This window comes from Myxocyprinus asiaticus, chromosome 35, assembly GCF_019703515.2.
Source record: "Myxocyprinus asiaticus isolate MX2 ecotype Aquarium Trade chromosome 35, UBuf_Myxa_2, whole genome shotgun sequence".
Taxonomy (NCBI): Eukaryota; Metazoa; Chordata; class Actinopteri; order Cypriniformes; family Catostomidae; genus Myxocyprinus; species Myxocyprinus asiaticus.
In genome coordinates, this window is record NC_059378.1 from 28,633,450 (window position 1) to 28,777,628 (window position 144,179).

Below are 144,179 nucleotides of genomic sequence, written 5' to 3' on the forward strand. Positions count from 1 at the left end.
TATATTAATATAATTATACATATTATATACTCTGCACCTGTCTACTGAGGTACTTCAACTTGGGAATTAACATTACTTGCGTTTGAACATCATATTTACAGGCAAATTGGCATAATTTTTTTAGACATTTTAGACAAAAAATTGTGGGTTGTGAGTGCCCATATAGGATACACCTCATGCATCCTCCGAATTCCCATGAAAGAAGGTCACATTCGAAGGCTGCATTCAGAGTGTCCTACTTTTCTGAAACGAGACAGCCTTGATGATGTATGCGACCGACAAATGCGACCTACGGAGGATGCAGCCTTCGAAACAAAACACATATTGATTTTTTCATAAAACATTATTGCACGGGCCATGAAAAAATCAATATGTGTTTTGTTTCGAAGGCTCAACGAGTATTGACGCTGACTACCACGCCTGGAGTCGCGAGTTCGAATCCAGGTTGTGCTGAGTGACTCCAGCCAGGTCTCCTAAGCAACCAATTTGGCCCGGTTGCTAGGGAGAGTAGAGTCACATGGGGTAACCTCCTCGTGGTCACGATTAGTGGTTCTCGCTCTCAATGGGGCGCGTGGTAAGTTGTGCATGGATCGCAGAGAGTAGCATGAGCCTCCACAGAAGCGGAGGCAGCTGAGACTTGTCCTCCGCCACCCGGATTGAGGTGAGTAACCGCGCCACCATGAGCACCTTCTAAGTAGAGGTTCTAAATTGGGGAAAGGAGATAAAAAATAAAATACACAATTATTGCACAGGGACAGAATTACATAAAAAGTAATATTTTATATAATTTATGAAACCCAGACAACACCACCAATTATATTACATTATGCAATAGCCTATGTGTGGAGTTTACTATTTTTCGACAGGTAGGTGTCAGTTTACGTCTCTCCCAAATCATTTGTACGGTATCCGCAAATGGTGACTTACTGTCGTAAGCTAGTTACATGCTAGTTGACATTTAAACTCTCACCTATGGTAAAACGCGGAGGTTGTTATCTCAGTATAGCAGATGCACAGATTATTTTATTTTATTTGATAACAACCTCCACAGAAAAGAGTGTAGCGGTCTACTAACGTGTTACGACAGTAAGTCACCGTTTGCGGATACCATACAAATGAATCGCGATGGGAGAAAGGTGCCTGTGGTTGTTCCTTGCAGGGTACTCATCCATACAGACTCCATATGGTTTGGATTACGGTGGTGGCGGGGTTAGGGCATCTGCTGCTTCCCAGGAACAAACTGAGGCCCCTTTGTACAATGGGCCAGATTAATGGGGAGTTAGGCACAAAATCGTCCAAGCGTTCTCTTATAAAATGCAATTTTATTGTAGTAAACTCCACACATAGTTAATTCCAAAAGGATTGTTTAGTGTAAAACATGTTGAAGATTAGCGGACAAGCGGTCAATTCATTAAAGGTATATGCCAGGTTCAATATAAATTAAGCTCAATCGACACCCTCCTTTTCTTAAAAATAAAAAAATGGAGGTTACAGTGAGGCACTTACAATGACGGAACCGATGAGTCGCTTCGTTGAGATCTAGTCGGATATATTTTCAGGCTGCACAAAATTGTGTAGACAGGAACATTAATATCACATTGATGTCACCACGGGATAAGGCATGTCAACGAAACAAGTGACCTGCAGGTAAAGACAACCAAAATTGTCGTCATATGGCCATTGATATGTCACTTTATTAAAGGTCATCGGTAAAATCAAACATGACTTTGACACGAGTCACAATGGTACAGCAGGACTGACGCATGTCTGACTGCAGAAATTGTTTCTCATCTTATATTTACACATTTGTTCTTCATGAACATTCATTCGTTCAACTTAGATATTAAAGCATGCAGGCACTCATTGTTTAAAATCAATGAGCTTTTCATCATGTTTACATGGGCAGTTCATAAAAAGCCTCGTCTTCAAGCGTTGTTTCACGTGCCATGTCCCAGACATGTTGTTTGATGGTATTTTCTGTATATCTGTAGATATTTCCTCCATGGTGTTTGTAGGGAGGGCAGCAGATGCATGTTCTCTCATGATCTGACCACAAGCAAACCTTCAACTATCTGCAAATACTACCAGAGAGGAGTTTGTGCCTATGGAGACAGGTGCAGGTGAGTTGCATCTCGCGCACACTGTTATTCTGGTTGTGGTTGTGAATTAAACGGGTAATTATCAATATATGCTGACAAACATGTCCTTTGACATTTTTTAGTCATGAAAAAAAATTCAAATAGTCAAGAAACCCAATTTAAAGGCATCATTCTATAACATATCCTTTTAATAAATAATATAAAATGTTTTGACAAAGTTCAGAGGATGAAGAGGCTGCATAAATGTGCATATAGTGATTTTCCCACCATGTTAAAAAAGTTATTAATTTACATTTTAACTATTTTTTTTTTTTTTACATTAATTTAATTATGTCATTGGGGTTACATTGTTTAATGTTCATGTAAAAGACTTTGAGATGCAATATGTAAATTTTTGGCTGATACAGATACCGATTTTAACAGAAACTATAGGCTGATAGTGATATTTTGCGACTTCCCTTATTTTGTCATCAGATCACTGATGTTGTTTTACTTAGGAATGCATACAAAATGTATAAAGGAAACAAAAGCTTTTTTACTGTTCTAACAATAAATCATTTCCTATATATACACTGAACAAAAATATAAACGCAACATGTAAAGTGTTGGTCCCATGTTTCATGAGCTGAAATAAAAGATCCCAGAAATTTCCATACACATTGCTTAGATTAGATTAGATTAGGGCCTAATGAATTTATTTCAATTGACTGATTTCCTTAAATGAACTGTAACTCAGTAAAATCTTTGAAATTGTTTCATGTTGTGTTTATATTTTTGTTCAGTGTGTGTGTGTGTGTGTGTGTATATATATATATATATATATATATATATATATATTTCAAATAAATATAATTTCCAATATCTAAGAAGTCAAAGTCTTCTGGTTTCAAAGTGTTTTGGAAGGATTCCCTCATCATGTATCCTATAGGTAATTGCCACATTCACAACTGTTACGTCGGTTTATGCCGTTTTTTCTGCATTAATGTGAGAACGAGAAGAATAAAAATGTAATATTACATGTTCTTAGAAGTTCCAACTCTTCTACATATTGTGACTATTGTTATTTCCAGATTGTGCATTTCAATTCACAGAGTTTTTACAAGTTTTACTAGTAATAAAGGATAATTCCGGGTTTAATGGAAGTTGAGCTCAATTGACAGCATTTGTGGCATAATGTTGATTTACCATAACATTTTTTTAAAAATGTCCCTAAAAAAGTTAGACTAGTCCCTCCTTTAAAAAAAAAAAAAAAATCAAAGTTATAGTGAGGCACTTACAGTGGAAGTGAATGGGGGCAATTATTGGAGCATTTAAAGGCGGAAATGTGAAGCTTATAATTTTATCAAAAGCACTTGCATTAATTCTTCTGTTAAAACTCATGTGTTTTTTGAGCTGTAAAGTTGTTTAAATCGTTATTTTTAGGGTTTTTGGATTTTTTGACTACATTGTCATGGCAACAAAGCTGTAAAATTGGATATATCTTTACACAGAAAAGGTTAGTATGTGGTTTAATCAAGCTATAATCATGTGAACACGCATATTGCTTGTCTTGTGACTACACTTTTGAAATAAGTTAGTTTTTTAACATTTACTTATTGGCCCTATTCATTTCCATTGTAAGTGCTTCACTGGAACCCACATTTTTGCTTTTTATTTTAAAGAAAAAAAAAAGAAAAGAAAAGGAGGGTCAAAGTCAAAATAAATTTTTGTGGTAATCAATATTATGCCACAAATGCTGTCGATTGAGTTTAACTTGTATTGAACCCGGAATATTCCTTTAATTATAAGTAAATTTTCATATCAGCATTTTCATGCTTATGACAGATATGCTGGTGGTTTTAATTTGGTCAATAATTGGCCACTAAATATTGACAGCCGATACATTGGTGCATTTAATATGGTATATTTATTTTAGTCTGATCAGTGGTGTTTGTTTTGTGATGCTATTTGCACCATATTAAAAAATTCAGCCTTTAAGAAAATTTGTCACTGGCGTTATCATCACTGTTGTAACAACCCTTGCTTCATGAATAAAAATAATGGCAAGATGTTAAAAAAAAGTACAGTGATTTCTATGGTTCACACTGGTTCTCACAGCGCTGTTTATAATGGTCCACTTTTGGAGCATTTGCCGTTTGATGTTTCTAATAAGTAATAGAAAATGGTAGCCAATAGTCAAAGAGAGTTGGCCCACTTTGTAGTTGCACCAGTGTGACCTCTAACAAAATTTTGTAGCACCGGCAGGAAAATTTTGTTGCAGTTTGGAGCCCTGCTCAGATACTAAGAAATTTTGAAATTCATGTAGATTTTTCATTTAAACTTTTAACTTGTTATGCTGATAATAATTTAAATAAAATTATAATTTAAAAAATTGTTTAATTGACAAAAATTTCACTAGTGGTCAAAGACTTGTGGACCCTACTGTATGACTGTAGTGTTGACCAGCGTTGTTGATTTTAAGCTTTGATTTTTTTTATTTTAAGCTTACCATGTCTTTGTATTAGATATGACCATATCAAACCTGGTCGTGGCAGCGGTCCATCAACAGACCACCCTAACCGAGCCAGCAGTGTAGAAGCACCAGTGCCAGGACCTGGACCCCCACCAAAACATGTAAAAAAAACACTAGTGTTGAGAGACAAAGGTAGGCTTGTTATTCAAATCCAAACTGTTCAAGAGAATCCAATGCTTTTTCTTTACCCAGACATTTGAAGTTTATTGGATAGTTTTAACATATTGCATGACATGCCTTGTTTACATTTAGTCATTTAGCAAAGTGACTTATCCAAAGTGACTTACAAAATGAGAAACATAAGCAATTTGCCATACAAAAGCCAACAATATCCGCAATATTGCACTGTCAAGTTCTATTCATAGCTGGAGTATTACAGAAGTTAGAACAGAATAAAGAAACAAAAGACAGATTTTTTTTAAATTCTTATTGTTATATGCAATGTTGCGATATAAAGAAGTACATGAAATATAGTCCTTTGCAATAACATGTTATTTGTTGGTAATATTATCAGTAATTAATAAATAATAATAATAATAATTTTTTTTTTTTTATAAAAATATTTTTTATTAGTTGTATAAATGTTTTATTCTATTACAATTAAAATAATTATACATGTTGGTAATATTAGAAATTATCAATATTATTAATATGATCAATAAATCAATAATAATATTGATTTTTATTTTTATAAAACTTATTAAATTTATTATTATAAAACGTTATTATTATTGTTGTAAAAAGGTCCGTGTATATGGACTGCAACAATAAAGCTATGTATGTTTATAGACCTTATCCACAGTAGCGACATATTTGATTTTTGACATGAATTTTCTCTATGTTTTGTCAGCAGAACGATCCAAAAAACTAGCACAACCTATTGAACCTATTGTGGCCCCTCAGGGCCTCGTAATTCCTGTCAGAAATTAAAGATGACTGTGAATAAGGTCCATTACTGTTGCTTTGTAGTGACTTGTATAAACTGCATTATGAGGACATTTGAATATGTTGTGTCTCTTGTTTAGCTCTGGGCTGTGATAGTAGAGTTCGGGCTTACAGTGGTGAAAGCACGGAGGTTGGGGATTGCTGGGACTACAGGGACAACAAAGCTAGCAGCAAAAGTCATACTTACCTGGATGCCATCCGCTCCGGGCTCGAGAGTTCAGCCACTGCCAGCCCTTATCCAGACATGAGTCAACAGCCTCAGCTGTGCCCTTACATGGCGGCAGGCCAGTGTCATTATGGCGACAGGTGCCCATATCTCCACGGCGATATGTGCGAAATATGTCGGCTGCAAGTTTTGCATCCACATGACCCTGAACAAAGGGCAGCACATGAAAAGGTGATCCCAACATTAGCTACGTTCATGTTACACTATTCATTTTGAAAATCCCATTCAGCAAAAAAAAAGTTATGAAATATGCTTTTGGAGAAACCTCAAGGTCAGTGTCATTTCAACTTAATTAAAAGAAAATCACATTTAATTGCTAAATTACAGGTTAAGAACAACACTACCCACAATCCTGAAGAGAGTCCCACCAATCAGAGTATTGCTCCCTTCAGGTGCACCTGGGAAGCTCCCAAGTCTGAAACAAAATATGGAAGAAGCCAAACTAAAACAAATACAGAAGAACGATAAAAGCTCTTTTTTTGTTTTACCAGTAAATAGGCTTAAGTGAATACACCTGCAGCACTTTTACACAACCTATATCATTCATTAATGGATGGTATCTAGAAATTTGCATAAAACTATCAGTGAATGTTAAAGGGATAGTTCAACCAAAAATGAAAATTCTCTCATCATTTACTCACCCTCATGCCATCCCAGATGTGTATGACTTTCTTTCTTCAGCTGAACACAATCGAAGATTTTTAGAAGAATATTTCAGCTCTGTAGGTCCAATGCAAGTGAATGGGTACCAAAACTTTAAAGCTCCAAAAGCACATAAAGGCAGCATAAAAGTAGTCCATAAGACTCCAGTGGTTAAATCTATATCTTGAGAAGCAATATGATAAGTTTGGGAGAGAAACATATCAATATTTAAATCCTTTTTCACTCTTAATTCTCCTCCCTGCCCAAGAGGTGGCGATATGCACAAATAATGCGAATCGCCAAAAACAAAAAAGAATGTGAAAGTGGTGATGGTAAAAAAGGACTTAAATATTGATCTTTATTGATCTTTCTCACCAATATTTATTATATTGCTTCAGAAGACCACTGGAGTCTCATGGATTACTTTTATGCTACCTTTATGTGCTTTTGGAGCTTCATAGTTTTAGTATCCATTCACTTGCATTGTATGAACCTGAGATATTCTTCTAAAACTTCAAGTGAGTCTCCCTACACTCTAAGAACTACTTTTGTATATATCGGAATATGTTTTTTATAAACTTCTGGAGCATATAAACATATTGGAGCCAGTTGATTTGGTTCATGTCCAAGAACTCTTTATTGAATAATAAAATCCCTGTGGGGAAGATGAATGGGAAAAATATTTGAAACTGTTGGCCTTCTAACTACTATTGTGTCACATGATTATGATGCTGTCTGGTCTCAGGTGTGTATGATGGCATTTGAGATGGACATGGAAAGAGCGTTTGCAGTGCAACAGAGTCAGGATAAGGTCTGCAGTATCTGTATGGAGGTGGTGTATGAGAAAGCATCTCCATCTGAGCAACGGTTCGGCATCCTGTCCAGCTGCTGTCACACGTACTGCTTGAGCTGCATCCGTCAGTGGCGCTGCGTCGAGCAGTTCAAGAACCAGATCAGAAAGTGAGTCACCCAGTCCAGAAACCCTGATATTAGCTCTGGTTTCCTGAACATAGACAAGCTGAAAAATTAAATGGTGTGAAGTAATGTGAGATCATTGTGTGCAGGTCTTGTCCTCAGTGCCGTGTGGTATCAGAGTTTGTCATACCCAGTATGTACTGGGTGGAAGACCAGGAGGAGAAGAACAGACTCATTGAGGAATTCAAGTCTGGAGTCAGGTGTGTTTTACATGGCTTTCCAGTTTTGAACCAACTATTAAACAGTTATGTTTTTACCAGACTTACCAGTATACTTAGAAAAGTTGCATCTAAAGGGTCCTAAAGTTTCAATAGAGAATGCAGTGTTTGCTACAGGATTCTGTATAATACAGTGGCAAGAAAAAGTATGTAAACCCTTTGGAATTAGCTGGTTTTCTGCATTAATTAGTCATAAAATGTGATCTCATCTTCATCAAAGTCACAAGTATAGACAAAACACAATGTACTTAAGCTAACGACACACAAACAATCTTTAATCATAAATAATCTTCCATGTCTTTATTGAACGTTTTCAATTAAACATTCACAGTGCTGTGGAAAAGTAAATGAGGCCCTTGGCTGACCTGGCATCCTTTTACTGAAATGAGATTGGAGGTGTGGGTTAGAGCTACTTGGGCTTATAAAAAGCACTCAAATATTTTGAGTGTGCTATTCACAAGAAGCATCTGCTGATGTGGACCATTCCTCACAAAAAAGAGATCTCAGAAGACCTATGATCAAGAATTGTTACTTTGCATAAAGCTGGAAAGGGTTACAAAGTTATCTTGAAGAGCTTAGATATTCATCTGTCCACAGTTAGACAAATTGTCTATAAATGGAGATGATTTAGTACTTTGGCTACTCTCCCTAGAAGTGGCTGTCCAGCCAGAATGACTCGAAGGGCACACCGCGGAATGCTCAATGAGTTAAAAAAGAACCCTAGAGTGACAGTTAAAGACTTCATTGGATTCACTGGAACTGGTTAACATCACTGTTCATGAGTCAACTATATGAAAAACATTAAACAGGTATGGTGTCCATGGCAGGACACTACGAAGGAAGCCGCTGCTTTCCAACAAAAACATTGCTGCTTGCCTGAAGTTTGCAAAAGACCACCTTAACACTTCACAATGCTACTGGGAAAATGTTTTGTAGACTGATGAAACTAAGGTTTAATTTTTTGGGAAGAACATGCAGCACTAGGTAAGGCATAAAAAGGGCACCGCATACCAATATCATCCCAACGGTGAAGGACGGTGGAGGGAGCATCATGATTTGGGGCTGCTTTTGGGGCCTGGACTGCTGGACTGCTTGCTATCAGGGAAAAATGAATTCCTAAGTTTATCAAGATATCCTACAGGATAATGTCAGGGTGGCTCTACACCAGAAGAAGCTCAGTAGAAGCAGGACAATGATCCTAAACATTGAAGTAAATCCACTACAGATTGGTTTAAAAAAAAAAAAAAAATCCACCTTTTGGAATGGCCCAGTCAGAGCCCAGACCTTAACCCAATAGAGGTGCTGTGGAATGACATCAAGAGAGCCGTTCACACCAGACATCCTAAGAATATGCTGAGCTGAAGCAGTTCTGTAAGGAATAATGGTCCAAAATTCCTTCTGAACGTTGTGCAGGTCTAATCCGCTGTTACCGGAAATGCTTGGTTGAGGTTATTGCTGCCAGAGGAGGATCGACCAGTTATTAAATCCATAGGTTCACTTACTTTTTCCACAGCACTGTGATTGTGTTAGTAATGCACACAGCATAGAAAATGCAATTTACTAAGTTTTTCACAAAACTATCATGACTTTGCTGACTATAAATAGGGTTAAAAATGAAAATTCAGAGCAAACAAACAATGAGAAAGATGAAAAAGAGGTGCAAACTGAGATGAGGTAGAGTGCGTAAAGGAAGAGGGAAAAAAAATGTTGAGGAAAGACCAGATGGAGGTGGTGTTTTGATGGTGAGCAGATAGAAAGAGGACAGCAGGGTAGAAGAGTAGAGAAAAGGAGACAGGCTCAAATGATCTTAGAGTCTCTCTAATTGATCATATTACGAATCATTGTCTCTCTGAGACACACAAAGGGTTTGGCCTAATGTGATATAGATCTACAGTGACTTCAGTCTCAACAAAAAAAGAAGTTGGAATGGCATTAGTCTCATGCCACAATCAATAGCCCCTTTCACACATACAACATTTTCCAGAAAATTTACTGCAATTTTCATGATTGAGGTCATGTGTGAACACAACTTTTTGCAAATACTGGTCAGTTTTACTCTGGCAATTTCCCTTAATGAGAAGTTCTATCATAAGTACCTATAAATGTCCATTTTGATGGTACGTGTGAACAGCACATGTGGTTCATTTACCAGTAAAGGCAACCCAAAGATGTCCCTGTAATTTACCTGGTTGCATGTGTGAAAGGGGCTATTGTCGACAATTACCATCTGTCCTTTACTGTGCTGTCTTAGGTCCATACAATATTGTGAGATTGTTATTTTTTGTTTTTACAGTAAATTTCCTCTTTCCAGAGAAAGAGTAGGAACTACTATGAACATGGATTTTTATGATAAATTATTTCAGCTGAATATGTTATGAATTCAATAGAGAACACATCTATAGTTTTGATGTTAGTGTTGTTAATTGTTATTGTTAATTAATGTTGTTAATTGTTCTTCAAAATTAAGAGTCTGATTCATTGGCTATGTGAATTGGTTGGAGAGCACTGACTAAAGTTTGGAGAAATGTAAAAAAACAATTGAGAAAACTGTAAAGGAATGTACCGGGTTCAATACAAGTTAAGTTCAATCGACAGCAATTGTGGCATAGTGTTGTCCTTTATTTATAAAAAAAGAAAAAGAAAAATGGGCCAAAATCGCCATTACAGTGAGGCACACTGTTTCAAAAGTAAAGCCACAAGACATTATTCATGTTAACATGAGTTTAGTGTAATAATATTGCTTATAAATGTTGCTTTATCTGTGTAAAATGATATCCAAGATTACCTTGTTATCTGTTAAACGGCGTTACACCAGTAAATCCCTGACTGTATGTCTTGTGGCAATACTTTTGAAAAGGTGTGCATTTTAATGTTTATGTACTGGCCCTTTTTCCCTTCCATTGTAAGTGCCTTTCACTCTGTGTACACAGGACACATCACATCAAAAGCAAATCGCTCTCATTATAATCAAGGATGCTGTTTACACTGCATCCATCCATCGCACCACGTAGCATCAACTGTAAACAGATGCCTTGTTCTATTTCTGACACACTGCACTCGTTTGGTGCTACAGCTCACAGCTGATTGTCCGTGCACAGAACATTCGCTTCTAAGTGTCAAGTGTAGACAGTCTTAAGCCATTGTGGTGCTTTTCAGGCCTGTAACAGTGATTTTCAGGGTTCCCATGCATCCTGGAAAACCTGGGATTATTCAATGCAGTTTTTCAGTCATGGAAAAGTAATTGAAAATTAGAAAAATACCTAAATGTCCTGGAAAATAATTATTTGTCCTGGAAAATATTTGAGTGTAATAGAACTGTTTGACTGTGTTGCTAACAAGGTTTTTGTTACATGTACAAAACATGGTAACGATCGGAACTTGGAATAGGAATCAAATACACAAATTATTATTGTTTTGTCACTGCCGACGGCTGCGTGTTGTGAAACAGCGTCAGTGGTTTATGGTCATGAACTAATCCCTGTCATATACTTCCTCTGCTCATCTGCTGTCATCTCTTCTTTGCTCCAGTGAAATAGTTTAAAGACTGATATAGTACAAAATACGATTTTTGCGTTCCAACATTGCTATTGTGTCAACCACAAAAACATTTAAGTTATAAATTTAGTCAACAATGACGTTTGGACCACTGTTTTTTTTTTTTTTGGTAGTTGGTAGCTTGTTGATTCAGCCTTTACACCTCATGATGTGAATTTATTTTCAATAATTCAACAATCGGAGTCTGCTTATACCGCAGTTACCACATAGTATGCGGAAAACCCAGACAGAATCATGAAATCTAGCCATAAAAATGTCATTAGCTATAAAATGCAGAATGTCATGGAATATGACATATCTGGATGAAAATGAATGTTTGAATGCACAATTAATCCAATTAAAATTACGCTATGTCCTAGTGTGATAATTAAACTGCAAAAGGCTGTGATGTAATTGAATAAATATATAATCTGCAAGTGAAGTGTGCTTCAAAATGAATGTGTGAAGCTGGCTGCTCATACACTGAAAACACCTCATTATAATCATCAAATGCACTCTTGTTTGTGAGATGACAAAAAGCAAAACACTTTGAAGTGTGATGCACATACAGACTATAAATTTATTTAATTCACAGCTTTATCATCTTTTGGCTGCTCCTGTTAGGGGTTGCCACAGCGGACCATCTGTGATCCGCATATTTGACTTGACAAAGGTTTTACACCAGATGCCCTTTCCTGATGCAACCCCCAGTGGCTGGGGCACTCTCACTCACACTTATGGGGCAATTTAGTCTCCAGTTCACTTATCCTGCATGTTTTTGGACTTGTGGGGGAAACTGGAGCACCTGGAGGAAACCCATGCAAACACGGGGAGAACATGCAAACTCCACACCTAAAGGCCCAGTTGAGCCAGGACTTGAACCCGAGACTTTCTTGTTGTGAGACTAACCACTGAGCTACCATGCCACCACAGCTTTATCGTGATTAATAATCACACTTGGCCATGTAGCGAACTCCTTATCTGGAGGTGAGAATCTACCACCTCAAACACACATAAACGCCAAAATAAAAGCTTGATTTAAATGGCGCATGTATTTTTGCTTAAATTTTACACTTGTTGGGTGCAAAATGTCCTGGAAAATTGTGCCTTGAAAAGAGTAAGAACCCTGGATATTGCTTTTATTTTAAATAAAGGAGAGACGAGTCTAATTCTTTTTTTTGTGGTAATCAAAATTATTCCACAAATGTGTTCGATTGAGTTCAACTTGTATTGAACCCGGAACATTGCTTTAATAGGAAAAAAAAAAACCAAAACAAAAAAAACTGCATGTGTAATAATTATTCTAGTATTAGAAAAAATTTGGCCCACACTGCAGGATACAGCTGTCACTGATTTGACATTTCATGTTAAATACCCAGCTATTCTTTTAAAAAAATGTACCGGAAATTGTTTCATAATCCAGTAATTGATATATGACTCTTTTATCTTGCAGTAAGAAGCCGTGTAAATACTTTGATCAGGGCAGAGGCACATGCCCGTTTGGAGGAAAGTGTTTTTACATGCATGCTTACCCTGATGGGGTGCGAGCAGAGCCCGACAAACCTCGCAAACAACTCAGCGCAGAGGGTAACATTCGGGTAAAAAGCACACACACCATACACAAGGATTTATTACACAGCTCCCTGGAATACTTGATTGTGATGGGTCAATGACATGTGTATAATGACATTAATCTGAGACCTTGTGTCACAATGATTTTACTACAGGGTAAGGAGTGTTATGTGAAGACAATATGATGAAAGTAAGTAAGTAATATAGTTTATTATGCTAACCTGTTGTTTTTTCTTATCTTTTGGTTTTTCAGTTTCTTAACTCAGTGCATCTGTGGGACTTCATTAATGAGCGTGAGCATCGTGGGGTGCCTGGGTATGAAGATGAGGTCAGTGAACTGGGTGAACTCTTCATGCAGCTCTCAGGGGCCAGAGATGAGAGCTCCACCTCTACATCACATTGATCACATGAAACACGCATTTGCCTCTTTCATATCTTAGGTAATGTGTAAAATATCTGGCCAATAAAAATTTATTAGCAGGCAAGCGTTTCATGTTTACATTTGAGATGATTTCCTCAGAAGACATGTCATCAAGTGGTGCGTTTTTGTGTGGAAGCATATATTACATCTGTATGAGAAACTACTGTATATAAAACACCTGTATCATGTGTAGGCTGCTATATTCTCCTCACCTGCATTAGGATGTTGCCAGGTTGAACTGATTTTTTAATGCAATGCCCGAAGAGGAATGTATCCTAAAAGAAAAATCTTGTGTATGAAGTGTAATAAATAAATATTGTACAAAATTAAAATAAAATAAATTGTTGCACTTAGTTCAGATTACAAACATAACTTTATTACTTTTGGGCATCATGCAAGATTACTCTGGTTAAAAAAAAAGAGAAAATAACTTTTCACCATTCATTACCAGTGACTGAGTATATCTAAATTTTAGAATCATTTGGATATAGATACATCATTTTGGACCGATATTATTAGACTTTCATTCATCTGGTTTTGCCTACTCTTGAATCTAATATGATATGGGTCATATATTCTGTTCTATGAATTGTATTGTGTGACACTGGAAAGAGTGTAATAAATAGTGGGTGTATTAATTTAGTGGCCTGTCTTTGAAAATTGTGTGTGTACTGTAAGAGATGATTGTTGTATTGCACTTTACTGTTACTTTATAGCAAGTCAGTCCACTGGTGGCCATCTTTGGAACGCTCTCGGGCAGCTCCTTTCTACTTGGGAAAGACTGAAATCTCCAATACAGTTTGTCAAGATTACGATCAAAGAACATATTTCAAATCAGCTGTACAATCTGAAAACACTGGTGTCATAAAATGTGCTTCTTTACGTCAGATTACAAAGAAATAAAACCCAGCAATTTTCCAGGCTTGTATATATCTAATGCGCATGCATTATCTGTATCTAAAAGGTGACTGGCTCTTACCTGTAAGTGTAAAAACAGAATGAGTAACAGGACTGCAGGTTTAGTTGGTTTTAAGTTATTGATTTACATATTTCATATTAAAAGTGTTGAAGCCAGCACTACAGTGTGTGTACAAATTTAATAATTGGAATTAAATTATAATGTTACTTGTTTTCCTGCCATAAAATGGTCCAAATGATGTAACTTCCTGGGCATCACAATTTAAAGGTGCACTCAGTAATTCTTTTCCTCATTAAAAAAAGTTTAACTCCTAAAGACATGAATTGTAATTTTGCAAAATATGTAGGAAATCATGACCACTCACATTAAAATGAAGACTCCAGTCATATCAGTAGCCTTATAAAAGCTTTTTATTCTACATGAAGAGGGTCCGCACATGGGGGCTACCATGTTAGAATCACATGAATAATACTTGGTTAATCTCAGTAACCTTCCTGTTATTTGACACTTTCATTCACTGATTAACAACGGCGGCCGTGCATTTTAAGTCTAGGCCTTCAGTGTGATTCATGCCATTAAGTAAACACAGTTTCACAATGAATAAGACACCGTAATGTCTCATACATTACGTGGCAGTCAACTAATAATACCAATTGACATTTTAAAAACACGTCCACGCATGAAAGCCAGAACCAAGGAGGTCTAATATGAAGAAAAACCTCTCTATAATATTTGCGATTTAAATAGAGTTGCTTGAAAGAAATTTTGTTTCGTCAAGAGTACACGGTTACTTTTCATAACTTGATCTGACACTGAATGCTCCAGCAGGCTAATTTACACTTAGAAAACTCCTGATGTTGCTATAACAATGCAAAAAGCGAGTTTCCGGGGACGCCATGCGAGAAGCAGACGTGTGAGACACGAGCTCTGCGAACTATGCTAGTTTTTTTTAATTATTTTCATATTTTCACAGTTATAATCCGATGAGATTCGGTACACCCAGTTACATACTTGCTCTTTGAGGTAAACATGGCAAAGAAATCAAAATCCTCAGACTCTGGAGACATTAAAAGACACTTACGTGTTCAAGCTGAGGCCTCTGACGGGACTGCGAGACGGGGACTCGATTTTGGACGGCACGTCGGTAGATGAAATTCAGCGTCAACTGTCCAACATGTCGGTGATGCAGACGAAGGTTGTTGCTGACTTGTAGGATCTTGCTGTAATACGTCGATTGATTACGGCGATGGAAACAAAATTCTCTGAGTTGTTTACAAGAGTGACAGAAGTTGAAAAACGAATCGATTATCTTGAGTCATCGGAAAGGGAATTATCCGCTAATCCGCCCACATCCAAAACAGATTTGGAATTAATTTAGGAAAAAATGGAATATTTTGAAAATATGAGCCGAAGGAATAACATACGAATTGTTGGAATTCCTGAGCATGAAGAGGGCAGAGATATGGTGAAATTCCTGGACGAGCTCTTCCCGAGTCTGCTCGATATAACAGGCCATAAACTGGAAATCGAGCGAGCTCACAGAGTCCCGGCTCGCAGATCTGCTGAGGGAGATAGGCCCCGATCGATTTTGGCCAAATTTCTGAGATCATCAGATAAAGATCTCGTGTTGCGCCAGGCGAGGAGCAAAGGGAAGCTTTCTTGGAAGAACCATAATATTTTCTTGTTCCCGGACTTTGCGAATTCGACAAGAGAGAAACGCGATTGGTTCAAGGAATGTAAGAAACTCTCATATCAGAAAAGATCTCGTTTGCTCTGATGTTTCCGGCCAAACTGAGAATTGAAACGGAAGAATGGTCGCAAAGTATTTACATGTCCAAAACAGGCACTCTCCTTTATAAATACATTGGAGTAAGCCATTTGATGTTTCTTATATTGGTGGACTGACTCGTGGTTCAGTGACTCTATTATCTGAGGAAGCTGGGTGCCATTTTTGTTTCTTTTTGCGCTGGCTCCGCCTAGCGGCTGGAGTTTGTTTTGTGGCATGACTCCAAGAAACTTCTGCATTGACGGAAGATCTTTTTTACAATGAAGTTTCCGGCCAGATCGAGAATGGACACTTTGGATGACCGCAAAATATCTACATGCTCACATAAAGGACGTCTTTTATAAAGTTGACAGCTGAGCAAGTTATGGTGTAATTTCTTTTTTTTTTTTTTTTTTTTGCGGTCTCCGAGTTAGTTTGGCTCTTGATCATCCGAGGAACTGGGATGCTGGTTTAGTTTGTCGTGCTGGCTCCGCCTAGTGGCTGGAGCTTGTTCTGTTGAATATCACTCCTTTGGAACAGCTGTGGATAAATCTGTTTGTTCTTTGTGCTTATTCCTCCTGCTGGCTGGAGTCTGTTTTGTTGAGTATTTTTACGGGACATTGGAATGATTATGTCATCCGCTGAACTCATAACAGCCGGCTCACTGAGCAATTGCTTGTCTGTCCGAGGAAACTGAACGGCTTTATATCAGCTGGAGTTTGTTTTGTGGAGGAACACACCTTCGAGACGGTTCTGTGAATGAATCTACATGTTTTTTCTGTTATTCTGCCTGTTGGCTGGGGTCTGTTTTACAAAGTATTTTCTGTTATGTAATTTTGCCTTACAAAATTTGTATAGAAGCACCGGACTTGAGCAATCCGATGGCAAAGTTGTCGCGGGGGCTCTCGTAGGCGTACATGGACTCTTTGAGTTCTAAGGGATTGACGCCGGTTGGCGCTTTCGTGCGCGGGGTTAATGTGCACGTTTTTCTTTTTTCTGTTAGTTTTGTTCGGGGGGAAGTTCAGGGTTTGATTGTTGCATTAATGGGGTATGTGGTCTGTATAATCTTGTTTTTGACATATTTATTTTTATTATATCAAAATGTCAAATGTTAATATGAATAAGTTGTCTCTCTCCACATGGAATGTAAATGGGTTGGGGCACCCCATAAAAAGAAGGAAGGTTATTTATTTTCTTAAGCGTAAGAAATATGATATAGTGTTTCTTCAAGAAAAACATCTTTCCCCACAGGAAGCTGAAAAAAGTTGGGAAGATATGGGGTGGACATGTTTTCTTTAGTGTTGGCTCAGGTAAGAGCAGGGGAGTCATTATATTGATTAATTAACATCTACAATTCAAATTTCTCAAACAGATTAAAGATAAATTAGGAAGAGTCATTATTGTTTTAGCTGAAATTCAGGGGCAAAGGTTGATTTTGGCTAATATTTACGCACCTAACGCTGATGATCAGGGCTTTTTTATAGATCTTGAAGGGATGTTGCAAGCCGCTGGCACCCCTCATGATATAATATTGGGAGGAGACTTTAATCTTTTGATGGACTCAGTCCCTGATCACAGTGAAGCAAAAGTGTGTAAGCCCCCTAGAGCAACACTGACGCTTCACAGGATGTGTAAAAATCTTGGTCTTGCAGATATTTGGCTACTTTTGAACCCATCTGGTAGGGACTATACATTTTTTCATCAATCCATAAGATTTATTCTAGAATAGATTTATTTTTGATATCTAAGTCCCTCATTTCATCTGTTGCGGATTGCTCAATTGATTGCTCATTTTAGTCTCGGATCACGCCCTGGTGAGTTTGGAGATGTTGCCACATACGGAGAAAAATAAATCCTATAGTTGGCGCTTTAATGTATCCCTTTTGCAAAATCCTGATTTCCAACAAATGTTAAAGACTGAAATCAATGTTTATATGGAGACCAACTGGTCCTCGGTATCCTCTGTGGGCATGGCTTGGGAAGCACTTAAGGCAGTTCTTAGGGGTCGGATCATACAGTATGCCTCATTCACCATAAAATCCAAAGCACGAGAACTTGTGGAGTTGGAAGAGAATATTAAAAGTGCAGAGGCAGAGCTGAAGCGCAGAATGTCGTCTGATGGCCTCAGAGAATTGACTAGATTGAATTACAGATATAATGCTATTTTGTCACAGAAAGTGGAGTTTTGGTTATTCAGGGCAAGACAGTCATACTTTGAGTCAGGGGACAAAGCAGGGAAGCTTTTGGCTAGATATATAAAGCAGAGAGAGTCTTTTTCTATTATTCCCTCAGTGAAATCTGCTGGTGGTGAAATATTTACCTCGGCCACTGATATTAATAATGCTTTTAAATAATTTTATATTGATCTTTATAGTTCTACGTCTTCGTCTATTGATGAAGATATTAGAAACTTTGTGGAACCATTAAAACTTCCTAAACTGACGACTGAGCAAAGAAATTGTCTTGATTCTGAGATAACCTTGGAGGAACTTGACGAGGTAATTAAGGCCTTACCTACAGGCAAATCTCCGGGGCCAGATGGTTTTGCTGCTGAATTTTTTAGATTTTATGCTACAGAACTGGCTCCACTTTTGTTAGAAGTTTATACAGAATCATTAAAGAATAGAAAGCTTCCTCCAACCATGACACAAGCCCGGATCAGTCTGATTCTTAAAAAGGACAAAGATCTGTGTGTGTGTAAAAGTTACCGACCAATTTCTCTGATCCAGCTAGATGTAAAAATGTTGTCCAAAATTTTGGCTAATCGTTTAAGTAAGGTTATGACATCTCTTATACATATAGATCAGGTGGGGTTTATTCGGGGCCACAGCTCTTCTGATAACATCAGGCGTTTCATTAATATCATGTGGTCAGTAGCGAATTATCAGTCTCCGGTCGCTGCCATTTCAATTGATGCCGAAAAGGCGTTTGATATGGTAGAATGGGATTATCTTTTTAAGATTTTAGAAATGTATGGGTTCGGGAGTACATTCATTGGTTGGATTAAGTTACTTTATAAACACCCTGTTGCAGCGGTATAAACAAATGGACTAATTTCAGATTAATTTACTCTGGATGGGGCACCCGGCAGGGTTGCCCTCTTTCCCCATTATTGTTCTGTCTTGCCCTGGAACCATTAGCAGCTGCGATAAGAAAGGAGGATGATTTTCCAGGGGTGGAGGCGGGAGGTATGGCACATAACTTCTGCTTTTCGCAGATGATATTTTATTATTCGTCTCCGACCCCACTAGATCTATGCCTGCCCTCCACAGAATTATTAATTCCTTTTCCAAGTTCTCAGGATACAAAGTCAATTGGTCTAAATCCGAAGCTTTGGCTCTGACAGCATACTGCCCAGTAACGGCTTTCCAGCCGGGCGCCTTTCAGTGGCCCAAACAGGGCATTAAGTATTTGGGTATTTTATTCCCAGCAAATTTGTCTGATTTAGTTAGTGTTAATTTTGACCCTTTAATAAAAAGGTTTTCGAGCGATGTGGACAGATGGGCTTCATTACATTTATCGATGATTGGGAAGATTAATGTTATTAAAATGAATTGTATTCCAAAATTTAACTACTTGCAAAAGTCTCTCCCTGTAGATGTCCCCCTCTCTTATTTTAAGCAGTTTGATAGCATAGCGAAGTCCTTCATTTGGAATGGTAAACGTCCCAGACTACATTCCAACAAATTACATAGGCCGATTGACAAAGGTGGGTTAGGCTTACCCAAGATTTTGTTTTATTATTATGCGTTCAGTCTCAGGCATTTGGCTCATTGGTCGCTTCCACCTGAAAGAGCCCCTCCCTGGTTTTCTATTGAACAGGAAGTCCTTGCCCCTATTTCACCATTGCAAAGTCTTTCTATTAAACTAACTGGAGAAGTTAAGTCACACCCCGTTATTTCACATTTGCACATGATTTGGACAAGAGTGGCCAGAGTATTTAATTTGGATGTTTATTTAAATGTTGCCTCAAGCATATGGCTGAATCCAAAATTATGTATCAATAAGTCCCCTTTCTGTTGGTCAGAGTGGATTGCGAGAGGGATTGTTACACTCGGCGACCTGTATGAGAGTGGAGTGTTGAGATCTTTTGAGAATCTGTGTCATCATTTTGGGATTCCCAGATCTCAGTTTTATAGGAATTTACAGCTGCGCCACATGCTCTGTACTATTTTTGGGAGTAGCACACACCCCCCTAAAGCGGCAGATGCTTTGGGAGAGGTGATTACTGATTTTGGAAAAGGTCATGAGGCATCAGTGTATTACTCCCTGCTGGTTCGGTGTCTGGGGGATGGAGCTTTAGCTTCTATCAAGAGATTATGGGAAAAAGATTTGAATTTGGTATTGGAGGAAGAAGTGTGGACTAGGATTCTAAAAAATGTCAAGTCTGCATCTAGAGATGCGATAAGGCGAACCGCCTTATGCAATTTAAGATTCTACATAGATTTTACTGGACCCCCTCTAGATTATATAGGCTTGGTCTTAAAGACACACCCAACTGCTGGCGTTGTCAATCAGAAGTTGGAGACACAACTCATGCCTTTTGCGGGTATGTTAAAGTTCAAGATTTTTGGATGAAGGTGCAGAGCTATTTGTTTGATGTTTTGGGCACTCAAGTTTTGCTTTGCCCCAGACTTTGTATTTTGGGTGACAGAGCTGTCATACATTTGGGGGACAAATTCATAAAAAATTGGGTTTTAACAAGTGTTATGATTGGCAGACAAGTCATTTTAAGGGGTTGGAAGTCCGACAGAGTGCCATCATTTCTAGAGTGGTGTACAGAGTTGGGGAGGGTGGCAGCATTTGAAGAAGGGGTATCTAGAGGACTGGGTAATTAGGACTTGTTTATGGGAAAATGGGGCAAATATTTGGCATTTTTGGAGGGCTCTCGGGGAGGGACAGTGGAGAGATGTAACATTTATGTGTGTGAATAATTATATTTTATTAATTATTTTATTTTTTAATATTTGTTTTTGTGTGTCTATAATTATGTGGGACCACTGGGATGTTGTTTTGGGTGGGGGGGGGTAGTAATAGAGGGGGTTAAGTATTGATTCTGTTTGTATATGTTCTTGCTTGTATGTGTTAATATAGGAATCAATAAAAAATTAATATAAAAAAAAAAAATGCAAAAAGCACTTACCAATTTGCTTAAGGTGAAAATCAGCCCTCATTTCCTGTTTAATTAATCAAAATCGCACAGTGCAGAACATCTCAGGTTTTTAAATCCATAAGGATCTCTTTCTCAGTGGTGATGAGGCAGTGATGACAGCCCTCTCATCAGCAAGATCTCGCGCTCTCGCAAATGACGTACATCACTTAGCATGATTGCGTCACTCAAGGCCAGCTAGAAGGCCTTGAATGGGATATATCCTAAAGACCACACCCACCAAGAACAGATATATCAATCTGATAATCATTTTCACATCAATGATTAATCATGGCTGACTGTGAATACTAAATTGCTATAATGCATCTGAAACTGAAAACTACTGATTTTAAATGATGCTGCATCCAAGCTGCTAATATACAGTGTAAGTCCAAGATGACACAAAGACAAAAGTGACTGAGTGCACCTTTAATGTAATGTTCCATATGTTTTTAAAAATGAGGAATTATGCAGGGTCAGAGTTGTGCACAAAATGGCAGCTGAGAGACAGCTAATATGTTTTTGGTAATTAAAACAAATTAGTAATTAAGCATATCAGTTGAATTCTATATTAATGTGCAAGCTATATATTTACAGTTTATCAAAAACACATGCACACCAGAATGATGTTTGTAAGGTGCTGAGTATAAACAATGTCTCAAATCCAAAAAAAGAGAGCTCGCACTTATTGCTTATTGAAGATCTTTTAATAAATATAAAGTTTCGACCCACACAATAGTCTTCTTCAGCTGATTGTTTGCAGGTGAGGCCGATCAGCATTTGCGTTCCAGGATTTATTGGATAATGGGCACCAATTCCAGGGCGACACTTAAGCGCATGGGATACTCGCCACATTCCCCCCCCCAAGTGACATCCTGGACCTGGAAGCAGACAGAGGGGATGGGGGTGGGAGGGAGAGAGCTTTTACACAGACCTGACCACCCACTGAACATCCTGGACAGGCCGTCCGCGTTGCCGTTGGCTGCCCCAGCTCGATGTTGCATCCGGAAATGGAAATCTTGGAGCGCGAGGAACCAGCGGGTCACCCTGGCGCTAAGAGTCTTTTGCTCGTGCCATCCATTGCAAGGGGGCGTGGTCGGTTACTAGAGTGAAGCTCTGGCCCAGTAGGTAGTACCGTAGCTCCAGAATGGCCCACTTTATGGCCAATGCTTCCTTCTCCACTGCCGCGTACTGGGTTTCGGCTGGGGTCAGCTTCCGGCTGATGTACACTATGGGGTGTTCCTCTCCCTGTTTGACCTGGGACAAGACGGTCCCTAAACCGGTATCCGAGGCATATGTTTGTAGGAGGAAGGGGCAGCTTAAGTCTGGGCCATGTAGGACTGGAGCCGAGGCCAGGGTGTTCTTCAGCTTCTGGAAGGCTTCCTCTGCAGGGCGGCTCCATTGAACCTTCTCAGGCTGCCCATTCTTGCTCAGGTATGTTAGGGGACAGGCTATAGTGAAGTAAGGTATGAAGCATCGATAATACCCTGCCAACCGAAGGAATGCATGTACCTGGGTTTTAGTGGTTGGTTGGCCGAAGGAGTGTACTGCCTCCACCTTCTGTTCCTGGGGCATGATCAGACCCCTTCCGATCTGATAGCCCAGGTAGCGTGCCTCCAATACTCCTAGGTGGCACTTCTTTGTGTTGGTGGTGAGTCCAGCTTTCCTCGGTTCAGTCAACACCCTCCGCAGATGGTCTAGGTGGTCCTCCCATTGCTCCGAGTGATTCACTACATCGTCTAGGTAAGCCGCTGCGTATGCCTGGTGGGGTCTCAGGAGGATATCCATCATCCGCTGGAAGGTGGCAGGTGCCCCATGTAGTCCGAAGACTAACACCCGGTGTACTGCCAGTGGCCACTAGGTGTGCTGAATGCCGTCTTTTCCCTGGACGATGGGGCTAGGGGCACTTGCCAGTATCCTTTGGTAAGATCCAGGGTGGATATACATCACACTCGGCCCAGCTGCTCGATGAGCTCGTCTTCTCGGGGCATTGGGAATCCATCAAAGGTGGAGACAATTTCGGGAAATCGTTACTGAAGCAGAGGGTGCCGTCGCCCTTTGGAACCATCACGATCGGGCTGGACCATGGGCTTCTGGACTCTTCGATGACCCCAAGTTGTAACATCCGTTGTACTTCCTCCTCTATAACCTGTCAGTGAGCCTCCGGGACCCGGTAGGGACGCTGCTGTTCAATGGTGCTAGGGGGTGTGCACATTTTTGTGATGGATCATGTTGGTCCGCCAGGGGCAACTTGAAAACACGTAGCTGAACTGTCCAACCAGAGCTTCCAATTCCTCCTGATTCGTGGAGAGTTGGTTCCTCAGATCTACCACTGGAGCCTCTGTCTGGGCGAACCCTGCGACCCGTCTCTCAGGATCGGTCCAGCATTTGAGGAGGTTATATGGTAGATCTGCTCTGCTCGTCTTCGTCTCAGCTGCAGAATTCTATAAGTTACTGGCCCTGCCCATTCCACCATGGTGTAGGGTCCCTGCTAGGTGGCCAGGAACTTGGACGTGGCACAGGGGACCAGCACCAGGGCCTGGTCTCCAGGGTGAAATTCACGGGCTTGGGCAGGGCGGTCATACGTGCGCTGCTGGGCCTGTTGGGCCTCTGCCAGATGGTCACGCACCAGGGGCATCACTTTGTCGATCCTTTCATCTCACGCACATGCTCAACCACTGTTCGGTGTGGTGAGGGCTGCCGCTCCCAGGCCTACCAGGCGACGTCTAGTAGGCCCCGGGGTTGGCGTCCAAACAGTAGTTCAAAGGACGTGAACCCAGAGGATGCTTGGGGCACCTCCCTGATGCCAAACAGCACGTATGGTCATGAGGTCCCAATCGCGCCCATCCTCGGTTACCACACGCTTCAGCATTCGTTTTAGGGTCTGGTTGAAATGCTCCACTAATCTGTCTGTCTGGGGGTGATAAACCGAGGTGTGGAGTTGTTTCACTCGCAGCAGCTTGCATACGTCTGCCATGAGCCGGGACATAAACGGGGTGCCCTGGTCGGTGAGGATCTCTTTCGGGATGCCGACTTGGCTGAACAGTAGGAATAGCTCTCGAGCGATGTTCTTGGAGGTGGGTTTCCTCAGTGGCACTGCTTCTGGGTACTGAGTCGCATAATCCACTATGACTAGGATGTACTCATGTCCCCGGGCAGACTTCGATGATGGGCAGGGGTATGAGGGGGCTGGGGGGAGGTCGCCATGGGGTTGTTCTTTGACAGACCGGACAGCTCTGGCAGTAGCGTCTTACTTCCTCGTCCAACCCGGGCCAATGGAACCGGTCCCTAAATCGTTGGTGCGAGTGGGCCAACTCGAGACGGTCATCCTCTCGTTGTTCCTCGCCAAATGCGCCCCCTTCCGTTATCTGTTGGAACAAGTCAGAATACACATTAGGGGCAATCACTCTCAACTCACCATCCCGTTCGCTGTCAGTGGCTAGCAGCAACGGAATTTTTGGTGGCCTCCGGTTGGGACCCTTGCGGCGTTGCCCCCGGCGGCTGGCAGGTTGGACAGCATGGGCCAACAGCTGTTCAAACCCCGGCCAGTCTCGTCCTAAGAGCAGGGGCACCGGCAGATCCTTGACAATCCCGACCTCCACTGGCCAGCTTCCTGGTTCGGCCTTGATGGTGACTGACCGAGCCGGGATGTAGTGCGTGTCGCAGTGCACACAGGTGATTGGGATTGAGGCTTTGCTGTGTGGTCGGGGGAGAACTATCTGGGGCTGGGCCAGGCTCACTGTGCTCCCGGAATCCAGGAGGGCTTTCACACAGCAGCCCTCGACCTTCACCTCCCTCTCTGGGGCTTCCCGGGGCACTGCTCGGTGTACGATGCAACCTGCCAGCCAGGCCTGGGTGTCCGGGGGGTTTGGGTCCGTAGGCATCGCTGGTCCGCTTACCGGCCGCAAGGTGCCCTCCAGTGGTCGCCTTTCCTGGTGTATCTTACGGGAATAGATGCCAGCTCTCTCTCCGCCATCATGGGCTTGCGTCGCCTCCGCCAGTTCCACAGCCTCCACCAGGGCGGCGAGGGTCTCGGGGTTCCACATTCCTACAGCCCGCCGTTGCATGTGGGGGAGGGCCAGGAGAAACTTGTCCACCACCACTCGTTCCTCTACCTGCACTGGTGTTGGCTGCCCGGTTAACAACCTGAGGCGGGCCAGATGGGACAACTGCGAAGCATGTACGTGGGTGGGAACCTGAGCATCATACACCCATTCATGGAAGCGCTGCGCCGTACATATCGGTGAAAGCCCCACCCATGCCAAGATCTCGTTTTTTAGCTCCCTATAATTGTCAACGGAGGCTGGGCTGAATGCGAAATAGGCGTGCTGCGCATCCCTTGTTAGGAAGGGTGCAAGCATTCTCGCCCACTTGCTCTCATCCCACCCCTCACTTTCAGCTATCACCTCGAATGTGTGCAGATACGCCTCCACATCATCATGCTCCGTTAACTTGGTGATCAGCTGACTGGCTCGGACACGGGGTTCGGGGATCGGTATGTGAGCAGCGGCTTCCAATCGCAGCTGTACAAGTTCTTGTTCCACCCGCTCTTGTCGTGCTGTTAGTTGTTCCGTAAACTGTTGCTGGCGGAGGGAGATGTTCATGAGCTAACGTACCAGATCTTCCATTGTCTTCAGAGAGAGAGCTGGACCTGTGGAAAAACCAGGCAGAGAATTGGGATGAGTTTCGTCGTCTGACCTCATTCTCTTCATTTTAGCCAGCATACTCCACCACAATTCTCAAGTGCATGGTCCCACAAGGGGGCTTTTTATAGTGATTGTGGCAATAGTGAGAGGTTTAAGACTTAATAGTGTGAGGTGTCTTCGGTGCAGGGGCAGGGCGAGCGTACCGCGATGTCTGTGTCCGTGAGTCTCGTGCATAATGAAGTTTTTCCCGGAGTCCACGCTGCGATCGGTGCTCACTCGTCGCTGGAGCCTGGAATTTAAAAGAGACAGAGAAGAGGATTAGTGACATTCTCTTGAGTCGTCGCTCACCGTCTTCCTCTTCCTCCGGCATTTAAATCCTCTCCAGCTGATTGTTCACAGGTGAGGCTGATCAGCGTCTGCATTCAAGGATTTATTGGATAATGGGCTCCAATTCCAGGGCGACGCTGAAGCGCAGAGATACTTGCCACACTATGTATTTACAACATCACCTACAGTTTGCTAATGAACATGGTGTAATTTGTGAAAGTGTGTGTAAATCTAGTTTTAAAACAGTTCAAGTCTTCTACTCTGATTGGCCAAGCAGCATTGCAAAAGTGCAGATATTTAGTATAACAGTTCACAGTTTGTATCACTCCGCTTATCTAAATTCACAGCATAAGCTTCTTGTGGAACTATTTTTATTGGTCTAGCAAAAAGAATAACTGTGACTACCACCCCTGGAGTCGCGAGTTCGAATCCAGGGCGTGCTGAGTGACTCCAGCCAGATCTCCTAAGCAACCAAATTGGCCCGGTTGCTAGGGAGAGTAGAGTCACATGGGGTAACCTCCTCGTGGTCACTATAATGTGGTTCTCGCTCTTGGTGGGGCACGTGGAGAGTTGTGCGTGGATGCCATGGAGAATAGCATGAAGCCTCCACACGGAAACACACTCAACAAGCCACGTGATAAGATGCGCGGATTGACGTCTCAGACATGGAGGCAACTGAGATTCGTCCTCCGCCACCCTGTCACTACGCCACCACGAGGACCTAGAGCATATTGCAAACTGGGGAGAAAGAAAAAAAATAATTGAATAGCTGGCCATATTGTGTCTGAAATTCATTTACTGTACTCCATATAAAACTCTTGTTTATAAAACTGTGTATAAAAACAATATCACACTCATAAATGTGCTGTTGAACTGAATATCAGCTCGAATGAGAGTACCTGCGGCCTTGTGCTGATATTCAAAACAGCACTTTTGCTTGTGCGACATTGCTTAATTTTTATGTTAAACATTGGTGTATTTTATCATATTGCACTCACTGGTTACCATTTTAATGAAAGAAAAAAGGCATGATAGTATGCTTCAAACTAAGCTTGAGTCATTTTAAACAGCTTGTGTGCTGTATTTAACTTAATTTTATTAAAATACAATGGATAAACAATCTGTCAAGTTTACAAGTTAATTCTCAATGACAAGCAATAACAAGCCAAAAATATATGAATCCCTAATAAGTTTAATAATAAAGGTAATACCCACTCTTCTTTGATTTTTGTAATAAGTACAAATTCAAAGAGACAACAGGACACATAATCATAAAGTGCTCCCCATACCCTCTGTGCAGTAGGCATTTAGATGGCGTCTGATAAAAAACACGACCAACTTCATGTTCACAACCACACATGGCCATTAGCGGTACTGGCACTTAGGGAAAATATACAACATGCTACATGTCTAGCCATTTTATGAACCACTGATTGTACAATTGCCTAATATGAAACCCATCTTTATGATAGTACATCTGATCAAGGGGGGTTTGTGAAGTTATTTGTGAAAATACCCATTTAAAAGAATAGTTCTGTCTTAAATTTTAATTCTGTCTTCCATGAAACACAAAAGTAATTCAGCAGAATGTCCAGGCTGCTCTTTTCCATCCAATATAAATGGATGGGGTCCAGGGACAGTCTCAGTCATTGGATGAGAGCAGCTTGGATACTTTGACATAAACAACAGCTTTTTGTGTTCCACAGAAGTAAATTCATACAGGTTTGGAACAACATGATGGTGAGTAAATAAAGATAGAATGTTTCTTTTGGGTGAACTATCCCTTTAAACTTTACAATAAGATGAGACACAACTGATAAAGTCTGAATTGTGTACAGAAAGTGCTATTTGCTGTTCTCTCTCTCTCTGTCTCCAAGAGTTCCTTGGCAACATTGAAGACCAGCAAATCAGAAGAGAGATTAGCATCATTAGGGTTGGGCCAGGTCATTTTGGGTGAACTATCCCTTTAACATACAGAAAACATTAGACAAAGCACATAAACAACTAGCACATGAAAAAACATTTCAGAGTGGCCACTAGGATGCTAAATTCATCCACTGAGAATCCATTCATAGCTTGAATATTTTTGAGTCTGTTGACTCTAGAGTGTCTTTAGCTGAAGTGAGCGTGTTGGCTTCACTTGAAGGCAGATGTGAGTGCTAGAGTGCAGACGTTGATGTCTTCGGTGTGCGAGGCTCTGTGCAGTGATGGCTCAGACGCGCTGCGATTTATCTTAGGGAGGGAGTGCTGGAGAAGCTCTATTGAGGAAAGAATCTATAATAGACAGCAATGGAAATAACAATCTGTCATTAATGGCCCACTGAGAAATATTGTACTATGTGTGCAAATGCTAACACAGAAGAACACGAGGGTGAATCCCTCAAAACAAGAACATGTTTGGGTAATATTTTAATGAATTAAATTAAGCCTATATTTAGGACAGTATATCAAGTATATTCATAATGTTGATTAACAAACATTTATTTAGAGTGAATAATGCCAATCCATGAATGTTAAAATACTCACCGTTTCAAAAGTATAGCCACAAGATGCAAGCATTATGTTTGTTAACATGAGTTTTGTGTGATAAAATAGCTTAACCTTTTCTGTGTAAAGTTATAAACAATTTAACAACTTCATTGCCATAAAGACATTACACTGTAAACCCTAAAATGACCGTAAAAACTCAAATAATACACAAGTTTTAACAGAAGAATTAAAGCAAGTGCTTTAATAAGCTTCACATTTCTGCTTTTAAAGGAATATTCCGGGTTCAATACAACTTAAGATCAGTCGACAGCATTTGTGGCATAATGTTGATTACCAAAAAAAAAAAAAAAAAAAAAAAAAAAAAAACTCAACCCATCCTTTTCTTTAAAAAAAGCAAAAATCAAGGTTACATTGAGGCACTTAAAATGGAAGTGAATGGGGCCAGTTTTTGGAGGGTTTAAAAAGGCAGAAATGTGAAGTTTATGATTTTAAAAAGGCACTTCTATTAAAACTCATGTATTATTTGAGCTGTCTGTTTGTCATTTTAGGGTTTGTTGACATTATATCATCATGGCAACAAACTTGTAAAACTGGCTATAACTTTACACAGAAAAGGTTAGTAAGCGATTTTATCACACTAAAATCATGTTAACACGCATATTGCTCATGTCTTGTGGCTATACTTTTAAAACAGTTAGTATTTTAACATTTACGGAATGGCCCCCATTCACTTCCATTTCAAGTGCCTCACTGGAACCCAGATTTTTGCTTTTTTTTTTAAGAAAAGGAGGGGCATATCCAAATAAAATTTTGTGGTAATCAATATTATGCCACAAATGCCGTCGATTGAGCTTAACTTGTATTGAACCTGGAATATTCCTTTAAACCCTAAAAAAATTGGGTCCATTCACTTCCATTGTAAGTGCCTTATGGCCTAAACATACTCTACACAAGTATGTGAACGCAGATGCTAGCACTTGGCCACAGCACTGCCAGCACATGGTCCAGTTGAACATGCTCAACGTGCATTCTTGCATTACCTTGGCGGGATCAAATCTTAGTACTCAAGGGGGCAATAGAATGACCTTGAATCTTCTGTGCCATTAACCCTATAACACCGTGTGTGTTATGATACACAACGTTTGACGGCTCCTGTTTCACTCTCTGTTCAAGCTGATGAGCCAAATACCCTATGGTATATTAGTTTCACGTTTATGGCATCTAGTGGTCATTTGTGAAAATTAAATGGTTTAAATATTTAAATCGGTCAGTTAAAATATGTCTGCGGACTTGCGTGATGTTAGGATAAATGACAGCTTATTTAAAAAGTTCAGGGTAACATTATAATTAAAGTTATTGACACTTTTTTTGCAATAAATGTTTGCTTTATAAGACTAGCCTATCGTTGTTTCAAAGCACTATGTTTAAATTGATAAATTACTATGTTGAAATTATGTGCATCAAATTTGATACATTAGGCTTTACAGGTTAAATATGCCATAAGCACCCTGTTATGTATCTGACAGAAACTTTACAAAATATTATATTCATATTATTATTGTTCTTTCCTCTTGAAAGACTAAATAGTAAACTTGGTAATAATTTTGAAATCTATAAGAAAATTATTATAGTTGTTTTTAGAGGACAAAAACGTATCTCAGATTTGAAATATGACAAATTTGAAATATGACATGCTGTAATAGACAAATAAATGACATAAATAATAAATACGAAGAAAAATATTAATGTAAACTCAGCAAAAAAAGAAACGTCCCTTTTTCAGGACACTGCATTTTAAAGATAATTTTGTAAAAATCCAAATTTTACAGATCTTTATTGTAAAGGGTTTAAACAATGTTTTCCATGCTTGTTCAATTAACCATAAACAATTAATGAACATGCACCTGTGGAACGGTCATTAAGACACTAACAGCTTACAGATGGTAGGCAATTAAGGTCACAGTTATAAAAACTTGGGACAATAAAGAGATCTTTCTACTGACTCTGAAAAACACCAAAAGAAAGATGCCTAGGATCCCTGCTCATCTGCGTGAATGTGCCTTAGGCATGCTGCATGGAGGCATGAGGACTGCAGATGTGGCCAGGGAAATAAATTGCAATGTCCGTACTGTGAGACGCCTGAGACAGTGCTACAGGGAAACAGGAAGGACAGCTGATCGTCCTCGCAGTGGCAGACCACGTGTAACAACACCTGCACAGGATCGGTGTATCCGAATATCACACTTGCGGGACAGGTACAGGATGGCAACAACAACTGCCCGAGTTACACCAGGAACGCACAATCCCTCCATCAGTGCTCAGACTGTCTGCAATAGGCTGAGAGAGGCTGGACTGAGGGCTTGTAGGCCTGTTGTAAGGCAGGTCCTTACCTGACATCACCAGCAACAATGTCACCTATGGGCACAAACCCACCTTCGCTTCGCAATCATCGGACTGAGCTTGTTGTCATTGCAGGCAATCTCAACGCTGTGTGTTACAAAGAAGACATCCTCCTCCCTCATGTGGTACCCTTCCTGCAGGAACATCCTGACATGACCCTCCAGCATGACAATGCCACCAGCCATATTGCTCGTTCTGTGTGCGATTTCTTGCAAGACAGGAATGTCAGTGGCTGCCATGGCCAGCGAAGAGTCCAGATCTCAATCCCATTGAGCATGTCTGGGACCTGTTGGATCGGAGGGTGAGGGCTAGGGCCATTCCCCCAGAAATGTCTGGGAACTTGCAAGTACCTTGGTGGAAGATTGGGGAAACATCTGACAGCAAGAACTGGCAAATCTGGTGCAGTCCATGAGGAGGAGATGCACTGCAGTACTTAATGCAGCTGGTGGCCACACCAGATACTGACTGTTACTTTTGATTTTGACCCCCCCTTTGTTCAGGGACACATTATTCCATTTCTGTTAGTCACATGTCTGTGAAACTTGTTCAGTTTATGTCTTAGTTTTGAATCTTTTTATGTTCATACAAATATTTACACATGTTAAGTTTGCTGAAAATAAAAGCAATTGAAAGTGAGGACGTTTCTTTTTTTGCTGAGTTTATATGATATGCATGCCTCTACATCCTTTAATCTCTCTCTCTCTCTCTCTCATATATATATATATATATATATATATGGCAATTAAAGTATATATGTATATACGGTGCCTTGCAAAAGTATTCAGACTTTAATAGTAGAGAGAATGATTTCTTTCAGCTTTTATTTCTTTCATCACATTTCCAGTGGGCCAGAAGTTTACAAACAATTTGTTAGTATTTGGTAGCATTGCCTTTAAATTGTTTAACTTGGGTCATACGTTTCACAATAAGTTGGCCCATTCCTCCAGACTGAACTGGTGTAACTGAGTCAGGTTTGTAGGCCTCCTTGCTCGCACACGCCTTTTCAGTTCTACCCACACATTTTCTATCAGATTGAGGTCAAGGCTTTGTGATGGCCACTCCAATACCTTGACTTTGTTGTCCTTAAGCCATTTTGCCACAGCTTTGGACATTTTGGATTGCTTGTGATCACTGTCCATTTGGAAGACCCATTTGTGACCGAGCTTTCTTCATGGCTGATGTCTTGAGATGTTGCTTCAATATATCCAAATAATTTTCCTTCCTCATGATGCCATCTATTTTGTGAAGTGCACCAGTCCCTCCTGCAGCAAAGAACCCCCAAAACATGATGCTGCCACCCCCATACTTCACAGTTGGGATGGTTGGGACGGCTTGCAAGCCTCTCCCTTTTTCCTCCAAACATAACTATGGTCATTATGGCCAAAAAGTTCAATGTTTGTTTTATCAGATCAAAGGAAATTTCTTCAGAAAGTAAGATCTTTGTCCCCATGTGCACTTGCAAACTGTAGTCTGGCTTTTTTATGGTGGTTTTGGAGCATTGGTTTCCTGCTGAGCAGCCATTCAGGTTATGTCGATATAGGACTCGTTTTACTGTGGATATAGATACTTGTCTTCCTTGTCAACTTCACAAGGTCCTTTGCTGTTGTTCTGGGATTGATTTGCACTTTTCGTACCAAACTACATTAATCTCTAGGAGACAGAATGCGTCTCCTTTCTGAGCGGTATGATGGCTGCATGGTCCCATGGTGTTTATACTTGCGTTCTATTGTGTGTACAGATGAACGTGGTACCTTCGGGCGTTTGGAAATTGCTCCCAAGGATGAATCAGACTTGTGGGGGTTCACAATTTTTTTTCTGAGGTCTTGGCTGATTTTTTTTTTATTTTCCCATGATGTCAAGCAAAGAGGCACTGATTTTGAAGGTAGGCCTTAAAATACATCCACAGGTACACCTCCAGTGTTTTTTCCAAGCTGCTTAAAGGCACAGTTAACTTAGTGTATGTAAACATCTGACCCACTGGAATTGTGATATAGTCAATTAAAAGTGAAACAATCTGTCTGTAAACAATTGTTGGAAAAATTACTCGTGTCATGCACAAAGTAAATGTCCTAAATGACATGCCAAAACTATAGTTTGCTAATATTAAATCTGTGGAGTGGTTAAAAAATTAGTTTTAATGACTTCAAACTAAGTGTATGTAAACTTCTGACTTCAACTGTATGTGTGTATATATACAAGCCAAAAAAAAAAAAAATAAAAAAAAAACTGTTTCTAAAAGAAAACATGATTCATCAGACCAAGCCACCTTCTTCCATTGCTCCATGGTCCAGTTCTGACACTCACGTGCCCATTATAGGCACTTTCGGCAGTGGACAGGGGTCAGCATGTGCTCTCTGACCGGTCTGCGGCTACAAAGCCCCATACACAGCAAGCTGCAATGCACTGTTTGTTCTGACACCTTTCTATCATGGCCAGCATTAAGTTTTTCAGCAATGTGTGCTACAGAAGCTCTTCTGTGGGATCGGACCAGATGGGCTAGCCTTCGCTCCCCACACGCATCAATGAGCCTTGGGCGCCCCTGACCCTGTCGCCGGTTCACCAGTTGTCCTTCCTTGGACCACTTTTGGTTGGTACCAACCACAGCATAACCGGGAACACCCCACAAGACCTGCCGTTTTGGAGATGCTCTGACCCAGTCGTCTAGCCATCACAATTTGGCCCTTATCAAAGTCGCACAGATCTTTATGCTTGCCCATTTTTCCTGCTTTCAACACATGAAATTCAAGAACTGACTGTTCACTTGCTGCCTCATATATCCCACCCTTTGACAGGTGCCATTGTAACAAGATAACAAGTGTTATTCATTTCACCTGTCAGTGTTGTGGCTGATCAGTGTGTGTGTGTGTGTGTGTGTGTGTGTTGTGTGTGTGTGTGTGTGTATATATATATATATATATATATATATATATATATATATATATATATATATATATATATATATATATATATATATATATATATATACATACACAGTTGAAGTCAGAAGTTTACATACACCTTAGCCAAATACACTTAAACTCAGTTTTTCATAATTCCTGACATTTAATCATAGAAAACATTCCCTGTCTTTGGTCAGTTAGGATCAGACTATATTTTAAGAATGTGAAATGTCACAATAATAGTAGAGAGAATGATTTATTTCAGCTTTTATTTCTTTCATCACATTCCCAGTGGGTCAGAAGTCTACATTACATTGTTATTATTTGGTAGTATTGCCTTTAAATTGTTTAACTTGGGTCAAACTTGCAAGCCTTTTCCTCCAAACATAACAATGGTCATTATGGCCAAACAGCTCAATTTTTGTTTCATCAGACCAGATGACATTTCTCCAAAAAGTAAGATCTTTGTCCCCATATGCACTGCAAACTATAGTGCAGTGGCTTCTTCCTTGCTGAGCAGCCTTTCAGGTTATGTCAATATAGGACTCAATTTACTGTGGATATAGATACTTGTCTACCTGTTTCCTTCAGCATTTCACAAGGTCCTTTACTGTTGTTCTGGGATTGATTTGCACTTTTCGCACCAAACTACGTTCATCTCTAGGAGACAGAATGCATCTCCTTCCTGAGCGGTATGATGGCTGCGTGGTCCCATGGTATTTATACTTGCGTACTACTGTTTCTACAGATGAACGTGGTACCTTCAGGCATTTGGAAATTGCTCCCAAAGACAACCTTTTCTGAGGTCTTGGCTGATTTCTTTTGATTTTCCCATGATGTCAAGCAAAGAAGCACTGAGTTTGAAGGTAGGCCTTAAAATACAGTCACAGGCACACCTCCTATCAGAAGCTAATTGGCTAATTGTCTAAAAGCTTGACATCATTTTCTGGAATTTTCCAAGCTGCTTAAAGGCACAGTTAACTTAGTGTTTGTAAATTTCTGACCCACTGGAATTGTGATATAGTCAATTAAAAGTGAAACAATCTGTCTGTAAACAAATGTTGGAAAAATTACTTGTGTCAGGCACAAAGTAAATGTCCTAAATGACATGCCAAAACTATAGTTTGCTAATATTAAATCTGTGGAGTGGTTAAAAAATGAGTTTTAATGACTTCAGCCTAAGTGTATGTAAACTTCTGACTTCAACTGTATATAAACACATTTAGACAAAAGGACAAGAAAAAGAGATTTAACTAACTAATGTGGCAGAAAATAAACATTTAAATGCTGTGGAAGAAAAAAAAACAAATGAGTAAAACGCCAAATGGGAAACACTCATCTGGGAAACTAAATGGTAGACAAATTATCTCTAAAGCCTAATGTATCAAATATGATACATAAAAAAAATGTGCAAATTTTTTTTATTTTAACGAATTTTATATTTTGTTTAATGGTACTAAAAATAGTTTCATGTCAAAAACTAACATTTTCTGACAATTCTTTCATATGTCAGGCTTTACAGGGTTAAACTGGATGTGTTATTATTCAGGTAAATTGCTATAAATAAATTGACTTTAACTTACTTGCTCAGCAACATTCTCTTCAAACCTTTGCTCTGCAATAACAGTGGTTGAGTTAAAAAAGAAAACTCACCGCAGAAGTGGACAGTTCACACTAATCACGCTATAGCGCCCCTTCTGGCAATGTTGAGAATGCAATGTGTAGTTGTGTTAAGTTATGAATTGTGGTCTGACACGTTTCAGAACGCAACAACGTGAAATCGAGCTTGCATTGCAAGTTGTTTCTGCGTATTCATTCTTGTGCAGAGTATGCTTCGGCCCTTCATGTAATCTTGATATTTTTTTTTGAGAAAAGGAGGGACGAGTCAAAATATGCCACTTATGCTGTTGATTGAGCTTAACTTGTGTTGAAACCAGAATATTCCTTTAATGTCATAACAATAATGTCACATTGCAAAAAAAAAAAAAAAAAAAAACTGAATGGTCCTAAAAATAGGCTTCATTTTCTTTATGCATTATACAGTATCATTTAACATTTCTTTATTTTGATTTTGGGGTGAAATATTACCCTGACATGTTCTTCATGAGATTCACCAGCAACAAATGCAATAACTATGACTTGTAACTGATGTTTACCTGTGGAAACAAGGGCCTGTCATCTTTGGACTTCTGTATGCAGTCAGCAACAAGTCTCTTCATGGCTTTAGGACAGCTCTTGTACAGTTTACTGAGATCTGGAGTAAGATAGCCTCTGCCAACCATGAAGATGATCTACATGCAAATCAAAAAGAAGAAGTTTTTATTACATAAATGACCCATTAAAAAAGTGACTGTTTTTTTACATTTTCTGAAGAAAATGTGAGTGGTGCTTGCCCATGCAAAACACCACACTACAGGGTGGTTGCCAGGGTGTTCCAATGTGGTTGCTAAGATGTTCCAATTGAATTTTTTGCTATGTAGTTGCTCAGGAGTTATAGGTAGTGCTTACTGGCCAAAGTCTTAAGAGCCATCCCCAAGACTCTATGGTATCCTGGTCCCTAGATATGACTCATGTCCCACCTTAAATGTAAGTCTATGAGATTTTTTTGTGTGGGCCTATTTATCATCAAATAGTCATGCTTCTAAAAAAGCATCTGATTGCTTAGAAAAGTAGCACACTTTTCACCAAGTAACATGATTTGTGATCATTCATGTCCGCAAGACAAGCTGTCTGGGATGAGTTACACAGTTTTGAAAAAAAAAAAAAAAAAAAGAAAATTGTAAAAGCCTTAGTTTTAGCTTCAAACCTAAAATAAAGAGCAAAAAAAACAACAAAAAAAAAAGTTTCTAAAAGAAAACATGATTCATCAGACCAAGCCACCTTATTCCATTGCTCCATGGTCCAGTTCTGACACTCACGTGCCCATTATAGGCACTTTCGGCAGTGGACAGGGGTCAGCATGTGCTCTCTGACCGGTCTGCGGCTACAAAGCCCCATACACAGCAAGCTGCAATGCACTGTTTGTTCTGACACCTTTCTATCATGGCCAGCATTAAGTTTTTCAGCAATGTGTGCTACAGAAGCTCTTCTGTGGGATCGGACCAGATGGGCTAGCCTTCGCTCCCCACACGCATCAATGAGCCTTGGGCGCCCCTGACCCTGTCGCCGGTTCACCAGTTGTCCTTCCTTGGACCACTTTTGGTTGGTACCAACCACTGCATAACCGGGAACACCCCACAAGACCTGCCGTTTTGGAGATGCTCTGACCCAGTCGTCTAGCCATCACAATTTGGCCCTTATCAAAGTCGCACAGATCTTTATGCTTGCCCATTTTTCCTGCTTTCAACACATGAAATTCAAGAACTGACTGTTCACTTGCTGCCTCATATATCCCACCCTTTGACAGGTGCCATTGTAACAAGATAACAAATGTTATTCATTTCACCTGTCAGTGTTGTGGCTGATCTGTGTGTGTGTGTGTGTGTGTGTGTGTGTGTGTGTGTGTATATATACATACACAGTTGAAGTCAGAAGTTTACATACACCTTAGCCAAATACACTTAAACTCAGTTTTTCATAATTACTGACATTTAATCATAGAAAACATTATCTGTCTTTGGTCAGTTAGGATCAGACTATATTTTAAGAATGTGAAATGTCAGAACAATAGTAGAGAGAATTATTTATTTCAGCTTTTATTTCTTTCATCACATTCCCAGTGGGTCAGAAGTTTACATTACATTGTTATTATTTGGTAGTATTGCCTTTAAATTGTTTAACTTGGGTCAAACTTGCAAGCCTTTTCCTCCAAACATAACAATGGTCATTATGGCCAAACAGTTCAATTTTTGTTTCATCAGACCAGATGACATTTCTCCAAAAAGTAAGATCTTTGTCCACATATGCACTTGCAAACTATAGTGCAGTGGCTTCTTCCTTGCTGAGCAGCCTTTCAGGTTATGTCAATATAGGACTCATTTTACTGTGGATATAGATACTTGTCTACCTGTTTCCTTCAGCATTTCACAAGGTCCTTTGCTGTTGTTCTGGGATTGATTTGCACTTTTTGCACCAAACTACGTTCATCTCTAGGAGACAGAATGCATCTCCTTCCTGAGCGGTATGATGGCTGCGTGGTCCCATGGTATTTATACTTGCGTACTACTGTTTCTACAGATGAACGTGGTACCTTCAGGCGTTTGGAAATTGCTCCCAAAGACAACATTTTCTGAGGTCTTGGCTGATTTCTTTTGATTTTCCCATGATGTCAAGCAAAGAAGCACTGAGTTTGAAGGTAGGCCTTAAAATACATTCACAGGCACACCTCCTATCAGAAGCTAATTGGCTAATTGTCTAAAAGCTTGACATCATTTTCTGGAATTTTCCAAGCTGCTTAAAGGCACAGTTAACTTAGTGTTTGTAAACTTCTGACCCACTGGAATTGTGATATAGTCAATTAAAAGTGAAACAATCTGTCTGTAAACAAATGTTGGAAAAATTACTTGTGTCAGGCACAAAGTAAATGTCCTAAATGACATGCCAAAACTATAGTTTGCTAATATTAAATCTGTGGAGTGGTTAAAAAATGAGTTTTAATGACTTCAGCCTAAGTGTATGTAAACTTCTGACTTCAACTGTATGTGTATATATACAAGCCAAGCCAAGGTCAGGTAGACCAAGAAAGATTTCAGCCACAACTGCCAGAAGAATTGTTCAGGATACAAAGAAAAACCCACAGGTAACCTCAGGAGAAATTCAGGCTGCTCTGGAAAAAGACGGTGTAGTTGTTTCAAGGAGCACAATACTTGTTGACCTCTCTCCAAACATAGCGCTTATGGTTGTGACCATAAAGCTCTATTTTGGTCTCATCACTCCAAATTACAGTGTGCCAGAAGCTGTGAGGCATGTCAAGGTGTTGTCGGGCATATTGTAACCGGGCTTTTTTGTGGCATTGGCTTCTTTCTGGCAACTCGACTATGCAGCTCATTTTTGTTCAAGTATCGTCGTATTGTGCTCCTTGAAACAACCACACCGTCTTTTTCCAGAGCAGCCTGTATTTCTCCGGAGGTTACCTGTGGGTTTTTCTTTGTATCCTGAACAATTATTCTGGCAGTTGTGGCTGAAATCTTTCTTGGTCTACCTGACCTTGGCTTGGTATCAAGAGATCCCTGAATTTTCCACTTCTTAATAAGTGACTGAACAGTACTGACTGGCATTTTCAAGGCTTTGGATATCTTTTTATATCCTTTTCCATCTTTATAAAGTTCCATTACCTTGTTACACAGGTCTTTTGACAGTTCTTTTCTGCTCCCCATGGCTCAGTATCTAGCCTGCTCAGTGCATCCACGTGAGGGCTAACAAACTCATTGACTATTTAGAATGATCAGTCATATTTTCAAAATCAATGCCAAAATTTCACAATTTCTGCCAGGGTATGCAAACTTTTAAGCACAACTGTATATATATATATATATATTTTACTGCAATATACTGTATTTTCTTATTAAAATCAGCATAAATTAAATTACAACAAAATTACAACAATTAATAGTTTTTTTTTTTGCATTTTTTTTTGCATTACTGTAATGAGAATATTGTGTAAAAACCTTCTTAATTGTCATAATAAAAAAAAAAAAAAAAAAAACACTTAAAAAGATCCTAAAAATTTGGCTTAGTTTTTTTTAAGCACATTTTTATTTCTTATTTCTTTCTCTTCATATCTTTGTTGAACTCTTAATTACGGGTTGAAAATTCCAGCGGCCTCAACTGTTAAGGGAAGTTTCAACAAATTTCTGTTTGATATGCCATTGCAATATAGCCAGGGCTACATGCTGCATTTTAATTGTTCTTAAACATTTTGCTAGGACATATAGAGTTGAATTAATGAATCAATGCAGTGATTAAATATTTTTCTGTCATTAACAACAAAGCCGCATGTGGATAAGTTTTGTCACTGTAAGCGCTGCCTTAGAAATTAATTCCCAGAATCCCAGGGCAAGAACAGTTTTGAGTAAAATCTCAAAATCTCTCTAAAATTGTCATCTTGTATTTACAGTAATTCTGACTTGACGTGAAGGCAGCATATGAGATGTTCTTGACAGGTTTCATGAGATTCACCCAACAACTAAAATTATATTCTCTGCACAATAAAGAGCTAGTTGAAATGTTTTAAGGTCCATGATCATGTGATTTCTATAAAATTATACTTTAGTCTTACCTGATCTCTGTTTCCATTCATAGAATAAGGCAATTCTCCTGTCATCAGCTCATACAGAACGATACCGTACGAGTAAACATCTGACTGAAAACTGTACGGATTATTGTCCTGCATCCGGATGACTTCAGGAGCCTAAAGCAAAGACATTTTTACTCACCCGCTACTTGTTTTATACAGCATTACACAAAACATTGTTTCTTATGTATAATATTAGGGCATATTTGTAGTCTCAATTAGTTCTATATTAAACAATGTATTGCATAGACATAATAGGTCTGAAATCAGATTCCATATAGATTTAACGCACCATCCACAGAACTGATCCGGAGGGCTGCTCTACTCTGTGTGAGCCGCTCCACCTTGCTTTCACTGTGGCCAGACCAAAATCTCCAATCTTCACTGTCAAACCTTCATGCAGGAAGATATCTGAGCATTGCATTAAGGGAAAATATGACTGCTAATGCACACGCATAAATTAGTCATATATAGTGGTGACCATGGAAATAAAAACAAACACACTTCTCAAAGAAAGATATCACAGTATGCCACAATTGATCAGAGACAAGTATTCCAAAGAGCTGTGTAAGAGAGCTGTTCAGTCTGTAGTCCTAAAACCTGGAAGAAAATTGGCATTTTCGGGTAATGTTTCTCTACAGAAATCTCCAATGGGTTTTAAAAATAGCAAAATAGGTTTAGTTAGTCAAAATAATGTTTAATAAAAGTAAAATACAGTCAGTGGTTAACATTACCCAGAGACTTTCAAGTTTTGTTATACAACATAAATGTATCTTAGATTTAATAACTGGTCGATCCTACTTTGGCAGCAATAACCTAAACCAAGCATTTCCAGTAGCTGCGGATTATACCTGCACAACATTCAGAAGGAATTTTGGACCATTCTTCCTTACCGAACTGCTTCAGCTCAGCCATATTCTTAGAATGTCTCTTGAGGTCATTCCACAGCATCTCTGGGGTCTGACCGGGGCACTCCAAAAGGTGGATTTTCTTTTTTTGAAGCCATTCTGTAGTGGATTTATTTCAGTGTTTAGGGTCATTGTCCTGCTGCATCACCCAACTTCTACTGAGCTTCACTTGGCACACAGCCACCTGACATTATCCTGTAGGATATCTTGATAAACTTGGGAATTCATTTTTCCCTCGATGATGATGGCAAGTGGTCCAGCAGTCCAAGCCCCGAAGCAGCAAAGCAGCCCCAAATCATGATGCTCCTTCCACCACACTTCAACGTTGGGATATTTTCATGTTGGTATGCGGTGCCCTTTTCACATCATACGTAGTGCTGCGTGTTCTTCCCAAACAATTCAACCTTAGTTTCATCAGTCCACAAAACATTTTCCCAGTAGCATTGTTGAGTGACAAGGTGGTCTTTGGCAAACTTCAGGCAATGTTTTTGTTGGAAGCAGTGTCTTCCTTCGTGGTGCCTGTTTAATGTTTTGCGTATAGTAGGATTATGAATAGAGATGTTAACCAGTTCCAATGATCCCTTCGAGTCTTTAGCTGTCAATCTAGGGTTCTTTTTTACCTAATTGAGCATTCTGCGGTGTGCCCTTTGAGTCATCTTAGCTGGATGGCCTCTTCTAGGGAGAGTAGCCACAGTACTAAATCATCTCCATTTATAGACAATTTGTCTAACTGTGGACAGATGAATATCAAAACTCTTCGAGGTAACTTTGTAACCCTTTCCAGCTTTATGCAAAGCAACAATTCTTGATCGTAGGTTCTCTGAGATCTCTTTTTTGCGAGGCATGGTCCACGTCAGCAGATGCTTCCTGTAAATAGCTAACTCAAAATGTCTGAGTGCTTTTTATAAGTCAGAGTAGCTCTATCCCACACCTCCAATCTCATTTCATTAATTAGATGCCAGGTTTCTCAACTCCTGACTCTAATTAGCTTTTGTTGACATCATTAGCCTAGGGATTCACATACTTTTTCCAAATTACACTGTGAATGTTTGAATGATGTATTCAATATGTACAAGAACAATGCAATAATAAGAAAAAGAACAATACAATAATTTGTGTGTTATTAGTTTAAACAGATTGTGTTTGTTCATTCTTACTTAGATGAAGATCAAACCAGATTTTAAGACAAATTCATACATAAATGCAGGTAATTTCAAAGGGTTCACATACTTTCTCTTGCCACTGTAAGCAGTATATATCTATATATACACATGCACACACATATATACATACACGTACATACATATGTATATAATGTAAGTTGCTACATATCAGATTCGATACAAGGTATATAAACAGTATACTTTTTTATATACAGTACATTTGAGTGCACCGAGTCTGATCTGTAGCAACATACATAAAGTACACAATAGTTCCAAATTTCACATTTGAGTTAGCTCTCTGAATCGGCCTAATAACTGACTTCATGACTGAACAGCTCTTTAAGTATCTATATTACAGTAATAAGAGTAAATAAAATGGGCAAATTCTTGGTAAAAGATACTGTTTGACTTCATATCCCGATGGATGATATTCTTTGCGTGTAAATAACTAAAAGAGAGAAGACATATGGGGTCATTAGATGTCATTTTCTATCAGTATTATCAGAGGTCATATTTAGTGCATATTTAGTATTATCACCATGCTGGTAGTAAAAAACAGTCTCATGCGTTAACTAACAAAACAACCTTTTACATATAAACACCCCTATTTTGTGCTATTTTTATACCCTGTTCCATCTCTATAAAAAGATGATGGTATTTTGCGATCAGAATACAAACGTGTGACTGAAAATATACTATGCTGTCATATACTATGACAATATGCTGTGCTATACATACTACACTAACTACAGCAGATCTAAAAGCACTAATAGTAGAGGTTCTAGCTTGTATGGCACCCTGGGCTAATACCGAAAAAGTTGGGACAGTATGAAAAATGCTAATAAAAAAAAAAAGAGGAGTGATTTGTAAATTATATTTACCCTCTATTATATTAAAAGCACAACAACTAAATATTATATGATGTTTTAACTTGTGAATTTCATTTTTTTTATTTTTTTTTATTTATTTTTATGTAATTTCAAATCAGATGATTGCAACACACTCCAGAAAAGTTGAGACGGGCAATTTAAACTAATAACAATTTGACAAGTTAAAATAACATGGCAAAGTGAAACAGGAGATGTTAAACAGGTGAGGCAATCGTGTCATAGTATATATGCAGCCTAGTCCTTCAAGAGCAAGGATCATTTGAGACTTGTCAATTTGCCAACAGATGCTTCAGCAAATAATCCAGCACTTTGGGAACAATGTTCCCCAAAGACAAATTGGAAAGATTTTGGGCATTTCACCCTCTACAGTGCAAAATATAGTTAAAAGTTATAGTATAAAAGATTCAAGGAATCTGGTCAAATCTCAGTGCGTAAAGGGCAAGACGAAAACCAATTCTGAATGCGCGTGATCTCTGAACCCTCAGACATCACTGTCTTAAAAAACATCATTCATCTGTAATGGATATCATGAACATGGGCTTGGGATTACTTTAGTAAACCTTTGTTAGTCAACACCATTTGCCGCTGCATCCACAGATGCAAGTTAAGACTTTACTATGCAAAGCAGAAGCCCTACATTGTCCAGAAGCGCTGCTGACTTCTCTGGGCTCAGTCTCATCTTAGATGGAAAGTAGAATAGTGGAACCGTGTATTTTGGTCCGATGAGTCCACATTTAGTTTTTTAAAAACACAGACATCGTGTTCTCTGGGCCAAAGAGGAAAAGGACCATCCAAGCTATTATCAGCATCAGGTCCAAAAGCCAGTGTCTGTATGGGCCAGGGGTGTGTCAGTGCCCATGGCATGGGTAACTCTCACATCTGTGAGGGCATGATTAATGCAGACAGATATGTAAACATTTTGGAGCAGCATATACTGCCACCCAGCACCCTCTTTTCCAGGGACGTCCCAGAATTTTTAGAAACCACATACTGGCCGAATAAGCAGAGAGTGTGGGTGCTAGATTGGCCTGCCTGCAGTCCTGACTAGGGCTGAAACGATTAGTCGACGTTATCGACAATATCAACAATAAAAAATTTACGACAAAAATTTCCATTGTCAAATAGTCGTTTGATCTCATTTATGTAACACGAGATCACATTAAACTCTAATGATGACGCGTGAGAATAGCCCTGCAGTTCGCGTCTAACTGAGGAGAGGAAGAATTACACAGCTCACAGTCCAGACGCACTCCAAACCTTCCAAACAGCTTCAGGGGATGTAGATCGCAAAGTATGAGGGAATTATAATGCTAAAATACAAAATAAGTAAATACAGAAGCACTCTCGTTGTGGAATAAGTGAAGCTGCCGCTCCGCTGAAGCAAAACTTGTGTTTCGAGTGTCTTTAAAGGAAACACCCCGGCATTACATCTTTAATGCAGTTATATTTAATGTGTTATAGCTTTAATTAAGTTCAAATAATGTGAAAGCAGGTCATGTAAATAACTGCAAGCTCCGAAACTGGCATTTCTCTGTGCAGTCAGCGCCTCTTCTGAGTTGCACGAATGTCCCATTCTAAGGGGATCTTGCTTTTAGAGAACAGATCTTGAATATACACTGGCAGCCAAAAGTTTGGAATAATGTACAGATTTTGCTGTTTCGGAAGGAAATTTGTACTTTAATTCACCAAAGTGGCATTCAACTGATCACAAAGTATAGTCAGGACATTACTGATGTAAAAAACAGCACCATCACTATTTGAAAAAAGTCATTTTTGATCAAATCTAGACAAGCCCCATTTCCAGCGGTCATCACTCCGAACACCTTATCCTTGAGTAATCATGCTAAATTGCTAATTTGGTACTAGAAAATAACTTGTCATTATATAAAACACAGCTGAAAGCTATTTGATTCGTTAAATGAAGCTTAACATTGTCTTTGTGTTTGTTTTTGAGTTGCCACAGTATGCAATAGACTGGCATGTCTTAAGGTCAATATTAGGTCAAAAATGGCAAAAAGAAAAAGCTTTCTCTAGAAACTCATCAGTCAATCATTGTTTTGAGGAATGAAGGCTATACAATGCTTGAAATTGCCATATTTTCATACAAAGGTATACACTACAGTCTTCAAAGACAAAGGACAAAGGCTTTAACAAAGACAGAAAGAGATGTGGAAGGCCAGATGTACAACTAAACAAGAGGATAAGTACATCAGAGTTTCTAGTTTGAGAAATAGATGCCTCACATGTCCTCAGCTGACTGCTTCATTGAATTCTACCCGCTCAACACCAGTTTCATCTACAACAGTAAAGAGAAGACTCAGGAGTGCAGGCCTTATGGGAAGAATTGCAAAGAAAAAGCTACTTTTGAAACAGAAAAACAAAAAGAAAAGGTTAGAGTGGGCAAAGAAACACAGACATTGGACAATAGATAATTGGAAAAGAGTGTTATGGATCTTAACCCCATTGAGCTTTTGTAGGATCAGCTAGACTGTAAGGTGCGTGAGAAGTGCCCGACAAGACAGCCACAACTATGGCAAGTGCTACAGGAAGCACGGGGTGAAATGTCACCTGAGTATCTGGACAAACTGACAGCTAGAATGCCAAGGATCTGCAAAGCTGTCATTGCTGCACATGGAGGATTTTTTGATGAGAATGCTTTGAAGTAGTTTAAAGGTGCAGTATGTAAGATTCAGAAACCCTTGTTATTAATGACACCTGAGGCCGTTAAGTGAACTGCAGCCAGCTGCTTGTTGCTCGTGATAGCGTGCACACATTCCATAGGGACACGAGCATCGACCAAAACAATGATGTAACGTACAAATAGACTGAACGTGATTCACCGGCATCATGCTGACAGATGAGGCAGCATAATTAAAATTACAGAGTTATGATTGTTTTACTACAAACTTTGAGACTGTATATTATATTTGACTCTCTAGTGCTGGAACAGGGCTAAAACAAAGTGTGGATATAGATCTGACTATGCAAGACTGTAGTTTGAAGTAATCACTTTTCTTTGCATGATACATTGACTGCATTTATACGATAGCCTATGTCGGCGTTAGCTAGCTAGCCAGCTTTATCAATAGCTGTTAGCTAAATTTGGTGGATAATGACAGTAGCTGTTTAAAAAAGGGAGTACATTATAAATATGTTGACAATTCAGTGTTGATGTGAGCGTTCCATCCCAACTGCCATTTTGATATATCGATGTGCTACTGTTTTATAATAATAGATTGTATATATTTTCTGTATAACCAAGTTACGTTACACTAATGAATGGATCTTTTTGCATTATCTTGAGCATTGTCTAGCATTCATTTCATGTATTATTGTAGTTTACCTTGCTGAATAATTACATATTAACATTGACATTAACCTGACTTTTAGCATAAAGAGAAGATTGTTTAAATTATTTGAAAGTTACGAAGCAAGGTAGCTTGCAATTCATCAGTGTTAGCAGGCAAGATCAAGTCATCCTTTGGATTTGCGCGGCAAAAGCAACCTGCTCCCTTCTCATGAAAATCAGTCTACAGGCTTTAATAGGCAACCTAGGAAGTCCGGGAAGGGCTCATTTTTTAAGCTGCGTTACAAGCCGTTCACACATTGGCAAACAAAGGGCGAAAATTACATGATAAATGTTACATATTGCACCTTTAAGAAGTTCTGAACATTTCTATCAAATTGTAATAGTCATTTTTCACGTTATTAATGCCCTGACTACACATTGTGATCAGCTGAATGCCACTTTGGTGAATAAAAGTACCAATTTCTTTCCATAAGAACAAAATATCTGTACATTATTCCAAACTTTTTGGCTGCTAGTGTAAGTATATTTCGTCTTTACTGCACTCGCAGAAGTATAACCAAGTGAAAAAATACACATATACAAAATACACTTATATTTAAGATACATTCTCTGAAAACAAGTCTAAATATATTATTTGTTGCTTCTAAAGTGGAAAATTCCACTTTTTAAGCTTAAACTTGTGTCTTCAGTGCCTAAATGCTTAAGTGTTATTAGAAGAAATGGTTATGTTTCACAGTGGTAAACACAAGACTGTCCCAACTTTCAATATTGCAAAGGGTGAATATAATTTACAAATCACTCCTTGTTTTTATTAGCATTTTTCATACTGTCCCAACTTTTTCGGAATTGGGGTTGTAGTAACACAATATTTGGCCCAGTGTTTGTTTCATGTATTAGGCTGCTAAATCAGTTTATGCATTTAAAAAAAATTAAATTTTCATATTCAGCCTGGGATGTTATTAATTTAGCATATTCATGGGTATATTTTGTAAATATTGGTGATACTATTGGTACTGTGTTGGGTATCCACTTGTACAATATAAAATCTGGGTCCTGAAGCAACACCAATTGAGAACCACTGGTTTACACCGAGTACCCTTTATGTAACTCACACTATATGTGAAAACGACAGTCACTTTGCTTGTGAAAGACTCACTCCATGCCCTGTGCTGTCTGTCTGGCGATGTCAATCAGCTGAAACATCTGGAAGTTTGTCTCTTGTACGTGCAGATGTTTGTAGAGACTACTTCCTTCACACCACTGCGTCACAATGGCCAAGTTTGCCTTGGTCATGTATCCCATAAACAAAACAATATTGACATGCCTGGTCTTCCTGTGATGAAGAAGAAGAAACATATTCAATAGCATCACTAATGGAGATTGAGATTTCTTGCACATGTTGAGAGTGTCGTGAAATGTGGGTTGGAGAAATATCATGTAAAACCTAATTTTACTTTGATTTTCCTGTCGTTTTACCTGAGAACAGCCACTTCATTGCGAAAGGCCTGAAACTGCTCTGGTGTCGGATCTGTGACTTTTAAAATCTTCACAGCAACATCACCTGAACGGAGCACACTCATTAAAAAACAGCCTTTTTGCCCTCCAGTGTATAAATAATATATGTATAGGTTAATTGTGTGTTTTAATAACATCTGACACATTATTCTCAAGCATACATAAGCACTGTTCCAAAACCTAGTGAGCTGCCTTGCTGTCTGCTGCCTACATAGGCAGCTACTTTCTAAGGCAGTACCCAAACTGAAATGCATAAGCGACTTTGGGTTTGTTTGTTCAGAAAGTAGCTTCCAAATATGGGCAGTTGTGGATTGTGTTTTTTTGTGGGGCTTATTTTCAGTATTCAGTCTGCGGTTTTTGGGCTTGCTGGAGCTTATTAACACTTAGCACAATATGACCCATTGTGTATAATATTTATCTATAGTATGTGTAATACAAATCATGTATTCATTAAATAGATTAAGTGATAGCAATTGGGCAATTATCCAGCATTTAATTTTTTTATATGTACTGTAATATCAGTTGTGTGAACAAAATAAAACCACACTAGCATCCATTTAAGCAACTTTGCTCAGGAGAGGTAATGCCAGGTAGGTCACATGTTTTTTAATGTCATAAATATTTATGCATTTTATCGGTTACAATATTAGAACACACAAAATGGTTTGAATTTTGTTGATTCATAATTTTTTTTTTTCATAAATGTCAGTTTTTATTTTGCTGGATTATGTTGAATAATTACAAATAAATAGTATTTTAATGAATATTTATAATAATTTTTATAAATAGCCATTGGAATAAAAAGTGTGCTAGCCCCAGTGTTGTCTGAAATTCTTAAAAAAAAAAATATATATACCCCTTCCTCCGGCTAGAAAACTAAGGGTCACTTATACTGGGCTTGTTTTTCCAGCCCAAGTTGCTTGTTTCTCTGGAAAATTCTAGCAACACAGCTCACAAGTCAAGTCACAGAATTTTGAATGCTCTACAAAAGCAGCAATGGACCATTTCACATTTGTGGGTTTGTAACTTGCAGGGTAAACTTCTATAGTGTTGAATGGAAGACCACAGCAAATATTATTTTTTGTGTTCCCATTTGCTCCATCAGCAAAAGAAAAAAATCCACTATTACATTTCAACAACTTTCCAAGAGGAAAACAATAAAGATGGATTACATCAATCGATTTAAATCTTTGATCAATCAAATTAATTGCATTTCAATATTTACTTAGAAATGCCCCCTAATAAAGATATCTTGTGTATAGTCATTAAAATAAATTATAAATATATAATAAATCACTGATTCTTGAGATAAGGGACAAAACAGTATTAAAATCTGAGTTTTTATTTTTTTTATAATAAATTAATTTGAAATGGATATATTTGTATACAAAGGTCTCAGCTAATGAACCATGTAAGGGAACAGGTTTTTATAGAAATGCTTTTTTTCTGAAAATTGACATTTATTCACTTTATAACTTACATCTTACTGAAATATCTGTCAACTCTGTCAGACACACTAAAAGAATGCTATTTTAATTTGATCCATAATAAGAATGTAAAGTCTTTATCTAATAATGGTATTCAGTAAAGGAGTTAAGTGATAAATACATTCTATAGTTTTTTTTTTTCTTTTCTGTTTTCACACCATTCAGAAAAAAGTTGACAAAATTTTATATTTTTCCATCTTAACCATGTGTTGTGCACTGGAGCCATTTTGTTTTTTACTCAGTTGAAGCTGCCTCTATAACCTAAACTAAAATGCCAAAATTAGTCATAACAGAAATGATCATAATGGGATTACGGTGTTAAAATGTTGAGGCTATGACCGCAGAGACTTAAACATTGTTAAACATAAATAAATTAAAAAAATAAAAATAATGACCAGACCATGTGTCCTACTGGAGCATCCACCATGAGATAAATAAATAAAAAAATTATGACCAGACCATGTGTCCTATTGGAGCATCCACCATGAGCAGGAAGTGGGAAAGGGTTACTCAGTGTTATAGACCATGACATTGTCTGATTTATTCAGGATTATCAAAAAATCTGACAGAGTTGATGCAAAGTGAGGACACAACTTTGATTGGCAGTTTATGGAAAACATAATTTTAATTTTACTTTATGTATTTTTTGATATCTTACAGATCCCTACCTTTCAGTTGATATTTATATTTATGAATTTGTTGCATTTTTAAACACTTTGTTTGGCAGTTTAACATTGTGAACTCTTGCCGAGGACAGGTTAAGTTACAAGTGCTTCCAAGTAAAGAGCATGCATTTAAAATAATTCTAATTAAATTATTTAAAAATATACAGTTGAAGTCAGAAGTTTACATACACTTAGGTTGAAGTAATGAAGACTCATTTTTTTAACCACTCCACAGATTTCATTTTAGCAAACTATAGTTTTTGTAAGTCGTTTAGGACATCTACTTTGTGCATGACGAGTAATTTTTCCAACAATTGTTTACAGACAGATTGTTTCACTTTTAATTGACTATATCATAATTCCAGTGGGTCAGAAGTTTACATACACCAAGTTAACTGTGCCTTTAAGCAACTTGGAAAATTCCAGAAAATGATGTCAAGCCTTTAGGCAATTAGCCAATTAGCTTCTGATAGGCTAATTGGAGTCAATTGGAGGTGTACTGGATTTACTTTAAGGCCTACCAGCAAACTCAGTGCCTCTTTGCTTGACATCATGGGAAAATTAAAAGAAATCAGCCAAGACCTCAGAAAAACAACTGTGGACCTCCACAAGTCTGGTTCATCCTTGGAAGCAATTTCCAAATGCCTGAAGGTACCACATTCATCTGTACAAGCAATAGTATGCAAGTATAAACACCATGGGACCACGCAGCTATAATACCGCTCAGGAAGGAGACTCATTCTGTCTCCTAGAGATGAACGTAGTTTGGTGTGAAAAGTGCAAATCAATCCCAGAACAACATCAGAGGACCTTGTGAAGATGCTGGAGGAAACAGGTAGACAAGTATCTATATATTCATAGTAAAACGAGTCCTATTTCGACATAACCTGAAAGGCTGCTCAGCAAGGAAGAAGCCACTGCTCCAAAACCACCATTAAAAAGCCAGACTACAGTTTGCAAGTGCACATGGGGACAAAGATCTTACTTTTTGGAGAAATGTCCTCTGGTCTGATGAAACAAAAATGTAACTGTTTGGCCATAATGACCATCATTATGTTTGGAGGAAAAAGGTTGAGGCTTGAAAGCTGAAGAACACCATCCCAACCGTGAAGCATGGGGGTGGCAGCATCATGTAGTGGGGGTGCTTTGTTGCAGGAGGGACTGGTGCACTTCATTAAATAGATGGCATCATGAAGAAGGAATATTATGTGGATATATTGAAGCAACATCTCAAGACATCAGCCATGAAGTTTAAGCTTGGTCGCAAATGGGTCTTCCAAATGGACAATGACCCCAAGCATACCTCCAAAGTTGTGGCAAAATGGCTTAAGGACAACAAAGTCAAGGTATTGGAGTGGCCATCACAAAGCCCTGACTTCAATCCGATAGAAAATTTGTGGGCAGAACTGAAAAAGCGTGTGCGAGCAAGGAGGCTGACAAACCTGACTCAGTTACACCAGTTCTGTCTGGAGGAATGGACCAAAATTCTAGCAACTTACTGTGAGAAGCTTGTAGAAGGCTACCCAAAAAGTTTGTCTGAAGTTAAACAATTTAAAGGCAATGCTACCAAATACTAACATAGTGTATGTAAACTTCTGACCCATTGGGAATGTGATGAAAGCAATAAATGCTGAAATAAATCATTCTCTCTACTATTTTTTTTGACATTTCACATTCTTAAAATAAAGTAGTGATCATAACTGACCTAAGACAGGGAATGTTTTCTACGATTAAATGTCAGGAATTGTGAAAAACTGAGTTTAAATTGCTAAGTTGTATGTAAACTTCTGACTTCAACTGTAAGTAATAAATGCCCTGAGTAAACACATTTCCTTTAGATTTAATTTTTTCAGTATTTTTATTATTGTGAATTTCTTTATTTGTTAACAGAGGAATTTTATACATAGGACATGTTTTGTCCCTTATCTCAACAATCAATGAAATATTATAATTAAAATACATTAAATCATATACATTTATTGTTCCAGTAGACAAGTAAAGCATTTAGACAGTACAAAAAGGGGCTTTAAAAGTCACAATATTGTTTAATTATTGGTCTATCAGGGTTCCCACTCTTTTCAAGGCACAATTTTCTTTTCCACTGTGCTATTCGCAATGCATTCTGGGATAGCAATTATTATTAGTATCTTTTGGAACAGCCTTCAAGTCAGATGTGCGCCTATGATGCCTCACTTTTTTAAACAAAGCTAATGATTGCAATAAAAAAAAAATGTATAAAATTATGAGGATCTTACCATGCCACTTCCCTTTGTAAACTGTGCCAAAAGACCCTGAGCCAATCCTGGAGAGGAAGACCACCTCTTTGGCCTCAATCTCCCAATAATAGCTGGAATCTCTCTTCTCACGAGGACGCTAGTAAACAACATGTTATCCTCACTACAGAGATCATTTGACAAAGTATGCTTTAAACTAATACAGTAAACTAATGTTTATATTACTATGTTTATTTAAAATTAGGGATGCACTGATGACAAGATGAATCTATATCGTTTTGACTGTTATTTGTATTTATTTTTTTAAATGTTCACAATGTGAATCTTCCATATATAATTTTTTGTGCTTCAAGTAAAATCAGACACTGAAACATTAATGTACAATATAAAAGATGGACAACACTTTAGTACTATCATGGCATAGAAAAGTTTACAAGAATTTGAATAGGGAAAAAATAAGTGCTGACATTATCTGCTTCCAGAATCATCCAAATCAGACAAATACTGATATAAAAAAATACAATAAAAAATGCTAACACTGGCCGATACAATATATTAATTGATACATTGTGCATCCCTTTTCAAAATTCTTTTAAAACTTCCACTTGTATGCAGAAACTAATCTGATGATGACATTTGTTTCATTCTTGTATGATTCAAATAAAAATTACAGTAAAAAAAAATAAACTGATATTTCTGGCACTTACGATTCTGTTTTTTTCCTGAGTGTTAGTTGAAGGTGCTTTTTCCCTCTGAGCTGGAACTGGGGTTTTCGACCACTCTATTGGGCTTCGATTTTGAGGGCTTCCTGTGAATTAATATGACAAGAAGAGAGAAGAATGATCCCTTATATAGACCTTAGCTTTATTGAGAAATCTTTGAGGAAGAAGTGAAAACAAACCCTTACCTGATTCTTCACTTCCTAATGCTTCCTATAAATGAAGAGTGAAGTACTATTTTAACATATGGAAAATCTGACAGTACACAAAAATAGTTTATCCAATTAAGCCATAAGGGGCCATTCTAATCTTAGGATATAACATTGCAAATTATTGCAAATCAATATAGTTCTAATTAAGGGGTCATTTTGAACTGAATGTTGATGTCTTACCTGATAAGCGGCTTCATCTACTGGTTGGGTAGTGCTGACCATGTGGACATTTGGGGTGGATGTGGACAGCACCTTATTATGACTGAGAGAAACACCAGGCGACGGCACTGGGGTGATGTAGTTGAAAGCATTTGGTGTGGAGTATCTGTGATAAGGACTGGAGAAGTGTTTCTGCGTCAGTCAGTGAAGTCTTCGCACTTGGTCACTGCATGTAGGAGTGTTACTTTTCTGAAAGGTCTTATGACAAGTTTGAGTTTGGAACCAGATCTTTCCACTGACTGGAACATCATATGAGTTTAGAATTACATGAGGGTGAGTAATCATTTTTGGAAGAACAATCCTTTTAAATCTTTATTTACAGTTTAAAAAGATCATTCAATCTTGATTGGCTATTGAAAAATACCCTTAAACCCTGATAGGCCATTCCAGTTTAGCAGAAGGTTCTATGGTCATTCTTTTCAAGGCAGATGTGATGTTGGTTAACCTGCTGGTTATGGAGTAATATTTGTGCCACAATTCTGCACACGCAAGATTATATTTTGAGCTTTTATGTGCGTGTATGAGTGTGTATATTTTGAAAAACTTACATTACATTAAGTTAAGCCTTACAGTATTCATAGTATGTCTATAATCCATGGGGTAAATATCTCTTGTAATGATAACTACAGTATATATAAAGTGTGTACTGAACTTGGAGCACTGTGGCTGTTGGCTCTTCTGCTACATTTACACTGAGATGTTCATGGTTGCTGTAGCTACCTCAACTATCCAATCACAGAGCACTTGTTAGCAGCTCCTAATAGCCAACCCAGATGTAGGAGGCAGGACTTGTCGGAATACGGGTGGAAAAATCAAGTAAGCAGTCTAAAGGAGCACACGCAGAACACATACGTGACAGAGCAAGATCTCGCACAAGCAAAAATCAATGGAGTAACATAAATGTCAGAATTCTGTGCAGATGTTGACATCAGCACACATTCAAACATTGAGCGCAAATCTTGTTTTTGTTTGCTCAAAATGAATTAATCTTTGCAAGATGATACATTGCTTTGTTCAACTCAATGCTGAGTTCAAGCACATGCAACATGCATGACAAAAAGTTGTGCACTCAAAATGTCATCTTGTGCATGCAGAACATTTTTGTAAGATCAAAATATCATCTTGTACTTGCAAAATTATATTTTGAGCCCACAAAAATGTTCCTTGTGTGCAAGATGATATTTTTAGCGCACAAAAAGTTATCTTGCATGCGCAGAAAATTTTTGTGCTCTCAAAATATAATTTTGCACATTGTGGCACAAATATAACTCCATAGCTGGTCACTATTTATAACTAACAACTAGTTAGTTGTAAAGTTTCATGACATGCACAATTTTCAGATAAAACCAATAACATGGCCATGTACTTCAAGATGGAACAATGGACAGGTATAATTAAAAGGTGTAACTACATTTTCTATAACTTTAAAAAGATACCTTTACTATAAGGAACTATAACTATTACCAAATACATTTACTAACTATGCCTTTTAATACCCTCAATACAAGGAACAAAACATTTGAAAATCCAGCATCAAGATGGCAGCTGGACATGTTTTAATTTTCAAGAGGAATGGTGAACTGTTTGTGTCAGATCAGTAGATTTGAGCTACGTAGAGAAACAGGCATTTACCTGAAGGGGAATCGAGAGTTTTGCATCCGCCGGGATGATGGGGGAGGGAGGGATGTAGTCCCATTCTCTCCTGGAGTGGGGAACAGCCTGGAAGAGGAACATGACAAAGGTGTTTGACACAAAATGTGTCTAAATTGTTTTGCGAGTGCACTCAAAAAAATTACAGTACTGTGCAAAAGTTTTAGGCAGTTGTGAAAAATTTAGTATAGTGAGAATGTTTTAAATAATGCCATGAATATTTTTTATTTATCAATTAACTTCATACAAAGTGCAGTAAACACAAAACCTTCTCCTAGGTACACTTGCACACAGCTTTTGAAGGTTGTTTCAAGCATCTTGGAGAACTTGCCACAGTAATATGTATTTAGGCTGTCTCATTTGCTTCCATCTCTTCATGTCTTAGACTGACTTGATGTTGAGATCTGGGCTCTGTGCAGCCCACACCATCTATTGCAGGACTCCTTGTTCTACTTCTATTCTATTTGCAAAAGGAATGTTCGAGAAACTAAAATATTTCCTATTGACACACTAAAGCAGAAGATATAAAATAACCATCTTAAGACAAATGGTTTTGTGAAACAGTTAATGTGCCTGAGACTTTTGCACAGTACTGTATATTAACAGTACAGCTATTATAGCAACAAATTCACTGGTATGTTGGACCAATAAAGATTGTCCTTATTACTGTCTTTTGCATAATCCTACATTGTAAATGGATAGTTCACCTAAAAAATGAAAAGTCTGTCATTAACCCACCCTCATGTTGTTCCAAACATATGACTTACTTTCTCCTGTGGAACACAATTTGTTAGGCAGAATGTTCAGCCTCAGTCACCATTCACTTTCATTGCACCTTTTCCATTCAATGAAAGTGAATGGAAACTGAGAAAGAATGTTATATAGGTTTGGAATAACATAAGAGTGAGTAAATGATAGGAGTTTCATTTTTGGATGAACAATTCCTTTAATAAAGGAGGGCTTTGGGAGGAATTCAGGATGAAGTAACCAGCATCAGAAGAATGGACCATTGTACCATGCACTGCCTGATTTTCATTGATAGACATCTATAAAGCTCAAAGTATAGCAGGCGACTATGCAAAACTCTTTCTGTGCACTTTGGATCTGTGGCATAAAGAGACTTCTCTTGAACTAAATCTACATGTCTATCTTCACTTGAACACTGAATGTAAACACTGATTATGAAGCCTTTGGGGTATCTAAATGCTACATAAACCCACATTACACAAAATCATCCCATAAATGAATAGATGCATTACTACATTTATAATGGAAAGTGTTAAGACTAGGTTTCCATAACTTTTGCATTTTTGCCAATTCATTTCCATTACTTTTATAATCCTTTGTGATTACTGGATACAGATTTTTAAAAACATAATTTTATAGATTGCCCTCACCAAGAACAATTTATAGACTTAACATGAAAAAATTATTGTGAGGTAAATTATTATTGTAATCATTATTGTAATGATAAACACACTGGATGCAAGAAACACAATTTCCTCGTACATTTTTTTAACTGACGCTGAGGTACCTATTTTCTGCACTAATTCTATGATATGCTTTACGAAGTAAAGCAGGTTGCACATATATTTTCCTGTGTCATTTCTTTGAATGCATGTCTGCTAAAGGTGGTGTTTCTATAAGTGGTCTTTAAAACTCACAAGAGCTGTCGAATGTTGCTCCAGTCCACACACATGGTGGGCACTTTGGTGCTGCAATGCTCGTGAAATTTGTAGCCACATGTCTGACACCTAAAGCCGTGTAGGAGAAACTTCTGACATATGTCACAAAAGGCCAACTTTAAAAATGTTTTTCGTGCCTGTGAAGAGTCGATGAACATATCAAAGTTAGACAGATAAGTTATAAACATGACAAACACTTGGTTTCAAAAACCTAGAACTACCTACCTAGACAACATTTTAAAAGGTACTTCACCTAACAATGAAAATAATTAAAGTTTATTTAAGTGGTTATTTACAGAATTTTCATTTTTGGGTAAACAATCCCTTTAAGTTATTTCCCAACGTGCAGGTTAGTCCAAAAGGCTGGCAACAAAATTATCCTGACTTCTAAGATAACTTGTTTTGCCCAAATTCTAAGGCAGAACATATATATTTCATTAAATATCGAAAAGCACCGTAATTCGTAACCATAACAATTCTCTAATATAAGCAAAGTACTTATTAGTAGGGTTGCCATCTTTGGTTAACTGGTTGGTTACATGACATGGGCTGACATTAAATGGATATTTCACCCAAAACTGAAAATTCTCTCATTTACTTTATGCCATCCCAAATGTGTATGACTTTCTTTCTTCTGCTGAACACAAATGAAGATTTTTAGAGGAATATTTCAGCTCTGTAGGTCCTTGCAAGTGAACACTGTAGGTACCAAAAATGTTAAGCTCCAAAAAGCGCATGAAGGCAGCATAAAAGTAATCCACACGACTCCAGTGGTTAAATCAACAATAGAAACAGATCAATATTTAAGTCCTTTTTCACTATAAATTCTACTCCCTGCCAAGTAGGTGGTGACATACACGAAGAATGCAAATCGCCAAAAACAAAAGAAGAAGAATTTTAAAGTGAAAATGGAGATTGACAGTAAAAAATGACTTAAATATTGATCTGTTTCCACCCTCACTTATAATTTCGCTTCTGAAGATATGGATTATTTTTATGATGCTTTTATGTGCTTTTGGAGCCTCAAAATTTCGGTACCCATTCACTTGCATTGTATGGACCAACAGAGCTGAAATATTCTTCTAACAATATTTTTTGTGTTCAGCAGAAGAAAGTAAGTCATACATATCTTGGATGCCATGAGGGTGAGTAAATGACGGGAGAATTTTCATTTTTTGGGTGAACTATCCCTTTAAAACATTAATTCATACAGTATGAACTTTAATACAATTAAAATTAGCCATAGGATAAAATACAGTTCCGTAAAAATCACAGAACATCAAGAACATCAAAAGCAGTATTACACTATTACACTAGACACTTTTTCGTTTTCCTACTGTGCTAACAATTGGTGCTTTGCAGAGCTAATGTTGCATAATAATTATTATGGACAGTATGTGAATTGAGATGCAGGGGTTTCTCCCAACCTACATGGCCTGATGTGTGTTCTTGACTTTTTTTGCCACTGAAACGTTAGTGCCAGCTTTAAGGGTCACACGTTTCGCTACAAATATTTTGTGTACGTAACTCAATTTGGAGTTACTTCAAGACTTTTTCCAAAATTTCCATTTTGGTAACTTTATACCCATCATATTTATTTTAATTTCCTTGATATTTAGTATATTTAATAACGCTTTTTTTTTCCTATTTATGATGAATTATGCTCAGGGGTTAAACTGGTCTGGAAATATGTTCCAACACCTTTGATAAAAACACCTTTGTCGATCCATTCCATTTCTTCTATTGTCAGGTCCAGTATATGTTTGCTCCATTTTTGTGTAGTTTTTTTTTTACCTTTTGTTTGTTTTCTAGCTAATGAAAATGCTTCTATTCTTCTATCTACACTGCCTGGCCAAAAAAAAAAAAAAAAAGTTGCATACTCTAATATTTAGTTGGACCGCCTTTACCTTTGATTACGGCTCGCATTCATCATGGCATTGTTTCGACAACCATATGCAAAGTTACAACCTTTATTTCCATCCAGATTTGCATTAATTTTTGGCCGAGATCTTGTATTGATGGCGGGAGAGTCAAACCACTCTGTAAAGTCTTTTCCAGCACTCTGTGGTGGCCAATTCATGTGTGAAAATTATTCCTCATGCTTCCTGAACCACTCTCACAATTTGAGCTCGATGAATCTTGGCATTGTCATCCTGGAATATGCCCGTGCCATCAAGGAAGAAAAAAATAAATTGATGGGATAACCTGGTCATTCAGTACATTCAGGTATTCAGCTGACTTCATTTTATTGCCACATAATGTTGCTGAGCCTAGACCTGACCAACTGAAGCAACCCCAGATCATTACACTGCCTCCAGAGGCTTGTACAGTGGGCACTATGCATGACGGGTGCATGAGCTTCCTGCGCTTCCCTTCTTACCATGACACGCCCATCGCTTTGGAATAGGGTAAATCTGGAGTAATCAGACCACATGACCTTTTTCCATTGCTCCACAGTCCAATCTTTATGTTCCCCAGCAAACTGAATCATTTTTTCCAATTACCCTCACAAACAAGTGGCTTTCTTGTGGCCACGCAGCTGTTTAGTCCCAATCCTGTAAGTTCTCGTCACATTGTGCATGTGGAAATGCTCTTACTTTCACTATTAAACATAGCTGTGAGCTCTACTGTCAATTTTTTACTATGTGACTTCAAGTGTTTTAGTGATCTCCAATCATGATCATTCAAGATTTTTTTTCCGACCACATTTCTTCCAGGAAGCTGATGGTTCACCACTATCCTTCCAGGTTTTAATAATGCGTTGGACAGTTCTTAACCCAATTCCAGTGATTTCAGCAATATCCTTACTTGTTTTCTTTGCTTGATAAAAGAACTGTTGCCAGCTGAAACATATTAATCACTGCAATAATGATCCAAGCATAAGCTCTGCTTATTTAAACCCAAACGACACTTTTCTTTTGGCCAGGCAGCTTAAATAGTAGTTACTAAGCCCTTAGTGTGAACTTTACATCCCAACTTAAGTGAGACCTCATGCATAGCAAAGCCAATAATTTGCCCCTTCTGAAACACAGTAACATCTTTTCCACAACCACGGGATACGTCTTCCGACATGGTTGTTTAAGAAATGAGAAGCTACACACTGCATCAGTTAGGGTTAAAAGAATTATTGCCACCTGAAACATATGAATCACTGCAATAATGATCCAGTCATAGGCTCTTAAGTATCTGCTTATTTAAATCCAAACGGCAACTTCTTTTCTTGGCCAGGAAGTGTATTTTTATAATTTAATACAAATAAAATCATTACAAATTATATTATCAGCATAACAATGAGTAAGTTTTAAAATCTATTTCAGAATTTTATTATACTAAGATTTTCTGAAATGAATAGTGAGCCAAGTCTGCCATACACCTTGTGGCACACACTTTTTTATGACACACAGCCTCAAATCAGTCACTTATGAGGTTCCATTTCAGTTATGATGCTGCCTTAGAAGCTAGCTGGCTATGTAGACAGAAACAAAGGAAAAAAATCAATTCAAGAATATTATTTCAACCCACAAAATTGTGCGTCGTCAGGGGTACGTGATCTAAGACTTCAACCAGCAGCTCCTCTCCCACGAGTGAGGTAGAATCAGTGTTCCAATCCATCCGGCACTTTTTGCTAAATAAATAAAAATTTAGTGTTTGCATTAATTGAGCATAGAATGAAATCTGTTATAAAATCTTAAGTTGTTTATGACTTTTGCGCTGTTTTCAAAGTATTCTGAAGTCATATGATAGCTTTTTGTGAGCAACAGACCAAAATGTAAGGCTTTATTCTCTGATAATCTTCCTCTCCAGTGAGCTGTTAACCACTATGCTCAATGAGTCGGATCACTCCAATTCATGACCAAATAATTTCAGACCATTTTTGTGACCATTTTCTGTGTTTACTTTAAAGGTGCACTCAGTAACTTTTGTCTGTGTCATCTTGTATAAAATTTGTATTCACAGTCAGCCATGATTACTTTAATCAATGAGTGAAAGTGTCAAATAACAGGACGTTTACTGAAATTGAGCGAGTAGTATTCGGCTGGTCATGTGATTCTAACATGGTAGCCCCCATGTGCGGACCCTCTCCATGTAGAATAAAACAGCTTTTATAATGTTACTGTTATGGCGGGAGTCTTCATTTTAATGTGAGTGGTCATGATTTCCTACATATATTGCAAAATTACAATGTCTTTAGGAGTCAAACGTTTTTAATGAGGAAAAAATTACTGAGTGCACATTTAGATAAAAAATAAACAAACTGTTGAAGTGTTCAAGGGGAGATTGGTGGTGTTATTGGTGGTGTCAAGATTGTGGATGTCTGGGGACCTGGGTAGCTCAGCGAGTATTGATGCTGACTACCACCCCTAGAGTCGCAAGTTCGAATCCAGGGTGTGCTGAGTGACTCCAGCCAGGTCTCCTAAGCAACCAAATTGGCCCGGTTGCTAGGGAGGGTAGAGTCACATGGGGTAATCTCCTCATGGTCGCGATTAATGGTTCTTGCTCTCAATGGGGCGCGTGGTAAGATGTGCGTGGATCGCGGAGAGTAGCATGAACCTCCACATGCTGGGAGTCTCTGCGGTGTCATGCACAGCGAGCCATGTGATAAGATGCGTGGACTGATGGTCTCAGAATCGGAGGCAACTGAGACTTGTCCGCCGCCACTCAGATTAACCGCACCACCACGAGGACCTACTAAGTAGTGGGAATTGGGCATTCCATATTGGGGAGAAAAGGGGATAAAAAATGTTTTTCATAATAATAAATATTGTGGATATCAAGATTTTCTTGAATTTAAAATATGCTTCTCACATAAAGCTACCAGACTATTTTTATATATTATTTTTATGTTACTTTGTCCTCATTCACTCTCATTATAACAATGTGGCCATTGTTCAAAAATTCAGCTTTTGTGTTCCTCAAAAGAAAGAAAAATCATGTGGGTTTGGAACGGCACGAGGTTGAGCACATTAGAACATTTTCATTTTTGGGTGAACTATCCCTTTAACACTTCATTGCACTGCTGGCCTGGGACTTACTGTTTGGTATGTTCTGCATGCAGCTTGAAAACAGCACAGCATTCTGGCTGAAGTCCACGAACTTTCAGGGCTTTGATGAGGCAGTTGTGTAATGTCATGCCTGGTCGCACATTCACCTATTAGACCACACCATTTCCAGAGTTTTTCATTTGAATGGAAAGAAGTAAGAAACAAGCTAAGGGTATATAAATGCAGACATTATAAATTATAATGGGCAGGGACTAAAATTTAAATGTTTTTTCATTTGGGTTCGTTCTGAGAAAAACTGTATTTTTTTGTACCATTTCAGAAGTTCCGCAGCCTCCTTTCCAAAAGGTTACCGGTTAGAACAAAATAAAAGAATGGTTAATTACGTTCTTTTAAAAATGACAGTAGTCTGCGCTAAGGGGTGGGTGAAATACCAATTGCAGTGTTGCCAGATCTCGCAAGAGAAACAAGCAACCTGGTCTGGAAAAACAAGCCCAAAATAAGCCACTTGCCTCTTCAAAATAACAGAAAATAAGCCATTTTTTCTTTTCTGTGTGGCGGATTTATCGGCATAGAAATCATAACAAGCAGTTACTTAACAGTTAAGTATAATTTTATTTACAGATCTGCTTCTGAGCAAATCCATGACAGCATCAAATCTGTATTAATGCATCATATTTAACAATAATTCTGTGACGACTTGAAAACACCTGAGAAATATACTTTTTACCTCTAATAATGTTTTATAATTAGAATTAGAATTATACATTGTTGTTATGTTATAAAGGTCTTCATTCAGAGAATATGACATCCACAACGGGGCAATTGGGCAAAGAAATGTGTGATGCAGCAGTTTCCTTCAGGATCAAAGCATGTTTAATTTTTTTGGGCAACATGAAGTGGTGTAGTTCCAAAAATTTACTGTGATAAATCCTTTGGCATTTAGTTTCATGAAAAAATTATCGGAAACAAAATTAACCGGTTATAACCAGTTACCAGGATTTAAAAATAAAGTTTTCACTCCGGAACGTTTTTAGTCCCTGATTATGGGTATATTTACTATATTGAAATATCTTTAATAGCACTTCCATCAGTAAAGAGACGTAAATAATTAAAGCACAATCATTAGAGGCATCCACCAAATGAAAAATTTGTTTTACAGTCACTATTATGTTATTCCATGCTCATTATATTGTCTCAAACATTCAAACACCATGTTCTAAAACAACATTGATTATTTCCAAGTTACCACAGTGCGTTGTTTGTTGGGCAGGTAGACGCGGATTGTGCTGCTAGTTTTCGAGTCTGGGATTCTCCCATCATCTGATAATCTGCGGTAAGGGTAGTTCTTGAGAATGGTGGGAGACATACAGGAGTCTTCAAATACAGAGTCTTTGTATCCAAACCCATGACTGATGCTTTTCCATGCCCCTTGAATATGCTCCATCACGGCAGGCAGCAGAGAACTTCAGCAATCTGCCATAAGAACAGAACAGATATAATTTAACAAACAAATGCACTTATTAGGATGTCGAGTACTCGTTCATCTTTAAATATCCGACTAGTAAAAACATTTGATTTTCCTGTCGTGGGTAACATTGAAACTACTTCTCTCAACTAAATCTTGCCGTTAGTTCTTTCAAAAAGAAAATTCTACCATTATTTGAAGTGACTGTATCGCTTCAGAAGACTTGGAATGTATGTTTCTTTGTGTGAGTGCAAATGTTTTTTTTTGTTTGTTTATTTGTTTTTTTTAATCTAGATCTTGTTGTTTATGCATAGTGCTTGTTTTTTCATAAGAAAAACTTGTTCAAAAATAGAACGTTGACATTAAATTCAAAATTTCAAGTAACTGATTACTTGTTTTTTATGTGTTAGAGTAATCGACTACAAGAAATTACTCAAAATGCCCATCCCTAATACTTATGATAAATTTTTTGCATCAGTCAAACACAAACAACAAAATTCATTATCAAATTATTGTACTGTAATACACAATGGTCAAAATGAATGTCGTGGATGATTTGTAAAATAACGTCATCTCTGTGAACAAAATACAAAGACAATGGGTGATTCTTCGATAAGGAGTCCCCTAGGATGATTTTCATCATAAAATAAAAAATTAAAATAACTTATAACTTTTTTTAATTGGGTATTTATGTGAAAAATCTGTATTTTTTTTTCTCCAAAGAATTGCTCCTCCCATTACTGCCGACATTACTATCACACCAAGCGTTTTACAGGTCTATAGAAAAATTGTAATTGATTAAAAACTAAATTTGTTGATAATGAATATAATGGCATCCATGTTTCTTGTTCACAATACCACCAGTTTAACCCATTTGGTGTCCACTATTTTTAACCAAAGAAATATTATGCACAAGACAGGTACTATCTCCGTCAAGAGTCGCTGTGTTTTGTTATTGCTCATTAAGCAGCTGCACACTCTCTCTGTACCCCAAGACAGCAGGGCTGGTGAAAGTAACTACAGTGGAGCGAGACAGACTGGAATTTATGAATGAGTGAAGACACGTACCTCTGTTTGTGTGATTTACACCAGGAGAAGACAAGACACATATCAGACTCGCTATTAATCACATCATTAACAACTAGTAGTTTGGTTCTGTAGTACTCACTATGTGGAATTTAAGAAAATGCGGTTGTCACTACTTGAATTAATTTGGTTGTAGAATGCAGCTGTCCCTCCTGTAAATTGCAGAACTGTGAGTGTACAGAACTGTGTTAAACAGGGGAGTGACAACTTTCTTTTTTTTTTTTAAATTCAAGTATTCAAAAGTGCTAATTAAAGAATCAACCAAACCCGTGTGTTATCTGTCCATCATTTTCTCATTACCAGTCAACACATCTACAGTAAGAGCCAAACCAAAAAGAAGGTTCCATCAGGTGATTATTATCTATAATCAGTTGTAAATTTTGTGACAGTGTCGTTATGTGTAATGTATCAGGTTGCTATCTGTGGGTCAGCACTTTTCTTAAACACTGAACATACTCGCTAACTCTTCGAGAAACTACGTATTTAAGAAAATGAATTTGAGTACCATCTGAGCCAAAGTGTTAAAAACATACCAACAGCAAAGAGGCTAGTCTTAGTCTTTACACTGCAAGGCCTAATGCATAGATCCAATATTTTGACACATATCCGATGTTTACATGAGTGGTCAAACAATATGGCCCATAAAAAGAGTGGCCGATGTAGTCCCGTTTACATAATACACTTTAGTGACAGCAAATAAAATGTACTCAGAATTGCTGGATTGAAACAAACACTTATTTTACACAATATTCGATAAACAAATTTGATCTTAATTCTCTCAAAGGTATGAGAAACAGAACGTGAATTTATGAACAAGGCTGTCAGTAGATTTTGGAGCTGAATCTAGGCAGAATGACCACTTCTGCCAAGAGAGCACAAGTTACTTTGTTAGCACTAAATATGCTTTCAAGTGAAATGTGCTTCTGCACTGGTCGATTGCAGCCTGGTTTCACGTGAGTGTTGTGCGAGTGAACGATCACGATACCATTCACACAAACCGCAAAACGTATGTAACCCATTTTAATTCTACTGAGAATGTTCTACTTTAAAGCACTGTGGAGTCAGTTAAACACCCAGACAGCAAGACTTTCTGAACAGCACTGACAGGAAAACAGATTACACTGTGCCCTGCACAAACATAAATTACATGGCTTTTTTCTTTTACCCATCACCCTTAATAAAATGTATCATTACAAACTACAAAAAAAATATGTTATAGTTTCATATTAAATAGTCTCTGAGGGGGAATCAATAAGACTTAATTTTTATTTCAACTGTGGCAGATGTAGTTAAAGCTTCTAAATGTATTTTTCAGAATACTATTTTTTTTTTTTTTAGATAGACTAACTACATTGACCTAACCACAGTAATGAGGAGCCATTCATTGTCTTACATGTGTTTACAGTATTACAAATGCCAACGTTAAACAATGGAAGAACTTTGGTAAACAAAAGGGCATGTAGAATGTAGAATAAAGGGCCTTTCAAAGGCCACGTCCATACTAATCCATTTAAGTTTGAAACCTCCGTTTTCTGTTTCCTAACATCATGGTTTTCCAAAGTATTCGTTAATAGAATGTGTTTTCAAAAGTCTAAATTTTCCAAGGAGGAAAACACTGTTCTAGTGTGGATGTGGAAGAGAGTCATAAATGTAGCAAAATTAGTGCTTTTCAAAAGAAAACTTAATGAGGATGTGGCCAAAGTCTGGACCTCCAAAAATTATAGACAAATCAGGGACAGTTTTTTTCTCCTGTTTAATATATTTTCTTTTCTAATGAAATAAACTTGCCTGGTTTGCCTTCAGATAATCCTAGAGATGACTTAAACCATCAAGAGCCTGAAAGGAAAACAATAGGGCTGTCAACAGGGCTAAGAAACTAAATTCAAAATTTTCACTAAAATATTACCAAAATTTGAATTATATTCAAATTTTCAAATAAATTTGAATATAAATTCGATTGATTAAAATTTTCAAATTAAAATTTGAAATATATTCTAATTTTAAAGGCATAATTTCAGCTAGAGGGAAAAAGACATCTAAAAGAGGGTGCAACAAATCCTACAAGAGGGTGCAATAAATCCATATAAACGAATCAGCACAGTGTTCTAGCGATTGTTTATTGCAAAGAACATATCTGGCTGTTCTTTCTTTCCTTTTTAACACCATGCCAGCTTCTATGGCTATATTCATGGTGAGAGCCAATTTAGTTATTCAAGAGTAAAACAAAAAAGGTGTTTAAGATTCATTTTTACTTGGTTAGAAACCTTTTCAAAAGTGTCAACAGTTCATACAGGTTCCTCAAGTGTGTAGAAGAGTTACAGTCTAGTAAGACATGTTCAATAGATAGTGGGCACTTTGGTGAATTTTCTCCAGATAGTAAAAATTGGTGTGTGAGCCTTGCGTGTCCTATCCGGCATCGAGAGTAAGTGACTTGATCCCAATGATTATTATAAGGGAATACGTGTCTTGTCCCAACAACAGGATTTATTTCCTGTAATTTGTTGTTTAAAAACTGATCCCATTCCGACTGCCATTTGTTTTTAGTGTATACGTTTAATGTTGGCTTTAGGTCTGTGAACTGAATAAAGCATTTTAATGGTTCTGAGGATAATGCTTCTTTGGCAGCTCTATCTGCTTGTTCATTACCAGAGATTCCTGAGTGGCCAGGTACCCAGCAGAAAATAATATTAAGATTCTTTGATTCCAGAGATGATTGTTGGGTGATTGGTTTTTATAGACTGCAATGCTTCCAGACATGATTATCATTATCAGTTATCATTAAAAAGGATTTCTGTAGAACAGTCTCAATGAACTTCAGTGCTAGTAATAAAGCATTTGCCTCTGCAGTAAAAACTGAACTTTGGTCAAGGATGCATATGCCTTGACACAGCTGACATGTTGCAAAGACTGCTGCCACTTGATTTCCAGATTTGGATCCATCTGTGTATACTGGGATGTTGTGGGAACACTGCTCTTATATCCAGGAATTGTTGGTAATACTCATTCGGATGAGTTTTTGATTTTTGGTTTCTCATTAAATCCAGATGGATTTTGGGCTTTTTGAGATCCCATGGGGGGATTTCACAAAAATGTGTCTGCTCCAGAATGTTTAAATCCACTTTCAGATTCTCCATATGGGTTTTTATACATAGGCCAAATGGACGAATGTGACTTGGTTTTCTTTCATATAGTACTGAATTTTAAGTTGAGAAAACTGCTGGATAGGCTGGATTTTCTTTATTTGTTATCAGTTTGGTTGCATATTGTAGGGCCAGCTTTAGGCGTCTGATTTCCAAGGAAGGTTCATTGGCTTCCACATATAAACTTTGAATTGGTGATGTTCTGTATGCTCCTAAGGCCAGTTGAATACCTTGGTGGTGAATAGTATCTAGAAGTCATATATATGATCTCCTGGCTGATCCATATATGATGCTTCCATAGTCCAGCTTTGAGCGAATCAAGGTTCTGTACAGATTCATAAGAGTTGAACTGTCTGCTCCCCATTTGGTTTTGGATAAAACCTTTAAAACGTTCATAGCTTTAAAACATTTATTTTGCAATAATTTAATATGAGGGATAAAAGACAGCTTACTACCAAAGTTGATACCAAGGAACCTGTTCTCTTTAACGACTTTGATGGGGACTCCGTCCATAAACAACTCTGGTTCAATGTGCAACGAACAGAGCTGACAGAAATGCATACAGTTTTTGTTTGTGAGAACTTGAAACCATTCTGAGTTGACCAAGAGTGAATTTTGTTTATCTTCAGTTGGATTTTCACTTGATAGTATGCAAGTACTTGCTTCTGAAGCAAATGCAGATGTCGTCTACATATAAACTACAATGAACTTCAGAACCAATGACTTTCACAATGCTGTCTATTTTAATACTAAGAGAGTTACTGATAGAATACTACCTTGAGGTACTTAGAGTTCTTGTTTATGTAGATTAGACAAGGTGTTTGCTATCTTTGCTCTAAAAAGTCTGTTCGATAAAAAAGATTGGCAAATGACCTCTAAAATACATTCAATACAGATACAAATGCCATGTTTCCACGTCATGTCATAGGCTTTCCCCAGATCAAAGAAGACCGCTACAACATGCTCCTTTCTAATGAAAGCATCACGAATATAGCTTTCAAGACAAATAAGATGATCTGTAGTGCTTTGGCCTTTCCTGAAACCACATTGGGCATTACTTATGTGATGTTCAGATTCCAGTACCCAGACCAGGCGATCATTGACCATCCTCGCCATTGTTTTACATAAGTAGCTGGTTAAGGCTATAGGGCGATAATTTATGGGATCACTATGGTCTTTTCCTGGCTTTGGAATAGGTATTATTTCTGCTTCATGCCAAGCAGATGGAATTTTTCCGGATATCCAGATGGAGTTAAAAATTCTAAGGAGCATTTTCAGAAAGAGGTGGGGTAGATTCTTAAAAAATTGATAGTGGACTTTATATGGTCCAACAGCTGTGTCGTGGGATTTTGTTTTAAGCTCGCTGTAGCTCTTCCATGGAGAAGGGTTGGTTGTAGGGCTCTGCACTGCTAGAGCCAAAGTTAATCTTCTCTTTTTCTTATTGAGCATGAAATATTAGAAAAGCAGGAAGATGGTTCTCAATATATGAATTGCTTTCGAAAGTTTTAGCTAGAGTGTTTGCAATTTCTTGTTTTGACGTCAGAAGTGTACCATGCTGTTTGATGTGTTGTATTTGAGGGCCATTGTTTTTTCCCTTCATTATCCGTATCAAGTTCCATATTTGGTTTGATGAAGCTTTCCTTTTTAACTTCATTTATGATTCTTATTGCTCGTGCTCTACTTATCTTGAGTTTGATAAGATTTTCAGTTGATGGGTGTCTAAAGAAAGCCTTTCAGTTTTCTTCCTCTCTTTTATGGTTTCCTTACATTTATTATTAAACCATGGAAGTCGCCTACATTTCATATTTAAAGATGTTCTTGGAACTGTATCATTAACTATAGCTATAAGCGTTTAAGCAAAATTCTGCATAGCATCAGGGCTGTCTTCTGGAAACCGTGCAAGCCCCTCATAACAGAGGGTTTGAAACTGAAACCAATTAGCTTTTTTAATTTGCCATCTTTGTACATTTGTTTCTTCCTCTCTTCCTTTAATGGTTACAATGATTGGGAAGTGGTTACTACCACAGAAGTCATGCCAGACTCTCCATGATAGGTCAAAGTACAATCCAGGCAGACAAATTAAGTCGATCGCAGAGTATATTCCATGTCCCGGGGGCAAGTAGGTATCTGATCCATTATTTAGAAGGCATAAAGAATGAAGATTTTATAGATAACCAATCTTCTTACCTTTTGTATTGCAATGATTGCTGCCCCACAGAAAGTCGTGACTATTAAAATCACCCATGAGAATAAAGGGGGGTGGGAGCTGAGCAACAAGGTGATCTAGGTCTGTGTGTGTCAAGTTTGAGTTTGGAGGAATGTAGACAGAAACGGCTGTGATGGTTTTCTGCAGAGTTAGTCGTACTGCTGTCACCTGTAGGTTGCTTTTAATATTTATATGACTATGGATCACATCATTTCTTATTAAAATGGCTGTACCACCGGAAGCCCGCTTGTCAATGGGACCAAAAGTATTAAAAATGTTAAAATTTTTAAAAGAGAGAGTACAATCTGATGGTAATTGTGTTTCCTGAAGAAATATGGCTATAGGATTGGTGATTGCAATTAAATGTTGTAGCTCTGTAAAATTAGCCCTGATACCACGACAGTTCCATTGGATGATAACATTCTCCATTACCCGTTAGGAAGAATAGTGACAGTTGGCCTGATTCTACCTTTATGGGACGAACTTCTACTATGATGTTCACTCTCTTTCATTTCCACATCACTAGTTTGCCTGGTCTTTGAATTTTCATCCTGGGGTGCTTTTGAATGTGAAGAGCTTGCCTTTCTATTGTTTTTATTTGCTTTTTGGCACTCTGTTATTGAGCTCTGATTGCAATGAATGTAATTTAGAAGAGTTTCACTCAGAGTTCCTGTATTCTTCATCTTTGGGGGAGTATTACTATAATTTATAGTTTGGGGTTTATCTTTGTGCATCCAGGTAATATCTGTCTGGCAATCTATTGTTCTCACAGCTTTTTTTGCAGCAGAGGCAAAGGTTTTATTCAGAGTAAACACAGGGACAGCAGCCACCATTTTTTTGCTTCAAGATAACTAATTCTCTTAGTACATCTGATCTTCTGTATTTCTTTTTCTTTGATCCACATGGGACACCGTTTTGATGCAGCTGGGTGGTCACCTGAGCAGTTACAAAATTTAGGTGGTTTTTCACAACCCTCTTTGTCGTGGCCCTCCTCCCCACAGTTGCAACAGATATGTTTGTTGTTGCAGCCATTGGATCCATGTCCATACCTTTGACAATCGAAACACCACAGAGGGTTGGGTACAAATAGGTCCACCGGAACACTTTATGTATCCAATTCGAAATTTTCTGGAAATAGCGGTTTATTAAATGTGAGGATGTACGTACTAGTTTTGATTGTTCTCTCTTCTCTCTTGATTATTATTCTTTTCATATCTGGCTGTTAAAATAATAAAGTCAAAAGATTAAGTAATTTCATATTCTCAAATACTGAGTAAAAAAGTGAAACGATAAACAAAATACTTCAAAAGACAGTTCTATGCGAACTCAGTGTTGCACAGTAGCCTGTACTGATCATGTACTCAAGAGTGTTTCATTAAATATAGTTGTATGTATGTGCCTAATGCTTATGCAGTGAGACGCTGACAAGAGAGCAAGGCATAGTCAAGACACAATCACCAAAGACTTCCACCTCTGTGGGGGGTGGGGGGGGGGGGGGTGGGCATCCCTCCAAATGGGTTTTCTATGCAAGCATGCAATAGACAGACGTATTTGACCATTGTGCCGTGCACCAACATTTTCTTATTATGCAACAGCACTGATGCAAAAAATCAAATCATATAACAATTGACTACACGTCTATGTGGATGTATTTCTGGGGGATATGTGGATGATAAGAGAAGCACTATAATAAGATAAATACACACACACAAAAAATAAATAGGAGGTATATAATAAGAGATGCTCCAATCTAGGGCACGACACCACTTATGCGCATCCCGAGCACAGTGATGTGCTTAAGTGTAAACAGAGTGCTTCAAAAGTGCGTAAATGTAAGATTATTGTGGGTGCGCAGTTCTTCTTAGTTCTTCTGCATCAGTTTATTAAAGCAATCCGTTGTCTGTCAGGCACTCTAACACAAAGAATCGGCAACAGTCTCTATTAAATTATGGTCCACAGCATCTCACAAATAAACCCTTGGACTACACATAATAAGGAGAACATTGCTTACAGCAGGCAATTTAAAGTCCGATCATGACTAAAATTGACATTTATTGTTTAATGCGGTGAATTTGTACAGAAACAATGCTTTGAATAATGAGGACGATATAAGACGCAACTTTTCAAGTTTACTCGCCGATAGTAACTACACGCAAATGCACCATGCGCTGTCAGTACGCTTAAACAATACAAAAAGTGGCACCTTTAATTCATCACTTTAAAATCAACACAGCTAAAAATAATAAACTTACTAGTTTGTTGTTGGACGACTAGGAGCATCCTGTCCCATTTGTAGAATGTGAATCTTTCTACAGTATGAATTCTGTCTTCTTGTTTTACATCCGTCGTCTTCAGTCAGTCATTTAAATGCTGCCAAACAGCCGATTTAAGTCACTTTTTTGATGGATATGAGTCTGGTAGATCGAATTCTGTTATATTTTGGAATTTGTGTGATTAAGTTTCAGTTTCACGTGAATTGAAAGTTCACATTCAGTTTGCGACACCTGGCCATTAAAGCACCACGCAGCCACCCTCCGTAACAATAGCAACAGCTCCAGTACCACTACCAACACAGGCACAAGAGTTTTCCCATTTAGGCTTACAAAATCTTACGAAAAACTCTTTTATATTATATATTTATGCATTATATATAATATTTTTGCCACGTGTAAATAAAGCATTTCACGTTTTTTAACCGTGGATTCTAAATTCTTACGGTTAAATTAACCGTGATATTTTTAATTGCGGTTAATAGTAAAACCGTATAATTGCATCATCCCTATTGATGAGTCCAGATTTACCCTATTCCAAAGCAATGGCCATGTCAGGGTAAGAAGGGAAGCGCATGAAGCGATGCACCCGTCATGCATAGTGCCCACTGTACAAGCCTTTGGAGGTAGTGTTATGCTCTGGGGTTGCTTCAACTGGCCAGGTAGTGCTGGAGCCTATGGTCAGTCTATCAAAGGACTAACACACAGACAAACACATTCACACTCACACCTACAGGATTTAAAAAAAATGTTTTTTTGTTTTTTTTTGCCATATCCAGTGTAATCATGAAATGCAATGATATAATTATACTAAATATAAATTAATTGAAATTATAATGAACCAAATTTGTGCATGTGAATGACTGTGTACCTCAGCCACCATGCACTTAACACCATTTTTGACCTAAGAAAAACCCTGCTGATAGCGTGTCACAAATCAATTTGGTGGGTGGGTGCAATGCAGATACTGGTGCATGATGTGTGTTTCACGGTAGTAGCAGTTTCAGCCCTTGGCTTCCCATTCAGTTCGTTGCCAACACCCTGTCTACACTAGATGCGAGCGGCACGTCGCGACAAAAGCAAATCACTCCCATTATAATAAATAATGCTGTCTACACTGGATGCGAAAATTGAGTCACACTGATAGTAAAGGCTGAAACATACTCTAAGTATGTGAATGCAGACGCATCTTGCAACACAAGCACAATTTCACACGCTGTTGCATTCTGAAATTTGTCAGACTGCAATTCATAACTTAAAGCAAATATGCATTGCATTCTCAATGTTGCCGCAAGGGGCGCTATAGCAAGATTAGTGTGAACCATCCACTTCTACAGTGAGTTTTCTCTTTCAACTACTGTCATGGCATGGCAACAATTTTAAGAGAATATTGCTGAGCAAGTTAGTTAACGTCAATATATTTAAAGCAACTTACCAGAGGTGGGGACCTGGGTAGCTCAGCGAGAAAAGACGTGGACTACAACCCCTGGAGTTGTGAGTTCGAATCCAGGGCGTGCTAAGTGACTCTAGCCAGGTCTCCTAAGCAACCAAATTGGCCCAGTTGCTAGGGAGGGTACAGTCACATGGGGTAACCTCCTTGTGGTCGCTATAATGTGGTTCTCGCTCTCGGTGCGGCTCATGGCGAGTTGTGCGTGGATGCCGCGTAAAATAGCATGAAGCCTCCACACGTGCTACATCTCCACGGTAACGCGCTCAACAAGCCACGTGATAAGATGCGCAGATTGATGGTCTCAGACGTGGAGGCAACTGAGATTTGTCCACCGCCACCAGGATTAAGGCGAGTTACTACGCCACCACGGGGACTTAGAGCACATTGGGAATTGGGCATTCCAAATTGGGAAGAAAAGGGGAAAAAATGCAACTTACCAGAATAATAACATATTCAGTTTAATGGCACAGACGTTTGAAGGTAACTCTATCGCCCCCTTGAGTACTGAGATTTGTTCCCGCCATGGTAATGTAAGAACGCACGTTAAGCATGTTCAGCTGGATCGTGTGTTGGCAATGGCCAAGTGCACGCATCTTTGTTCGTGTACTTGTGTAGAGTATGATTTAGGGCTGTCAAATACAAATTGTAATATTCGTCAAATTTAAGAAAAAAAATGCACATTCGAATTAACGATGTGTGCCAAGCACTGACGATGACTTCAGATCGATCGCATTCTTGTGCTAAAAAAGGCTAGACACAATGCAACAAATACAGTTTAACAGAAAGCAGGTGTCTTGAGATGCTTTTTAAAGTTATTTTTAATTAGACACAGCATCTAAAAAAAAAATAAAAAAAAAAATTAAAAAAAAACGCTCCTGCACAAGACGCTGAATAAACAAAAACAAAGTGAAACAAAGATGTTCGTCTTTCGCACGTTTACATAGAAAAACAAATGGATGGTTGCAAAAGCGTTCGGTGTGAACAGCCCCTTACAGTTGGTGGAGGTACTTGCTCTCTTATAAGCGTTTCTCAGATCAAGCAATGAGTTTTTTTAAACTCTTTGTCAGGAAAGATGTTAAACTTGGAAATATGTGTCTCAAGATCCTCACGTTTGGTTCCATTCTGTTGTGTTCCATCTGTTTGAACAGCCCCTGGCCTGTGCTCATAATCTGAGCCGCTTCACAACTAGGGGTGGGTAGAAATATAGTGTTTTCTGATTAATCAAGATCTTCATTTGAATGATCAATTCTTGAATCCCAAGATCGATCTTTTCACACAATGTGCAACCCTCCACTACACTGAGAAGAAATCGCTCGCATTTGCAACCAAATTTTGCGCTATGCGACTAAAGTGAATATATTTGGCAAATGGCTGTTAAATGTTTACATTTCACTCACCAGTAATTGTGTAGTTTAGTCATGAAGTGTTCAGCAGCAAGATCATTTCACAGCGTGTTGAGAGTATTTGATGTATTTTATGCACAGTTGAAAATGGAATGCACTTTTTTAACAGCCAGGAATGTTCTTTGCAATATTATAACGGTGCTGTATGGTTTATGTATTTAATGCGCCCTCTAGTGGACTAAGGAAATAATGTCAATTTAAAAATCAGCTGACTTTAAAATTCCATATTATTCAACTTTTGAAAATATTTAAGGTAAAAATTTGAATTTAGTTTCTTTGCCCAATTGACAGCCCTAGTATGATTCAGCCTAAAATGTCCATTTTGCACTGCACGTGCTGGCACGACTCCTGCCAACAAGACAAATAATTGGTTTAGAATGTTTGTTTCGACCCGTCCAGTGTAGACAGCCTCAAGCCGTTGCAGGGTGACGCGATGTGACATTGCTCGTGTCCGGTGTCAATAAAACAGGGTACATGACTATACAAGGCAAGACTTGACTCATGAACCTATCTGTCATGTATGAAAAATCCTGAATTAATAGGAGAATCAGATATGCGTTTAGAACTATATTAGATCAGGGGGTCAGGCATTGGCTGGTTAGCATGTCACCGTCAGCCTCTGCTGGTAGATGGAACCACACCTTATGGTGCCCAAAAATTATGTTTCCCCATTCATGTCCATTCAAAAATAACCATGTATTCTGACAATTTTATTTCCAAGCAGCAAATAAATTGCAAGTATTTCATTATATTATAGCAGATGTTTTACCAGTAACAGAGTGTTTTTGCAGAACTCTTAAAAGTGGTCTAAAATCATTGGGCAAATAATTTTGGTTATACTGCACAAGTTGGTGTTATGCAAGATGTTCATATATTTACCGAAAAGGAACAGTGGCAGTGAACAGATAATTACCATAACAGGGATCAAAATGACTGATTAAAAAAAAAAAAAAAAAAAAAACTATTTCCTAATGGCTTTTACATTATTCTCATACAGCAGTGCCAACTTTAAAGTGGGTATTGTATTTGTAATGTGACTACGTGACTTGCAGAAACAGTCCTCCGAAATAGCAGGCCTACAGTTTATAAACAAGGCCATCTACTAGACTTAATCTAATATAATTCAACACAGTCTTTCTATTACAGTTAACATCATGTGAATAAAGCTCTTGATAAGTCAAGGACAAATAACACTTTGACAAAATCAGCCAAATTATCATTCAAAAGAGCACCCAAATATCTGTCAGTTATGTTTTGCATGCACCTACAACTGCTTTCCACTTCATAAAAGAATTCATTGTGTGAAACTTTTGGGTATGTTTTATTTTTTAAATACAATTGTGAATTTTCAAGATATTCAAAAAGAACTATTCATGTTTTAGTTAGGCACACAGTAGATTATTAGGCTAATCCACAAGCAAAAACTGTCAACTAGAAAATTTTAAATAAATAAATTTGAGTTTTGATTGGCCTTTTTATAGTACATACTGTATCTATTAGCCTTGAGGCAATATATATGCTACTCATAAAATTCGTTTGATTTGAAAGTCTGAATAAACTATCTTTTTCTTACAGGAAAATGGACCAAATACTGATAACATCCTCTTGCACTCTCTAGAATGAGAACTAGCAAGTTGCAAATCATGGTTCACGGCTGTGAATTGGCTAATTTAAAAAAAAAAAAAAAAAGTTTTAATAGAAAGTATAGGGGAAAAAAATACATCAACATCGAAAAAACTGCACTCATCAAGCCAATTTATGTTGTCTTAATAAAATGAAAATGTGGTGAACTGTTCCTTTAAAACTGAAATGGAAATGGGACGGAGGAAGTCCTCACAGTAACCTCACAAACACATGAAATATTCACCAGCATGTGCACTGCAAGACCAAGACTATTTCCAATCCTCCTCTAAACAAATACCTTAAAAAAAGATAATTGTTCCAAACCAGTTAACAAATGAACAACTACTTAAACATATTCTAATTATTAAGCTTGAATATACTGCTAACATAGACTATGCAAGAATAAATGACCAGTAATAATGTCTAGAATAAATAGAATAATTAAATAAAACACTAAAATTTTAAGATTCTGATGAAGACAATATTTTCTGGTAACACTAAAGGTTGTATTTGTTTACATTAGTAAATTACATTAGTTAACATGAACTAACAATAAACAATACTTTTACAGCACTTATAAATCTGGGTTAGTGTTAATTTTAAACATATACTACAAGACATTTAACATTAATGAACACTTGTACATCTACAAATTAACATCAACCAAGATTTAAAAATGCTGCAAAAACTACAGTTCATTGTTAGTTCATGATACCTAATGCATTTACTGTTAATGAATAGAACCTTATTGTAAAGTGCTCTTTATAATAAATTTTGCAAAATGTCATCATGCAGTACATTAAGTAAAAATTCTAATGACGGTAGTTGGTGAAACTTTTTATTAACATTTTTGGTTTAAATTTTAGGTGGTGTGACTTCAGTTTCTTTGAAAATGTTCAACATTTTTGAACACATTTTTGCCTTCACTAGTGCATATCCATGGTCCTTCAGTGTAATGCATGCAGACTTAGGCCTAGCTCAGATTTGCTATTTAAATTATGTTGTTTCTACTTAATTTTAATTGAACTGAAATTTAGGTCAAACAATAACACCGCTTAAATAAAGAAGATTATAAAAGATTCTAGGTCAATCAATAAACTTATTTCTCCACATAAATGCATAGAAACCTGTACTTCAGTTGCACATGCACAAGGAAAACTGAGATAGTAACATGGTCCAACTTGACCAAAGGGGAAACAGATCACCCTAATGGTGACATCACACGAAACAAAACATTTGCAACAAAACAAATTAAATAATACAACAAGGAAGGAAACATAATTTAATAATTCAAGTGCAAGGCATTATGGGTATTCCCCAAAGCTTAAATTTTGTACTCAATAGTTTGAGTTATTAACACTTAAAATCTTAGGCTAAGTCTATGGATTTTTAAGAAAAATAAGTTCAGGGAACAAATATATTTGAGTTATGAGCCCAAAATTTTACATTTCAAGAAAAGTCTAAATAAGACAACTTGATTTTTCCAGTAATGACAACAGTGTGCAGGGCTCAATGCTAAGGATTTTTTCAACTGGCCCAGTCGGGCCAGTGCTTCAGATTTTTACTGGCCCTGCCAAAATTTTCACTGGCCCCAACACAAAAATTATAAATAGCTGTTTTTACCATCATGGCTTTAAAAATGTGTCCAAAGATAATTATTTTTTTTACATATATTATGTTTTTAAGACAATGTCCCTCCAAACTGAATCACATTTATAATTTGCAAGATATGATTTATGCCTTATGTAATCCCATATAAGCACTTTACAGATATAAATTCATAAATACATCATATTAACCTCAGCCGTCCTGCCATTTACACATGCGTTTTTAAGTGAAAAGTTCTGTTGTGCAGATGATGGATTTTCGGTCACCTGTTTAGTCATGCTGTCATGCAACTTTTGGCCATGTGTAGTGTATTCACACACAGGATCAAAGATTTAATCACTTAGTTAAAGATGTGATTACTGGCTGAATGTAATAAACATATAAATCCCTGAGAAGAGACTTGCTACCAAATTGGTTGTGACATGTCATATACATTAGGGAGATATTAGGCCTAATCTGTGAATTAAGAATATGTATATAACATGAAATCAGACAACCCAAACAAGACCAACACTGACTGATATACAAAGAACAAAAACAAAAATACCTGTACGGTCCAAAAATGAGAAATGTAACTAGTGTTTGTTTCATGAGGATGATATGAAGTAGACAGTTTTGAATATTCATCTTCATCCTGCAGCTAAACAGCTCTGATAATAATAGCCTAATAGCTATAGTGATCTTGCTTCTTTTCATATCAAACGCCATTATAATGTCGAATTAATGATTACATTTTGAAACTAACCTCATTAAATCTATACTTACATTTTGGATATTGAGCATCTCGTGATTTCCAGGCATGTGTATAACTGGGGTTTAACAAAGTTTATTACGTTTCATTTGGCACTTCATCTTTAAAGGCAAATTAATGAGAGAAAATGTGCTTTTTTTTTTACAGTGGGAATAAAACTAGCACTATGTCCCTTTACGAGAGCGCATGCAGGCAAAACAGTCTAAGCTGCACAGAGAGATGATGATGATGATGAGACATATGCACAGAGAGACATGCATTTTCAGTCCTATAGAATGAAACTGTTGATTTCTTGTGTTCCAATGTGTGGATTACTGCTTTTCACCAACATGTAAAAATGAAAAATGTGGGGATTTCACGCACTGTGAACACAGAATGTGCGGGGATACTTTAAATGTTGCAAAAGACGTGCAATGCCGCTATGAAATGTGTTTTTTTTAATATATATATATATATATATATATTTTCTACACATTGGTAATAGCTGCTGCTAAGACACTTGGAAAAGAGCGAGGACAGTGCTAGGAGAGTGCGCTCGGTGTCTGCATGCGACTGTGGCGCGTCCAGTATATTATGCGCTCGTGCATTATTGCGAGCTAAATAGAATTGCTCTCGCTCGTCGGTTAGAATACTTGGTTTGGTTTACAGTGCATATTATAATAATTATAAACAAATAAGCAAATAAAAAAAATTTACAAAAAAATGTAAATGTGTCAACTTTTATGTCAACTTTCCAAAATTATTTCATGAGTTTGTGCGTTCCTACACTTTAAAACCGAAGTTCAAGGCAATCAGTTACAACAAAGTTAATAAAATCCCAAGTTAATAGAACTTATGCATTTTTATTTTGTTCTACAAATGCATGTTAATTGTTCTTAACTTGAAATATTGATTAAGCCAATTCATACATTTTAATGGCACTTAACTTTCCATTTAACTCTGGCTGAACTAACAATTACCATGTAAGTTCAATATAAACACTTAAAGTAGAGGGAACCTAACTAGCTAGTACTAAGTAGAACTGGCTAGAACAGTGAATGCTAGCATGCTAAATGCATGCTAATTGGACACACAATGCTTTGATTACCATAGCAATTGCATAAACGAGTAAAGCCATATACTGTAGAACAATCTTAAATTGTACCTGTCCTCAAGCTATGCTCAAGCTCCACTATTTACCATAATGTTAACCTCCAAAATCTTTAATGCTGCACTATGTAAGATTTTTTGGTTAAAAATTAACAAAGTGCTATTATTGTGTAGCAAGGCAACCATGAGGGTGTCAGCATTGCCCTTGGCAACCATCACAGAGACAAAAAGGAAGAGAGTGGAGTGGCATAATCAGACACACCTGACAGAGATTAACGGCCTCAATCAGAGAGGATAAAAAGCCTCCAGCTCAAAGGAAGGTGAAAAATCACAGGAGATCACCAGTTACAGAAATACTCAAACCAGCCCATCTGGCACCAACAATCATCCATGCGATTATCTAACCAGCCAATCATGTGGCAGCAGTGCAGTGCATAAAATCATGCAGATACAGGTCAGGAGCTTCAGTTAATGTTCACGTCAACCATCAGAATGGGGAAAAAAATGTGATCTCAGTGATTTGGACCGTGGCATGATTGTTGGTGCCAGATGGACTAGTTTGAGTAGTTCTGTAACTGCTGATCTCCTGGGATTTTCATGCACAACAGTCTCTAGAATTTACTCAGTGAGTGGCAGTTCTGTGGATGGAAATGCCTTGTTGATGAGAGAGGTCAACAGAGAATGGCCAGACTGGTTCGAACTGACAAAGTCTATGGTAACTCAGATAACCGCTCTATACAATTGTGGTGAGAAGAATAGCATCTCAGAATGCTATTCTAATATATATATATATATATATATATATATATATATATATATATATATATATATATATATTATACACATATATATATATATATATACATATATATAGTATATACAGTTGAAGTCAGAAGTTTACATACAGCCAAATACATTTAAACTCAGTTTTTCACAATTCCTGACATTTAATCGTAGAAAACGTTCCCTGTCTTGGGTCAGTTAGGATCACTATTTTAAGAATAATAGAATAAAAACTATCACTATTTATTTCTTTTTATCACATTCCCAGTGAGTCAGTTTACATACACTTTGTTAGTATTTGGTAGCATTGCCATTAAATTGTGTAACTTGGGTCAAACATTTTGGGTAGCCTTCTACAAGCTTCTCACAATAAGTTGCTGGAATTTTGGTCCACTCCTCCAGACAGAACTGGTGAAATTGAGTCAGGTTTGTAGGCCTCCTTGCTCGCACACGCTTTTTCAGTTCTGCCCAAAAATGTTCTATCGGATTGAGGTCAGGGCTTTGTGATGGCCACTCCAATACCTTGACTTTGTTGTCCTTAAGCCATTTTGCCACAACTTGAGGTATGCTTGGGGTCACTGTCCATTTGGAAGACCCATTTGCGACCAAGCTTTAACTTCCTGGCTGATGTCCTGAGATGTTGCTTCAATATATCCACATAATTTTCCTTCCTCATGATGCCATCTATTTTATAAAGTGCACCAGTCCCTCCTGCAGCAAAGCACCCCCACAACATGATGCTGCCAACCCCATGCTTCACGGTTGGGATGGTGTTCTTTGGCTTGCAAGCCTCACTCTTTTTCCTCCAAACATAACAATGGTCATTATGGCCAAACAGTTCAATTTATTTTTTCATCAGACCAGAGGACATTTCTCCAAAAAGTAAGATCTTTGTCCCCATGTAGTCTGTTTTTTTTATGGCGGTTTTGGAGCAGTGGCTTCTTCCTTGCTGAGCAGCCTTTCAGGTTATGTCGATATATGGCTCGTTTTACTGTGGATATATATACTTGTCTACCTGTTTCCTCCAGCATCTTCACAAGGTCCTTTGCTGATGTTCTGGGATTGATATGTGCTTTTCGCACCAAACTACGTTCATCTCTAGGAGACAAAATGCATCTCCTTCCTGAGCGGTATGATGGCTGTGTGGTCCCATGGGGTTTATACTTGCGTACTATTATCTGTACAGATGAACCTGTTACCTTCAGGTCTGGATGAACCAGACTTGTGGAGGTCCAAAAAAAAAATTCTGAGGTCTTGGCTGATTTCATTTGATTTTCCCATGATGTCAAGCAAAGAGGCACTGAGTTTGAAGTTAGGCCTTAAAATACATCCACAGGTACACCTCCAGTTCAGTACACCTCCTATCATAAGCTAATTGGCTAATTGCCTAAAGGCTTGACATCATTTTCTGGAATTTTCCAAGCTGCTTAAAGGCACAGTTAACTTGGTGTATGTAAACTTCTGACCCACTGGAATTGTGATATAGTCAGTTAAGTGAAACAATCTGTCTGTAAACAATTGTTGGAAAAATTACTCGTGTCCTGCACAAAGTAGATGTCCTAAACGACTTGCCAAAACTACAGTTTGCTAATATTAAATCTGTGGAGTGGTTAAAAAAATTAGTTTTAATGACTTCAACCTAAGTGTCTGTAAACTTCAGACTTCAACTGAAGACATATTAAAAAAAAAAAAATTGTATTCAGAAAAATAAAATGCATTACATTATTGTGGCAGAGGAGTTAACCATTGATAAGACAATACAAAAAGCATTGCTTAATGTATTGCTTACTTGGATATTATTGAACATAAGCCAATCATTGGCCTATAGTTCACAGCAATCATTTTGCGATTGAATTTGTCAATCAGTCCGGGATTTATTATGAGGGCTTGTCTAAGGACTAGGCTTGGGATCAAGGCCTTTTTCATGCATCGATAAATCGGAATATTTTCTCGATGATTATCGATATATATAAATTTTTTCATATATTAGTAGTGCTGCTCGCAGCAAAATAGTCTTTGTCTCTTCAGATATTTCTCAACATAACTATGGTAAACTTTGAGCGACAGGGTTAATTAAAGGGGGTCGCACACCGGACGCATCTGGCGGATGACGTGGCGCGTTCTAAAATTCAAAACAATTATTTATTTTCTACAAAAGGTACGAACACACCGCCAACACTCTGCGTCAACATTCTTAATGGGCATCCTTAATGGGCAGTGGTAGCTCAGCGGTTAAGGCTCTGGGTTACTGATCAGAAGGTCGGGGGTTCAAGCCCCAGCACCGCCAAGATGCCACTGTTGGGCCCTTGAGCAAGGCCCTTAACCCTATCTGCTCCAGGGGCGCCGTATCATGGCTGACCCTGCACTCTGACCCCAGCCTAGCTGGGATATGTGAAAAAGAAGAATTTCACCATGTATATGTGCAAATGTATAATGTGTGATAAATAAAGAAAATTATTAAAAATTATTAAATTATATTAATTATTAATTATTAATTATTATTAATTATTATTAAAAATTATTGAAGTGCCACGGAGCGCAATTCGCATAGTTTTCCATTAAATTCGACCCAAATCATTATCAAAGGATTATCAAAGATTATTTACTGTAGCATAACTGGATGATATATTGTGTATAAGTATCTTTCATAGAGCCTACACAATGTATTTTCAGTAACAAGTATGTCTTTTTGTGGTTTTACAGCTTGAATGAAATAACTATGCATGGCTACATACAGACATACATAAAAAATGTCATGCAGTTACACCAGTTTCACTAACCTTCAAAAACTTAACGTCACTTTGTTAATTCTTGAAGTACAAAAACTTCTTCCATCTGCACCACTTCAGCTCGTCCTGTGTGTGTGTTTGTGTGCGTGTGCCCTCTCGTGGTCTCCCAACGCTATTACGTCAGGCTGTTAAACAGAGGTCAACTGAGTGAATTGGAATGCACACCAACTGGGCTTCTAATTTAAATGTCGGATAATTGTAATATATTGATGTCTCAAAAATACATTGATAAAATAATGTGCCGATCAATAATTGATATTTTGTTACATCCCTACTAAGGACCCATCAATGTACACCTGCGTCAGATGGATGCTTTTAGAGCGTTTCAGTTTGGTTGCATCGTGTAATAGACATACAATTTTTAGGTCGCTGTGTCAAGTTAAACGTAGATTAATACTTAGAAAAACACATCTTGAGATCCGAAGTTTGAATTTGCACTTCATCAAGCTGTGTTTTGAACGCAACAATGCGTCATCCTATTGTGCTGTCTGCTGAAGGGTTGTTTTTTCTTTGTATAAGCTGCGCACTGCCTATACAGCTAAAGTTTTACTTACTGCCCCTTGGAGAAAACAGGTGGTACTTCAAGCTTTAATTGATCAGGAATATTCCTTATTACCGTCCGGGGTAGATGTGGGTGATATGACCAAAATCTTATATCACGATATGAGTAATTTTATATCACAATAGCAATATATATCACTTTATAGTAATTTATTTTTAGAAAACCAATCAAAATGGGCTTACAGCTCTTACATAATTTTCTCTTTATTTGGAACTTGACAATAATCCAAGTTTAAAAAACAAAACAAAAAAAACACAACTTGGTTTTAAATCATTCATACCATAATGCTAAATTTCACATTTTTCCACATTTCAGTCTGATATGTTGTTGACCAATATGCAACAAAGAAAATAATTTAAAATAAGTTAAAAAAAAAAAATCTAACGAAAATAAACAATAAATATTCAATAAATATAAACACTTCTTCCAAAAAAAAAAAAAAAACAAATATGACAGAATTAATGTAGTCTTTTGGCTTCCATAATATTATTTTGCATTCTTCACTTGAGGTGGTAAAACAAATTGCTTGTATTGTTAGTTATTATCATCGTGCGACACAGTTTGCAGATTAAATTTTTCTGCTCTGTGTTGGCTATTGTAAACCTACACCACAGATGTCGCACATGTTTTAATAACAAGCTTCTCTTCGTTTTCTTGACTTGTTTGGGAGTCTTCCCATTCTTTGGAGATGTTTATCGTGGTTTTACCTGAGTCAAAAATGATTGAGTAGCGCCAGGGATCACACTCTGCACTCTCCTGCAAATACTGGGAAGACTGCTGGACTCACATACACTTTCGTGCTCCAGAGATAGTGTGCACGACACACACATGAAAAACATGCACGTGTCAGATGAGAAGCATATTAAGTACATATGAAGAGTAAAACGCAAGATGAATGTCACTGAATTTGCTTGGCGACCGTCGAAAACAATTAATGCCATGAAAACCCCTTCCATGTTCCATAAATTCTCTCAGTCTCATGTGAAGCCCTGCCCACTGATAGATAAGCCCACGCTGCGCACATTTATATTTACATATCGCGACATACACAACATAGCAAAATCTCTATCGACTGACACTTTATATCGTCAACATGTTATATATTGTCATATCGCCCCGCCCTAGTCCGGGGACATAATTAATTGCATAATTTTTTTAACACGTTAATTTTTCTTAATTAACTGCACTGAATTAATGCGATAAATCGACAGCCCTAATTAAAATATACTGCTAGTGATTGAGGTGATTGAGTTCCCTGTTCTCTATGTAAAAGCGCTTTGAGTGTAGTGTCAGAAAAGCGCCATGTAAAATTAATTCATTCAAAATATATATCATTAAAAAAAATAGGATTGTTTTTTGTCTTCATCAAATCAAGAATTACTTCAGTTTTAAATGTTTAATTGTATAACATAATATCAACATGAAAATAGCACATTATGACTCTGGCTCTAAATGCTCAAACACAGGCAATGTCCAGGCAAGCTCAAATCATGAGATTCATCCACCAGAAGAGCAGAGCCAAAACACTACTCATGTAAAGTGTTCTTCCGCAAATTGATTGCAAAGTTACATATTGCAGCTTTAACATAACATAAACTCTTCTAAATAACACAAAACTTTAAACACTAAAGTCTCCCCCTTTAAAGTTATCTTGCACAAAGACACATCATATAACAATTAACATTTACTCTCCCTGTCCAGTGACATGCAAAGCAAATAGAAATCCCCTGCCCAGTTTCAGTTAAATTTAATTTTCCGTACATTTAAAGAGAAGTTAAACTCAAAACAATAAAACAATTGAGTTTACTTAAAAGGTGTCAGTTTCGTGAACTCAAAAGAAAGATAAAGTTCTAAATCCTAATCAAGGTTAATTATTTTTAACTAATTTGTATGATTAAATTTTTCAATCTTCAAAACAATTAATTAGTTTGAGCATTAGGATTTACAGTGATATAATTGTGAGATAAAGGTAAATAGTTAAACTGAGTTGGCTTGCTGTCCGCATTGGTGGTCACAAGCGCAAAACTAGACATACGCTCCAAGTTTCCCCCTGGACTACTTGAGACATAATAAAAGTTGACAATTAGTGCAAGTTAATATATACAAAATTTAAAAAAAATAGTAAAATAAAAATAGAGATGGGGTGAAGGAGGGATGCCAGAAGAATTATGGCTGGAGAGAGGTAAGAGAGCCTATATATACAGTACTCTAGCGGTGATTGCAATTAGATGAGCGTGCTCCTCCTGAACATTCATTTTAGAACATTTCATGTCAACTACCCATGTACAAAAGATAGTGTCTGCCACTCAGATGAGACAAATAGATGATAGATGATCATGTCAGGATGGTTAGAATATTTAAAGTGTTTAAGAAAGTGCTTTTGAATACAAGACTTTTTGTAGTGTTGAACTCAGTCTGTTTGATATAAGCCTGTAATCAGTGGTTTCTAACAGTTCTTTGCATGAAGAACTTAACTATTCTGTCCTGGCAATGTTGTACAATCAGATGGTGTGCCCGAACTGCAGCCGGCACATCATACCAGTCATGCAAGTTATGCAGCATTTGCAGCCAAGACTAACGCATTTCGCACCCATTTTGCATGAGGCACAACAATATCCACCTGTTCTCACTCAATACCTAACTGTGCAACTATGCTGCATACAGCTCGACTGTGTAAATTTAACTCTTGCTGAACTTCTTTGAGGTCTTCATTGTTCTGACATCAGAAACCTGTTGAGCAGGTCTGTGCACTCAGAGACTGCTGATCTGGCCATGAGTGTGCTCTTGCATTGTATGTAATGCTATTACACACATTACAAATCAGTCTGCAGTAGAACATTTGTGGCATGTTGCCCATTTTGGCTTTTGTTCCATCAAAAATATTTCCCAGCATCACACATGACAATTCAATCCCAGTGTAGGGTTTACAAATAGAATGTTCTCTCACTGTTACCAAATGCTGCTAGTCCTCAAGAACTTTTGAATGTCATAATATCTGGGTGAAGCTGGCCATCAAGGACCATGTGTACAGCCTATATAATAATATATACTATATATACGTATAAAAAACGATCCAAAAACATCCTGAGGCCAATACATAATGAACTAAATTTCAAACTATGCTCATACCAGTTGCAAAAACAACATTTTAGTCAAACAGTTCTACTAAAATTACTAACTGCTGCACATTTGTATTGGAGATTTAAAAAGCCAAACGATGAACATTATTAACAACACAAAATGCAGACAGAAGGGTTTGAGAGGGTGATGATAATAAAATGCAATTGTCTGATACTCTTGTTTAGAATGAATGGACTCTGAAATCATGTTGTCTACTTTTATTACACCCTGCTGACATGTTCAAAACTAGTTCTGTAAATCTTGCATCAGAAAGTATTACTGACAATCCTACAACACAATTAAAGGCATTAGGCAGTAAGTGCTAAATGCCTCTCCTGTGTTCTACCTTCAATCAGAGAGAATATCACTCAGCTAATAGGAAACCTTTAAATGCTTTCCACAATAACAGCAGTTTGGCTTCATTCAAATAGACCTGCAATGTATCCATCCAGATTCAGCATTTATATTATGAACGTAGCAAAGTACAGCCAGGTTTTATGTTGGGTTAAGTTGGGTTACTATCTAGGTCAGTTATTATGAGTAACTGGGCTGTCAAATTAAATCAAAGTAATTAAAAGTAATTAAATTCAAGATATGTAAAAATAAATAAATATCAATACTTAAAACTCACACTGTTAACATCTGATTTAACATATTTCCTTTGTTCTAACACAAAATTGACCACAATACTTTACTGACTGCTCAAAGAGATGCACAAGACTATTCCTATACTCTTATGTTTTCTGATTAATAAAAAGTGAAAAGGCACTGAGATTTGTTAAAAGAAAGAAAGTAGAAGATGTGACCCAGTTACACACATTTGCTCCACTGTTTCAAAAGACACAGTTAATATCAAAACTTTATACTTTAAACTACAAAACCTTTTGTCTTCAAGATAAACACTACTGGCTTCCAAAATAAAAATGTATTTACTGACGAAAGAGAAAATACTTTCAGCGACAAAACACTAACGTTTCGACTTTTTGCAAAGTGACAAACGCCATTACTAGGAGTTCATGTGCTTATGAACTTTCCTTTCATTTAAGTTGCTGTTTCTATATGATACCAATACATGTATCTGTCTTTGGCTATATAAAGTAACGGCAAGATCAACAGTAAATTGTAAAACAGATTTAACCTTGTTTACAAACACAATGTGCTCATTCAATTATATTAGCCTACCTATAAACTCCCAATACAGTCCAAACTGCAAACAAACAAAAAAGTGTGTATACTATTTAATCGGAGACTGGAGGTTTACTCACCAGAGAAAGTTGTTGAATTGTTGATCCGCCATGATTATCGCTGCAGGAAAAAAAAACGTGTGACGTTAGAGTGATGTCATCATTATTCATCACTGCCAGCGACGCGACAAACTTGAAGAAAGCGTTCTATGCGCGCGGACAGTGTAGGGGGCGTTCCAGCTTTGTCGCGTCGCTCGCTTCAGTATGGTGTGTCACTTTTTAAACATGTACTGACAGTTTGTTTGTTTGTTTGCTTGCTTGCTTGATATTGTGTATTAATTGTTTAATTTTCATTGTTGCGTAGACATTACTTAGCCATTATTTTAGACACATGTACGTTGTACGTGACTGCTGCGACCACAAATAGGACATTACTGGACCATCACTTGTGGATGCTTGCTGTGTGTGTGTGTACTATGTTTATACTACATTGTGGGGACCAAATAACCCCAGAAGGATAGTAAAACCTGAGATCACCTACCTTGTGGGGCCCCATGAGGAAAATGGCTTTTTAAACATACTAAACCTTTATTTTATTTTGTATTTAATGTAAAAATGCAAAAAGGTTTCGGTTAGGGTTAGGGGATATAAATTATCATTAGATCTGTATAAAATCCATAAATGCATGGAAGTCTTTAGAGAGTCCCCATAATGATATAAAAACAAGTGTGTGTGTGTGTGTGTGTGTGTGTGTGTGTGTGTGTGTGTGTGTGATTAATATCATGCTTTGATTAATATCCTTCAACAAGTGTATTTAGATAATGAACAGACGGAGGGAAATGGAAAACAAGAAACGATGCATTAATTATATTTACTCTTATAATGTAGGCCTACACAAATTAAATTAATAATAAAACAATAAATAAATAGGCTAAATACAAATTAGCCTAATTTGTCACATATATCCAACGCGCATGACATTAGGACAATTTTCTCCATTGTGTTCGAGCAATTTGGATTCGTAGATGTTTTATTTTCTGAATTAACAGTGCCACCACTTGGCCATGTAACCACATTACTTCCATTGTATGACCATTGTGTAGGCCCATTGTTCACTGCATTACTATTAACAAACATTCAATAGATAATAACCAACAATAAAACATTTTAAACTCTAACATGCCCCATCTGGTTTATCATTTGATTTACGATCACGTTGATGTTAAATGACATAACTAAATCAGCAGGTTCTCTTGTTTAATTTGATATAACATCCATACAATCTTTTTTACACGTTAAAAAACGAAAATGGAAACATAATGGCTGATCAGACTGGGTTGTAACACTACTTTACAATGTAGGCTACTTCTACTGACAGTGAAAGATTGTATAACTGGAACAGTGTATAGGCCTACATTTGCCACAGTCATGAGATGGACACACACATTGTTAGCCAGTGTTTTATGTATTTCTATATTTGTTTGTAATTTTATTTGCTGTTTTGAATTAAAATGCTTCCTATATGTTTAAAGTTTTGAATTAAAATGTTTAAAATGAAATGGCAGTGGTTTGGACTAGGAGTGGTGATGGGTGATGACATAATTATTTTGAACAAGTAAATTTGATTACCACAATAGATTCATGCACAACATTTAAAATGTCTTTAAAAATGGTTTTCAATTAGTCTTACAACCCACCCCGGTAATGGGCAACAAGAGCACTCTTTGTACTTGACATTAATTTACACAGTTCAGGGATAAAATGTAAAATTCTAAACTAATTTAATTTGTAGCAGACAAATATGGAAACATTATATAAAGGTTTAAGAGACATAGCACAAAAACACTGAGTTCCAGAATGAGTTACAACACTCCCTGATCTCCTCAACATATCTTAAAATTATACTCACCAGACTCAAAAAGGGCAAATGGAATCCATCCATGTTAAATTACCTTCTTAGATCCAACCATGGGGCCATCAAATTTTGAATATGATCACTCCTTTTCATTCCCATATTCTCAGTTGACTTGAAATAGGGAAAAGTCAAATAATTGTAAATGTATTCAGTACTTTGTCTTACTTTAATAGTGCAAATCCACAAAGAAAGATAACAATTCTGTTGCTTTTGCCTGAAAAAATTGGACCAACATCCTATGTCCAGATCTGTGGCTCTGTGGCATATGCAAGCTTCCTCTGTATAAATCTCAAGGAATCTCAAATGCAATCAGCTTTCATAGAGACAGAGGCGGGGAGAATAGCGAGCAGGACCTTGTGGCACAGATTTAAGGTATTCCCTCAAGCTTGCATCATCTGACAATAGCACCAGGATGTAAAGAAAACAAAGCAGCTCTAATACCTGCTATGCAGTAGGGTTCAATGTGTGGCAGAAAGTTTGTGGTGGGCTAAATTTCTACATGTTTGTTAATTCATATTTGAGTTGCGAGTATGAATTTATGTTTAGTTTCATTATGTTCTTCAGTAATGTAAGAAAAGACATCAATATTCTGTGCATTTCTTATTTTTAAAATGATGCTTATTAACCACATTAAATCTGTTTTCTGGTGTCGAAACAATTGCATTGCGCATGCAAACAGAGCAGAAAATCACCAAACCACCTTAACAGTAAGAGATGACCACAGCTCTAAATGTATTGATTCTGGGAGAGAGATACTGGAATGTTCCGTCCCATCAGTAAGTCGACTCCTCTATAAAAGCCTCCAGCACAGCGGTATCTCTCTTTCTTTCTCTCTAGATCTATACCCAACCCATCCCCAAACCCACCCCTCTGTCTCCTCCTCTGGATGGTGGATTGCTACATTGCATTGCACACATATAAATGAGAACTCTGTCATGGATGAAGATGTATTTACAAAAATGTATCACATGCATTATTAATTCCCAAATACTAGCCAGAAATGCCAGTAGATGCACCGGCATACATGAATAATTTAGTTGGGTGGCTATCCATAGGCAATTGAAGGGTTGCTGTATTTTGCCATCCTTATACATGTACTGTTCATTATGTTTTAATATTGGGGAAAATTATGATAGGCCTACTTTTTCCCTCAGGTGCAATGATTTCTTTTCTACTAAACATAATGTGTATACTGTGTGTCTGTATAATGTAGTGGTTAATAAAGTATGGTAGACCAGGGCTAGTTCTCACAAGGGCTATAAATATAAAATTTTGTGTCAAAAGTCTGCTGACACAAGTGTTTGTTTTCTCTATCGTTTTTCTCCTTTGTATGTTGGTTTCACACACTATTGTCTGAAAAAGATGAAGGTAGATTTTACCCAAAAGGTTGAACTGAGTTTACAGGACAAGGGTTATTTTCATCACTTTCAGTTTGGGGCTGGTTTTCACATGTATTTATATGTGTTGGAATCAAAGGTGCAGATTTAGGTAGGAACGGTAGGGACATGTCCCTATCAACTTTCAGAAAATCGGAAGTGTCCAGACCAACATTTGGGCAATCCTACCACTTAGAAAATACTATTATGAGCACCTATTATGGTTTTTCAAATATTACCTTTCATGTAGTGTGTTATATAGCTGTTTGTGAATGTAAAAAAGTCTGCAAAGTTTCAAAAATCAAAGTGCACGACAAATGGAGTTAATGACTCCCAAAAGAAAGAACCGATTCTAAACACCTGAAACGAGTCCTTAGTAATTCCAGACTTACTTCCTGTACTAAACTACATAATTTGGTAACAAAAAACCCACCTCTGGTCTTCATTGGCTGCTCGCGAACTGCTTTGACCCGCCCTCAAACACTACACAGTGGTAGACAAATCACAACAGACTGGGACATCTGACCAATCAGAGCAGAATAGGCTCTCTGAAAGGAGGAGTTTAGAATGAATCCTTTAGAATGGATCATTGAAGGAGTCGTTTTTTAAGGCTGGAAAAAAAAAGGTTATGCTGCAATTTAAATTATGAGCAAATTAAAGTGTTTTTTTACCTTGGATGCATGTAGATCTATTGTATGAGATCTTTAAAACAAAATTAGGCACGTTTAAAAACCATAATAGGTGCTCTTTCACTTTATACTATGTTTTTCATTTTCATTTTAATGACTATTAAAGTTCTCAGTATCATTATTTATGTGTAAATTATTGTCAGATCTCTTCTGAAGCGGCACATAACCAGAGTTGTCACATGGCACCTGTTCCTTTTCTCAGCGCTGTTCAGGATGGACCAATCACAGTCGTATGTGATTACAGTATAAATATTTTTGTTTAATAATTTTCTGGAGATTACACACTGATGGATTTCTGTTTGTATCTTATGTACAATCCTTGAAATTAATAGATTTAAACACTTTTTGTATAAAAATATTTCCTGTGCAAGTCAAAAAAGCATCCTATGTTTTGCATAGACCATTGGAGGATTCTGCTTTTAGGGCCGATAAGCGCCCTCTTGAGGAAGACACCTTTGAATTTGAATGACTGTCTCAGGCAAAGGGGTGGATTAGAGTTGCAGGATTTTAAGATGCTAGTATAATTTGCGTAGAGAACTGATTAAGAATATCAGCGCAAAAAATTCACGTGATGCCATGCGAGGTTTGGACTTGTGAACGGCGAGCTCTGCGCACTTTGCTAGTTTTAACACTTTATTTTCATAAACCAGTGAGATTCAATACACTCTGTTCCTTAACTGTTCTAGGAAGACAATATGTTAAAGAATTCAAAATCCTCAGGCTCTGGAGACATTAAAAGACACTTACCTGCTCAAGCTGACGCCCCTGACAAGACCGTGGACCAGGGAGAAGATTTGGCCAGTGAAGTGGTTAGAAGAGTGGGGGAAGTCGAAAAACGGATCGATTATCTGGAGTCCACAGAGAGGGAATTAGCTGCTAATCCGCTAGCGACCAACGCGGATTTGGAGCATGTCTGGGAGAAGCTGGAGGACATGAAAAACCATAGCTGGCGGAATAACGTCCATATTGTTGGAATTGCTGAGGGAGTAGAGGGTCAGAATATGGTGGAATTCCTGGACGGGCTCTTTCCGAGTCTGCTCGACATAGCAGGCCACAAGCTAGAAATCGAGCGAGCTCACAGGGTTCCGGCTCGGCGATCCGCTGAGGGAGATAGACAATCAATTCTGGCCAAATTTCTGAGATCGTCCGATAAAGATCTCATGTTACTCAAGGCAAGGAGTAAAGGAAGGCTTTCTTGGCTTCTGTTAATATGAGTGGATTGTCTCTCTCCACGTGAAATGTGAATGGGTTGGGGCACCCCATAAAAAGAAGGAAGGTTATTTCTCTTCTTAAGCGTAAGAAATATGATAAAGTGTTTCTTCAAGAAACACATCTTTCCCCGCAGGAAGCTGAAAAATTTGGGAAGATATGGGGTGGACAGGTTTTATTTAGTGCTGGCTCAAGTAAGAGCAGGGGAGTCATTACACTGATAAGTAAACATCTACAATTCAAATGTCTCAAACAGATTAAAGATAAATTAGGAAGAGTCATTATTGTTTTAGCAGAAATTCAGGGACAAAGTCTTATTTTGGCTAACACACCTAACTTTGATGATCAGGGCTTTTTTATAGATCTTGAAGGGATGTTGCAAGCCGCTGGCACCCCTCATGATATAATATTGGGAGGAGACTTTAATCTTTTGATGAACTCAGTCCTTGATCATAGTGAAGCAAAAGTGTGCAAGCCCCCTACAGCAACACTGATGCTTCACAGGATGTTGTAAAAATCTTGGTCTTACAGATATTTGGAAACTTTTGAACCCATCTGGTAGGGACTACACATTTTCATCAGTTCATAAAATTTATTCTAGAATAGATTTTATATATATATCTAAGTCCCTCATTTCATCTGTTGTTGATTGCTCAATTGGAAAAATTTTAGTCTCAGATCACGCCCTGGTGAGTTTAAAGGTGTTGCCACATATGGAGAAAAATAAATCATATAGTTGGTGCTTTAATGTAACCCTTTTGCAAAATCCTGAATTTCAACAAATGTTAAAGGCTGAAATCAGTGTTTATATGGAGACCAACTGGTCCTCAGTATCCTCTGTGGCATGGCTTGGGAGGCACTTTAGGTGGTTCTTAGGGGTCGAATGCCTCATTCATCAACAAATCCAAAGCACGAGAACTCATACAGTTGGAAGGGAATATTAAAAGTGCCGAGGCAGAGCTGAAGCGCCGAATGTCATCTGATGGCATCAGAGAATTGACCCGATTGAAATAAAGATATAATACTATTTTGTCGCAGAATGTGGAGTTTTGGCTATTCAGGGAAAGACAGTCATACTTTGAGTTTGGGGGAAAAAGCGGGGAAGCTTTTGGCTAGATATATAAAGCAGGGAGAGTCTTTTTCTACCATTCCCTCAGTGAAATCTGCTGGTGGTGAAATATTTACCTTGGCCATTGATATTAAAAATGCTTTTAAAGAATTCTATCTTGATCTCTATAGTTCCATGTCTTCGTCTACTGATGAAGATATTAGAAACTTTGTGGAACCATTAGAACTTTCTAAACTGATGACTGAGCATAATATTTTTCTTGATTCTGAGATAACCTTGGAGGAGCTTGGCGAAGTAATTAAGGCCTTGCCTACAGGCAAGTCTCCGGGGCCAGAAGTCTTCGGCGCTGAATTTTTTAGATCTTATGCTACAGAACTGGCTCCACTTTTGTTAAAAGTTTGTATGGAATCATTCAAGAATGGAAAGCTTCCGCCAACCATGACACAAGCCCGGATCAGTCTGATTCTTAAAAAGGACAAAGATCCAAGCGAGTGTAAGAGTTATCGTCGAATTTCCCTGATCCAGCTAGACGTAAAAATATTGTCAAAATTTTGGCTAACTGATTAAGTAAAGTTATGACATCTCTTATACATATAGATCAGTTGGGGTTTATTCGGGGCACAGCTCTTCTGATAACATTAGGCATCTCATCAATATCATGTGGTCGGTGGCGAATGATCAGACTCCGGTCGCTGCCATCTCATTTGACACCGAAAAGGTGTTTGATATGGTAGAATGGGATTATCTTTTTAAGATTTTGGAAATTATTTATTGGATGGATTAAGTCACTTTATAGACACCCGGTAGCGGCGGTACAAACAAATGGTTTAATTTCTGATTATTTTACTCTGGATAGGGGCACCCGGCAGGGTTGCCCTCTTTCCCCATTATTGTTCTGCCTTGCCCTGGAACCATTAGCAGCCGCGATAAATAAGGAAAATGATTTTCCAAGGGTGGGTGCAGGAGGTAGGGTGCATAAGCTTTTGCTTTACGCAGATGATATTTTATTTTTCGTCTCCGACCCTACTAGATCTATGCCTTTCCTCCACAGAATTATTAATTCCTTTTCTAAGTTCTCAGGATACAGAGTTAATTGGTCTAAATCCGAAGCTTTTTCGGATAAAAGCCCGGTAATGGCTTTTCAGCCGGGTGCCTTTCAGTGGCCCAAACTAGGCATTAAGTATTTGGGTATTTTATTCCCAGCAAATTTGTGTGATTTAGTTAGAGTTAATTTTGACCCTTTAATAAAAAGGTTTTCGAGTGGTATGGGAAGGTGGGCTTCATTACATTTATCTATGACTGGGAAGGTTAATGTTATTAAAATGAATTGTATTCCAAAATTCAACTACCTTCGACAGTCTCTCCTAATAGATGTCCCCCTCACTTATTTCAATTAATTTGATAGCATAGTGAAGTCCTTCATTTGGAATGGTAAATGTCCCAGATTACATCAGTAAGCTGCATAGGCCAATTGACAAAGGTGGGCTAGGCCTACCCAAGATTTTGTTTTATAATTATGCATTCGGTATTAGACATTTGGCTCATTGGTCGCTTCCACCTGAGAGAGCCCCTCCCTGGTTTTGTATTGAACAGGAAGTTCTTGCCCCTATTTCGCCATATAAAGCCTTTCTATCAAACTAACCGGAGAAGTTAAGTTACACCCCGTTGTCTCGCATTTGCACTTGGTGTGGACAAAAGTGTCCAGAGTGTTTAATTCTGACATTTATTTAAATGTTGCCTCGAGCATGTGGCTGAACCCCAAATTATGTATTAACAAGTCCCCTTTTCGCTAGTCAGAGTGGATCAGGAGGGGGGTTACTACACTCGGTGACCTATATGAGAGTGGAGTGTTGAGATCCTTTGAAAATTTGGTTCAACATTTTGGGATTCCCAGATTGCAGTTTTATAAGTATTTACAGCTGCGCCACCTGCTCTGTACAGTTTTTGGGTGTAGTTACACCCCCCCCCCCCCCCAAAGCAGCAGATACTCTGGGAGTGGTGATTACTGCTTTTGGAAAAGGTCATGAGGCATCAGTGTATTACTCCCTGCTAATTCAGAGTCTGGGGGACGGAACTTCAACTTCTCTTACGAGATTATGGGAGAAAGATTTAAACTTGGTATTGGAGGAGGGAGTGTGGGCTAGGATTCTAAATAACATCAAGTCTGCATCTAGAGATGCAAGGGTGTGCCTTATGCAATTCAAGATTTTACATAGAGTCTATTGGGACCCCTCTAGATTGCATAGGCTTGGTCTTAAAGACACACCCACCTGCTGGCGATGTCAATTAGAAGATGGAGACACAACCCATGTCTTTTTGTGGTGTGTTAAGATCCAAGAATTTTGGTTGAAGGTTCAGAATTTTATGTGTGATGTATTGGGCACTCAGATTTAATTTTGCCCCAGACTCTGTATTTTAGGCAATTGGGAGGTCATCAATATAGAGAATAAACTCATAAAAAATTGGGTCCTAACCAGCGTCGTGATCACCAGACAGATAGATTTAAGGAGATAGAAGTCAGCTGGAGCACCCCCATTTCAGGAGTGGTGCTCAGAGATGGGGAGGGTGGTGGCTTTTGAAGAAGGGTCATCTAGAAGACTGGGGAATTTGGACTTGTTTGTGGGGAATAGGGGCAAATATCTGGCGTTTTTGGAGGGCTCTCGGGGAAGGGCAGTGGAGAGAGAGGTGTAGCTGTTAATGTGTGTGATTATTTTATATATATATATATATATATATATATATATATATATATATACAGGTGCATGTCAATAAATTAGAATGTCGTGGAAAAGTTCATTTATTTCAGTAATTCAACTCAAATTGTGAAACTCGTGTATTAAATAAATTCAATGCACACAGACTGAAGTAGTTTAAGTCTTTGGTTCTTTTAATTGTGATGATTTTAGCTCACATTTAACAAAAACCCACCAATTCACTATCTCAAAAAATTAGAATACATCATAAGACCAATAAAAAAAACATTTTTAGTGAATTGTTGGCCTTCTGGAAAGTATGTTCATTTACTGTATATGTACTCAATACTTGGTAGGGGCTCCTTTTGCTTTAATTACTGCCTCAATTCGGCGTGGCATGGAGGTGATCAGTTTGTGGCACTGCTGAGGTGGTATGGAAGCCCAGGTTTCTTTGACAGTGGCCTTCAGCTCATCTGCATTTTTTGGTCTCTTGTTTCTCATTTTCCTCTTGACAATACCCCATAGATTCTCTATGGGGTTCAGGTCTGGTGAGTTTGCTGGCCAGTCAAGCACACCAACACCATGGTCATTTAACCAACTTTTGGTGCTTTTGGCAGTGTGGGCAGGTGCCAAATCCTGCTGGAAAATGAAATCAGCATCTTTAAAAAGCTGGTCAGCAGAAGGAAGCATGAAGTGCTCCAAAATTTCTTGGTAAACGGGTGCAGTGACTTTGGTTTTCAAAAAACACAATGGACCAACACCAGCAGATGACATTGCACCCCAAATCATCACAGACTGTGGAAACTTAACACTGGACTTCAAGCAACTTGGGCTATGAGCTTCTCCACCCTTCCTCCAGACTCTAGGACCTTGGTTTCCAAATGAAATACAAAACTTGCTCTCATCTGAAAAGAGGACTTTGGACCACTGGGCAACAGTCCAGTTCTTCTTCTCCTTAGCCCAGGTAAGACGCCTCTGACGTTGTCTGCGGTTCAGGAGTGGCTTAACAAGAGGAATACGACAACTGTAGCCAAATTCCTTGACACGTCTGTGTGTGCTGGCTCTTGATGCCTTGACCCCAGCCTCAGTCCATTCCTTGTGAAGTTCACCCAAATTCTTGAATCGATTTTGCTTGACAATTCTCATAAGGCTGCGGTTCTCTCGGTTGCTTGCGTATCTTTTTCTTCCACACTTTTTCCTTCCACTCAACTTTCTGTTAACATGCTTGGATACAGCACTCTGTGAACAGCCAGCTTCTTTGGCAATGAATGTTTGTGGCTTACCCTCCTTGTGAAGGGTGTCAATGATTGTCTTCTGGACAACTGTCAGATCAGCAGTCTTCCCCATGATTGTGTAGCCTAGTGAACCAAACTGAGAGACCATTCTGAAGGCTCAGGAAACCTTTGCAGGTGTTTTGAGTTGATTAGCTGATTGGCATGTCACCATATTCTAATTTTTTGAGATAGTGAATTGGTGGGTTTTTGTTAAATGTGAGCCAAAATCATCACAATTAAAAGAACCAAAGACTTAAACTACTTCAGTCTGTGTGCATTGAATTTATTTAATACACGAGTTTCACAATTTGAGTTGAATTACTGAAATAAATGAACTTTTCCACGACATTCTAATTTATTGAAATGCACCTGTATATATATATAATGGAGTTTAAGTAAGTATTGATTCTGTTTGTATATGTTTTGCTTTTCTTTGTTTAATATATGAATCAATAAAAAAATGTTAATCACAAAAATGAATATCTGTGAATATGATTTTTTTATTTTTTTTACGGATATTAGTGTTGGACAGTCAAGCTGCAAGATTGATCAATTTCGCGATATATCGCGAATTAACTTGCATTATGTTTTTTAATGCATCCATCTGTACAGTTTATAAAGATGCAAAGAGCAGAAAATACTAAGCACAGTTCTATTAAGTGTGTGTTCCTATTAGGCATGAGTGAAAGAGCTGAGCAAGCAGTTCATCAAAATCAGTCGGTCTACGTCAGTGCAAGAATGTTTGCAGTTAATATTATATTTTCTGCACACAATGTATAGTATAAATTTAGCCAATACATGTTCTCCAATACATTGGAGAAGAACATTGGGGTAGATATGAAAAGCATGTTTGTCAATAAAATATACAATAACATATAGAATAAAATCAGGCCTTCCTGAGCTAAATAGTAATTAGATGTAAAACTAAAGCCTGAACTTTGAAAACTAATGTCAACATTTTCAGATAAAAAAAAAAAAAAAATATATATATATATATATATATATATATATATATATATATATATATAATTTGTATTTATTTATATTATTTATATAATAATCAATGGAAACATGTAGATTCTACACACACACACTGCTTCAATGTTCAAGGCAAATCAACGCCCTTGGTAATGCATATTTGACATATTAATCTGGGGTTTATCACATTGCATAATCCAATAAATTTATCGCATATCACATTTTTTCCTCCATATCATGCAGCCCTTGTGGTCAGTTCTAAACCTGTTTATTCTTCAGAAATAAAAAGCAAGGCTAATATTTAATGTGTTACGGCAGAGAAATAGGAAATTAGACTTGTTATATAAAGAAACAATGTTATTTTGCCTACTAGACTGACCTTCTCGCATTTTCTTAATACCAACATTTTAAATATTTTCCTCCTTGCAGTGTCCCCACCAACTTTAAAACCAAACCAACGCACTTGGTTGGAATTCTGTAGAACATATTAATTACAATTTCTGTTGGCAAAAACAATTAATCATTTGATATTTTTGTCTTTTACCTTTTACAACTTTGCTGTTTCATGAATTTTGTGTTTCGCAATTGTTTTACAATTTCAATTTTGCTGAAAAGAATGAGCAATTTAATGGCAGGTTCCCATTGTGACAACTTACCCCATATAGTGTGACAATATGCCCCGCTGTTTATGTTTTTTATTGAAAAATAATAATGACCATTTACTGTACATGAAAATGAAACACAAAAACAACACAAAACAAACAAACCAAAAACAAACAGACAGGGTTGGGGAGTAACGAAATACAAGTAACGGGAATATGTATTTAAAATACAAAATATTCCACTACAGTTACAAATTAATTAATTGGTATTTAGAATACAGTTACATTCAAAAAGTATTTTGATTACTGAAGAGATTACTTTGCATTTTATTGTCATTTGTTTCATTTAATATTTAATCCTTTCAGATGGAAAAATTTACACATATAAATTATGCGATCCAAAGTGCATTTGAACAGCAGTGAAACACTTTCTTATGATGTGTTACATTCATACGAGCAGACAGAGAAGTAAGTTTGAAGTAAGTTTGGAGCACAAGAAATAGAAATAAACCTTGTGTAAATTGTCAGCTTTACGCTAAGTTAAAATGCTATTTCTAGCCATTTTACATGCACGTTACCAGGCACGATTATATTTTTTTATCAAGAAAATTCACGTTGGATCATAATTTCTTTTTTCTAGTAAGACCTTTGATATTAGGGCAAAAATCTTATTCTTGATAATATTTGTTTTATTGTTTTCCTGTAAAAATATCTAAAAATCCTTAAAACAAGATCAATTTGATTTATCTTGTTTTAGAAACAACACTGCATAAGATATTTAGGTTTTTCATAGAATGTATTTTTAACGTGTATTTTGTCTTACTGTACTGGCAGAGTTTTTATAGTCAAAACAAGTGAAAAACTCTACCAGTGCTGAAGAAGTAATCCAAAGTATTTAGAACACGTTACTGACCTTGAGCAATCTAACGAAATACGTTACAAATTACATTTTACAGCATGTATTCTGTAATCTGTAGTGGAATAAATGTCAAAAGTAACCCTCCCAACCCTGCAAACATATATGAGATAGTCAGATTTGTTGAAATACAGCTGGATGTACCGCTGCAACCTGGTTCATCCTCAAGTGATTCCCTTCATCATTAGATGTTTTGGCACTTATCACAACATCTTTTGAAGGGTACATCTTCACAGAGACCTAATGCATTTTGCTTTACTATTTTTCAAACCAAGCAGTAAATCAATATAATGTTCCATTTCTATCTTAAATAAAAAAATATTGGGTTTCCCTTTAGACCATTTTTTATGCATATGGTAATGTCCATGTAATTAGACAGTAGGCTCATTTGAGATGAGCAAGTTCTGTGCAGAACCGATCACCGATGATCGGCGGCAGGTGCATGCCGTTTAGAAATCTGCGACTTGGTGTGACGTCATGGTGATGTATGCCAAAAAAGTCTGGTGAGAGCCAGGCAGTACAGTTAGATTTTTCCTGTTGTGCAAACTGCAAGCACTGGGGCAGTCCTTTTCTGCATATCGCGGCGTCGTTTTGCGGCCCTCTTCAGCCAGTATCGGCACGTTTGGCATAACGCGGCAGCCCCTTTCAGCTTATCTCCACCTGTTCAGCCCCGTTTCGCGGCCGGCCAACCGGGAAAAGTCCCGGTTCTCCCCATGGCCAGTCCGCCCTTGATGGTGAATATGTATAAATACCTCTTGTGCGTATGGCATTGAACGACTAATAATAATACAACAACAACCGTGATGTGGTTTCGTTCTTTTCTAAAAAGTTTTTTTTTTCTCTCTAATATCATGTTTTATGTGTATAAATGATAGCCTATGTGAATATTCCCAACACTCTGACAGTGCGATCTCTATGTGATTTGTATCATATTTCTGAAATAGGCTATCTAAAATACGTGTCTTTATCAAACTAAAAATGAATGGAAGGACACGTCTTATTGGCGAAATTAAATAACAGGTACATCGAGTGTCTTCTTCATCATTTTTATTTTCATTTTAAAGCAACAGAATTTAAATGATATCCACTTTATTAGCAACAGCGCATGAACGTGAATCCCGCGATATCTGCTTAGCTCAGTGAATGGGTGATCTAACCTACACATGGTGTAGAATGTGCAGGCCGTGTGCACAGCGGGGTGGGCGGGGCAGGAGAAATCGTCCATGAGCGTGCGTACCGTGCGCAAACCGCGTGTGGCGCAGCGCAGAGAGGAGGAACCGAAAATAAACAGCAAAGAGTCACGTCGTCGAGGTGAGTTCCCTTAAAGGACGAAAATACGACATTTACACGATGTTTATAGTGTGGTGACATCGTCACGGTGTCGGGGAGTGTCTCCGCTGTCTTGCAATACCAGAGATATGATTTTGACATAAATTGTTGAGGTTGAATGTGTTCAGAAAGGTACCGAAGTGAGATTTTCTGACGGCGCACTTCGGCCTACTGCGAGAGGCTGCGAGCGGGAAAGTCACGCGATTCCATCGAACGATCGCACTATTTTGATGACGATGTTTGAAATTAGCGAATGCAATTTTTCTCCGATCACATGCACGTAGCTGAAGGATAGATATAATGTCGTCGTGGGACTGGATGGGCTCCCTAAGGGTGAGAGAGGGTCTGTGGGAACCAGCGTGATGGACCGGGTGAGTGGACAGGCTAAACAGAGCTGAAGACTACTGCTGATCTTCATCAGGTTTTCATGTTACAAGATTTTATTTATATCGCTACGTGTATCTACAGCTACTTGATCTACCCTATCAGAGTAGTTGGATAGTGCGATCAGATTTTGACACATACAACCTGTAATGATTGTGGATGAACAGACCAAAGTATCGTGGGTTGATGCATAATGGCTGTGTCACAAAACTTAGTGAGCTGCCTACAGGGTTGGGAGGGTTACTTTTGAAATGTATTCCACTACAGATTACAGAATACATGCTGTAAAATATAATTTGTAACGTATTTAGTTAGATTACTCAAGGTCAGTAACGTATTCTAAATACTTTGGATTACTACTTCAGCACTGGTAGATTTTTTTTCCACTTGTTTTGACTATAAAAACTCTGCCAGTACAGTAAGACAAAATACACACGTTAAAAATACTTTATCTGAAAAACCTAAATATCTTATGCCGTGTTGTTTCTAAAAACATTTGTTTCTCAAATAGATCTTGTTTTAAGTATTTTTAGATATTTTTACAGGAAAACAATAAAAAAAAATTATTATTAAGAATATGATGTTTGCCCTAATATCAAAGGTCTTACTAGAAAAACGAAATTATGATCCAACATGAATTTTCTTGATAAGAAAATATGATTGTGTATGTAAAATGGCTAGAAATAGCATTTTAGCTTAGCGTAAAATTGACAATTTACACAAGTTTATTTCTATTTCTTCTGCTCCAAACTTACTTATCTGTCTGCTCGTATGAATGTAACGCATCATAAGAAAGTGTTTCACTGCTGTTCAAATGCACTTGGGATTGCATCATTTATATGTATAAATGTTTTCCATCTGAAAGGACTAAATATTAAATGAAACAAATGACAATAAAATGCGAAGTAATCTCTTCAGTAATCAAAATACTTTTTGAATGTAACTGTATTCTAATTACCAATTATTTAAATTGTAACTGTAGTGGTATACAGTTACTTATATTTTGTACTTTAAATACGTATTCCTGTTACATGTATTCTGTTACTCCCCAACCCTGGCTGCCTATCTAGACCGTATTTTTGAGACTCGTACACTTTTCGAATGTTTAAACGTGCCTTTGACTCCCAAAATCAGTCGGATCGAATATTTAAATTCTCATATGATGCTCAAAACATTAAACATTAGTGTTGATCAGTCAAGCTGCAGGATTGATCAATTTCACGATATAACTTGCAGTATGTTTTCTAATGCATCCATCTGTACAGTTTATAAAGATGCAGAGAGCAGAAAATACTAAGCACAGTTCTAGTAAGTGTGTGTTCCTATTAGGCATGTGTGAAAGAGTCGAGCAAGCAGTTAATCAAAATCAGTCGGTCTATGTCAGTGCAAGAATGTTTGCAGTTAATTTTATATCTGATGTCCCAAAAAGTTCAAATTGAAAGTTCGAATGTGCCTGATGTCCCAAAACGTTCAAAATGAATGTTCGAACGTGCCTATGATGTCCCAAAAACGTTCAAAATGAATATTCGAACGTGCCTATGATGCCCCTAAAACATTCAAATTGAACGTTCTGATGTCCCAAAATATTCAATTTGAACGTCCAAATGTGCCTGTGATGCTCAACAACCTACAAATCAAATGTTTAAATATGTCTGATGATCCTAAACATTTGAATCTACTGCTTGTACTGACATACAATGGCCAAAAAATGGGTTAAAACGAACATTGTTTCGCACCTACTATGCCAACAAATACTGCATAGATAGGCCATTTACTAGGTCTTGTGACACATTTAATGCATTTCTGTCTTCTTATGATTTTTCATGAAGTTTTATGGGTAAATGTCCTTTACATGAACTGAAACAAGTGATAGGTAGTTGTGACAGTGGTTTACAAACTGAAAGCCTGGTTTTTCCAACAGCTGTTCAATAAAATTCACTCATGACTTTTGTTGTAAATGTATGACGACCTATTTTTGCATGCTGGTTTTGTCTGTTGACTCGATTACTTCAGTTTAACACTCAGACCATAATTATCAGCCAGTGTGTTTTTGTTTTAAAAGCCTTTTTTCCCTATGTTTACCATTGAGCACCACCTTATTGATGTCAGTGTTGATTGAATATCTAACATGACTCTGGTGTCAAGATAGGAATGAATGCAACTGCACTTGTTTGACAACTATGTGCTACATTCAGAACTCTTCGTTTGGCGGTTATTCCTTCAAATGCCATGCCAGCTGCTTCCTATATCTTACATGTATTTGATTTTTCTTCAGTTTAACTCTTCTGCTTTAGTTGTAGGGTGCAGTCAGAGGCTATGAGCAGCAACGAGTGTTTTGGTTGCGGCCGAACAGGCCACTGGATCAAGAACTGTCCAAATGCAGGACGTGGACGTGGCAAGGGCCGCGGCAGGGGAAAAGGTGAGAGCCAAATAAATGGTCACTGCTTGGTTGTTTGTACGAATAACGTGCATTTCTTTTGTCTCCCTCTAGATCTTTTCTGCTATCGTTGTGGAGAACCAGGACACGTTGCGAGGGACTGTGAGAGGACTGAGGATGGTAAGGACAGATATAAGATAAGAATTTACTGGAGGCAGCTGAATGCTCTTTGAAAGTTGTGTGTAGTTTTAACATGATTCAAATATGCATATTTCACATATCAGTGGGTCAGTGCTGTGTAATCTACTTTTTCACTTTTAGACTGTGTTTTGGTTATTTGTAGATGACTTATTTATAGGAGTTTAATTACTGGCAATAGAAGCATACGTGGAAAAATATTACTTAATTTGCAGACTGTCATGCAAACCCACTAGTTTTATGCTGTAAAACAGTTTTTAATGTGACATGAAATTCCACACTTTTTCATCCGAGTCCTGTGATGTGACATGGTATAATGTGTCTATTAACTATTTAAAAAAATATTGTTTCTGTAATTATTACACTTGCAGCTTTTCTTACCTCATTAATTGAGTGAATACATGAAGCATTTGCACTTGTATATTTGTCACACAGCAGGACCATTCACAATGAACTAGTGAAGGCACAAAGGTGATTAGAATTTGTGAAAAAAAAAAAAAAAAAAAATGGTGACAAGGTACAGGATTTAAAACGTACACTTTACCTTATGTGCATTTTAAGTTTAACCTAAAATCTTGTTGTTTAATAAAAAGTAAATTAACTTGTCTTACATCAACTTAAGAGATGTTCTGTTTGTTTTTCAGCATGCTACAACTGTGGCAGGGGTGGCCACATTTCCCGGGATTGCAAGGAACCCAAGAAGGAGAGGGAGCAGGTCTGCTACAACTGTGGCAAGGCTGGCCACATGGCCCGTGACTGTGACCATGCCAATGAGCAGAAGTGCTACTCTTGTGGTGGTTTTGGACACATTCAGAAAGGCTGTGAGAAAGTCAAGTGCTACAGGTAAAAAAAAAGAGGAAGAGTTAGAACAGAAATGAAGACTTTTCCAGAAACCAGTTGTCATATAATCCCCATTAGATAAAGAGTGATAATAAATATTGCTGTGCACATCGCTGATCGTTCTTCTTGTTCCTCTCAGGTGTGGCGAGATCGGCCATGTTGCCGTACAGTGCAGCAAGGCGAGCGAGGTCAACTGCTACAACTGCGGAAAATCTGGCCACGTGGCGAAAGAATGCACCATCGAGGCCACCGCTTAATCCTGTCTCCTTGTTCGCCCCTCCTTTTTCTGATTGATGGTTGTATTATTTTCTCTGAATCCTCTTCACTGGCCAACGGTTGGCAGATAGAGGCTATTCCCAGGCCAGTGAGCTCTTGACATGTAAAAGGAGGAAAGGGGTGGAAAAAACTTTCCACTTTCTGCATTTAATACAAAAAAAATGTTTGTTTAGTTTGGTAGAGGTGTTATGTATAATGCTTTGTTAAAGAACCCCCTTTCCATGCCACTGGTGAACAGGGATGTGTGAGTTGAGTGGAAGAACATTTGTCAGGTAGGCCTCTAGTGGCTCGTGGAAAGTAGCCTCGGAGAGATCAAAGAAAAAAAAAAGAAAAAAAAACAAACGGTTAAAAAAGAACCATACAAATCAAGGAAGCTTTAGCTTCTTAATGATATGCATTTTTTGTTTCATCAATGAGACTGAGATAGCCTATGAGTGATTGACCTGGAAAGCAGCACAGGACATATACTGTCAGGTCTATCCAGGCCAAACCAGCAGTACGCAGCTATGTGGAGAGAAAAAAAAACGTTATGTGTAATATAACGCAAACAACTTTATAGCATATTCTGGAAAGATCATGTAATAACAGTTTCTGAAAATGACATCCTTTGTAAAACATTGGTTGTTTGATCTTTCAGAGCAGCTATTATGTTTAAAACCTAGTTAATGATCCCAAAATTGGAATGGAGTTTTGGTTGTTCTACCCAAGGTAAAAACTTCAATAAAATAACAATAAAACATGGGGGGAAAAAGCTCATTAAACAGATTTGGAGTTAGAAAAAAAGGTGAATGTTTTCAAAGAAATCAAAATGTTATTTTTGTACACTTTCACTTAGACTACTCTAAAAGAAAAATTATAATTTGCTTGTACTCAGTTTTTAAGTCAGAAGGTAAATGCAACTGAAGTTCTAGGACATAGAAATCTAATTTTAAACTATCAATAAAACTGGAGGAGGAAGGGGTGTAAAGACTGAAGTTTCTTATTTGTGTCGCCTCATTTTACTCTTAGAAGTATTATCCTGGGGTTTTTCTCTGGGAATAAACACGTTTATCATTATTTTGGTTTTTCATGTTCCACATACAGTATGTTTCAAATATATTTGCATGTTCCATATCTTTTGGCTCTCAGAGTAGGAGGTGATGGTTCATTAGGAGGTGTGTATACTTGTTTTTTTAAACCCCCCGCCCCCCCAGTGCAGAATTGGCATCTGATGGTACTATTCTTCGCAAGCTGGGATCAGATTCATTCCCTGTAATACTCTCGTGTAAATATAGCCAGCCTATAAAAAGCCTAATCAGTCGTATTCCTTGTGTGCTGGTCACAGCTGTCACTGTATGATTTTCTGTTTGTTGTTGTTCAAATGTCAATTTTTCCAAAATTGTATCTTTTAAAAAAATATTTAATTATTTATTTTTTTTCAAAATATTTAAAATAAAAGTTGATGCTGGATCCCATTCTGAAATTAGACAAATATTTTTATTTAATACTGACGAAAGATATATTAACCAAAATATGTCAGAATTGAAGTCTACTCTGCTGTAATTCTGATTTGATTGTTGACATGAAATTTGAACAAACTCACTGCTTTGCAGTTGACACATTAAACAACATAAAAAAGCCAAAGAGCTCTTTGAAAAGTGAAACCTGCTAGTCTACTGAATGCCCCTTGTAGTTTACTGCATTAGGCTACATATTCAGAGTCAAAGAGTGAGGCAAGTAAATGTTTAAATCGTTTAATGCAACAGCTGGCCTGCAAGTTATCTGATGAAACATAACTTGCCCAAGGAATTAATTTCATCAGTGAATTATTCAATGACCACATGCATACTAACGTTAAGTATCAAAAAGCAATATCCAAAAACAGAAATAGCACAAAATTTGGCTAAAACATTACTCTTGAACTTAAATGTAGAAACTTTATTTTTAGACTTCTTTAAGCCAAATAAGAAACTTAGTACTGTGTGGGTGTGTGTAGCTATCTTGTTTCCATGGATCAATAAGAACAGGCCTTTTGGAACTAAGCATAGCTTTAATGTAATTGGATCACTGCAGGTCAATTTTTTCAGCACTGGTGTCAGCCTCTCCTGAAGGGTTAAATGCTCCACAATACTCATGAGTATCAGAAGGATTCGATACTTCGGCAAAGGATTCATAACATTCATGGCACCATCTTAGAAGGCCAAGCAAGCTCAGGAGTCAGAACAGGAGATTTTTCTTGCACGTTCACCCAGCAGTGATATTAATGGAGTCTCCTTCATGAGGAGACAACCTGTACTTACAGACCACATGAAATGAGTAACAGTTGCCTTTAGGCTTGTCCCTTTTTTTATATTTTTTTTGAATAGCCAGTATTCTTTAGTTTGCCACAGTCATGAACTGTGATTCTAGTCAAAAACCGGTGGTTTTAGGGGAGGGGAATTCTCATTCTAGAGAGTGTTTGATTGGATACAATTTTTAAATGTACATTTAAAAATTAACATTTTAAATGTATATCTGCATCCAGTTAAAGACTGTAAACTTGCAGGAGCAACCAAGAATATCAAAGTTGAAGAGCTGGTATCATCACAGTCTACACAGTATGTTAGTGCTTTACAACTTCATGATTTAAAATATAATTGAACAATGAAAAGATAATGAGATTTATTAATGAGGTAATTGACAACCAAAGTAGTACTACTTCCAACCAAGATATGTGGCAAAGAAAACGATTGAGTCAGTTGATGTCCTTTGACAAGCTCTCAAAGCGTACCATAGACTATGTTACAGTGTGACATATGACACCGCATATCTTTATTACAGAAAGATACCGCATTACATAAACTTGGAATTTGGAACATGATGAGGTACCAGTTAAATCTTTGCCTCAAGAAGACAGCTCTGAAATTCCTGTTTCAAAAAGAAAAAATGAGGCCAGCTGCAAATAGAAATCGGGTGCACAGGGAAATTGGAGGAAATGGGTTTATTCTTTAATCACTTGAAGAGCAAACTGTTCTGGATGCTGATTTGTCAATAGAGCACTAAAGCAGGTGATAAAATACACAATATAGTAACCGCTGTAAAACTGCTTAATTGTGAATATGGTCCTCTGCACGGCGTGCCTAATGCCCTTAAACCAAGACGTTTGCTGCGTCCGAATATCCCTACTTCCCTACTATATAGTATGCAAAAAACAGTATGCCAATGGAGTAGTATGACCGAATCCTCAGTGTTCATGAAGCAGTAAGCAAGAAATACCTGGATTACCTATTTTGAAGTGCAGAAGGACTGGACACTTAATGATCCCATAATCCCTTGGGAGCTGAGGCGACGTCACGTTCAAAACGCTGGATTTAAAAGAACAGAGGTTAACTGCAAGTCGGACGGCTCTTTTCAAATGTAAGTGCTATACTGTATATACCAGGAAAACTGTTTCTTGTGCTGAAATGGTGCTTTTTAAACAAAACCAGAGCAGATTATTTCCGGAGTTGTTCTTCTTACGTCATATATTTTGGTCTCAGGTCAATAAACACGTCCCTGGATGAAGTATGTCCGAAATCTATTCATACTAATCGCATGCATACCTAAAGAACATACTGTTTTACGGGGCGAGAAGTGTATCAAATACAGTACATAATGTGACAGTATGCGGTTTCGGATGCAAGGAATCTCCACAATATAGCACAGCCTCTCATCAGGGGCGCCATAACAGTTAGGATGATTCTAAGGGCCCTGGACAGACGGGGCCCAGCAGAACCCCTGATCACCCAGGACCACTTCCTGCATGATTTTGTGATAAATGGCCACTTCGTGCAGGTATGCTAGAATGAAGACTGCCCTTACTTGATAATAAAAGATGATCTAGTGTGTGGGCTCCCCCTGAAGACTTTTATTTTAAGCACTTTATTTGCTTTCCATTTGTACAGAGCGGCATGTCTCATGCTTGTGTGGACGCGTCATTCATCAGGCTTGACTAGATCATGTGGAGTGAATTACACTAAACAGCGTGGCGCAGACCACAAAAACTATGAGACTCATTAGAATTAAACCGAGAATTTTCTACTTTGAAGCACTATGGAGAGTGTCAAACATCTCATAAGGCCAAACAGCCCTGACAGTCTAAACAGCGCTGACAAGGAAGGACGAAAAAACATAATATGTGCCATTACTCGCATTATTACCAGTTACTACATTTGGTTACCAACACCAACTGTAGTAACTGGTATTTTGACTGAACTTTTCATATTCAAATGATATAAGGGAACAGAGTCTATAAGTCTTCTCCATTTGTATTATAATGAAAGCAGTTTTAGTTATAGATTCTAAATGTGTTTAGGCTTCTGTTTTTTACCATAACAAAATGCAATAGTTTATTTTACAGAATGGTTCCATTTACCTACTCAATGGTCTAACCTGTGGTGATTCTTACAAATTCAAAAAATAAAATAAAATCAAACGTTTTTAAAACCTGGACCTCCATCAAGCTATCAGTTTACCTCCTGTGTAAAATCTGGTCTATTCTAATGCTCTGATAGGGAAAAATCTGGTTTTGTTTGCCATTAGATAAGTCCAAGAGATTACTTAAATCAACATTTAAAACATAAAAAGCCAACATTTCCATTAGAAGCACAGTTCCAACTTGCTAAACTTAAGATAAAATATTCTTATATGTGTCACTTCTAGATGTGTTTTGTTCATGTTTTGTCATGTCATGTGATTTCTTGTTCCCTCATGTGATCTTGTCATGTGTTTTCCCCTGTACATGTGTCTTGTTTCCATTGGTTCATTGTTTGATTACTTTGTTATCAGTTCTAGTTTGTCATTGGTTTAAGTTTATTAGTCTTGCTATATTGTTTATAGTTCTGTCTGTTCATTGGTTGTCTTGTTACCCATGTCTGTGTATTTAAGCCCTCATGTTTGCCATTGTCTCTCGTCAGGTATTGTGTTTGTAACGTTGTTTAATTCAAGCCAAGCCAAGTTTAGTTTATATTTATGTTGTCAAGTCAAGTTTATGTTCATTGTTCTTATTTATGATTTGTTTAGTTCACATTTATAATTAGGGTTATTGGATTTCACTATTGTAAATAAAACCGTACTTGGGTTCATCACTTCACCATCATCATCATCTCTTCGTTTACCACATCGTTACAGAATACCTGACCGCCAACCATGAACCCAGCGGTCCCACTACTGCGCCTATGTCAGGGGAATTGATCCCCGGAGGAATATGTGGGGGACTTCTGATCTCTGGCCAGTGAGGTGGACTTTAATGAGGTCGCCCTCAAAGACTGTTTCCGTTTTGGATTAACTGAGCCAATTTCCTCCCTGATGCCTGGTGGTCGCAGTTCCCTCAGCCTCGCTCAGCATATCAACCTTGCCCTGCAGATCACTGATTCTACGTTCACTGTGGGGGAGGCGGATGCCGAGCGAGAGTTTCACGTCATGGCTGCTGAGCCGGAGTTCCACGGCCAACGAGCCAACGCCCACGCCTGCCATGGCCAATGAGCTGGAAGCCTTGTCCGTCCCAGAGTCTGCGTTGCCAGCCTCATCTGTCCCAGAGCCTGCGTTGCCAACTTCAGCCTCCCAGACGAGGAGGTGGAGAAAGGCTTTCTTTTCCAAATCTCTAACCATGTACATGACCATGGAGGTCGTTTCCAAGTCACTGTCTATGCCCACGACCATGGAGGTCGTACCCGAGTCTCTGTCTACCCCCATGATCACAGAGGTCATTCCCGAGTCTCTGTCTATGCCCACGACCCCAGAAGTTGTTCCTGAGACTCAGTCCATGCCCACAACCACAGAGGTCGCTCCCAAGACTCGGCTCATGTTCACGACCACTGAGGGGTTTTCCCAGTCATCCAGGACTCTTAGGCTCGAGCCTACCATGGCTCTGCCTGCCACAGCTTCGTCCCTTGAGCCTCCCATAGCTCCACCTTCCACGACTTTGCTCCATGTAACAGCCACGCCAGAGTCAGCTCCAGGCCATGTCACAGCCACGCCAGAGTCAGCTCCAGGCCATGTCACAGCCACGCCAGAGTCAGCTCCAGGCCATGTCACAGCCACGCCAGAGTCAGCTCCAGGCCATGTCACAGCCACGCCAGAGTCAGCTCCAGGCCATGTCACAGCCACGCCAGAGTCAGCTCCAGGCCATGTCACAGCCACGCCAGAGTCAGCTCCAGGCCATGTCACAGCCACGCCAGAGTCAGCTCCAGGCCATGTCACAATAACTCCTGACCCTGTCTCGACCCTGCGGCCGCCTCCCAGGATTCCTGACCCTGTCTCGACCCTGCGGCCGCCTCCCAGGATTCCTGACCCAGTCCCCAGCTTGAAGTCATCTCCTTGGTCTCCTGGCCATCCGCCTGATCTGCTCTGGTCTCCTGGCCGTCCACCTGATCTGCTCTGGTCTCCCTGGTCTCCAGGCCCGCCTCAGCTCCACGAGCCAACGCTCACGCCTGCCACGTCAAGTCGCCACAGCCCCTTGGAGAATTGGTAATATATGTACCATTTTTAAAGAAAACATGAGTGAGCAGGAAAAACACATACCTTTTATTTCTTATGGGATTCATATTCAACTGTAGGTTATAACAGAATGGCACAATCATAAATCAAAACATGGCAACAAAGAAAAAAATTAAATGACCCCTGTTCAAAAGTCTGCATACCCTCAGTTCTTAATACTGTGTATTGCCCCCTTTAGCATCAATGACAGCGTGCAGTCTTTGTAATAGTTGTCTTTGAGGACCCAAATTTTCGCAGGTGGTATAGCTTCCCATTCGTCTTGGCAAAATGCCTCCAGGTCATGCAAAGTCTTTGGTCGTCTTGCATGAACCGCACGTTTGAGATCTCCCCAGAGTGGCTCGATGATATTAAGGTCAGGAGACTGTGATGGCCACTCCAGAACCTTCACCTTTTTCTGCTGTAACCACTGGAGGGTCAACTTGGCCTTGTGCTTAGGTTCATTGTCATGCTGGAATGTCCAAGAGCATCCCATGCGCAGCTTTCGTGCAGAAGAATGCAAATTGTATGCCAGTATTTTCTGATAACATGTTGCATTCATCTTGCCATCAATTTTCACATGATTGCCCGTGCCTTTAGAGCACACACACCCCCAAAACATCAGTGAGCCACCACCATGCTTCACAGTGGGGATGGTATTCTTTTCACTATAGGCCTTGTTGACCCCTCTATTTTGGTCTCGTCACTCCAAATTACAGTGTGCCAGAAGCTGTGAGGTGTGTCAAGGTGTTGTCGGGCATATTGTAACCGGGCTTTTTTGTGGCATTGGTGCAGTAAAGGCTTCTTTCTGGCAACTCGACCATGCAGCTCATTTTTGTTCAAGTATCGTCGTATTGTGCTCCTTGAAACAACCACATCATCTTTTTCCAGAGCAGCCTGTATTTCTCCTGAGGTTACCTGTGGGTTTTTCTTTGTATCCCGAACAATTCTTCTGGCAGTTGTGGCTGAAATCTTTCTTGGTCTACCTGACCTTGGCTTGGTATCAAGAGATCCTCGAATTTTCCACTCTTAATAAGTGATTGAACAGTACTGACTGGCATTTTCAAGGCTTTGGATATCTTTTTATATCCTTTTCCATCTTTATAAAGTTCCATTTACTTTGTTACGCAGGTCTTTTCTTCTCCTCATGGCTCAGTATCTAGCCTGCTCAGTGCATCCACATAAGAGCTAACAAACTCATTGACTATTTATACACACACGAATTGCAATTTAAAAAGCCACAGGTGTGGGAAATTAACCTTTAATTGCCATTTAAACCTGTGTGTGTCACCTTGTGTGTCTGTAACAAGGCCAAACATTCAAGGGTATGTAAACTTTTGATCAGGTCAGAGCCAAAAAACTATGTGATAATAAATGGTTTCATATGATCACTATCCTTAAATAAAATTTTTTGCATGATCAGTCATATTTTCAAAATCAATGCCAAAATTTCACAATTTCAGGGTATGCAAACTTTTGAACACAACTGTATAAGATCAATATAAAGGTTTGTTTCCAATTGGTCTGTTCCTAAATATATAATATACTGTAATTTTGCCAAGAAGGACATGATCAGCATCCTTGTTGTTCAAAATTCACATTTTAGGGTAAGAGTTGGGTAATTCTTATCAACCATATTATTTCCCTCTGAATTTAGGGGAAGTTTTTTGTTATTAAATTTTTTTTATTGATTCAAACACAGACAAAATAAATGTAACCACAATATTATGCATTTGGAATCAACTTATAACCCTTTATAACCCTCCCCCCTCCCAGTACACAAATACAAAATAACATCATACCCACATATAAACAGACACACAAATAGAAATACATAAGTACATAAAAAAAGACAAAGTTCAACATATAGGAAAAAAAGAATAAAAAATTATCCCTCGACTGCCCCTCACTAGGACCATTCCAAATGAGACAAATAACTGCCCCATTTTCTGTCATAAATTGCCAGGTTCCCCAGCCGTCTGGAAGTCATCTCCTCAAAAGCTGCCATTTTACCCAACTCGGTGCACCACTCACGAAATGAGGGTGCATCAGTTGACTTCCATCCCCCTTAGGATTATCTGTCTGCCAATCATCACTCTGGTTAGGTGTATTTATCTCCTATATTCAGGACCCATCCATCACCCAAAATACACAGTCTGGGGCAAAATGAAAACTGAGTGTCCAGTACGTCACACACAAGGCACTGGACCCTCAACCAAAATTCCTGAGTCTTAATATAACCCCAAAAAACATGGGTTGTGTCCCTGTCTTTTGACTGGCATCGCCAGCAGGTGGGTGAGTCTTTAAGACCAAGCCTATACAATCTAGAGGGGGTCCAGTAGAACCGATGCAAAATCTTAAATTGCATCAGACGGACCCTTGCATCTCTAGATGCAGACCTGATGCTTTTTAGGATCCTAGCCCACACCCACTCCTCCAATACCAAGTTTAAATCTTTCTCCTATAATCTCTTGAGAGAAGACGAAGCTCCATCCCCCAGACTCTAAATTAATAGGGAGTAATACACAGATGCTTCATGACCTTTCTCATAAGCAGTAATCACCATTTCCAGAGTATCTGCCGCTTTAGGGGGGTGTACACTACTCCTAAATATAGTACAGAGCAGGTGGTGCAGCTGTAAAAACCTAAAGAACTGGGATCTAGGAATCTTAATATGTTGAACCAAATTATCAAAAGATCTCGGTACTCCACTCTCATATTGGTCACCGAGTGAAGTAACCCCCCTCCCAATCCACTCTGACCAACAGAAAATGGACTTATTAATATGTAATTTAGGGTTCAGCCATATGCTTGAGGCAACATTTAAATAAATGTCCGAATTAAACACTCTGGACACTTTTGTCCAAACCACATGCAAATGCAAAATAACGGGTTGTGACTTAACTTCTCCGGTTAGTTTGATTGAAAAGCTTTGCAATGGCGAAATAGGGGCAAGGACTTCTTGTTCAATATGAAACCAGGGAGAGGCCCTCTCAGGTGGAAGCGACCAATGAGCCAAATGTCTAAGACCGAACGCATAATAATAAAACAAAATCTTGGGTAGGCCTAGCCCTCCTTTGTCAATCGGCCTATGTAACTTATTGAAATGTAACCTGGGACGCTTACCATTCAAAATAAAGGACTTCTCTATGCTATCAAATCGTTTGAAATAAGAGAGGGGGACATCTACAGGGAGAGATTATAGCAGGTAGTTACATTTTGGAATACAATTCATTTTAATAAAATTAACCTTCCCAATCATGGATAAATGTAATGAAGCCCACCTGCCCACATCGCTCAAAAATCTTTTTAGATTTTTACACATCCTGCGAAGCGTCAATGTTGCTCTAGGGGGCTTACACACTTTTGCTTCACTATGATCAAGGACTCAGTCCATCAATAGATTAAAATCTCCTCCCAATATTATATCATGAGGGGTGTCAAAGGTTTGCAACATCTCTTCAAGATCTATAAAAAAGCCCTGATCATCAGCATTAGGTGTGTAAATATTAGCCAAAATAAACCTTTGCCCCTGAATTTCAGCTAAAACAATAATGACTCTTCTTAACTTATCATTAATCTGTTTTTTTTAATTGTAGATGTTTATTTATCAATAATAGATAAATAAACATCTCCCCTGCTTTTACTTGAGCCAGCACTGAAGAAAACACGTCCACCCTATTTTTTCAGCTTCCTGCGGGGAAAGATGAGTTTCTTGAAGAAACACTATCATATTTCTTATGTTTAAGAAAAGAAATAACCTTCGTTCTTTTTATGGTGTGCCCCAACCCATTCACATTCCATGTGGAGAGAGACAATCCGCTCATATTAACAACTGACATTTTGATATAATAGAAAATAAAAATTGTCAAAAACAAAATTATAAAGACCACATTTCAACATTAGTGCAACAATCAAACCCCGATCTTCCCCCTGATCAAAACAAACATGTGCATTATCCCCACACACGTCAACGCCAACCGGTGTCAATCCCTCTAAACTCAAAGAGTCCAGGCATGCCTACGAGAACCACTGTGACAACTTTGCCGTCGGATTGCTTAAGCCCGGTGCTCCTATACAAATTTTGTGAGGCAAAATTACATAACAGAATATACTTTAAAACAAACTCCAGCCAATAGAAGGCATAAGCACAAAGAACAAGCAGATTCATCCACAGCTGTCCCGAAGGTATGTTCCTCCAAAAAACAAACTCCAGCCGCTAGGCAGAACCAGCACAAAAAGAAACAAAACAGGCGTCCCGGTTCTTGGACGATCAAGTATATATTTAATGAGTTGAGTTGACTCAGAGGCCACATAAGAAACACCATGATTTCCTCAGTCCATCAACTCTATAAAAGACATCACTTGTTGTAGGCATGTAGATATTTTGTGGTCATCCTTATCACTGGCCGGGAACTTCAATGTAATAGTGATCTTCCGTCAATGCAAAAGTTTCTTGAAGGAGTGTCACCCCACAAAACAAACTCCAGCCGCTAGGCGGAACCAACACAAAAAGAAACAAAAATGGCACCCAGCTTCCTCAGACAGTCAAGAGTAAGTACAGTGAGTCAATCCACTCACACGAGAAACACCAAATGGCTTACTCGCTCCCAATGTTTTTATGAAGGACAGTGCTTGCTTGGGGCATAAAATTATTTTGCGGTCATCCTTATCACTGGCCAGAAACATCAGTGAAAAAGCGATCTTCCATTGATGTAAAAGTTTCTTGCATTCCTTGAATCGATCACGTTTCTCTCTTGTCGAATTCGCAATGTCTGGGAACAAGAAAATGTTGTGATTCTTCCAAGAAAGCTTTCCTTTACTCCTTGACTCACGTAACAAGATCTTTATCAGATGATCTCAGAAATTTGGCCAGAATTGATTGGGGCCTGTCTCTCTCAGCCGATCTATGAGCTAGAACCCTGTGAGCTTGCTCGATTTCCAGCTCATGGCCTGTTATGTTGAGCAAACTCGGGAAGAGCTCGTCTAGGAATTTCACCATATCTCTGCCCTCCTCATGCTCAGGAATTCCAACAATTCGGATGTTATTCCTGCGGTTCCTATTCTCAAGATCTTCAAGTTTTTCAAGAACGTGTTCCAAATCAACTTTGGTCGGCAGCGAATTATCAGATAATTCCCTCTCCGATGGGCCGACTCGCTCACGCTCTCCCTTGGCGCAGCGCCCTTCTAAAATCAGTGCTCCAACTGCAGCTCCTAAGCAGAATGCGGTGGCTGAGCCAGTGATTAGGCCTCAACGCCCATGGCCCAAGTGCAAAATTGCGATGTCAAGCCCAGAGAAAAGACTTCTTTTGGGCAAGGAAAGTGTTCCTTTTTTTTTTTTTTTTATAATTTTCTTTATTTATCACACATTATACATTTGCACACATACAGTGAAATTCTTCTTTTTCACATATCCCAGCTAGGCTGGGGTCAGAGTGCAGGGTCAGCCCCTGGAGCAGATAGGGTCAAGGGCCTTGCTCAAGGGCCCAACAGTGGCATCTTGGCGGTGCTGGGGCTTGAACTCCCGACCTTCTGATCAGTAACCCAGAGCCTTAACCGCTGAGCTACCACTGCCCCTGACGGTGTCAGCACCTTTATCGGGGTTCAAAACGTACAGATCTGCAGTTCGAGTCAGCTCTGGAAAAATAAGGCCCGGATGGACTCTCTATGCCCCGCGTTTCCCTCACTCTCCCCGCTGGAGTTTGCTTGGAACAAGAAGACGTTCAATATAGTGTTTCTGTTTGTACTGTTGCTGGACCAGTGCCAAGTATTTGTCACGTTCCAATGGAGTCCCAAGACCTTCTGTGCAAGGCACTCTTAGACCAAATCAAATCAAATCACTTTTATTGTCACACAACCATACACACAAGTGCAATAGTGTGTGACATTCTTGGGTGCAGTTCCGAGCAACATAGCAGTCATGACAGTGATGAAACATATACCAGTCTACAATAAACATCAAATTTACACAACACAATTTAAAATCTAATATACACATAATTACACACAACACAATATACAAATAATAACATACAATGTACATTATACAATACACACAATATAGAATACACATTATACAATAAAAAAATAGTATATATAGTATATATAAAATGTACAGTAGGTTGTATTGTACTGTATTGACATTTCAGGTTGATAGTCAGTTGCCAGTGTGTTGTTAAGAGAATATAATTTATGACAGTCCAGTGTGAGATAATAAGATTAATAAAGTGCAGTGCTGATGTATATTGATCGTGAGAGATCAAGAGTTCAAAAGTCTGATTGCTTGGGGGAAGAAGCTGTCATGGAGTCGGCTAGTGCGGGTCCTGATGCTGCGATACCACCTGCCTGATGGTAGCAGTGAGAGCAGCCCATGGCTCGGGTGGCTGGAGTCTCTGATCCTCTGAGCTTTTTTCACATACCGCCTGGTGTATATGTCCTGGAGGGAGGGAAGCTCACCTCTGATGTGTCTGGCAGTTCGCACCACCCTTTGCATTGCTTTGCGGTTATGGGTGGTGCTATTGCTGTACCAGGTGGAGATGCAGCCAGTCAGGATGCTCTCTACAGTGCAGGTGTAGAACCGTGTGAGGATGTGGCGGTTCATTCCAAACTTCCTCATCTGTCTCAGAAAGAAGAGGTGCTGATGAGCCTTCTTCACAACAACTTCAGTGATGTGGACACCCAGGAACTTGAAGCTGCTGACTCTCTCCACTGGTGCTCCATTGATGGTGATGGGACTGTGTTCTCTGTCTTTTCTCCTGAAGTCCACCACAAGCTTCTTTGTCTTACTGACGTTGAGGGAGAGGTTGTGCTCCTGACACCAGTGTGTCAGAGTGTGCACCTCCTCTCTGTAGGCTGTTTCATCATTGTCAGTGATCAGACCTACCACTGTCGTGTCATCAGCAAACTTAATGATGGCATTGGAGCTATGTGTTGCCACACAGTCATGTGTGTACAAGGAATACAAGAGTGGGCTGAGAACACAGCCCTTTGGGGCTCCAGTGTTGAGGGTCAGTGATGAGGAGATGTTGCTGCCTATTCTAACCACCTGGCGTCTGCTTGACAGGAAGTCCAGGATCCAGCTGCACAGCGAGCTGTTTAAGCCCAGAGCCTGGAGTTTCTCATCAAGCTTAGAGGGCACTATGGTGTTGAATGCTGAGCTGTAGTCTACAAACAGCATTCTCACATAAGTGTTCTTTTTTTCCAGGTGGGAGAGAGCAGTGTGTATTGTAGAAGCAATGGCATCATCAGTGGAGCGGTTGTTGCGGTAAGCAAACTGCAATGGGTCTAGTGAGAGAGGCAGCACAGAGCAGATGTAATCTCTGATTAGTCTCTCAAAGCATTTGCTGATGATGGGGGTCAGAGCAACAGGACGCCAGTCATTTAAGCAAATGATTTTGGATTGCTTTGGAACAGGCACAATGGTGGATGTTTTGAAGCATGTGGGGACTACAGACAAAGAGAGGGAAAGGTTGAAAATGTCCGTAAAAACACCAGCCAGTTGGTTCGGGCACGCTCTGATGACGTGGCCCGGAATGCCGTCTGGACACGTGGCTTTGCGGATATTCACCCGTTGGAAGGATCGGGTTATATCCGCTACAGAGGCGGAGAGTGAACTAACCTCTGTAGCTTCGGCCGCGAGAGCTCTCTCCGCGAGGGCGGTGTTATTTCCCTCAAAACGAGCATAAAAAGTATTTAGCTCATCCGGGAGAGATGCAGCGGTGTTCATGGCGGAGTTTGTATTCCCTTTAAAGTCTGTGATGTTAATTCCCTGCCACATGCTTCTAGAGTTGGTGGTGTTAAACTGTCCTTCAATCTTGTTCCTGTACTGACGTTTTGCTGTTCTGAGGGCATAACTGGCTTGTTTTGCTCCTTCGCATTCCTGGAATTAAAACTGGAGGTCCGCACATTAAGTGCCGTGCGAACATCGCTATTAATCCATGGTTTTGGTTCGGATAGATCCGTATTGTTTTGGTCAGAACAACGTCCTCTATGCACTTTCTGATGAAACACATTACGCAATCACTGTAAAGCTCAGTGTTGTCATCAGAGGCGGACCAGAACATCTCTCAGTCCGTGTGATCAAAACAGTCTTGTAGCGTAGAGTCTGATTGGTCCAACCAGCACTAGATCGTTCTGAGGGTGGGTGCTTCCTGTTTCAGTTTCTGCCTGTAAGCGGGCAGAAGCAGAATGGAAGAGTGGTCCGATTTGCCAAATGGTGGGCGGGGGAGGGATTTGTAGCCATCCCGGAAGGGAGAGTAGCAATGGTCCAAAACCCGGTCCCCTCGTGTGTTGAAACTTATGTGTTGGTGGTATTTTGGTGCGACTGATTTGAAACTGGCTTTATTAAAGTCCCCGGTCACAATGAATGTGGCCTCAGGGTGCGCGGTTTCCTGCTTGCTTATAATCCCATACAGTTCCTTGAGTACCCCGTCTGTGTCGGCTTGTGGCGGGATGTACATAGCAGTGATAATGACCGCTGTGAATTCCCTCGGTAGCCAGAATGGTTGACGCAGAAGCATGAGAAATTCCAGATCAGGAGAGCAGAAAGACTTGATAGAATGTACGTTCCTCTGATCACACCAAGATTTGATCATAAAACATACACCACCACCTCTGCTTTTACCTGAGAGGTCTTTTGCTCTGTCCACTCGGTGCATGGAGAACCCCGCGGGTTCGATGGCTGAGTCTGGAATCTCTGCAGACATCCAAGTTTCCGTAAGGCAGATAATGCAGCAGTCCTCCATCTCTCGTTGGAAAGAGATCCACGCTTTCAGCTCGCAGAGCTTGTTATCCAGAGACTGAACATTTGCCAGTAGAATACTGGGTAGCGGGGGTCGATTTGCGCGGCATCTTACTCTGATGAGAACGCCGGCTCTGTTTCCCCTTTTCCTCCTGCGTTTCCGTGGCCGGGCAGCCCAGACAAAGGGTTCCGCTTGCATGTTTGTAAACAGCGGGTCGGCATTGAGGAATTTGAAGTCTGGTTTACGGTGTGTAATTACTGAACCAATGTCCAAAAGTGTTTGTCTGTCATAGACAATAAGGCAGACAACATCCAAGACAAAAAACATAAGAATTGTAAACAAAACAAACAAAACACTACCATGTTGTGTCGGAGCTCGCAACGCAGCAGCCATACTCGGCGCCATCTTGAGTCCAAAATATTGGACTTCATTATAATAAATGAATTTAAAAGTTTTTTTTTATTTTTTTAAATAGACTAAAAGCCAGGTTTCCACCATTAAAAATAAGTCAGAGGCTCTGTGAAAAAATGGTGGCGGACAGTACCCGTAGACTACAAAAAATAATAAGATGGGCATGTACATGAGGTAATGCAAGATAACAAACTGTATAAAGAATGAGGGTTTGGACAAGTGAGTGAGATCTCAGCTGACATCTCGGGTTTGTTGGTTTGCTCAATAAACTCTAACCTTTGACACCTGGAACTCCTGACTTCGAGAGTTTTCTTACAGAAAGGGAGAAGAGTCTTCCATACTCCTCAACATAACATTGGTGACCACAAAGGGACTGGAACGGGGCCAAGAGAATGGGGAGCCACTGCGAGTCCGCTGGCACAGACTATACAAAATCACTGCCACCAAAAACTAAGGTAAGCATTTTGCTTAAAATAGTGTTTTTTGTGTAGTCTGCTGTGGGCTTGACCTGGGTATTGGTGATTCTAAAAGGCCTCCCCAGTCTCGAACCTAATTAAATGACTAATTGGATAAAATAAAGAACTGGGTTCCAGGTTTCAAAAACTGTGCATGCGCAAGTTGAAGTGCGCAAAACTATGCGGATACCACTCTCAGTGGTGGCCCCAGTGAAGAAAGGGAGCCTGTTTTGAACAGAGGCCCTTGCACTGGCAGAGAAGCAGTGAGCCCACAATTTGATGGTTGGCACTGCTTTTCAAAATAGCACCACTGGGGCGGCTGGATTGGCAAGTTTAAAAATCCTATGGATACCGCATTCCTGGGGGGAATGGGCTGAATTGATAGGTCACGCAAGAGGCGTGTTCACTCAGAGAGGGGTGTATTGAAATCCTGCGGATACCACTATCTGTAGTGACACCACTAAAGGACGAGGAGCCCGTTTTGAACGGTGGCCTTTGAGCTGGCTGAGAAACAATGAGCCCACAATTTGATGGTTAGCATTGGTTTTCAAAATAGCACTGCATTTAGGGCTGAATTGGCAGGTTGCCCGGGCTGAAGAGTGTCAATGTTTGTTTGTCTGGTTTGTCTATATATGTATGTGTTGGCTGTGTTGAGTTGTTTGCAAAACTAACTGCATTGTTTGTATTAACTGTGCTTTTACACTGACTGAGCTGTGCTATGTTGTATGTGTATGAAATTAGACTGAGTGTATGGTTGAGTGTGCTGATATATATCCATGTAATTGTTTTTCTCATGAGAACTGTAATATAAAGAAATGGGTATATTAGGTTCAGTGTTTGATAGTTATAAAATGAATGATGAAAAATTGTGAGAGAAGATTGAAAAATCATTCCAAGAACTAAAAACGTTCCAAGATATTGGCTTTGTCGAATATTTGGACATCATCCAAATTGTAGTCTGTGTGATCCAGATAAAAAAACACAATTGTTAATAAAGAAATTAAAGTTAAGAAAAAGCATCTGTCTCTCTCTCCCTCTCCTCTCTCTCTCTCTCTCTCTCTCTCTCATACAGCAAGAGTGAAGAATGCAAGGCTGATTGTGTGAAGTATGGACCTGTGGCTGGGAACAGAGAGAGCGAGAGGGGAGGGGCTGAGTGACTGAGAACAGAGAGAGCGAGAGGGGAGGGGCTGAACGAGCAGACAGAGAAGAGCGAGAAAGGAGGGGCTGTTAGCAGACAGAGGAACACAGAGAGACACAGAGAGGGCTTGTATCTCTGTTTTCCTCCTAACTAAAATCAAATGTGGAATCAGGCCATTGCAGAGTTTGAAAGAATATGCTCAGCTAGAATAGCTGAAGAATTAGAGATAGAATTAGAATATTAATAGAGACACTGGGGATTATTAATCATTTCTGGAAGGAGTTTGAAAATGTAGACTATTTAGGCCAGACAAGGCAATTGACAGAACAAAAGAAAAAAGAGTTTCTGAATAAATCGACTACAATCACAAATTTGAAGGAAATAGAACAGGAATAGCCATGTGTGGACTGGCAAGCTATAGTGAATAAACATTTGACCTTTAAGCCATTAGTACAATTGGAGGGACTTTATATGCTGAGTCCTACTCAGTTGGGGCAATTAGTATTATCAGCAGAAATACCCATTGGCCCAGTGTATGTGCCTTTTGTCAAAAGGAATTCAGAGAACCGATGGCCAAAGGGGACAGGAGGAGCAACAATCCTAAGAAATGGCTACCTTATGATAAGTTCAGACATACAACCAGTGCAGTGGAAAAGTAAGGTGTTATTCCATAGAGACAGTAGGAGAAATAACACCAGTATTCACAACAAATGGGACTATAGGAAAGGTGAGGGTAGCAATTGTTTAAAGCAGAGACCCAGGGTGGATGCGACAGATGTGGGTGGAAATATATGAGTGTTAAAATAAAAAGAAGTAACATATTTAGCAATCAACCATTGTAAATAATGAGTGATTTTTATAGAAATAGAAGAGGAAAAGGGAGTAAAGGGGAATTTTAAACAAAGAAGAAATGGAAGCCCTTATTGACTTCCTTGAACCATTTCATTTAGAATATTGCGATTAGAAGTGAATTAAATGTTTCTGTAGTTTTATGGGGAGGGTGTCAAGTAGAATTAACCCCATCTCTCACTTTTATGCATTGGGAAGGAGGAATAGCTGCCACAGGCCGATGGTTTTCTGAAGATGTGCTTTGGAGTTGTGACATAATAAGCCTAAGAGGAGACATTATCTGGATGCAGAACAATTCACATTGGTTAGGAGCAGAGGAATTACCTGTAAAACCATTAATTAGAAAACAAATAAATGCTGTTCTGAAATATCTGTGAAAGACTAACAAAATATCTTAAGAAGCTGTGACAAGTCCTCAATCCAGCAAAAGCCCAAGGGAAGTCAGGGGTCAGATACTTTTAGTGATCCTCGTCTGAACAGCCTGGTGAAGACTAGTTAAGAATAGACATGAGCTGGAGTTAGAAAGGTATGTTAAAAACATAACATACATTGCGAAAATAATTTCAAGCAACAATGACATCAACACCAGTAGAGCTGATGTGCTCAATGTATCCAATATATAAAGACATCATAAGGCAATTTTCTAACAAATGGGAAAAAAGAACAAAAAGCTTAAACACAAAATGGCCAGCAGAGGGAACATTTGATGTGGCCATGTGTAGAGAAATGGAGGCATTAATAAGAGGTATTGAATTTATTTAAAAATCATGGGATAAAATTATTAATGGGTGAAAAACAGACAAAAAGATTATTGGATGATAAAACTGAAAAAAACAGAGAGACCACCTCCCTATGCACCACCTCTTGACCAACCTGTAAAACAAATGCCTGCCATATCAGGAACAGTAGAAATAAAAAGGAATATAGACATAAAGGATGAAAATAAAGACAGGGACAGTGAAGGGGTAAGTAATAGAGAGGAATTAGGAAATATAACATCAGAAGGTGTGGAAACATCAGAATGTGACACAAGCACTAGAAGGAATGAGAGAAAGACAAGGAGAAGAACAGGATATGTCACAAATACAAGAAGAACTGAGAAATGAACAAGAAAAAGAATGGGAAGAAAGGTCATGGGTAAAATTTACACCTAAAAGAGATCTAACAAAAATGCTGAAGGTGTTAGAGCAAGAGATAATGGAGACTGGGGAACAAGTATCAAGAGAGAAACGCAGACTCTTAACTCCAAGAGCATGCTCAAACAGCCCCAAAAGTGAATATAAATATGTTACAGGCAACCTCATCCTTGAAAATGTCCCAAAAGAGAAGCCAAGCTGGAAAAGGAGCCCACAAGGCAGATTGACAAGAACAACAAGCATGCATCTACCAAGTGAGTGCCCAAGTAATGTGCATCTAACCAATGAATTTTTAAACACCCTGGGTCTACCTGATGAGCAACCAAATGACATGGACATGTCCGATGAAGATTCAGGCCATATGCATCAACCCAGAAGATATCCAAGTGACATGCATCTACACAGTTAGGAATTGGAACAATATTCCATAAGTGACGCAGAGATCCCCAGTAAGTATCTAAAAGACAGTGCCCAATATTAATCAAAGGCACACAAGGACAGTATGTGCCATGGGCCAATCAGGATCTTGATGGACTGATAGCTCGCCTTCCAGACATCCATGAGGGGGCTGGAAAATGGATCAGAATGGTCAAAGAAGAAACGATGGGAAAATTACTCACAATTGGCGACGTCAAAGCATTATTGGCCAAATATCTGCGGGGATCCAAGAGGAATGAGATCCTTAGAAAAGTGCAACTAAGGGGAGCAATTTACAATACAAGAATGGATGGAGTTGCATTTGACAGATATCGCACTGACATGTGGGAAGAATTAGGAAAAGAATACCCAACACGCATGGATCCAAAATCCCTGAGAGGAGAACCAATAGATGAAGCAGAAAATCCTACTACTTACATTCAAAGACAATTGAGAAGACGGAAACAAGAGTTGGATAAAATCCAAGAAGCAGACCCAGTGGTGACTACTTTATTCAGAACAGCCATAGTGGATGCTATGCCACCCCCAGTGAAGGAAAAATTGGAAGATGTAGTTGGACTGAACTCCAAGTCACCCAGGGAGTTCTGTGAACATATGACTCATGCTGTGGAACAACACAGGAAGAATGAGTTGAGATTGAAACACCAAGAAAGAGGACTACAAAGCTGACACAACTACAGCTCGAAGAACTAACTGGAAAAAATAAGAGGATTCAAGCTGCAGTAAAAGAGAAAGAAGAACAATCAGTAGTAATGGCTCCTGTAAATGTGCCTGCACCTGCTGCCCAGCCTGCATTGGTACCACCTGTACCTGTTGTCCAGAATACAATGTCACCAGCTGGAAATGCATCACAGCCGCCAGCACCAACTGTAATTTATGTAAAACCAGAACAACCAAACAACAGAAACTGGAACAGACCACAACAAGGAGGAAGAGGAAGAGTTAGACAGAACAGTGGCCCTTGGAATAATGGCCCACCAGGAATATGCTGGGGATGCAATCAGCCTGGATACAACAGAAGAGATTGCCCTACTAATCCATGGCAAAATAACCAACCCCCAAGTCCAGGCAGTGCTCCATGGCAGCAAGAATACCAAGCTCAAGCACCAGGTCTACTCAATCCATGGCGTGGACCACAACAGGGCTACTAGGGCTGCCCAGAGTTTCTACTAATTCCAATGACAGCTCCAGTAAGCATAAAAATAAACGATGCAGAAATAAAAATTCCCATACTAATATCAGAACAAACACCTGTTAACCTGTTAGGGAGGGATGCTATATGTAAAATTAATTTGCAGATATGGTGCTCACCAGAAGGAATATACATAGACAGCAGGAGAATCAAACAAATAACTGTCATGAAGCAAACATATATTGGTTAGTAGATTTAGGGAAAGATGTAGAAAAAACAGTAAACAAATGGGGAAAATACATTAAAGAACAGCTCTGTGAACCAAGCCTGCCAAAACCTGAATTACATTGTACCATAATATACAGGTGCATCTCAATAAATTAGAATGTCGTGGAAAAGTTCATTTATTTCAGTAATTCAACTCAAATTGTGAAACTCGTGTATTAAATAAATTCAATGCTCACAGACTGAAGTAGTTTAAGTCTTTGGTTCTTTTAATTGTGATGATTTTGGCTCACATTTAACAAAAACCCACCAATTCACTATCTCAAAAAATTAGAATACATCATAAGACCAATAAAAAAAACATTTTTAGTGAATTGTTGGCCTTCTGGAAAGTATGTTCATTTACTGTATATGTACTCAATACTGGGTAGGGGCTCCTTTTGCTTTAATTACTGCCTCAATTCGGCGTGGCATGGAGGTGATCAGTTTGTGGCACTGCTGAGGTGGTATGGAAGCCCAGGTCTCTTTGACAGTGGCCTTCAGCTCATCTGCATTTTTTGGTCTCTTGTTTCTCATTTTCCTCTTGACAATACCCCATAGATTCTCTATGGGGTTCAGGTCTGGTGAGTTTGCTGGCCAGTCAAGTACACCAACACCATGGTCATTTAACCAACTTTTGGTGCTTTTGGCAGTGTGGGCAGGTGCCAAATCCTGCTGGAAAATGAAATCAGCATCTTTAAAAAGCTGGTCAGCAGAAGGAAGCATGAAGTGCTCCAAAATTTCTTGGTAAACGGGTGCAGTGACTTTGGTTTTCAAAAAACACAATGGACCAACACCAGCAGATGACATTGCACCCCAAATCATCACAGACTGTGGAAACTTAACACTGGACTTCAAGCAACTTGGGCTATGAGCTTCTCCACCTTTCCTCCAGACTCTAGGACCTTGGTTTCCAAATGAAATACAAAACTTGCTCTCATCTGAAAAGAGGACTTTGGACCATTGGGCAACAGTCCAGTTCTTCTTCTCCTTAGCCCAGGTAAGACGCCTCTGACGTTGTCTGTGGTTCAGGAGTGGCTTAACAAGAGGAATACGACAACTGTAGTGTCTGTGTGTGGTGGCTCTTGATGCCTTGACCCCAGCCTCAGTCCATTCCTTGTGAAGTTCACCCAAATTCTTGAATCGATTTTGCTTGACAATCATAAGGCTGCGGTTCTCTTGGTTGGTTGTGCATCTTTTTCTTCCACACTTTTTCCTTCCACTCAACTTTCTGTTAACATGCTTGGATACAGCACTCTGTGAACAGCCAGCTTCTTTGGCAATGATTGTTTGTGGCTTACCCTCCTTGTGAAGGGTGTCAGTGATTGTCTTCTGGACAACTGTCAGATCAGCAGTCTTCCCCATGATTGTGTAGCCTAGTGAACCAAACTGAGAGACCATTTTGAAGGCTCAGGAAACCTTTGCAGGTGTTTTGAGTTGATTAGCTGATTGGCATGTCACCATATTCTAATTTTTTGAGATAGTGAATTGGTGGGTTTTTGTTAAATGTGAGCCAAAATCATCACAATTAAAAGAACCAAAGACTTAAACTACTTCAGTCTGTGTGCATTGAATTTATTTAATACACGAGTTTCACAATTTGAGTTGAATTACTGAAATAAATGAACTTTTCCATGACATTCTAATTTATTGAGATGCACCTGTATGATCCAGGAAGGAACTCAGAGCTTGAAAAGAAATGGCTAAATGACACAAATGGACAAGAAGTTCCATTGAGTTCGCAATACATAATTGTAGGGCCAGAAGGAGCAGCACTACAAATTGAGAAATGTAGTTTTATATGTAATTAAAAATTTTATTGATTCAAAGAAAATAACACAACAGAGAAAAACACAACATATTCACACCGAATCAACCTTTAACTTTTAACCCTCATTAATATCCCTTCCAAAACACCAACCCCACCCTACCCCAAAGAACACCCCTGTGGTCACATAAAATAATACAAACAAACACACACACAAACAATAAATACATAAATAAAATATATAATAAACATGCATAATTAAACTAAATGTCTCTCTCCTCATCCCTTCCCCTAGAGTCCCTCAAAACTGCCAAATACCTACCCCACTTCCTGAAAAACAAGTCCTCCAGCCCCAGCCTTCCATCTATCATCTTCTCAGAAGCCGCCACCCTCCCCATCTCCGCACACCACTCCGGAAATGGTGGCGCTCCGTCTGACTTCCAACCCCTTAAAATAATTTGTCTGCCAATCATCACGCCAGTCAGAACCCAATTTTTTATATATTTGTCCCCTGAATTTATAACGTCCCCATCGCCCAAAATACAAAGTCTGGGGCAAAGTAAAATTTGAGTGTCCAGAATTTCACACAAATAATTCTGAACCTTTAACCAAAAATCTTGGATCTTAACACATCCCCAAAAAACATGGGTTGTGTCTCCAACTTCTGATTGGCATCGCCAGCAGTTGGGTGTGTCTTTAAGACCAAGCCTATATAATCTAGAGGGGGTCCAATAAAATCTTTGTAAAATCTTAAATTGCATAAGGCGAACCCTTGCATCTCTAGATGCAGACTTGACATTTTTCAGAATCTTAGTCCACACTCCATCCTCCAATACCAAGTTCAAGTCTTTCTCCCATAATCTCTTAATAGAAGTTAAAGATCCATCCCCCAGACTCTGAATCAGCAGGGAGTAATACTCTGATGCCTCATGACCTTTCCCAAAAGAAGTAATCACCTCTCCCAAAGTATCTGCCATTTTAGGGGGGTGTATGCTACTCCAAAAACAGTACAGAGCATGTGGCGCAGCTGTAAATACCTATAAAACTGAAATCTGGGAATCCCAAAATGATGACCCAAATTCTCAAAAGATCTCAACATTCCACTCTCATACAGGTTGCCGAGTGTAGCAACCCCCTCACAATCCACTCTGACCAACAGAAAGGGGACTTGTTGATACATCATTTTGGGTTAAGCCATATGCTCGAGGCAACATTTAAATAAATGTCCGAATTGAATACTCTGGCCACTCTTGTCCAAATTATGTGCAAATGTGAGATAATGGGGTGTGACTTAACTTCTCCAGTTAGTTTGATAGAAATGCTTTGCAATGGCAAAATAGGGGCAAGGACTTCCTGTTCAATAAAAAAACAGGGATGGGCTCTTTCAGGTGGAAGCGACCGATGAGCCAGATGCCTGAGACCGAACGCATAATAATAAAACAAAATCTTGGGTAGGCCTAGCCCACCTTTGTCAATCGGCCTATGTAATTTGTTGAAATGTAATCTGGGACGTTTACCATTCCAAATGAAGGACTTTGCTTTATCAAATTGCTTGAAATAAGAGAGGGGGACATCTATAGGGAATGACTGTAGCAGGTAGTTGAATTTTGGAATACAGTTAATTTTAATAACATTAACCTTCCCAGTCATCGATAAATGTAATGAAGCCCATCTGTCTACATCACTCAAATCTTTTAATTAAAGGGTCAAAATTAACTTTAACTAAATCAGACAAATTTGCTGGGAATAAAATACCCAAATACTTAATGCCCTGTTTGGGCCACTGGAAGGCACCCGGCTGGAAGGCCGTTACCGGGCAGTACGCTGTCAGAGCCAAAGCTTCGGATTTAGACCAATTGACTTTATATCCTGAGAGCTTGGAAAAGGAATTAATAATTCTGTGGAGGCAAGGCATAGATCTAGTATGGTCAGAGACAAATAATAAAATATAATCTGCGTAAAGCAAAAGCTTATGCGCCATACCTCCCGCCACCACCCCTGGAAAATCATCCTCCTTTCTTATCATGGCTGCTAATGGTTCCAGGGCAAGACAGAACAATAATGGGGAAGGAGGGCAACCCTGCCGAGTGCCCCTATTCAGAGTAAAATAATCTGAAATTCATCCATTTGTTTTGTACTGCTGCTACAAGTATCTTAATCCATCCAATAAAAGTACTCCCGAAACCATTAATTTCCAAAATCTTAAAAAAATATTCCCATTTTACAATATCAAATGCCTTTTCGGCATCGCTACTGACCACATGATATTGATGAAATGCCTAATGTTATCACAAGAGCTACGGCCCTGAATAAACCCCACTTGATCTGTATGTATAAGAGATGTCATAACTTTCTAGTTAAATCAGGGAAATTGGATGGTAACATTTACACTCACTTGGATCTTTGTCCTTTTTAAGAATCAGACTGATCCGGGCTTGTGTTATGGTTGGTGGAAGCTTTCCATTCTTTAATGATTCTGTATAAACTTCTAACGAAAGTGGAGCCAATTCTATAGCATAAGATATGACAAATTCAGCGGCAAAACCATCTGGCCCCGGAGCCTTGCCTGTAGGTAAGGCCTTAATTACCTCGTCAATCTCCTCAGAGGTTATCTCAGAATCAAGAAAGTTTTTTTGCTCAGTCATCAATTTAGGAAGTTCTAATGGTTCCACAAAGTTTCTAATATCCTCATCTGTAGATGAAGACTTGAAACTATAAAGATCAAGATAGAATTCTTTAAAGGCATTATTAATATCAATGGCCGAGGTAAAGATTTCACCCCCAGCAGATTTCACTGAGGGAATGGTAGAAAAAGACAATCTCTGTTTTATATATCTAGACAAAAGCTTCCCTGCTTTGTCCTCAGACTCGAAGTATGACTGTCTTGCCCTGAATAACCAACACTCCACTTTCTGCAAAAAACAGTATTATATCTGTATTTCAATCATGTCAATTCTCTGAGGCCATCAGACGACATTCGGTGCTTCAGCTCTGCCTCGACACTTTTAATATTCCCTTCCAATTCCACGAGTTCTCGTGCTTTGGATTTTTTGATGAATGAGGCATACTGTATGATCCGACCCCTAAGAACCACCTTAAGTGCCTCCCAAGCCACGCCCACAGAGGATACTGAGGACCAGTTGGTCTCCATATAGACATTGATTTCAGTCTTTAACATTTGTTGGAAATCAGGATTTTGCAAAAGGGATACATTAAAGTGCCAACTATATGATCTCTTTTTCTTCACATGTTGCAACACCTCTAAGCACACCAGGGCGTGATCTGAGACTAAGATGTTTCCAATTGAGCAATTAACAACAGATGAAATGAGGGATTTAGATATAATTTAAAAAAAATCTATTCTAGAATAAATCTTATGAACTGATGAAAAAAATTTGTAATCCCTAACAGATGGGTTCAAAAGTCTCCAAATATCTGTAAGACCAAGATATTTACACATCCTATGAAGTGTCACTGTTGCTCTAGGGGGCTTACACACTTTTGCTTCACTATGATCAAGGACTGAGTCAATCAATAGATTAAAGTCTCCTCCCAATATTATATCATGAGGGGTGCCAGCAGAAGGCAACATCCCTTCAAGATCTATAAAAAAAGCCCTGATCATCAGCGTTAGGTGTGTAAATATTAGCCAAAATCAACCTTTGCCCCTGAATTTCTCCTAAAACAATAATGACCCTTCCTAATTTATCTTTAATCTGTTTGAGACATTTGAATTGTAGATGTTTATTTATCTGTATAATGACTCCCCTGCTCTTACTTGAGCCAGCACTAAAGAAAACATGTCCATCCCCATATCTTCCCAAATTTTTCAGCTTCCTGCGGAAAAAGGTGCGTTTCTTGAAGAAACACTATATCATATTTCTTACGCTTAAGAAAAGAAATAACCTTCCTTCTTTTTATGGGGTGCCCCAACCCATTCACATTCCATGTGGAGAGAGATAACCTACTCATATTAACATTTGACATATTGATATAATAAAAAAATAAATTGTGTGTCAAAAACAAGATTATACAGACCACATTCCCCATTAGTGCAACAATCAAACCCCAAACTTCCCACCGAACAAAACAAACAGAAAAAAGAAAAACGTGCACACTAACACCGCGCACGACAGTGCCAACCGGCGTCAATCCTTCTAAACTCAAAAGGTCCATGTACACATACGAGAACCCCCGCAACAACTTTGCCATTGGATTGTTTGAGTCCGGTGCTTCTGCACAAATTTTGTGAGGCAAAATTGCATAACAGAAAATACTTTGTAAAACAGACCCCAGCCAACAGGCAGAATAAACACAAAGAACATGTAAATTCATTCACAGAACTGTCTTGAAGGTGTGTTCCTCCACAAAACAAATTCCAGCTGATATAAAGCCGTTCAGTTTCCTCGGACAGACAAACAAGTGTTCAGTGAGCCGGCTGCTTATGAGTGCAGCAGATGACGTAATCATTCTAATGTCCCTTAAAAATACTCCACAAAAACAAACTCCGGCCAACAGGAGCCACAAGCAAAAGGAATGAACAGATTCATCCACAACTGTACCAAAGCAGAATTATTCAACAAAACGAGCTCCAGCCACTAGGCGGAACCAGCACAAAAAGAAACAAAACAGGCATCCTGGTTTCTCGGATGATCAAGTTTGTATTGAGCGAGTCAAATTAACTCGGAGGCCGCATAAAATTGACTTACTCAGTCCATCAACTTTATAAAAGACATCCTTTATGTGAGCATGTAGATATTTTGCAGTCATCCATAGTGTCCATTCTTAATCTGGCTGGGAATTTCAGTGTAAAAACAATCTTCCGTCAATGCAAAAGTTTCTTGAAGGAAGTGTCATTCTACAAAACAAACTCCAGCCGCTAGGCGGAGCCAACGCAAAAAGAAACAAAAAATGGTGCCCAGCTTCCTCAGACAATCGAGTGTATGTTCAGCGAGTCAAACCACTAATATAAGAAACATCAAATGGCTTACTCCAATGTAGTTATGAAGGAGAGTGCCTGTTTTGGACATTTAAATACTTTGCAACGTATAAGACAATATTGTGATTCTTCCAAGAAAGCTTTCCTTTACTCCTCGCCTGGTGCAACACGAGATCTTTACCGGATGATCTCAGAAATTTGGCCAGGATTGATCAGGGCCTGTCTCAGCAGATCCACGAGCCGGGACTCTGTGAGCTCGCTTGATTTCCAGTTTATGGCCTGTTATGTCGAGCAGACTTGGGAAGAGCTCGTCCAGGAATTTCACCATATCTCTGCCCTCTTCATGCTCAGGAATTCCAACAATACGTATATTGTTCCTTCAGCTCATATTTAAGATATTCCAGTTTTTCCAAAATGTGTTCCAAGTCTGTTTTGGACTTGGGCGGATTAGCGGATAATTCCCTTTCCGATGACTCCAGATAATCTATCCGTTTCTCAACATCCGACACTCTTGTGACAAACTCAGAGAATTTTGTTTCCATCGCCGTAATTGATCGACATATTACAGCGAGATCCTCCAAGTCAACAACAACCTTTGTCAGCATCACCGAGATGTTGGACAGATGCTGCTGAATTTCTTTTCCTGACTTGCCTCCCAAATCGAGTCCCCGGCTCGCGGCCTGTTCGGGGGTGTCAGCTTGAGCACGCAAGTGTCTTTTAATGTCTCCAGAGTCTGAGGAATTTGACTTCTTTGCCATGTTTACGTCAAAGAGCAAATATGTAATTGGGTGTATCGAATCTCACCGGATTATAACATGAAAATAAATAAAAAACTAGCAAAGTGCGCAGAGCTTGTGATTCACACGTCTGCTCCTCGCATGGCTTTACGTGTTCCAAGAAATTTAGTTTTATTGAAAAATGGTTTCAAGTGCCAAATTCAGTTCCACATGTTACCTTATATGCAAGTAAGGGAAGTCCGGCAAAAGATTTAGGATGAAGGTGAGAGAGCAGAAAGAAAAAATTGGGAGGAAACAGAAAATCCTTTCATCTATGAATCACCAGACAAAACATACTTACAAATTCTGTGTACTACTGCTATGACAGGCATCCCAAGGGTTGTGGTGACTACTAAAGAAAAAGAAAAGTTGGATTCAAAGACAGCTGAATTAATGCTAGAAATGGAAATACAAATCCCAGTTGAATTGTGGTCTCAGCATGATACAGATGTAGGTTTAGTGAAATCTGCTAAATCAGTTAGAATTAAATTTAGACCAGGAGCACAGCTACCAAGAAAACAACAATATCCATTGAAGCATGAAGCTGTAGAAGGAATTAAAAAGACTATTGAGGGACCGATTAAGGCATGGGTGCTGACTGAAACAGCAAGTCATTGCAACACACCCATATTGCTAGTTGCTAAGGCAGACAAATCAAAATGGCGCTTAGTGCATGATTTAAGAGCAGTTAATGAGATAGCAGAAGACTGGCCTGCAGAAGTTCCAAATCCACATATGCTGTTGACTAATGTTCCTCCTGCTGCCAATTATTTTACTGTTATCGACCTGTGCTCTGCTTTTTTCAGCATCTATTTAGCGGAGGAAAGCAGACACCTTTTTTCATTCACCTGTCAAGGTAAACAGTATACATATACCAGAATTCAGGGATTCAAACATTCACCACATGAGTTCAATCAAATTTTGAAAACTGATTTGGAAGATCTTAGACTGGATAGCACATTGATACAGTATGCAGATGATCAGTTGAACTGTTCAACAACATTAGAACAATGTCATCAAGATTCTATCAAAGTGCTTACTAAATTGGCTGAAGGAAGCCACAAGGTTTCTAAAGAGAAACTGCAATACTGCCTACCACAGGTAGAATATTTAGGACGAATCATTGCACATAAAACCAAGGCTATATCACCTAGTCAATTGGAGGGCATAAGTAAAGCACCTCAACCACAAACAGTGGGTCAAATGATGACCTTTTTAGGTATGAAAGTTTTTAGTGCTGATTGGATAGAAGATTATGCTATCAAAACGGCCCCCTTGAGGGCACTGATGAAACAGACAGGGCACCAGGATCTTAGAGCTCGACTAACATGGGACACTGATGCATTGGTAGCTTTTGAGTCATTGAAAAAAGAGCTTCAGACAGCACCTGCTCTGACAACCCCAGACTATACCAAACCATTTCATTTGTATGTCACAGATAAAAGAGATGGATATGCATCAGCAGATTAATGCAGGAAACTTGTAGCGGAAGGAAAAAGCAACCAATAGCTTATTATAGCAACAAATTGGACAATGTAGCACAAGGCTACTCGCCATGTTATCAAGGGCTTGCAGCAGTATATTATGCTTATGACAAAGCCTCTACTGTGACAATGGGCTACCCAGTAATAATTTACACTCATCATAAAGTAACAGAGTTGCTAGAGCAAGGGAGATTTGTTTTAACCCAAGCTAGGTGTTTGACATATTCAACAATGTTAACTTACCCAGACGTCACCATAAAGTGATGCACGACAGTAAACCCAGCCAATTACATTCCTCTAGAAGGAGAGGGAACACCTCATGAATGTGTAGCGGATTCCCTAGCTTTTACTCATTTAAGACCAGATCTAGAGTCAACACCGATCAGTGATGCAGAAGCAGACTATTTTGTCGATGGGTCATGTTTCAGAGACCATCTGGGAAATCATGCTGGGTATGCTATTGTCAAAAGAGAAGACAAAAACTTTGTCCCAGTTGTGGTGTAACATTGTGAACAACCATGCTCAGCACAGTACAAATCAGGTGGTGCAACTGTAAATACTTATAGAACTGAGATCTGGGAATCCCAAAAAGTTGAACCAAATTTTGAAAGGATCTCAGCACTCCACTCTCATATAGGTCACTGAGTGTAGTAACCTTCCTCCCAATCCATTCTGACCAGCAAAAAGGGGACTTATTGATGCATAATTTGGGGTTCAGCCATATGCTCGAGGCAACATTTAAATACATTTCTGAATTAAACACTTTGGACACCTTTGTCCATACTGAGTTAAAATGCTAGATAACGGGATGTAACTTAAGTTCTCCGATTAATTTGATATAAAGACTCTGCAATGGTGAAATAGGGGCAAGAACTTCCTGTTCTATACAGAACCAGGGAGGGGCTCTCTCAGGTGGAAGTGACCAATGAGCCAAATGTCTGAGACCAAATGCATAATAATAAAATAAAATCTTGGGTAGGCCTAGCCCACCTTTGTCAGTCGGCCTATGTAACTTATTGAAATGTAATTTGGGACACTTACCATTCCAAATGAAGGACTTCGCTATGTTGTCAAATTGCTTGAAATAAGAGAGGGGGACATCTATAGGGAGAGACTGTAGCAGGTAGTTGAATTTTGGAATACAATTCATTTTAATAACATTAACTTTCCCAATCATAGATAAATGCATTGAAGCCCACCTGCCCACATCGCTCGAAAACCGTTTTATTAAGGGGTCAAAATTAACTCTAACCGTATCACACATTTTGCTGGGAATAAAATGCCCAAATACATAATGCCCTGTTTGGGCCACTGGAAAGCACCCGGCTGGAAAGCCGTCGCTGGGCATTACGCTGTCAAAGCCAAAGCTTCGGATTTAGACCAATTGACTTTGTATCCTGAAAACTTAGAAAAGGAATTAATAATTCTGTGGAGGCAAGGCATAGATCTAGTAGGGTCAGAGACGAATAATAAAATATCATCTGCGTAAAGCAAAAGCTTATGCGCCACACCTCCCACCACCACCCCTGGAAAGTCCTCCTCCTTTCTTATCGCAGCTGCTAATGGTTCCAGGGCAAGACAGAACAATAATGGGGAAAGAGGGCAACACTGATGAGTGCCCCTATTCAAAGTAAAATAATCTGAAATTAATCCATTTGTTTGTACTGCCGCTACAGGGTATCTATAAAGTAACTTAATCCAACCAATAAATGTACTCCCAAACCTGTATATTTCCAAAATCTTAAAAAGATAATCCCATTCTACCATATCAAATGCCTTTTCGCCGTCAAGTGAGATGGCAGCGACCGGAGTCTGATCATTCGCCACTGACCACATGATATTGATGAAACGCCTAATGTTGTCAGAAGAGCTGTGGCCCCTAATAAACCCCACCTGATCTATATGTATAAGAGATGTCATAACTTTACTTAATCGATTAGCCAAAATTGACAGTATTTTTACATCTAGCTGGATCAGGGAAATTGGATGGTAACTCTTACACTCGCTTGGATCTTTGTCCTTTTTAAGGATCAGACTGATCCGGGCTTGTGTTGTTGGGCCTCATGTATTCAGATAGAAGACAAAGGCAGGCCTAACACAGTCGTAAAAACCTAACTCAAGCCCCCACATTCCAAGTCGTAAATTATACTGATAAAATCGTGCCAAAATCAAACAAAGGGAGTCCAAAAAAGACTACAAATCCCATGAAGCCTTGCTCACTAAAGGATCGAACTCTCAACTCCTATTGGATGAGACACACAACAGAACGTCCCTCAAACATGACATCATCAGGAGTTGAAATACCTCTGAAATGCTTTCGGGATTTGCTTCCAGCAACTTTGCTTGCAGTGTGTGGATGCAGTTCAACGCTGCTCTCATGTGCAACCTCGTGGCACAAGGAAGTAACATCCGACTTGAAACTGTGGCCATACAATCTCCATCTTGCTGGACGAGTTGAGATTACTCTGTGTTCAACCGAACACTCTAACGGATCCGAAGGAGACCGCCGAGCAATTTGCATCTTCATCCGTTTGCCCTACAGAAGTGAAGAGATTAAAGATTTCTCTTCCATCTTCAATCAAGTCGACATTTCTGAGTTCTCCGCCAGCCCGCCGAGAATCAACAGCCGTACCGCCCGCCGACAGTGCAAGGAAACGGCCTCCCGTCATCACCCGAGCCTCAAGGAACCGGGTCAGAGTTAAAGGACGGAGGAAAACACATTCTACCTGTGTCCTCATGCGATTCAAGTAAGAGGTTTACGTCTGGGCAGAGATAGAATATTATAGTGTGCTATTCTTGTGTTTCAAGGTTTTTGCTTGTACAGTTTACGGACCGCCATGTCCGCTCATTATTAATACTCAGGGTATTAATTATCACGATTTTGTTTTGCTGTATTGTGGTCCAACCAAATTGGACTGTTGTGCAATTTCGCCATCGCGGGTGAGACAGTTAAACTGAGTTCATCCATTAAATAGTCAAAGTACGCAGGACTGTTTATGAGCCGTCCACCGCATCTCTGAGCGATGAACTAACAGCTGCTTTCTCTCCCACGATCACGAAATCGGCTTTAGGGCTGTCACTTCTCTCTCTCTCTCTCGTACTAACCACACACATGCAGGCACGCGACCCCTCACAAACATTCTGGCACACATTTTGGCTCGTAGATAGCATAAATGCTAAAGCCCAGCTTTGTCCCTAAGCTATCGTACAAGCGGACACACGCGGTAACTGGTAGACGGCAGTCGCCATTGACTGGTTTCTCTCCACCCCCATTCATGGTCATATTCCCTGGCCGGAAGTCTCGTGTGACATACTCTCCACGAGAGTCACGTCCGCCATTTTGTGTGTGTCCCTCCTTACACACACACACACACACGCTGTCACACACACACCTTATGTGTTATAGGATTATTTTTATTTCCATATCTAATCATATCACTGTTTAGTTTGTAGTTGTAAGTCGGAAGTTTATTGACTGCAATGTATTAATTATTAATTGATATTACTGCATAAATAAACTTTGTTTATATTACAAAGAGAAGTGTTTTGGTTTGTTTTGCATACGCCTGTGTCATGCTGATGGGATGTCAGTGCTCGGATTCAAACCTTCATTCATTGTTTTTTTTTTCCCGAAAATCGATATTCTTCGGATGTCGATTTTCCTAAGAAAACAATCTAATATTGAGACTGTTTTACTATTTGGTTATTAGTCCCTGATTCCAGGGTGGTGCCCCGTCAATGTTAATCCTTATTAATATTCTATTGATTTTTGATAATTATCTTTGATGGTTGTTGAATTTGAATGATCAATAAGCTAGTGTTAATTTTAATTAATGTTTCATCAATGTTAACAATTAACGATTATCTTTGATAATTGTTGATTTAAAGGATTAAAAAAAAGCTAACATTGATTCTCATCAATGTTCTATTGATTTTAATAATTAATAATTATCTTTAATTGTTAATTATTGCTAATAACCAAACTTGCTCCTAAACGTAGCACACTACATTTACTGGAGCCCCATATGAGGTTTTAATGAGTTAGATTCAATTGATTAATTCAAATATTAATTAATAACTACAGAAATAATTATTAATTATTTCTGATAGTAACACTGATCTAAACAACCAGTAAAGCCCTACAGTGTCATGGTAGGGGGAAGCTTTCCGTTCTTTAATGATTCTATATAAACTTCTAGCAAAAGTGGAGCCAGTTCTGTAGCATGAGATCTAAACAATTCAGCGGCAAAACCATCTGTACCCGGAGCTTTGCCTGAAGGCAAGGCCTTAATTACTCCTCCAAGGTTATCTCAGATTCAAGATAATTTTTTTGCTCAGTCGTCCATTGAGGAAGTTCTAATGGTTCCACAAATTTTCTAATATATTTATCAGTAGACGAAGATGTGGAACTATAGAGATCAAGATAGCACTCTTTAAAAGCATTATTAATATTAATGGCTGAGGTATATATTCAAGTAATTAAATTAATATCATAAACGTGCGACTAGTCGACTAATGGCTTAAATTAACTCCTACTAGTCGACTAGGAAAATCTTTGGTCGAGGGCAGCCCTACTAACCTTATGTTTATGAGGCCCACCACTAGAACAGTTGCAGATGGAATTAAAGGCTTACATGAGACAATTAACTGCTATACATGAAGCCATTTATTCACAGGAACAGAACAGGGGACCCAGACAAGAAGAAGAAGTGCCCTCTCCCATAGTTCCTGGAGATCGAGTCTACCTGAGAGCTTTTAGGAGGAGATGGAATGAACCCAGAAGGGAAGAACCTTATAAAGTAGTAAAGGCAACACCAACAGCAGTGCAGGTATAAGGTAGTACAACGTGGTATCATTTGAATCACTGCACTAAAGCACCTAGACCAAGACTACCACCAGACCAAGTACATAGAGCAGAAGAGGATCAAGAAGGCCCAAACACAGCTCCCCCTGAGGCTGAAAGAGAACTTGAAGCCTATGGCCAAGAAAGGTAAGAACAAGGGGAAGGAAGTGAAGAGCAGGAAGGAGAGAACAGTAATGTTGTTACACCTCATTCTAGGGCAACTGAACATGCTGAAGCAAGAGATGAAGTACAGATGCAGGAGGATGTACCTCAGACAGTGGAGACATGACAGAAAGGTTCTGACATTAATATTAATGTTGATACACCTGATGCAGCAGTTACCCCAGACCCAAGGTTTCCCAGATACCAATCCCAAAGGCTATCCAGAGACCAATCCCCAGATCCAGGGCAGGAAGGTTCTCCCGAAATCAACTTCTCACCAGGGCTGGGAGACTTTCCCATAATTGACTTCTAAGCCCTTGAGGAGTCTTCTGAATGGACATAAGGTACTCGAGTAAATAAATCTATTTAAAAGAGGTATTTTAGCACCTCGATCTCTAGCCCCTCTTATGATGATTATGAAGACTATCAGGATCCTTATGGTGCTACAAATTACCAGTCTATAGCATTACAACCAAAATGCCCTACTGATGAATCCAAAAATCAGACTACAGAATTACCATTAGGAGTGACTAATAATGACACAGATTATGAAACTGACCTGTCATTGGAAACAGAAAGATTATTAGAAAGTGCATATCATAATGATTGGTTTAAGTGGGCAGAATATACAGCAAAACAATCAGGAATGTCTAACTGCCTGTTATATTCACCATCACCTTTGAAAGAACTCATAGTGGTGCCCAACCCACATGATTATACACAGTGTGCTGTAGGTTCTACTGGTTGTTTAGATCAGTGTTACTATCAGAAAAATTAATAATTATTTCTTTAGTTATTAATTAATATTTAAATTAAATAATAGAATCGAACTCAAAGCTTCATACGGGGCACCAGTATATGTAGTGCGCTACGTTCAGGAGCGGGTTTGGTTATTAGCAATAATTAATAATTATCAAAGATAATTATCAATTATTAAAATCAATAGAACATTGATTTGAATCAATGTTAGCTCTTTTAATCCTTCACATCAACAGTCAAAGATAACCATCAAATTCAGTAGAATATTAATTATTATCAAAGATAATCATTAATTATTAAAATCAATGGAACATTGATTAGAATTAACACTAGCTTATTGATCTTTCAAATTCAACAATTATCAAAGATAATTATCAATTATCAAAATCAATAGAATATTAATAAGGATTAATATCACCAGGGCACCACCCTGGAATCAGGGACTAATAACCAGACAGCATAACAGTCTCAATATTAGATTTTTCTTAAGAGAACATCGACATTCAAAAGGAAACAATGAAGGCTTGTATCCGAGCACTGACATCCCTTGCCAGCATTTGACACAGATGTATGCAAAACAAACCAAAAACACTTCTCTTTGAAATATAACAAGTTTATTTATGCAGTAATATCAATTAATAATCAACACAATGCAGTCAATAAACTTCCGACTTACAACTACAAACTAAACAGTGACATGATTAGATATGGTAACCAAAATAATCCTATAACACATGAGAGGAAGGTGTGTGTTTGAATGGGTTTGTGTGTGTGTGTGTGTGTAAGGAGTGATGTGCACAAAATGGCGGACGTGACTCTCGTGGAGTGCACGTCACACGAGATTTCCGGCCAGAGACTATGGCCGCGAATGTGGGCGGAGAGAAGCCGGTTAATGGCGTCTGCCCGTTTACCACGTGTCTCCGCTTGTACGATAACTTAGGGACAAAGCTGAGCTTTATCACGAAGTTATCTACTAGCCAAAAGTGTGTGCGAGAATGTTTGTGAGGGGTCACATGTGTGTGTGGTTAGTACGAGAGAGAGAGAATAAAGTGGCGGCACCAAAGCCAGTTTCGCGATCGTGAGAGAGAAAGCATCTGTTAGTTTATCACTCAGAGACACGGTGGACAGCTCGTAAACCGTCCCGCGGTCTTTGGTTCTTTAATGGAGAAACTCAGTGTGCCGGTCTCACCCGCGATGCCGGAAATACACAACAGTCCACTGCTGCTGATTCTTGGTGGGCTGGCGACGTCGACTTGATTGAAGAGGGAAGAGAAATCTTTTTATTTGATGGGCCGAATAGTTCTTGTCGGTTCACAGTAACCTGTGGGTTACGCCATCCATGTATTCCTGATAGGAAAGAAAACGGTTGCACAGTCCATACAGTTCATTAGAGATCACAGAGGCTTTATCATCTGGACAGAGATTGAGGCACATCTGGGCATAGAACTTCTAGCTAAATCTAAAACTACATTCATCACACATAAACATTTCAAGTTATTCGTAGGCACAGCATTAACCGTAACACAATCCTTTGTTGTTCTTTGGTCATAACACAAAATCAAAGTAGGACCTGACAATGGTTACTAGGACCAAAATGTTAGAGGAAAGGAAAGGAGGGTTAAAGATTAAAAGGCTTACCCTTGGAAATGATTAGGGTTAACCTGTGGGATGGGCTCAGACTGGTGTGTAAAACGCAGCTGTACGAGAAGGAGGGAGTCCAGTCTGGCCTGTAGGTTTTGAATGTACCTGTACATGGCATGTGCAATAATTGCCGTGATGATCTAACCACTAAGGAGGAGCCAGAGGGCAACCAAACTGATAGGGTGTTCTTGGTAAGATGACGATCTGCTTATGTGACTAGGAAATATAGTGGTTACGCCAGTCGGTTTGAGACTGAACTTCACTAATTTCGTCCCTTCAGCCTGAAGCTGCTGTTGAAGGGTGTCATCAATGGTGAGGTTGTGACCTCTAAATGCGTCCATGATCTCAATTTCTGCATCATGTTTGTCGACATTGAGATGATGGAGGACAATATTGTCAATGTGCACAGTGGCTCCTTGGGGAACCATTAAGAATACCATTTGGTTTGGTAGCCTTAGTTTAGTGGCTGAATCATGGCGGTCGTAT

General features: G+C 38.7%; 3 protein-coding genes across 9 annotated transcripts; 2 read left to right on the forward strand and 1 right to left on the reverse strand.

Moving 5' to 3' along the window:
* Positions 1-696: 696 nt before the first annotated feature.
* LOC127425959 (E3 ubiquitin-protein ligase makorin-2-like) lies at positions 697-13,497 on the forward strand. Of its 3 annotated transcripts, none has more exons than XR_007894711.1 (8): positions 697-1,647; positions 1,992-2,120; positions 4,583-4,743; positions 5,637-5,953; positions 7,170-7,384; positions 7,489-7,599; positions 11,776-12,138; positions 12,605-12,748. XR_007894711.1 is itself a non-coding variant. In XM_051672337.1 (8 exons), exons 1-8 carry the CDS (start codon positions 1,622-1,624, stop codon positions 13,124-13,126), a joined length of 1,254 nt encoding a protein of 417 aa, XP_051528297.1. In that variant the 5' UTR covers positions 697-1,621; the 3' UTR covers positions 13,127-13,497. The 3 variants fall into 3 exon arrangements, 2 of the variants coding, with proteins under 2 accessions (XP_051528297.1, XP_051528298.1); XM_051672337.1 differs by lacking the exon at positions 11,776-12,138 and adding an exon at positions 12,977-13,497 and having other exon boundaries at positions 12,605-12,749; XM_051672338.1 differs by lacking the exon at positions 11,776-12,138 and adding an exon at positions 12,977-13,497 and having other exon boundaries at positions 4,604-4,743; positions 12,605-12,749.
* A 13,451-nt stretch (positions 13,498-26,948) lies between these two features.
* On the reverse strand, positions 26,949-88,318 carry raf1b (Raf-1 proto-oncogene, serine/threonine kinase b). Of its 2 annotated transcripts, XM_051672296.1 has the most exons (18): positions 88,243-88,313; positions 65,972-66,019; positions 62,879-63,105; positions 61,663-61,778; positions 60,152-60,254; positions 56,609-56,766; positions 54,927-55,013; positions 53,256-53,412; positions 53,052-53,076; positions 52,852-52,952; positions 52,166-52,283; positions 47,720-47,804; positions 47,400-47,576; positions 42,445-42,491; positions 40,265-40,383; positions 39,958-40,089; positions 35,897-36,031; positions 26,949-28,224 (listed from the first exon to the last, which is right to left on the reverse strand). In XM_051672296.1, the coding sequence occupies exons 3-18, from the start codon at positions 63,074-63,076 to the stop codon at positions 28,087-28,089; spliced, it is 1,896 nt and encodes a 631-aa protein (XP_051528256.1). In that variant the 5' UTR covers positions 63,077-63,105; positions 65,972-66,019; positions 88,243-88,313; the 3' UTR covers positions 26,949-28,086. The 2 variants fall into 2 exon arrangements, with proteins under 2 accessions (XP_051528256.1, XP_051528257.1); XM_051672297.1 differs by lacking the exon at positions 65,972-66,019 and having other exon boundaries at positions 26,950-28,224; positions 88,243-88,318.
* A 13,736-nt stretch (positions 88,319-102,054) lies between these two features.
* On the forward strand, positions 102,055-107,247 carry cnbpb (CCHC-type zinc finger, nucleic acid binding protein b). 4 transcript variants are annotated; one of them, XM_051672395.1, is made up of 5 exons: positions 102,055-102,193; positions 104,890-105,014; positions 105,087-105,152; positions 105,815-106,013; positions 106,150-107,247. In XM_051672395.1, the coding sequence occupies exons 2-5, from the start codon at positions 104,912-104,914 to the stop codon at positions 106,265-106,267; spliced, it is 486 nt and encodes a 161-aa protein (XP_051528355.1). In that variant the 5' UTR covers positions 102,055-102,193; positions 104,890-104,911; the 3' UTR covers positions 106,268-107,247. The 4 variants fall into 4 exon arrangements, with proteins under 4 accessions (XP_051528355.1, XP_051528353.1, XP_051528354.1 ...); XM_051672396.1 differs by lacking the exon at positions 102,055-102,193 and adding an exon at positions 102,231-102,582; XM_051672393.1 differs by having other exon boundaries at positions 104,890-105,152.
* Positions 107,248-144,179: the final 36,932 nt, after the last annotated feature.

Coding starts and splice junctions, on each gene's coding strand:
- LOC127425959 (XM_051672337.1), top strand. CDS start 1,622: ATGTCAACGAAACAAGTGACCTGCAG. Junction 7,385..7,488: donor TTCAAGAACCAGATCAGAAA/GTGAGTCACCCA, acceptor CATTGTGTGCAG/GTCTTGTCCTCAGTGCCGTG. Junction 12,750..12,976: donor GCGCAGAGGGTAACATTCGG/GTAAAAAGCACA, acceptor TTGGTTTTTCAG/TTTCTTAACTCAGTGCATCT.
- raf1b (XM_051672296.1), bottom strand. CDS start 63,076: ATGGAGCATATTCAAGGGGCATGGAAAAGCATCAGTCATGGGTTTGGA. Junction 61,779..62,878: donor CCAACAAACAACGCACTGTG/GTAACTTGGAAA, acceptor GTGGTCTAATAG/GTGAATGTGCGACCAGGCAT. Junction 36,032..39,957: donor TGAATGGAAACAGAGATCAG/GTAAGACTAAAG, acceptor ATTTGCATGTAG/ATCATCTTCATGGTTGGCAG.
- cnbpb (XM_051672393.1), top strand. CDS start 104,912: ATGAGCAGCAACGAGTGTTTTGGTTGCGGCCGAACAGGCCACTGGATC. Junction 105,153..105,814: donor CTGTGAGAGGACTGAGGATG/GTAAGGACAGAT, acceptor TTTGTTTTTCAG/CATGCTACAACTGTGGCAGG. Junction 106,014..106,149: donor GAGAAAGTCAAGTGCTACAG/GTAAAAAAAAAG, acceptor TGTTCCTCTCAG/GTGTGGCGAGATCGGCCATG.